This window comes from Cervus canadensis, chromosome 10 (assembly GCF_019320065.1).
Source record: "Cervus canadensis isolate Bull #8, Minnesota chromosome 10, ASM1932006v1, whole genome shotgun sequence".
Taxonomy (NCBI): Eukaryota; Metazoa; Chordata; class Mammalia; order Artiodactyla; family Cervidae; genus Cervus; species Cervus canadensis.
The window spans coordinates 75,708,355-75,850,500 of NC_057395.1; the positions used below are offsets into that span (position 1 = coordinate 75,708,355).

Sequence of the window (142,146 nt, forward strand, 5' to 3'; positions counted from 1 at the left end):
TTGGAAACTCTCTGCTTTGAATTGGACAGCAAACACTTGGTTCTTCTAAATGCACCTAAAGATCTGGGACTGATGCTAGACCCCCAGGGAGAAAAATAAGAAATCAATTTTTTCCTTTTTCCAGTCTGCTCTTCTTAGACTTTGGTTTAGAAAGCAGGTAAGAAATTAAGTCTGGATGGTGACGAGGAGAGTTGGAAGTGAGAGTCAAGATGGATTTTACAGGTAAGTACAGCAAACCGCCAATCTTTGACTTCCAAGGATTTCAGGGGACTTGCTCATTCTTGGGCAAGGTTATTAAGATTTCCATATCTACTCAGATCTTATCCAAGGCAAATCATTTCAGGGAATTAAGATGTGAAGGTAGCCTGGGTTGGGTTAATACACATCTAGGGAGGCCTAAGCCCCTGGGGGCACCATGCGTGGTGCAGGGAGACACAGCGCTCCCAGAACACAGTCCTTCGGCACCAGGACTGAGGCAAGCAGACACACGTCAATGCAGATAGTATCTGTAGATGCAGAGAACCAAACAGGGTTGCTAAAGGAAGCTGCATTTCCTGGGAAGTTTTACTGCCTTGGGATCACTGCACAAGACCTTCTGAAAGCAGATATGTTTCTTTAAGGATCGCCTCAGCTCTTGGTATCATTTATTTATTTGGCTGTGCTGGGTCTTAGTTGCAGCATACAGGATCTAGCTCCCTGACCAGGGATGGAACCCAGGGCCCCATGTACTGGGAGCACGGAGTCTTAGCCACTGGACTACTAGGTAAGCCCCCTCCTGGTATCATTTTACCATTTCTTTTTTTTTTTTTTAATTAATTTATTTTTTCAGTGGGTTTTGTCATACATTGACATGAATCAGCAATAGATTTACACGTATTCCCCATCCCGACCCCCCTCCCACCTCCCTCTCCACCCGATTCCTCTGGGTCTTCCCAGTGCACCAGGCCGGAGCACTTGTCTCATGCATCCCACCTGGGCTGGTGATCTGTTTCACCATAGATAATAATGCTGTTCTTTCGCAACATCCCACCCTCACCTTCCCACAGAGTTCAAAAGTCTGTTCTGTACTTCTGTGTCTCTTTTTCTGTTTTGCATATAGGTTATCATTACCATCTTTCTAAATTCCATATATATGTGTTAGTATGCTGTAATGTTCTTTATCTTTCTGGCTTACTTCACTCTGTATAATGGGCTCCAGTTTCATCCATCTCATTAGAACTGGTTCAAATGAATTCTTTTTAATGGCTGAGTAATATTCCATGGTGTATATGTACCACAGCTTCTTTAACCATTCATCTGCTGATGGGCATCTAGGTTGCTTCCATGTCCTGGCTATTATAAACAGTGCTGTGATGAACATTGGGGTGCACGTGTCTCTTTCAGATCTGGTTTCCTCAGTGTGTATGCCCAGGAGTGGTATTGCTGGGTCATATGGCAGTTCTATTTCCAGTTTTTTAAGAAATCTCCACACTGTTCTCCATAGCGGCTGTACTAGTTTGCATTCCCACCAACAGTGTAAGAGGGTTCCCTTTTCTCCACACCCTCTCCAGCATTTATTGCTTGTAGACTTTTGGATAGCAGCCATCCTGACTGGCGTGTAATGGTCATTTTACCATTTCTTTTATTCAAACTGTATTTCCTTCTCAAACTGAAAAGAGTGACAATGCTTCCCCCTCTCCTCTAATTATAAATATATGTTCAGTTTTTTAAAAATCAAGTATCACAAAAAACTGTAAGGAACTAAAACTCACCTGTAATTTTACCCCCCTGGGGTGTATGTACCTCTTGACTGTGACAGATTTCCTGTTGTCCCCAATAGCTCTTGTCCACTTTTTCCACAGAATTTTAATTGGGCATATGGTTGCTCAGGATAAAATCTGTATTTCCCAGCCTCTTTGCAGGTAGGTATGCCCGCAGACTGAACTTTGGCCAATGGGATGGAAGCAGCATTCCAGAAGTGTGATGAAGGGTTAGGATATTTTCCTTTCCTTCCTTCCTATACATCTATCCATCCATCTATCTAGAGATATTTTATAGAGATATAGATAGAGAGGCAGAGGAAGAATGGGAGAAGGAGAGATAGAGATTATCAGAAATTGGTTCATGTAATCATGTGTGGTAAATCCAAAATCTGTACAGCCAATGTCCTAGTTTGAGTCTGAAGGCTGGAAGTTGTTTTGGAATCAGAAGGATTCCAGTTCCAGTTCAACAAATGCCCCGAGGCAGGAAGAATTCTCTCTTACACTAAGATGTGGTATGGTGCTGAGTCATGTTTTTGCAGCCTCATGGACTGTAGCCCTCCTCTGTTCGTGGAATTTTCCAGGTAAGGATTCTGGAGTGGGGTTGCCATTTCCTACTCCAGAGGACCTTCCCAACCCAGGGATGGAACCCTCATCTCCACATCTCAGGTTCTTACCACTAACTAGCTCCACCTTAAACTGGGAAGGTCAGTCTTTTGTTTTATTCAGGCCTTCAACTGACTGGATTAGGTTCCTTATGGAGGATAATCTGCTTTACTCAATCAAGTGATTTAAGTGTTAATCTCACCCCAAAACACTCTCACAGAAATACCTAGAATGTTTGATCAAATATCTGGACATTTTGTGGCCCACTCAAGTTGACACATACATTTAATCATTTCACTGACCAATAAAGAACTTTCTGGGATTGGATTAGTTGTCCATTTTCAACTCAAAGCAGGAGCTTCCACCTCTTACTAGTTTTAGAAAACCTACAACCCAGCATAAACATTAGACAACACTCTTCTCACAAGCTTGAAGCCACACACCTCTGCTGTCTTCTCCTCTGGTTCTCTCAATTTAACCCCCCTTGATGGGCCTAACATCTCACTGACTGCTTCTGGTGAATCCACAGCAGCAAAAAGCGCAAAACACAAACTGTTTAATGATGGACTCTTACTACACATGTTGTTTTATAATCTCCTTTCTTATGGTATCTTAGATATTATCCTATGTTAGCATAAATGGAGTTACATATTTTTAATGGCTACAGTTTTCCCTTGCAAGAATGTACCACAATTGAGTGAACTATTTTGTCACTGTTACACAGTAGGATCATGTACAAGTTTTTACCTTTATAAATAGCACTCTGATGTACACGATTGTGTACACTTGTCTGTATATATATATATATAGACTTATGTATCAAAGTTCAGTTACAAGACAGAAACTATACTAATTATTTTAACACAGAAAATTTAACATAAAGAATTGTTTAAGACCCCCAAATAGCCAAAGCAATCTTGAGAAAGAAGAAGAAAGTTGGAGGCATCATGCTTCCTGGTTTTAAAATTATATTACAAAGGCATGGTAACCAAACCAGTATGGTATTGATATAAAAAAGACAAGCAGATCAATGGAACTGAATAGAAAGCCCAGAAATAAAGCCACAAATATATATGGTTAATTGATTTATGACAATGGAGCCAAGAATATATGATGGGGAAGGGACAATCTCTTCAATAAATAGTACTGAGAAAACTGAACAACATGCCAAAGAATGAAACTGGACTACTGTCTCATACCACAAATATTAACTCAAAATGGATTAAAGGCTAGAATCTAAGACCTGAAACCATAAAACCTCTAGAAAAAAACATAGGCTGTAAGCTCCCTGACATCAGTCTTGGTGATGATTTTTTATTTTTTTTCACGTCAGACGGGTAATGTGCCAGTGTCATAACAATGTTTGGAGGGAGGCACATGTCACGCACCAGCGTGAGCACCCAATCATCATGCTCATGAACTACAAAAGGATCTGGTGATGATTTTTTAGATTTGACAGTAAAAGCAAAAACAGACATGTGGGACTATATCAAACTTAAAAAGCATTTGCACAGGGCTTCCCTGGTGGGTCAGTGGTAAATAATCTGCCTGCCAATTCATGAGAAGTGGGTTCAATCCCTGGTCCAGGAAGATCCCACATGCCAGGAAGCAGCTAAGCCCCTGTGCCACAACTACTGACCCTGCGCTCTAGACTGTGGGAGTCGAGGGCTGCAGCTACTGAAGGCCGCAGGCCTAGAGGCTATGCTCCACAATAAGAGAGATCACCGAAGGTGAGAAGTCCATGTACCACCACAAAGAGAAGCCCCTACTCTCTGAAACTAGAGAAAAGCTGTTGCAGCAATGAAGACCCAGTATAGCTAAAAGTAAATAGTATTTTTTTTTAAGTTTTTGCACAGCCAAGAAAACCATCAACAAAATGAAAAAGCAACATACCAAATGGGAGAAAATATTTGCAAATCATATATCCGCTAAGAGTCAAATTAATGTCCAAAATATATAGAGAACTCACACAACTCAATAGCAAGCCCGCCAGAAAATCTGATTAAAAAAATGGTTAGAGGATCCGAATAGACATTTTTTCCATTGAAGACATACAGATGGCCAGTGGTTACATACTTGAAAAGGAGTTTGACATCATTAATCATCAGGGAAATGTAAATCAAAACCAAAAGGTGGTATCACCTCACACCTGTTAGAATAGCTATCATCAAAAACGCAAGAAATAACAACCGTTGGTGAAGTTGTGGAGAAAATAAGGAATCCTTGTGCACTGTTGGTGGTAATGTAATTAGTACAACTGCTATAGAAAACAGTATGAAGATATTAAAAACAGAACTACTGTATGATCCAGCAATTCCATTTATAGTTATTTACCCAAAAGAAATGAAAACACTAAATCAAAACCATATCTGCACTTCCATATTCATAGCAACATTATTAACAAAAGCCAAGACATGAAAGCAGCCTAAGTGTCCATCAGTGGATGAATGAAGAAAGAAAACATGATATATACACATCATGAAATATTATTCAGCCATTAAAAAGAAGGAACTCTTAGGACTTAGGACTTCTCTGGTGTCCAGTGGGTTGAGACTCATGCTCTCACCGTGGAAAGCCTGGGGTTCAATCCTGAGTTGGGGAACTAAAATCTGACAAGCTATAAGGTGTGGCCAAAAAACAAACAAACAAAAGTTAAAAAAAAGACAACTGAACCTACTTCTACGCCATAGCTACTACTCTGCTGCAAGTAGAAAGTGTTAATATGGAAGCAGCAAACAGCTATGAAGGAAGATGGGTAGTTCAAAAAGACTTCATGCAGGAGGTGTGTTTAAGTAAAGTTAAGATTCAGCAAGATATCCACAAGCAGAAGACATGAAAACTTTTTTGTAAATTGTGAGATCTTCTTTCCTAAGTACCCTCGACCCACTGCCTCGATTATAATCCTGGCTCTAATTAACTGGCTCTGTGACCTTGAAAACCTTTCTGAGCCTCAGTTTCTTCATGTGTAAGTAATGATACCTTCTGCGAGGATTGCGGTGAGGATTAGTTTATACCTGTAAAAGTGCTTAGATCAGTACTTGGTACAGAGTAAATGTTATAGATGTTATCTATTCTAATTTTTATTTTTTTCTTTTTTATGAAAATAAAAAGACATGAGTTTGAGTAAGCTCCGGGAGTTGGTGAGGGACAGGGAGGACTGGCGTGCTGCAGTCCATGGGGTCGCAAAGAGTCGGACACGACTGAGCGACCGAAGTGATGAAAATAAATGTTTATTGTGGGGGAAAAAAAAAATCTAAGACGAAAACAAAAATCACCTATGAATTCTACCACCCAGAGACAGTCACTAGTAACTGTTTTACTGTATTTTTCTTTCTCAATTCCTTGTACAGAAGTATATGGGGCTTATCCACGCATCTCTGTAGACCTTCTCCTCGCACACACCTCCAACCACCCCACCGTTTTCCAAGCACCAAGACAGAATTTGTTTAACATACATGCCGATCCTTCGTTTCCTCACGCAAAGCACGCATGCGCGCTCCCAGAGTTTGGGCGGGCGCCGGCGGAGGAGGGCGCCGAGGGGAAGTGACGCCAGCGCGTGCTCAGTGACGACGCGTGGGGAGCGGAAGTGTGCGAGCTGGCCGGCGCGCCGCGCTGCTTTCCGGAAGTGGCTGTGGAGGCACCATGCTCTCTGAGCTGGGCTTCATCGGGACCATAGGCGAAGATGAGGACGTGCCGGTGGAGCCGGAGACGGACTCTGAGGACGAGGAGGAGGAGGTACGGGCCGATTGGGGTGGCAGCGCGGCGGCAGGCAGTCGCTGTCCTTGACTGCTTCCCTTCTCCGCCGTGCCTCAGGTCCCTGCCCCCAGGTCCTCGGCATCCTCTGCCCAGCTGCCAAGTGTCCCTGGGCCTCACCTGGACCCCCGGTGGTTGCCACTAGCCTTTCCTCACCTGTGCCCGTGCCATTCCGCGTCGCCTTGGTGAGCTCCGTACCCATTCACTGAAGTTCAATCCAGACCTGTGTCATAGAGATCCAGAGACGGAGTCCGTTCTGGTTCTTATTCAAGGAGCCGTGTTATCCATACATTCATTAAGTCAGTACTGACTGAACTGATTTACGTGTGCTACACCTAGTGTTGGGAATCCAGGGCGTAGCGGTGAACAGGGTAGACAAGGAAACCGCTCTCCTGAAGCTTATGTTGGATGGGGAGTTAAGAGACTTAAGCAGGATGGAGATAAAAAAGGCATAGGTGTCCTGGAAAGGTGCTCACCCTTTAAAGATCCAGCTCAAGTATTTCCCCTCTGCGGCCTCATCTGCCTACTGACACCTCCGCTTGGGGGTCCCTTGGCCTCTTATGGGTTCAGTTTTTTCAAAGCTGAGCTCTTGGGTCTCCCTCACCCTGCCAACCTGCTCCATCTCACGCCAGAAACGCTGCAGTCATGCAGCTTCTTTCTCCTCTCTCCCTTTCCAATGCTCTGTAGGCTACCTTGGAAATCTCTTTTTAGAGTCTTCCCTGCTCAGTCCACACTGCTTCCACTCTAGTCCAGCCCACTACCATCTTATACCTAGTTACCTACAATCTTAACATACCTGGTCTCTAACTGTTTCTCTTGCCTCCCTCTTCCCCCACAGTGTATTTGCCACTTAGCAGCCAGAATGATCTTTTCACTTCTCGAATGGAAAGCTGTCATAGAAAAGTTATCACTTAGATGTGGAATCTAAAATATGACACAAATATAGAGAGCAGACTTGTGGCAGGGGAGGGAAGGATTAGGAATGTGGAATTAGCAGATGCAAACTATTACATATATAAGATGGAGAAGCAACAAGGTCTTTCTGTATAGCACAGGGATCTTTAGTTGCAGATGCAACTATTATATATATAAGATGGAGAAGCAACAAGGTCTTTCTGTATAGCACAGGGATCTTTAGTTGCAGCATCTGGGATCTAGTTCCCTGACCAGGGATTGAACCCAGGTCCCCTGCATGGGGAGGGTGAAGTCTTAGCCACTGGACCACCAAGGAAGTCCCTCATTTCTTCTCTCTCTCGTGTTCTTTTATCTTAGTCCCATAGTCATCCTCCTTCTCCCTCTTCCCAGGGGCCCATTGTGCTGGGCAGAAAGCAGAAAGCCTTACAAAAGAACCGCAGTGCTGATTTCAACCCTGACTTTGTTTTCACTGAGAAGGAGGGAATGTACGATGGCAACTGGGCCATGGCTGATGTCTTGAGCCAGCTCAAGAAGAAGGTGAGATTGACAGTGATAGGCAGTTCCACGCCGAGAATCGGACACAGTTAAGGTTGGACACTGGATTTCAGGGTCCAGTGTTGTAGGATACCAAATGTCACATATAAATTGCTTGACTTAAAAAATGGACATAGCTGTGTCAGTTTATTACAAAGAATAATCCAGCAGATTTCCTTGGTAGTCGGGTTTTTGAAAGCTTGACTCAGTCCCACAGAGACTGTTACTCTCTGGCACTTGTCAGGTGATCTCAGGTGACCTTAGTGTTTAGGATTCCTGGTTCCCACACATCACAGGCAAAACCACCACAAATGTTGTCATCTGCTTGTTTGCCCAAATCTTGTGCTTTCCTTTGAATGTTGTTATTAACAAGCTCGAAGATGCTTGAAAGTTATTTTCCATTTCATGTGCTTCAGAGACAATTATTGCCTGCTCAGAGCAGTTTAATCCAGACTGCTGATCTGCCAGGAGAAATATCAATAACCTCAGATATGCAGATGACACCACCCTTATGGCAGAAGAAGAACTAAAGAGTCTCTTGATGAAAGTGAAAGAGGAGAGTGAAAAAATTGGTTTAAAACTCAACATTCAGAAAACTAAGATCGTGGCATCCAGTCCCATCACTTCATGGCAAATAGATGGGGAAACAATGACAGACTTTATTTTGGGGGGCTCCAAAATCACCGCAGATGGTGACTGCAGCTATGACATTAAAAGACGCTTGCTCCTTGGAAGAAAAGTTAATGACCCACCTAGATAGCATGTTAAAAGCAGAGACATTACTTTGCCAACAAAGATCGGTCTAGTCAAAGCTATGGTTTTTCCAGTAGTCATGTATGGATGTGAGAGTTGGACTATAAAGAAAGCTGAGCGCCAAGGAATTGATGCTTTTGAACTGTGGTGTTGGAGAAGACTCTTGAGATCCACTTCATGGAGATCCAACTAGTCCATCCTAAAGGAAATCAGTCCTGAATATTCATTGGAAGGGCTGATGTTAAAGCTGAAACTCCAATACTTTGGCCACCTGATGCGAAGAACTGACTCATTTGAAAAGACCCTGATGCTGGAAAAGATTGAAGGCTGGAGAAGGGGATGGCAGAGGATGAGATGGTTGGATGGCATCACTGACTCGATAGACATGAGTCTGAGCAAGCTCCGGAAGTTGCTGGTGGACAGGGAGGCCTGGTGTGCTGCAGTCCATGGGGTTGCAAAGAGTCGTACATGACTGAGCAACTGAACTGAACTGCTGGTCCTTGTTCTGACTGAAATGAAACAGCATGGCCTTTTCAAAGTCATCTTGAAAGGATTTTTTTTTTTCTTTTCATATGAAATTCATGTAATTAAAGACTTGGTCTTATAAAGCTTACATCCTAGCAGGATAGAAAATAACTAGACAAATAATTAAACAGTTAATTGTGGTTGTGGTAAGTGCCATAGCAGTTTAAGGTGCTTTGAGCATGCAAAAGGGGGACCTGCCATTACTTACTCTTTCTAGAGTTTTAGCAGTATCCAGCATTCCCTCAATTTGCTCAGATTTCAACATTTTATTTGATAGGCTAAATTATGTTCAGTTGGCAAGGGGGAAAATTTTTTCCAAGTAGCATTCATTCAGATATGATTTGACGTCTCTTGGTAATCGTATAATTCTGAATAGTCAACACTTTCTAGAATGTGGATGTCCTTATTGGTTCCAGGTAATTTAAAGATTTTTTTTTTTAACAGACCATTTATTTAATGGTTTTTTGTTTGCTTGTTTGTCTTATTGTGAATAATCTAGACTGATCAATCTGTCCAAGGACAGACGAGCTTTTTCTATACTGAACATCTCAGAATCAACTCTCAGAAGATGCTTGCTTTGTCTCTTTCCCATATGTATGTTTCTTTTTCATTTCTTCATTTTTACTTGTAGAGGGCTGCCACAACATTAGATGAGAAGATTGAGAAAGTTCGAAAGAAAAGGAAAACAGAGGTGAGTAAGCCAAGCACCGCTTCTCTTTGTTGGTCAGCCCTGAGTTACTCTCAGAGCAACCCCCCTGTTTCTCATTGAGCCTAGGTCGCAGTGCAGCTGGTCCAGGCGGGCTTTCTCTGTGTGTCTGTGGTTAATACTCACTCAGAATCCAAATAGCGTTCTCCCAGGGTGGCCAGTATAACATTGTTCTTCACAGGTTCTCGATTTCCTAAAGTGTGTAGTCTTCTTGCTTTATTACAGTTTCTTTTTCTAGGATAAAGAAGCCAAGTCTGGGAAGTCAGAGAAGGAGAAAGAAGCAAAGGAGGGCTCTGAACCAGAGGAGGAGGAAGACCTTGAAGGAAAAGATGAAGAAGCCTCAGAAGATGAAGAATCAGAGACTGACTACTCATCAGCTGATGAGAACATCCTCACCAAGGCAGGTAGGTGATGCTGTCAGAAGCAGGGACAGGAAACTGGAGTGTTCGCCTTGACTTCTGTAGATTATTCTGTGCCCTTCTGCACAGTTAAATTTAAGATCTCCATGTTGAACTCCTTTCTTTTAGCTTCTCTTTTTCTTTTTTTTTTTTTTAGCTTCTCTTTTTCCTTGGGATTTTATTAGGGCTGTGTACTTCACAGAATGAGTTCACTCTTTGTCTTTTTTTTTGCCTCTTGGCTCATGCCATGTGGTATGTGGGATCTTTCCTGACCAGAGATTGAACCTGTGCCCCCTGGATTGCAAGTGCGATCTTTTTTTTTTTTTTTTTAAATTAATTTTTTTTGGTGGGGTGGAGCTCAGAGTCCTAATCCCTGGAGGACCAGAGAAATCTTTTTTTCTTTTTTTTTTTTGGCCATGCTACATGGCTGGCAGGATCTTAGTTCTCTGACCAGAGATCAAATGTGGGCCCCAGTGAGAGCCATGAACTCTAATGACTGGGAGTCCGTCCAGGTAATGCACTCAGGACAGTGTCTAGCTGGCTGAGTGCTCGGGAGCTGTGAGCCCTGATATTTGCTCTCTTTTTCTCCATAGATACACTCAAAGTAAAGGAGCGGAAGAAGAAGAAGAAGAAAGGACAGGTGCGCATGGGCTTGGACAACCGCATAGAGCTTGTTTTACAACCTGAAAGGATTTTCAGGTCATTTAGTTTTCTTAGGCCCCTTTTGCTGAATTCTCTTTGTCTTTTGCTTTTCTGGTGTAGGAAGCAGGAGGATTTTTTGAAGATGCATCTCAGTACGATGAAAACCTCTCGTTCCAGGACATGAACCTTTCCCGCCCTCTTCTGAAGGTAGTGGCTACTTTTGTCAACCATGGGATTCTCGCAGGCACCCGGTAACTGGGCTCTCTGCCCTAAACTGGGTCGGTGGCCTCCGGAGCTGTGTTGTCCACACAGCTGCCGGAGAGCCCGCTTACACAAAGATTCCCCTGCTGGCCTGTACGTACAGCCCTGCCCCTTCTGGTCCCCTCTGAGATGCTTCCTGGCAGCCGTCCTGCTCTGGCCACGCTGGCCTCCTCACTGACCCTCACACAGGTCAGGCGTCTTCTTCCTCAAGGCCTTTGCACTTGCTGTTCCCACTGACTGGAAGTTGGTTCCGAAAACCTGGTTGGGGCGCTCTTTGCTTCTCTCAGGGTTCTCCTCAGTATACCCTGCTCAGTGAGACTGTCCGTCCCTGGCCGCCTTACTGGAAATCGCTCTCGCCCCCTCCCCACCGCCCTCCCTAGCCCGCTCGACCGCTGTGGTTTTCCGCGCAGCATTTCTCTTCGTATCACAGCTGTTTGGTTTTGGCCTGTTTTTTCCTCACAGATTCTAAGATTCCTAAGGGCAGGGTTCTTTCTTTTGTTGCCTGCTCTGTCCTCAGTGCCTGGAATATCATCACACACACACACCCACACTCCCCAGACGCATGCACGCACACCCGCCCCCAGACGCATGCACGCACGCACGCACGCACACACCCCCCGGATGGACTGAATGCCCGGAAGGGACTGAAACCCGATGGAAACCTGCCTTGTTGGCTTGACACTGAGACTGCCCCGCTCTGTCCGGCCCCACCTTCTCTCTTCAGGCCATCACAGCCATGGGCTTCAAGCAGCCCACCCCCATCCAGAAGGCGTGCATACCCGTGGGGCTGCTGGGGAAGGACATCTGTGCCTGCGCAGCCACGGGGACAGGTACTGAGGACAGGGACTTGGGGGTGGGGGTGGGGGGGGATGGCAGGAGGAGGACGCGTGACGGAGAAGAGGCTCTGGGCTGGCTGCCGAAAGGCCGCTTTGCTAAATATGCAGACACAAATTTTAATGCAACAACACTATATATTCTGTATAATAACTTCCCTTGTAAATAATGCTTATATATATTTTCTCTTTCTTTAAATATTCTACTTTTTTCAGATAGGGCAGTCACAGGTCACAGGTTTTAGGGGGTCTGGTGAAGGTCATCTTTGTTTAATCCTCTCAGGGTGTCTCTGTGAAGATGACCTCCTGGCACTCCCGTGATAGGCCCCTGTCGTCAGAGTAAAGATTTTATAAAAGGGATGTTTATCACAACATCGTGGACTAGTGCAGTTAATTTGTCATGTCATAGAGTGGAAATAATCATGTAATAGAATATGATGTAATCATTTAAAAAAAGTAGGGTATGTAAAGAAATGGGAAAATATATATTTTAAAAGGAAGTTACTAAACAATATATAGTATTATTGCATTAAAGTGAATATTTTTATATATTTCTGTCCATTAATAATAAAGATTGGTAATACAGATACTGTATTGTTAATCTTACCTGTGGTTGGCTGAACTGTGGAAGATTTAAAAAAAGAAATTTTTTTTTTGTATTTCCCAGATTTTTCACATTGACCATGTGATTTTAAAGCCAGAAAGAAAGTTTTATGAAAACTGAGTTCCTTCACTTCCCCCTGAGCAGATGGGTAGGCTTTCTGCACGCAGGTGGGCCCCCGGGCCTGTGAGGGATGGAGGCTGTGCTCATGTGTGGCTGCTGCCCTTCCCTCCAGGTAAAACGGCAGCGTTTGCCCTGCCGGTCTTGGAGCGTCTGATCTACAAACCCCGCCAGGCTCCGGTGACCCGCGTGCTGGTGCTGGTTCCCACCCGAGAACTGGGCATCCAGGTGCACTCCGTCACCAGGCAGCTGGCCCAGTTCTGCAGCATCACCACCTGCCTGGCTGTGGGTGAGTGTCTGGCTGAGGGCCGTTTGCCCCTGGGAGACGGGCCTGGGAAGAAGGGATGTGTGCCACCGTCTGAGGGTGACGGATGCAGGAAAACCTTCATGGGGCTGAATCCTCTTAAAACCAGATGGCGTTTCCACAGTAGACAGGGAGGGGGACGGGGAGGGGGGAACCTTGCAAAATGGAACCTCAGAATACTGAAAATACTTTTTTTCTTGGTACTTAACAAATTTAGGATATAATTTTTGTCTTGCACAAATAATGAATCAAATATTAACTGGAGCAGGGTTTTTCTGGTGATGTTATATGATAGTCACTCAGCCTTCAGTTTACCCTCCTTATGCAGTAGGAAGTTATTGGTGATTTAGAAAGATTGGTTTCATCTGCTGCATCTCTCAGTCCTTGGATGGTTGACTCGTTCTGTTCTGTGGTTCCTTTTATTCCGAAGTCCTTTGTGTCATCCTCTTTTTTGATTTTTGCATTTAGTACAGTTGGAGTTAAATAACCCATCTCTCCCAGTGTACTGTAAAATCCATGCAGATGGGGCCTCCATGGGCCTTGTTCTCTGCCTTTTGCTCTGCACCTGCCGTGGGACCTGGCGGGTGGCAGGGCTCAGGCCTTCCGGGTAGCGAGTCCTCACGGTAACGACTCGGCTGCCCACCTGGTGGGCTCTGCTCTTTGCAGGTGGCCTGGACGTGAAGTCTCAGGAAGCAGCGCTTCGGGCAGCGCCTGACATCCTCATCGCCACACCGGGCCGGCTCATCGATCACCTCCACAACTGCCCTTCCTTCCACCTGAGCAGCATCGAGGTGCTCATCTTGGATGAGGCCGACAGGTGCGCCTGAAGTGCCGGGGTCCCCAGGGCCCAGCCCTGGATGGGAACCTGCACTCCACATGGTCCCATGTGGCTCTCAGCAGTTCAGCTGTTCACGTTTGCGCCTTTGTCCATCTTCGCCCAGATTATCCGGCTCTCTTTCTCTCTCCGTAATGGGATGGTTAAGAGAGAAGGCAGGTCAGATTTTGGCTCTGTCACTTCCTGAGATTGGGAAGCAGTTATTTAGATTCTCAAAGCAAATCCTTTTTGTTTATAAGTGAGGGTTAAGTACCCAACCTCATGGTGTTAAGGATTCAAGGAGTAACTCCGGTAAAGTGCCTGTGTGCCTGGTGAGGATTCAGCCAGCAGCCTCGATTACCTGAATTTCTCAACTGTGATAATGACATTGTGTCTATGTAGGAGAGAATCCTTGTTCTTAGGGAAAGTATGCTGAAGTATTTAGGGGTCAGGTGTTGTGATACCTGCAACTTAAAAGCAATTCCACAAAAGAAAAAAGAAAGATGAAGCAAATGTGGCCAGGTGGTAATTCTTGATGAATCCAGGTAAAAGGGTAAAGTAACACTCATAAAATAAGGAAATACATGAGCTTGAAACATAACTGGTGATGATATGCAAACATCATCTGTCTGATGTTTCCTGTGCTTCGTTGATACAGACGCAAGCCCAGCCCAATTTTGTTGACCTTTCCTCTCCCCTGTTGGCCAGGATGCTGGACGAGTACTTTGAGGAGCAGATGAAGGAGATCATCCGAATGTGCTCCCACCACCGTCAGACCATGCTGTTCTCAGCCACAATGACAGACGAGGTGGGCCGCGGGGAATGGAGAGACAGCACTGGGGCTCCTGGGCTGGGCTGGGGCAGCGTCTCCCTCCTTCTCTCCTGCCCCCTGGCAGGCCAGTCAGCTTCCCTGTCTTTGTGGCTGGCAGGTGAAAGATCTGGCATCTGTCTCCTTGAAGAATCCCGTCCGGATATTTGTGAACAGCAACACGGATGTGGCCCCCTTCCTGCGGCAGGAGTTCATCCGGATCCGGCCAAACCGGGAAGGGGACCGGGAAGCCATTGTGGCAGGTGCGAGCTCGGGGAGGGCAGGGTGCTCAGCGCCCCTGAGCGTCACACCGAAGGGCTGGTTTCTCCCCCGGCACCAGCTCCTCCATCCCGTCTCCCCCAGTCCCGTGCCTAACCAGGAGTGCTTCCCCTCTCTCTTTCATCCCCTCACCTCCCTTCGGCCATCCAGCCTTCCTTATGTCCTGCTGAACCCCTGGACACCTCCCCCGGTGGTCCCTCTGGCTCTTCGCCCAGGCCACTACAGCATCTCCTGGCTTGTTGCAGCAGCCTCTTACCTGGCCGTCCGCTTCCACCCTGTCTCTTCTCCACACTGCAGATCATTAAAGAGGATCGTTTACAAACAAGCATTCACCCCTGTTTCTTTGTTATTGAACCTCTCTGCCATCTCCCATCGCTCTTAGACTGAAATCCATGCTCCCTAGCGAGTCCTGTAAGATCTTCTGGACCTGCCCCTGCTTGCCTGGAGCCCCTGGCCTTGGAGCCTTAGCTCACGGTTTTCCAGTCATACTCGATTGCTTTCACTTTCACAAACCCAGTGAGCTTTTATGTTTGACTGAATCTTTACATTTGATCCTCTGCCTGAAATCCTCCCCCAGATCTTCTTGGAGATGAGCCTGTCTTGTCCTTCAGCCTAACGTCACCTCCTCAGAGAGGCCGGCCCTGAAGCGGCCCTGGCTTCCCTGCTTCTGTCCGGCAGTTGAAGCTCCACACAGTGGGGCCCAGGCACAGCAGCCACGCCGCGGGCGAGGAGCAGGATGTGCGTGGAGGTGGCTGCTGGCTCACTCTTGTCTCCCTGGCAGCTCTGTTGATGAGAACCTTCACCGACCATGTGATGCTGTTCACCCAGACCAAGAAGCAGGCCCACCGCATGCACATCCTTCTGGGGCTGATGGGGCTGCAGGTGGGCGAACTCCACGGCAACCTGTCTCAGACGCAGCGGCTGGAGGCCCTCCGGTAAAGTCTCGGGGGCTGAGGCTCCCACCCGTCCTTCAGAGAGGGCTGTCTTCATCCCAGAGAGGGGAGGACACCCAGAGGTCGTGGTACAGTAACGGCAGGGCACACAGCAGGTTCCCCTCTCAGACATTCTAGCCTAACCATTGTAGGGTCATGTCTCAGATAGGTTCAGAACTTTGACTTTGTAGAAAGTGATACCCTTGCCCCAGGACTTAGAGCCTGGGGTCTGCTGATGGCGTCAGAGAAAGAAATTCCGACTTGGGAAGAAGCAGTTTCTGATCTCTGCAGCCGTTCCAGAGTGGTGGACGTCCCCAGGTCTGCCAGAGCAAGATCCTGAATTGAATCCAGTAGCTATTTCTTGAGCTTTACTTTGCCAGACCCTGTGCTTTCCCATGTGATTTCTTACTTAATTCCCACAGAATGGGATCAACTTGGTAGGCAAGGAGGTACTCTTTAGAAGACCCCACCTGTCCCTATTCATCATCACAGGCAGTTGAGAGTTGTTTTTCTTTTTTTTTAAATTAATTTACTTATTTGGCTGTACTGGGTCTTAGTTATGTTTAATTGCAGCATGTGGGATCTAGTTCCCTGACCAGGGATTGAACCTGGGCCCCCTGCACTGGGAGCTCAGAGTCTTAGCCACTGGACCACAAGGGAATCCCCAGAGTTGTTTCTTAAAGGCTGCCTTGAATGCTGAGGTATTTGCATATGCTGCTTCTTATAGTCTAGCTCTGTGGTTACCGAGCTTCCATGTTCATAGGAATTTCTGCTTAAAGTGGTATACACAAAACTATGTTTGTTGTGTGTTGTGGGATGTTTGGGGGGCATATAAGTGTTGTTAGGCTGACATGTAGGACCTGTCCCCACCGTGATGGTCTGTACTCCGCTGCTTGACTCCAGAAGGGTTTGTGTGCTCGTTGTGGGTTCAGACCCCTGCAGAGCGTTGGGGTCAGGTGTTCAGAGGAACATGTTTGTGGCTGTTTCCAGGCGCTTTAAAGATGAACAGATTGACATCCTCGTGGCCACCGATGTAGCAGCTCGTGGACTGGACATCGAGGGGGTCAAAACGGTGAGCAGGCTTCTCTTTCCTTGAGCTTCTGGTGGACTCCTCTTGCCTCCTTGTGCCCTCCTCTCCCTGCCGGCTCCCAGACCTGACTGATGCTCAACTTTGGCCTTCCAGGTAATCAACTTCACCATGCCCAACACCATTAAGCATTACGTCCACCGGGTGGGGCGCACAGCTCGTGCCGGCCGGGCCGGGCGCTCGGTCTCTCTGGTCGGGGAGGAGGAGCGGAAGATGCTGAAGGAAATTGTCAAGGCCGCCAAGGCCCCTGTGAAGGCCCGCATTCTGCCCCAGGGTGAGCAAGCACTGGTGCAGCAACCCAGGATGGCTTGGGGGGGCGTGGGGCGGGCAGGGTCCTCGATCAGACCCAGGAGGGAGGGGCAGGGGACAGAAGGTGATGGGTAAGAGCAGGTGCTTTGCTGTTAGGAGCCAGATCAGAATCCCAGCTCCGCCACTTGGTTGTTGAGGAGTCCTGGGCAGGTCTCCCCTCGCCTCTGTGTGAAAGGGAATGAGGGAAGGCTTGTGCCCCAAGTGCTTATTCACAGCATTTGCCAGCCTTTGGGCAGAGAAGCTGCCTTTTTAAGGTGCCACCCCAGTTAACCCTTCCCTTCTTCCAGAGAGTGAGGAGGAAGTCAGTGCTCATTCTTTTTGGATGGCTTTCATTCTTTTTGTTGTTCTCATCCAAAAGGGTCATATAAAGCGCATCCTTACAAATTTTTTTTTTTTAAGTTAGAAAAATAATATGTATTCAGTGTTGGAAAAAAATAAATAAGAGTGAAAATGTGATTGTAGGAACTTCCCCAGCAGTCCAGGCTTCCCGGGTGGCTCAGTGGTAAAGAATCTGTCTGCAAATAAGGAGATGCAGGTTCCATCCTTGTGTCGGGAAGATTCCCCTGGAGGAAGGCATGGCTACCAACTCCAGTATTCTTGCCTGGAGAATTCCACGGACGGGGAGCCTGGCGGGCTACAGTCCATGGGATCACAAAGAGTCAGATACGCCTGAAGTGACTGAACACACACACCCTAGGGGGGTTCAGTTCTTAGGACTTTGCCTTCCAGTGGAGGGGGTGTGAGTTTGATTCCTCGTCAGAGAGCTAACATCTCACATGCATTGCAGCCAAAAGCCAAAATGTAAAACAGAAGCAATATTGTAACAGATTCAATAGACCTTAAAAATAGTCCACATCAAGAAAAAACATCTTAAAAAAAGTAATTGCATATGAAAGAGCTCACCGCTTGTAGCATTTGATGTACATCTTTTCAAACCTTTTTTCCCATTCATGGGTCTTTTTTTTTCCCTTTCATTTAAAAGTTTTTCATTTGATTCATTCAGTCTATTGCTCTTTATTGTATTCTAGGTATTGGGGATACAACAGGAAACAAAGCAGCTGCCTTTGATGAGAAAAAGGCACAATAAACAAGCTAATAGTAGATGTGATTGAGAACGACAGGAGAAGTGACTATTCTTGAAAAGCTGTTGGGAAAGGACTCTGAACAGATGGCATTTGAGCTGAGTCCTAGATGATCAGAATGAGGTGGGGGTGGTCTGGGGACAGAGTGTGCCAAGCAGAGAAAACCAGGGCAAAGATTCAGAGACAGGAACACACCTGGTGTGTGGGCAGAAGAGGAGGGCCAGAGGCCCAGGGCCTGTGAGCACGCAGCAGACGGGTCAGAGAGGCCGGAAGGGCCGTGCCGAGGGGCTCAGGTTTTATTCCAGGAGCATCAGAAAGCCTTCGGGGAGGTGTTAGGCAGAGAAGCCACACATTTAAAAAAAACACTTTGTCACTAAATACCCCCCTGCATTATTTTCATCAGTTACACCATATTCATCTTTATTTTAAAATCTTTTTTGTTCTTTTCCCTTGAGACGTCATCCTCAAATTCCGGGACAAGATTGAGAAAATGGAGAAAGACGTGTATGCAGTTCTGCAGTTAGAGGCGGAGGAGAAAGAGATGCAGAAGTCGGAAGCCCAGGTGAGTCGCTCAGTGAGCAGACCACGCAGACCCCTGCTGGTCTGCCGTCTGCTGGGCTGTGTCTGCCAAACGTACCATCAGAGCCCCAGGCGTTTGCAGGCCGTGGCTTCCTGCAGTCGCCGTGTTCTGTGTTACCAGATGTGGGTTTCATCCTTCTGCTGTCCCCACAGATCAACACAGCACAGCGGCTCCTGGAGAAAGGGAAGGAGGCATCAAACCCTGAACCCGAGAGGAGCTGGTTCCAGACCAAGGAAGAGAGGAAGAAGGAAAAAAGTATGTCGGGGAGGTTCCTCCAAAAGCTAAACGTGGAATTACCATCGGGCCCAGCAGTTCCACTCCTAGGTCTCTGCCCTAAATAACTGAAAACAGGGACTCAAACAGATGCTTGTATGCCAGTGTTCATTGAAGCATTATTCACAATGGCCAACGGGTGGAAACAACCATGTCCATCAGCAGATGTGTGGATACACGAAATGTGGTATGTGCGTATAGTGGGGTATTACTCAGCCATAATGAAGTTCTGGTACATGCTGCAAGGAGGATCCTCGAAAACATGCTAACTGAAATGGTCCAGACACGAAGGGACCAATCTTTAAGATGCCATTTATATGAGGTACCTAGAGACAAATCCATAGACACAGAACTTACTAGAGGTTGTGGGCAAGGAGTTGCTCCTTAATGCTCCATTTGGGATGATGAAAGTTTTAGAAACAGATGATGGCAATGGTTGTACAATATTGCGCCATTAATGCTACTGAATTGTACATTAAAGAATGGTAAAATGGCAAATTTTATATATATTTTGCTCTAATTAAAAAAAAATAAGTTGGATATATATATATATTTCCTTTCTTTCTCCCTTTTAGAAACAAACATGAATTCATGTTCTACACCTTGCTTTTTTCCATTTATTTTGTAGTTTGGAGATCATTTTATATAGGCACATACATAGCTGCCTTTTCTTTTTTTTAATGATTGTGGTCTTCTCCATCATATGGGCGGATTATAATTTATTACTTTTCCACTGAGGGACACTGAGATTGTTTCCTATCTTTTGCTATTATAAACAAGTGAATAGCTATATAGATGTCCTTTCACGATTAAGCAAGCATATTTGATTTGCAAGGTAAGTTCCAGAAAGTGAAATTATATATCAGAGGATATGTGTATTTATTATGTTGTAAGGGGTTGCACAGTTACCTTCCAAAGAGGTTGTACCAGGAATTTAAGAAACACTGCCTTTATGTTATGGGACCAAACATTAAGGTATCTGTATGTATGTTAAGTCTCTGTTATAAGGAGGGTTAAAACTGTATTGTGGGAAGGTATGGGGAGTATGTCTTTCATAACAAGAGGCAGATAATGAATGTCTCAAGTGGATTAATTAAGAAATAGTGGAATAAACATGTTATTTAGTGAGATGGAGGTAACCACCAGAAGAGGAAGTGGTTGCTTCTTTTCATTTTAAGACCTTAAATGTATCACTTTAAAATATGTGCAGTTACTGTGAGTTTAAAAGAAAAAAACATTTTATAAAACGGTACCTGAAATTTCATGCTCTCTTCTCATCCTAGTTGCCAAGGCTCTGCAGGAGTTTGACTTAGCCTTAAGAGGAAAGAAGAAAAGGAAGAAGTTTATGAAGGAAGCCAAGAAAAAGGGGGAGATGACAGTGAGTGGCCTCCCCTTTGGAGCTGGATCCCTGCCTAGGGACCTGGTCAGGGCTGCCTCGTCCGTTCCATACATACACGTCATCCTTCTCCCCAGGCGGAGGAGAGATCCCAGTTCGAAATCCTCAAGGCACAGATGTTTGCTGAGCGGCTGGCCAAGAGGAACCGCAGAGCCAAGCGGGCCCGAGCAATGCCTGAGGAGGAGCCAGTGAGGGCGCCTGGTACGTAGATGGGGAGCCTGAAGGAGCTGGTAGGAAGGACCTGCCTGAAGCCTGTGCTTGTGGTCAGGGAGGAAACAGGAGGGAAGATGATGCCAAGGGCCCACATCTTTTGAGTAATGAGCATGTGCCTGCATGTACAGTGTCCTTCATTGGCTCCAAGTGGTGCAGTGGTTGGTGGGTACAACTAGGATTTGAACCCCAGTCTTTCTCATTCTTGGGCTTCCCTAGTGGCTCAAATGGGAAAGAATCCACCTGCAATGCAGGTGACCCAGTTTGATCCCTGGGTCGGGAAGATTCCCTGAAGAAGGGAATGGCAGCCCACTCTAGCATTCTTGCCTGGAGAATCCCATGGGTGGAGGAGCCTGGCGGGCTACAGTCCTTGCGGCCTCAGTCGGACGCTACTGACCAACTAACACTTGCTGTTTCTGGAGCCTAGATGTCTACCAGCTGCTACTGGAGGAGTGGGTCAGGGTAGAATGATGTGAAGACACTTTTGGCCCATTTTATGTTTAGGTGGTCCATTCCACCTTTGGGGTCCTTAAGCATCCTCCCCTCCCACCCCAACCTGGTACTTTTGATTCCTTATCCCTTCTTTGCTGGGATCTGCTGTGTCACTTCCATGTCATTCAAACATCAAGCCGGAGCATCCACTAAAGTTGGAACCTTGAGCATAAGGGGATTTAAGAGCTTGGGACAAAGAAACCTTATCTAACCCATTCTTTCTATGTGCAGCAAAGAAGCAAAAGCAGGTGAAGAAATCAGTATTTGATGAAGAACTCACCAACACGAGCAAGAAGGCCCTGAAACAGTATCGAGCTGGGTAGGGTTTTAAGTCATCATGGAGCTCTTGGTTTTCTGATGAAAGCTGTGAATTTTCTCCCTTGTTCCCCACTCTTAATTCTCGTATACCTACAGATTAATAATACAGGCATACCTCATTTTATTGTACTTAGTGCAGCAACCCTGCGTCATCAGATGATGGCTAGCTTTTTTAAAAAATTTTTTAGCAATAGAGTTTTCTTATTTTTATTTAGTTTTTATTTTTTGGCCGCACTGCATGGCTTGCAGGATCTTAGATCCCTGACTAGGAAACGAAGCTGGGTCCCAGCAGTGAAAGCAATATGTCCTAATTACTGGACCACCAGGGTATTCCCAGTAATAGAGTATTTTTTAAATTAAGATATGAGCATTGTTTTTTAGACATAATGTTATTGCACAGTTTAAATAGATTCTAGTGTAGTATAAACATAACCGTTACATGCAGTGGGAAACCAAAAAAAAAAAAACAAAAATCCAAACTCACAGTACCTTTGAGGTCTGCCTGTATATAATTTCAAGGGCTCCCATCTACCGCCTACCTGAGCCCATCTGTGGGTCCCAGGGTGAGAGTGAGGGAAGTGTGAAGCCCCTTCTGCCTTGGAGGTAAAATAGCACATTATGGTTTGGAAGTATAGCTTCCCTCAGGGGAGGAATAGAACACAGAGGGCTGTGGTGTGCTCTGGAGTGTGTTCCTCCCCACATCCTCTGGGCTGGGGTTGGCGGCTGGGTAGACTAAGTTATGCAAGTAGTTTTTTAATATACACAGGAAGGAAGGGCCTCTTCCAGTCTTGCTTTAGAGCTGGGTCCTGACTTTGATAAACCCGCATCATCAGGTGGAAAAGCACAGACTTAGAACCTTGGGCCCTAAAGATGACGCATCTGTGGGTGTGGGAGCTGGTGGTGGGGGTGGCGAGACACTGCCGCTTGTCCACCATCCTGCCGTCTTCTCGTTCACAGCCCCTCCTTTGAAGAAAGGAAGAAATTGGGGTTGCCCCACCAGAGACGAGGAGGAAACTTTAAATCTAAATCCAGGTAATGTTTACAGTTTTGGAGGGCTGGAGGCTACGAGTGGGGTTAGAGAAGAAAGCTTTTCTGGGAAAGGAGCTTCTCCTTCCTGTCTGGGCTTGTGGGTTGGTCTTTGTTTACCCTGCTCATTTTCTTCATAGGTACAAGAGGAGGAAGTAGCCGTGGTGAGCTGAGGAAGTTGATTGGGCAGCTCTTAGATCTCTTCCTTGTGGGAAGTCATCCTGGCTTGGTCTGTCTCCTCTCTGTAAAAAACATTCTTTAAAACTTTAGTAAGTCTTTACTTTAGTTAGTATGTCATTTGTACATTAAAGAAAGGGAGAAACTGGAGGTCGTGGACATTTATGTATGTTTTCTGAGCATCCTTGTCAGCCAATTTTCCTTTTTTTTTTTTTAAGGCTTTCTTGATTCGCTTTCACATAAAGAAAATACCAAATGGAGGAAGTGTTTTGGGGAGCGTCGAGACCACTGTAGTTGTACATCTGTCTCTTCCCTCAGTGTCACCTACTAGCTTGGCACTGCTATATATACTCGGAACGTATCTCTGTGCTTGGAGAGGAGCTGGATGTGGAGTAGAGAAGCTCTTACTAGAAGTTCTCTTTCAATGTCCTAGAATGAAAATCTGTTATTTATTGAGCCCCAGCTGAGCACCAGATAATTGTGCACCGAGCACTGTCTCATCCAACTCACTACACTCCTATGAGGCAGGTACTGTAATCCCCATTTTACAGATAAAGAAATGGAGGGTTAGAAAGATGGGAGTATCTTCCAAAAATTATCCAGCTGGGAATTCAGGTTTTCGAAATCAGGGTGTACCTGGACCTATAAAGAGTACCCGACTCTTTACAATGATGTGGAAAATGGTACTGGAGAGATGGACGCTCAAAGGGAACAGAAAGAATACTAGATAAATTAACTCTTTGTTGTAAAAAACAGCCTGTACCCTGTAGAATGATGGTTCTTTTCCTTTTCTGAATCACAGTTCCCTTTGACAATTAGATGAAGCCAGGGGAAAATTGTGATTGTCGTTTGTCATATATAATTTCAAGTTATAATTAGTTATCCAGTGGCACACACCCTTACCTGACTTACCGGCCAGAAACAGCAACAACAAAAAACACAAAACCCCTCCCTTCTGCAGAAGATGAAGGGCCTCCTTGTAGGCAGTGCACCCATCCCCATCCTCACCGTCTCACGTTGCCTGAGCTGCTTTTAACAGTTACGGAGGACAAACACAGACCACTGATTTTCTCATTGTTTTTATTAATTGGCTTTATAGGCTAAAGTGCATAGTAAAGACAAAAAAGGAAACGTATACATAGCAAAGGGATGTTTTCTCGCAAACATTAGAAAGACCTGAGATGCCTAAGTGTCAGTTCTAGGGAACACTGGACTGAGGGTGTATGTACGCAGGCCACAGACTTGGGGGCTGGCTTCTGGTGTGGACCTGGGACCTGCAGAAGCTGCTGGCACGCTAACCCTGCCCAGGTAGAAGCTGCAACAGAGGGTGTTGGGACAAAGGGTCACACTTTGGACAGGTGCTTCTGCTACCAAATGAGTCCAGTTCCACTCAAGGCCCTGGGGAACCAGCACAGCTACTGAACCTCCCCTACTAAAGGGAAAGTAACCTCCACCATCCCAAAGTGCAAGTCACAGGAAGGGTACGGGGGTCACTCAGCCTAGGCCTGCTGCACAAGCCCCCAGCCGTGGGGTCACACCTTCCCCCACCATCAGTGAATATGTAACTGGGTCATGATTGGTCCGTGAAGTCTCTGTCTCATCACATGCCTCCCTCTCCTGGAACGAAGGTGCCCAAGAAGAGGAGGGGTTCTTGTGCTCCTTGAAATGATAAGCAATTCACAAACAACAACTCTGGGCCTCTGTTTATTAGAGCAGAAGTCAGCCTGCAAGTTAGGGCCTGCCAATTTAGAATGAGTCTGCTTCACTGAGCTCACATCTGCCTCTGGAGCACTGCAGAGAAAGAACATCTGATTGAGTCAGGACCCAGAGACACTACAGGCGGCCCTGGGTGGAAGCCCAAACATGCTCCAGGCAGTCTGTCCACTAACTTGTAGGAGAGAAAAAGAAGAGAAATCTGTTAACTTTGCTCTCGGTTCTGGAGGTAAAGTGCTTACTCTAGCGCAGGGGTAAATCTAGAAACAAGTGTGGGCAAGCCCTAAAAGTGGATCCTTAAATAGGTGCTAAGACTAAAGACAATAATAAAAAACAAACCAGTTCCTTCGAGAAGGAGCTGGCCCCAGCCCTGTGGTGGCCAGGGCAGAAGGCAGTGGGCTGCCACCTTCCTACATCATCCTCCGGATCTCCTCATAGTTCATCAGGTTGTTGGCCGTGTCCGACCAGGCAGGGTGCTGGGCTCCATCCATCTCAGAAGCAAGCCGATTGCTCCTTTCCAGCGTGTGGTTCTGCCCCCCGATCACCTCCCGACACTCGGGGCACGTGGCCCTCTGCATGGCCCCCCCACAGTCGCCAATCGCGTAGATGTGGCCATTGGGGCACTTGAACCAGTGGCCACGAGGGTAGCCCATGGCTGTGACGATCTGCACGCGCTCTTCCTCTGAGATGCCCAGGCCAGAGCAGGGAAGAGTGGCTTTCAGAGCTTCCATCTTTCTCTGCACGAGCTGTGCATCCTGCTGGGTGAACTTACATGTTCTCTCCAGGATGTTCCGGACAGTGCTCACCTCTTCAGCGACGCTGCCTCTCACCTTCCCCTCGGCCATCTTGCAGCGGGTCAGGAGGGTCACCAGGTATCTGAGCCTCTGGATTTCACTTTGGAGGTCATCCAACTCCTGGCTGCTGAAGCTCAAACGCTTCTTGGCGAGCCATTCGTGAACCTGGTCTAATCGAGTCCTCACTTTGTTTTGCTCTGAGACATCCACTTTTTTCAGGGAATCATACAGGCCAGCCAGGTGGTCATAGAAGTTGATATAATTCTCAACAAGGCCCAGGTCCTTCACTGATAGATTTTTCTGGGCCAGCTTCTCTTTCAACTTCAGGAAATCTTCAGGGAGCAGCTGGCAGAGCAGGTTCTTCCCCTCCAGTACATCTGTAAGTCGCTTCTGGTTGACTGCTATCTCCCCTGCTGAGCCCAAGATCTTTTCCTTAACGACTTCAATCTCTTCCAGGCACTGTTTGAGGCTGGTTCCATATCTCAGATTTTTGCGGATGGGCACCTGGCAGATAGGGCAGACCTTCAACTTGATGGCAACTTCATCACCCTGCTCGTTCATGTAGCGGTCTAGGGCTTGCACTTCAAAGATGTGGCTGCAGTCTTCCAGCTGTACAAAGCGAGCATCTGGCTCATCCTCAGAGCCAAAGAAGATCTGGGTGACTTCTTCCTGGTGGCAGACACGGCACTTCTTGGGGCATGGTTCCCCACACAAACCAATGCAGGGGTGGCCACAAGCCAGCAGCTTGGTACAAGGCACATAGCAGGGTGGGCGGTTACAGGGCTCACAGCAGAGCCTGGTGCACTGGTAGTGCCGGCAGCGCCACGTGCAGGGCTCCACGCAGGGCGTGCACAGCTCCCCACACTTCTTCTTGCACTCGCTGTGGACGCAGCGGTTCTGACAGGTCCGCTGGCAGGGTGGGCACTCGCCAGTGCAGGGCTCCTGGCACTTGTGTGAACAGATGAGCAGGCGCTTGCAGGGCTGCTGACAGCGCTCGTGGAAGCGCCCTTCAAAGCAGCTGTGGCAGGAGCCGGGACACGGATGCCCGCAGTCCAGGATGCTGCCACACTTGGTGGTGCACTTCACTGGCAGGCCGTACTTGAGGTCTTCCACACTGCCACACTTCACCTGCTGTCTGTGCCCACACTTGAGCTTCACGGTGACCATTTCTGAACACAGCCGCACACAGTCTTCACCACACGTGTGGCTGCACCTGTGCCCACATTTTAGGACCTTGGGGCAAGGCTCCTGGCAGCAGAAATCTGACTCAGGCACAGAACACGGGACCATCTGTTTATGGCCGCACCGGAGGATGGTTTTGGGCATCTTCACCTGACAAGGCTGACACTCCTGGGAGCAGACAAGAGGGCACCGATGGCCATCCTGGCAGATCACCTTCTGGCAGGGCTTCATGCACTGGAACTCCTTGTGTGAGGAGTCATAGGGGTGGCAGGCTCGCGTGCAGACGTGCCCGCAGCCCAGCCGGAACTCACAGGGCAGGCTGCAGCCTCCTTCGGGCACTTTTTGGAAGTCAGAAGCTTTGGAAACTAAAGTGTGAGTATCGGGGTGGTTCTGGCAGCAGAGCCGGAGGGCAGAGCCGATTTGATTGTTCTCTCGAAGGGTGTGGATGATCTTGCTCCACAGGGGCACCTTGGCCAGCATCTGCATGTTCCCAATGCAGTACATGCCCTTCTTGGCGCGGGACAGGGCCACGCAGATGCGGTTGGATATCTGGAGAAAACCCACCTTGCCTTCCGGGTTGCTGCGCACGAGCGAGAGGAGGATGATGTCATTCTCCTCCCCCTGGTACTTGTCCACCACGTGGACCCTGACGCCGGCGAAGGTCTTGGCAGGCATGAGTTTGCGCAGGCAGAAGAGCTGCCCGGTGTAGGTGGTGAGGATGGTGATCTGGGAGGGCAGGTACTCCTGGCACAGGAAGTACTTGCAGAGCTCCACCACAAAGCGCGCCTCGTGCTGGTTCTGGTGGCTTTTGCCTTCTTGGATTTCCTGTTCAGGAAAGGTGTGCTCTACAAAGAAAAGGTTGGAAGAGACCCCCTGGAAAGACAAAGAAGACACATGTTAGGTTTACTCACGGCAGCTTTTTCAAGCTTCATGTGTGCTGGCCACTGGCCCTGTTCCAGGGAGGAACCTTAGAAGGCTTCTGTATACTCCGTACCACAATCTTTAATTTATGAGCATCTGCTGTGCTGACTGCTTTATATACATTAGCTCCTGCAATACGGTAATGTGATCAGGCAGCAACCATTATTCTCACCGTACAGAAGACCCTGACCCTTAGAACATATAGTTTGGTAAAGGCGACACAGCTACTAAATGGCAGAGCTGGGATTCAAAAACCCAGGTCTGTGTTCTCAACCTCTGTACCACTCCTCTTCTTAATAACTAGCTTCTTACTGTTTGGGGTTTTTGGCTTGTTTGTTTTGCTTTGTTTTGCCGCTGCTCGGCTTGTGGGATCTTGGTACCCTGATCAGGGGGAGAATCTGGGCCCTGGCAGTGAAAGCACCAAGTCCTAACCACTGGACTGCCAGGGAATTCCCAACAGCTAGCTTTGTAGAAAGCTGGCTGTATACCCTTCTGAAAGCCCCTCTTCATCCTGAGGAAAAGATAACCTCCTAGGTTGCTGACAGCATCAGAGAAAGATCAGGTAAAGCAGATTCACCTTAATCTTCTCATATTTGAGAACAGAAGGATGGTTTTCCAGATCCTGGTAAATGTGAGGAGTCAAAAGTCGGGCAATTTCAGGACGCATGCGGTGCTGAAACAAGACATGTATATCATTAAACACATTGGCAGAGAATAAATGGACGGTTTTCTAGAGACTAAGCTGCTAGTGGAAAATCTGGGGAGATGACATTTGAAAAGAACAGGGAGAAAACAGCAGAAGAGAAACAGCTCCTTCATCTGACACAAACTCACCCCAGGCTGGTCTCGTGTTATTTTCAAACAGAAAAGATAATCAGACAGAGTCATTTCATTACTAAACTAGCTTTATTTTATGAAGGCAGTTGGCAGGCTGCCAGGAGCCTTCACCTGGACATTTGGTAATAATGAAGATCTAGCTTCTCACCTGGTAATTCAGACGGACAAAAGGAATGTTTACTTTCACCAGCCGTTCAAAGAGGGACACCTCCAAGTTGAAATTCTTGGCCAGGTCATACACATTGGCGCTGGGGCGCAGCTGAAAAGAGAAACATGGCTGAGGATTGTCCACTGAAAATGCATGTTAACCATCCACCCATCCACCCACCTATCAAATGTTTTTCAAGTGACCTCTGGGTTCCAGGCTCGGCTTCAGATGATAACAGGCTCAGGGAAAAGAGTGACAAAGACCGTGAAGCCAAGAAGTAAGGGTGATGTGACGGAACGTCTGGGCGTGGAGTTTCTTTACATAGGTCTCCCTAAGAGTGACATCTGAGTTGACACCCGCATGCAGGAAGCTGGTAGTCATTCAAAAAGGAAGCCGTAAGAGGAAACAGAAAGGACAGGAGTTGGAACACAGCAAATGAGATAGATGGTGGTGTGAGGTGAGGTCAGAGAAACAGGCAGTACTCTGAGAATGCAGGTCTTTGTAGGCCACTTTAAGATGCTTGATTTTTACATTAAGTTCAATGGGTAACCACTGAAGGGTTTTAAGCTGGGGAGTAACATGACCTCATTTGAGTTTTTTTTTTTTAATTCACTTTGGTTCCTTTATGAGGAATTGATTACAGCATGGCAAAAAACAGAAGCAGTGGGATGGGGAGCATGCTGTTTTACCAGTCCACTTAAAATGCCAAGGTAAATTAAAAACAGCAAAGAGGCCAATTGGAATCAATGACGCTATCTCTAAAATACGCCCCAAATCTAAGACCTGCTCTTACACTGGACATGGGAGGTGAGGAAAAGAGGAATCACAGAAAGCCACCAACAAGCCTGAAGATGGAGGAAGGAATCAGAGGCCAGGGTCTTCCTGTCTGATTCCACCCCTGCAGAGTCAGCTCACCTTCCAGAGGGCCCAGGCCTACCTGCTGGTGGTCCCCAATCAGAATGAGGTGCTGGCAAGCTTTGCTCAGTGTGGCAATGGTATGGGCCTCAAGGACCTCTGCAGCCTCTTCCACGATGACGATCCGGGGCTCCACCTTCTGCAGGATCTGGCGGTATTTGGCAGCACCTTGAGCCAAGAGAAGAAAGAGACCCCTCTGAGTGGACATACTGGACCCCCTGTGTCACTGGGCTTTTGGACTGGTGCACCCCGAGCCTGGCTCTATTCCAACTGAGTCCTCCCATCCACCCAGGGCTCTGAGGACCACGGGACGAAAAAGAGTGCTGCTGGACAGTCTCCAGAGAAGCAACATCCCCATGCCATCACTACTGAGCACTTGCTTTCATTGCGTTTGGAACCTCGGCAATGGGATCATCAGCTGCTGAAGTTCCAAACGCAATGGAAGCAAGAGAGTGAATTTCACCAAGAGAATCCAAAACAGAGCTTGCTCTCAAGAGCTCTTCCTGGTATTTTCCTCTAACCTACTAAAGAAGTTTCTCTTTACCTGTCCCAGATAACCTGATAGGCATCTGGCACCAGCAGTAAACTCCATGCTTTCTTACCTGTGGTTGTCATTCCTACAACCTGGGCATCTTTCAGGATGTGCAGGTCTTCCTGGAGTCTCAGCTCAGCCATTCTCTCTGCTGACGTGCGGTACTGGCGTTCATAGTTGAGGATCTTTCGGCGGGTGTCAGCCTGGTACATCTGCAGCCACAGCCTGAAGAATGAGGGAGAGGAAGCCATGTGCTCTTTGAGATGTGGTGGAACCCCCTTCAGTGTGCCCTGTGCATAAGTGGAACCTACACCCTAGAGGAGGTTGCAGGCCACAGAGAAAGAAGACAAGACCCAGATGTGCAGGGACCGGAGAGTCCTGCACAACAAAAAGTGCCCAACAAAACATATGTGCAGAGGATGTATGTAAGTGGTCAGGAACCAAGGAAGGAGGGGGATAAAGAACAGATGCTAATTACTGGACAAGAGTAAAGAACTTTAAAAGCTTCAAGAAGAATTTCTCACAAATTGTCCCTACTCCATTCCTGGTAAGCCCTCTCCCCCCTTCCCCACCCTCCCCCAATTCTCCGTAAGTAAAACAGATGATGTCAGCACTCTTGCTCTAAAACCTTCCAACAGTCCTCTTCAGCCCTAAGAGGCCCTGCACAACCTGGCCCCTGCCTCCCTCTCTGACCTCACTCTCCATTTGTCTGAGCCATAGCCATGATGGTTGCCTTCTTTCAGTTTCTCAAACAAACATGCTCCCTCCCATCTCGAGGCCTTTATGCATATGGTCCTCACAAACTCATCTGCTCCCCTTCCCAAGTGGCCCTAAAAGGCCTACTATCTTTCAGACCTTGCCTCCAGTGTCACTTTCCTGGATAGCTCAGACCAGCTCAGCTCCCATGTTAATATTCTTAGCTCCTTGGTTCTTTCTTTCTTAGTGGTGATGCCTACTTGTAACTTTTTATTTGTGGGACAAACTAATTTGTCTCCCTAGTTAGACTCTAAATCCCATAGGGTAGAGTCAAGCATGTCTATTCTATCCCATGGCTGCATCTAGCACTCAGCTCAGTGGGAGTGCTTGATCAATCATCAGTTAGCACTAATGTTGAGGATTTGAAGGGCTTATATTCTAGAAACAGAAAAAGGACACCCTGGGGAAATTACATGGGCTGGCTGGGGGTGGGGGTGGGGGTGAGGATGGGGACAGGCACCATACCTATAAAGCTGCCAGCGAGAATTCAGGTCCAGTTGCCAAACATCCTGGATTTCATTGGCCTCGGCCTCAGTCATGGTGTTCAGCTTGCGAAGCTCAACCTTCACTTTCTTCTTCATTCTCTTTTTCTGGCTGCGCTGGGTCTGCAGATATCAATACCAGTTAGAGTCACAGAGCAGAGATGGGCCGGGTTCTAAGCCCAAGATGGGGGCCAGAGCATACTGAAAAATGGAACTGTCATCTCTGATGAACATCTCTTAAATGTCCCACACTCTCTCCACAGGTATTTCATTGCTAAATGAGTGCTCTGTAGCCAGTCTGTCTGGGTTCTAAGTCCCATCTACTGCTTATTAGTTGTGGGACCTACAGTCACTTACTGAACCTCTATGTGCCTCAGCCTTCCCGTCTGTAAAGTGGGAATAATAACAGCACCTCCTCACAGAGTGGCTGGACTGACTGAAGCAGTGAGACACATGGAAAGCACTTTAGAAGAGTGCTTGTACACCAGTTATTACTGAGGGTCTTTTGACCACAGTCTGCTTCTTATGCCTAAAACATACGTCACGACAATGGTGGAGATACGTCTCCCTCATTAAATGCTATACAAATCCTGCTAAGATGGTCTTAATGCCATTGTATCAAGATAGTATCTTAAACATGTGGGTGAAAAGCACCATTTAGGAGAAAGTACTCTTCCCTGGCTCTGTTAGAATCTGAGGCCATGAGCCTTTAGAAGGACTAGCATGCCAGATGGATGTCAAAATACTATGGACTCCTGTCTGCTTCAAAACCAAACAATTCAACTCCTCCTAAGGCCACACAGCAGAGAGATGCCCAATCCATGCTTCTATGTATTGTGATCGTGATTCTGTGCCTCACATATAGAGACGTTGAACTGAACTAGAAGATCAGGCTCAAAGCCAGAAGACTGGAGAAAGCTGCATTCAGTAAAAACCTGCCCTCAAAGTCCCTTAAGTCGTCAGTAGGGTTCAGCGCTCTTTTGTCATAGTAACACACGGTAAATTCTGAGCACCCCAGCGTTCTATCAAAGGAAGGAGCAGACAGAAAGTCTGGGCATTTATACTATTCTGGCTCTAAGAGAAATAACAAATTTCAAAATGAATGAAGGACAAACATTACATTCAGCCTACACAGCTTACTTCATTCTGTTTCACTTGAACCCTCTAAAATCCTAATGCCTGGGCTGGTTTGCTGTTGAGAATATCTTAAAAGCACCAAGCACCAAGGCCATCAGTGTCTGACCTGACTCAAATGTGCTACGCTTCTCTAAAAGTTCAAGAGAAGTCCTTGGCTACCTGCTTCCTGTTTTTCTAAGTTAGCATTTATTGGGAGGGCCCCTCTAAAAGGCCATAATTTCTATACCCTTGAAAACTGGACCTATCTTATACAAGGATTAGGTTATAAAAGGGGGAAATGAAAGTGAAAGTCACTCAATTGTATCTGACTCTTTGTGACCCACTGGACTATACAGTCCCTGGAATTCTCCAGGCCAGAATACTAGAGTGGGTAACCTTTCCCTTCTCCAGGGGATCTTCCCAACCCAAGGATCAAACCCAGGTCTCCCGCATTGCAGGCGGATTCTTTATCAGCTGAGTTATAAGGGAAGCCCTGTAAAAGGGTAAATTAAGCTAATAATGAGGATGAAGTGAATATAGTGCAACAGAAGGAGGTGAAAATCAGGTCAGGACAGAATGCTCTCAGGTCTCTCTTGGGAGAGTTTAACCCACAACCCCCTGGCGATAATAACTGAACTCCCCTTTCACACTCTGTTAGGGCTTTCGGGGACTGTGAGGAAGTGAGTTACCTCCCACTCTCCCGCAGCTTGCTCCTGTCTGGCTGCCGTCCTGGGGCCATAGTTGTCTAGCCTCATGGCCAGAAGCACTTTCGCCAACTCCTGGACCGCCCCATTCTCTTCCTTCTTCCGCCGCCGGGGCCGCACCACCTCTTCCTCCTCAATCATCCGGTCTGCCTGGATCAGGTCGGCCTCCTCTGCGATCTCGATCAGTGAGCCCTCTTCTTCCCCTTCCTCCTCCTCCTCCTCCTCCCTTTCTGCTTGGGCTAAGAGAGGAAAGCAGGCAGGACATGGATGGAGAGTCTTAACGTCAGAGGGTAAACAAGGGTACCTATGAGAGCTTAGATGCATGGAGACATTCTCCAGCTTAAAATGGTCAGCTCCGCTTAGAGAAACACAGGAGGAATGAAGGGGAGAAAGACACGTTTCCTTACCCACGTTTTTGTTACATTTAGAAAATCACATGAATGCATGCCTTTTTAAGGGAGATTTTACTTATGTAAATACATATACAAAGGAAAGTATACAACATAAATGTGCAATTTAAATAATAAAAATATATAAAATGAACATCCAGGTATCTTCCACCCAACCTAAGAAGCAGAAAGTTACCAATTTCTTTGAAGACATTTGTGGGCTGTACTAACTTGAATTTTTTATTACTTATTCCTCCCTTTTAACTTTACCATATATGTGTTGTTGTTAAGTCACTCAAATGTGTCCAACTCTCTGTGACCCCATGGACTGCCGCACACCAGGCACCCCCCAGTCCTTCACTATGTCCCAGAGTTTTCTCAAACTCATGTCCACTGAGTTGATGATACCACATATATAACGTATGTGTGTTAGTTGCTCAGTTGTGTCCGACTCTTTTCAACTCCATGGACTGTAGCCCACTAGGTTCTTCTGTCCATGGAATTCTCCAGGCAAGAATACTGGAGTGGATTGCTATCCCTTCTCTAGGATATAATGTATATATATCTCCAAATAATGCATTATCTAGCTTTGACTTTTCTGAGCTTTAAGTAAATGAAATCACATTGAATATATTTTCCTGTAACTTGCTTTTTTCATTCAGCATGTTTCTGAGAGTCATATTATATTGCTATATATGCTGTAATTCATTCCTTTTCACAGCTGTATCCATTATCTGAATAGATGGGTACAAATGTGGGTGGACATTTGAGTTCCTTATGTGGTTCTGCCAATCAATATCTCCACTAGTATCATATCAGAGTTCCCACTGCTCACATTCTTATGAATGTGACCCTTTATCAGTGTGGGATTATATCAAACATTTTAATTTTTGCCAGTCTAGTAGGTGTGTAATAGTATATTATTGTAGTTTTAATTCCTCTTGTTTCTAATGAGCACTCTTCATGTTTATTGGCCATGAAGATTTTGTGATGTGCTTCTTTAAGTCTTTAATTTGTTTTCCTATTAAGCTTTTATTGGTCTTTTTTGATTGATTATAGCTCTTTATAAATTCTGGGCATTACTTTAAAGTCTTGCTCTTCTAGTCTTTACCACATTCCACCATAAGATGTCATTCTAGGCAGACATGGACTTCTTACCTGTATTTTCAGGTACTGCTGAAGCAACACTTTGGGTGAAAGAACCAACACCCAGACCGAGAAACTCCAACATCATGGAATGTTTCCGGCCCTGGAAGTAAACCCATTCACTATCCTGAGGAAAGAAGAATTATTAGTCATGAGACTTCTATGACAACTCAGAATGAAGGAAAGGTCTTCTCAAGGAATCAAAAGGTAATTCCCCTAGAACTCTCTTAAAATGCAATGTTTGGGCCACTGGGTCTTTTAATAGGACTTGTATAGAATTTTAAAAACAAAATTTTCCTGCTTCTTTTGACAAAAGCAGGAGCTACGGGAGCAATGAGCCTGTATTCCTGACCGGCAACAAACGGCTGAAGAGGGCCGCTGCCACGCCTGCTCCCGTTTGTCTCAGACCTCACTACTTAACAAGGCAGTTAACTCGCCTGCTTCAGTCATTCATACGCTGACTGACCCTTTTTAAGTTTTTGGGTTTGAGCTACTATTTCACTGAATTCCTAGCCAACCACTTCACAGAGACTGTGTCATGGGCTTCCCTGGTGATCCGGTGGTTAATACTCCACGCTTCAACTTTAGGAGGGACGAGAGAAATCCCTGGTTGGGGAACTAAGATCCCTACAAGCTGCATGGCACAGCCAAAAGAGAAAAAAAAAATCCAGAGTATATCGGATACTTCTTATAAGATCCTTTGAATGCATTATTATTCTTCTTGTTGACTGCTGAGGGACCTGAAGATCACACTGGCTCAAGTCACACAGTCAGTCTGTGTGACAGGTCGGTCAAGTCCCAGGTCCTCTATATGTGCTAGGTTGCCTTGCTATGATTTGGTTTCATTTAACAAATACTTTGAGCACACTCATTAAGTTAACAGGTTTACAGATATTAACTTGCTTATCCAATAACAATCCTATAAGAATTAAGTTGATCTGTAAAAGACTGCCTTTTTGCAAGTTAAACTTACAAATACTGGCAATTTCATATAGTTCAACTAAATGTTATGATCCCCATGTGTGTGGTTTTTTTTTTTGCTGCACCTCATGGCATGTGGGATCTTAGTTCCCTGACCAGGGATCAAACCCATGCCCCCTAAAGTGGAAGCTCAAGAGTCTGAACCACTGGACCACCAGGGAAGTTCCTATCCCCCTTTATAAAAGAGGTAACAGGAACCAAAAACTTAAGTAACTCGCTTAGAGCAAAATCAGGATTCATATCCAGCAGACTGGCTCTAGAGTCTTATTTTTGACTAGTATATTCAGGTGACTTTCCTCCTGAGAAGGAATTTTTCATATCACAGCAGCATCATAGCAGATTGTAGCTAATACTTCAACTGCTACTTCTGCTGGAGGCTCCCTCCCAATACTGGACGAGAGATGCTTGAACCCCACAGGATGATTCCTCTACCTGGTTTGGTCCATTCATTAGGCTTTTCCAGTGCTGGGGGGAGATAAACTTCTCCAGATGCTGTTCCTGTAGCACCCCACGCATGGTACACTCCAGAGTCTGGGCCCCTTCATGCAGTTCTTGCTCTGACTCCTTCATTTGTGTCATGATCTACCAAGAGCAGAGGGAAATAAGTGGATGAAGAAGTATGTCATCATGCCCAGAACTCAGTCTCTGCCTTGAGGGAAAACAAAGGGAACACAGGAACAGCTAGTCTTAAAACCAGAGGATTAGTATCTAAAATGTCTAAAAGCTTCCTACCACTGGTAAGAAAAGGAAACAAATAATACAACAGGAAAACATACCAAGTATACTATGGTGGAGACTTCTCTTTCCCTTAGTAGTAAGAATTCAGAGTTATGGTTGGGCACAACACTGCCCAGCTAGAAGATGATATTTACCTGGCCAACAGGCTAGAAGAAGTGTTATGGGTGGTTTGGGGGAAGTAACTTTATGGTCCTGGCAGGGGCTGGGAGGCATGGTGTGCCCTTTTCTGTCCTTTCTCCATCTTGGACTACGAGGGCAAAGATCCCACCATAGGATTAGCAGAATGGAATGCTGGAAGGAACCTGGGTCCTTCCCAGGTTTGTGGAGCTTCCCTATCTCCCCTGGACTGCCCACCCACAAAGCCACCGCTGTCTTGGTTGGTTCTCCCTTGAGCAACCTCAGATCTCCGAAGCTGGGACTTACACTCATGTAGGCCCTTCGGAGGTGCATAGGGAGGTTGCGGCGGAATTCCCGCTTGTTCCGCAGCTCCCTCAGGGTGAACTGCTTCAGGATTTCACTGTTGCTCCTTCCACCTACCCGCACAATGCTGGGCTTTTGACACTTGTAGATGCCTAAGGAGCAAAGTGGAGCACGGGCAGAGTTAAGAGGAGCTATGCTGGATTCTCCTGGGTAAGAGCTGCATGTGTCTGGGGTGTTGGTGCAGCTGGTCCCTTAGGGTACAAACTGGTACTTTCAGGAAATCTACCCTACCAGTGAACAAGAAGGCCCCATAGATGACGTGACCTGCAGAGCAGTAAAGTGTGATGCTTCAGTGCAAAGGCTGTAGAATCACCTGGGGACCCAAGTCTTATCTTTACCACTTACTGCTATGTAACCTGGGGCAGGTCACTTAACTTGAGCCTCAGTTTCTTTGTCTGTGACTTGAAGACAGTAATATTTTCCCTATAGGGCTATAGTCTGGATAAACGAGAGAGTATCCTTCTAGCTTCTGGGGGGTGGGGGGGCTGGCCCAAAGAAAGCATTAGTAAATGCTCTCTATTACTCACTCTGTAGATATTCACTGATTGCTTATTCTGTGCTAGGCATGTGCTAGGCTCTGAAGCTAAAGTAGCCACAATGCAGGCTCAGTTCCTCATTTGTTCTCATGACTCACGGTCTATCAGAGAAGACACATAAACATTTTAACTTAATAAGATTTAATACTATAAATACATGCTGAAAGTGTGTTAACAGGGGACCTTAACTAGTTGGGTTGGGTAGGGATCTAATCTTTGAGGATCTAATTTAAATTGAGACTCCAGGAATACTAAAGATTTAATGTAGATGAAAGAAGGATATAAAAGAGTGGAAAATAATAGTCTAAGCATTATTTTCCAAAGAAAAAATAAATACATATTCATTCATTAATGCCATTAATATTTTTTGAATGTCTAGTATGTGTCAGGATCTGTGAATATAGAAAGAAACAGGACCAAAGCTCTTAGCGTTTATAGTCCAGGGTAGAGACACATACAAATAAATGGTTACATATGTGCCAATTAAGTCTTAGAAGAAAAGCAGGACCTGGGGCAAGAAGGAAAGTCCATATGAAGTGAGACCTGAGGAATGAGCTGGAACCATCTGGGCTGGATGCATCAAGACTGAGAGAGAGAAGAAAAGAAAAAGTACATGCTAGGCAGAGGGGACAGCATGGGCCAAGAAGAAGCTGGAGGAAGACAAGAAATTGTAGACAATCAGTGTGGCTGGAATTAGAACAAGGGAAGAGGTAGGACAAGAGCATAAGAATTAGGCTGGAGCAGCAACACACAGAGGAGGGCAAGGCTGCCCACTCCAGGATTCCTGCCTGAAGAATCCCATGGACAGAGGAGCCTGGTGGGCTACAGTCCATGGGGCCGCACAGTCAGACACAACCGAGCGACTAAGCACAGCACACAGACAACACACAGCCTTTCCTGTCATGCTAAGTATGGACTGTGGACTTTATTCAAAGTGCAACAGACAGCAACTGAAGTTGCTCATGGTTCAACTATATATGTCTTAATAGAGAAGTTTATTTTTTCAGCTGTGCTGCGTGGTTTGTGGAATTTCAGTTCCCTGACCAGGGAATGAACCTGCGCCGCGGTAGTGAAGCCCATAATCCTAACCACAGACCACTAGAGAACTCTCAACAGAGAACAATTTTGCCTACAGACATTACCTTCCAGAAACTGGTCCAAAGCATGATTAGTGTAACACACAACCAAGATGGGGAACTTCTGAACGCTAATTTGCCAAACAGGCTCGTTGGTTAGAAGGGCCTGAACAATTTTTAGACCCACATAGGTTTTGCCTAAAAAACAAGGAAAAAGGAGAGTTAAAAAACTTAGAGACTTTCTAAAAGGAGTAATTAATTACTTATAGCAAATTATTATTATTTAAAATTTTAAGGCAATACATTGAGATGGTTTAAAATCCTAGAACACAAATGGTTTTGTATCATGTTCTCCTCATTCTTATGTCTCCAGCTACCTAGTTCCTCTCTTGGAAACAACCAACATTACTAGTTTATTGCATAACTTTTCAGAGACAGTCATTCTATGCATACACAAACAAAGATGAATATACAGCCTTTTTCTAGCTTCCCCCTTCCTTTCTAAAATACAAATAGTAGCAGACTATTTTCACTGTTCTATATCTTGTTTTTTTCACTTACTAAAATTGGAGGTAGTTCTCTTTCAGCACAGAAAAAGAATCCTTTATTTTTCATAGTTGGAAGGAATTGTTTTTAGCTAGTTTTCTACTGACAGACATATATTAATACATTGCTTCCAATCTCACATGGTAAATTATTTAGAAATGCTTTTAATATACCATAGTAGACTTGCCTCTGTGATAGGAGGGAAAAAGTCACAGAAATCAACATTGGAGTTAAAGTTATGGGCTCATTAGTAAATGCTAAATTCTTACATGGTGTCAGGCTGAGAAGGTAGCCACTGTCCTCAAAAATACTCAATACTGAGTAATACAAGAAAATAAAAAATCTCAGTATAGCTGAATACTTTTCAGTATAGATAAATAAATGACAATTTCTTGCTTCCTTTTTTCCTTCAAATAGTATGTACCGGGTGCCACGTAGGCGTTAGACATGGGGTTAAGCACAAGAAACACAATGAGCACAACAGCCGCGGTTCTTACCTTCCTGGACTTACAGACTTGCAGAAGAGAGAAATAATCACACAAACAAATGTAAAAATCATACATGTGGGGAATGAGAACCACAAGGTACCAAGAAAACAACTGGGATTCTGGTCTACTCAATGAGACTAGAACAGGCTTCTAATCTGTCACTTCTGGGAAAGTGGCAACTGAGGAAGGCTGGGCAAGAGGGAAGAGGAATGGACGGGCTGGGAGGCTCCTGCCTCCTCCAGGGAGTGACGGAGGACAAGGCCTGGCTCCAGCAGCTGAGCTGAGGGGGCAGACTGGGGAGAAGTTTCAGAGGTAAACTTGATTGCAACAGGATAATGGTCGGGCTGGGGTGGGGAGTAGAAAAGAGTAATTCCTATGTGTTTAATTTGGAGTCTTGGATGGATAAGGAGACCTCCAGAGGAAAGAAAATCATAATTCAGTATTTACCCCATTCTCTCCCACTGCTTTCTTCTCCTTAGAATGGATACTTTTTGGGATTTCTACCTCCAAGATAACCCCTCTGTCACTTCCCCTCAAATTCACAGGTAGGCTCTTTTTTAGCAGCTGCATGTGTGTGTGTGTATGTGTGTAAAGCTAGTGTGAAATTACCAAATTATTACTATACTTGGAGCTAAGGAGTACCAATTCAAATGATAATATTAGGGGAAGTTATTTGGAACACACATATTCTGAATATACTAACAGCTCCTACAAATCAGTAAGAAAGGGAAACCATCCAATAGAAATGTCAAATACAAAAAAGCAATCCACAGAAGCAGTGATATAAGTAGCTAATAAAGATGAGAGGATATTGAATCTCACTCTTGATTAAAGAAATACAGATTAACCACTGTGATATACATTTCTAGAGGGCAATTTGGCACTACCTTAAAATTACAAATTCACATATTGTTTGACCCAGTTAGGGACTTCTCCCCTGGATATACTCTGCTTCTTTGTGAAATGACTTACAAACAAGGTTATTCACTGACATTGTTTTAGTAAATCTTTCCATAGGGAACTGGTTAAAGAGATTATAAACTAATTATAATGGAATATTATATAGTCATAAACAGGATACCACTTGTGCACCAATATGAAAGGATCACCAAGATATTTTATAAGTTAGCAAAGCAACATGCAAACTGTTTTCTAGCATACTGAATTAAAAAAAAAAGTGGGGGGAAATGGATATAAGTATGCATTTGCTTGAATATTCATAGAATATCTCAGGAAGGATAAATAGGAAGACAATAACATCGTTTGCTTTAGATAAAGGAACCTAGTGGGATGGTGAGCAGAGAAAGACATGGATTCAAAAAAAAAATTTTTGAACCAATTAAAACATAAAACTAAAATTAAAATGAGCCAAAAATTATAATCTCATAGATCAGCAAAAACTGCTGATGAGAAAAGAAGATTGATAACATACAACAAGGGAACAATGCTGGAAAGTACATAAGGAAATAGGAACACTAATTCATTCTTGGTGGCAGTACAAACTGGTACATCCTTTTCTTCTTCTAAAGCCCTGAAAGCACCACTTTACTTATGCATATTTTCCCAACATACGGGGGTCTCATCAGAAAGAACTTTCCATTTTGTTACATTAATTTCTTATCATGAGTTGCCATTATTTTATTAGTTATTTTTTAAGGACCTCTTCCCATTGTTTTTTTAATATTCTTTTGAAGGGTAATATAGCAGTACCTACTCTATTTATGTGAATTCCCACTTTAGGAAAAACACTACAGAAGTAATAAGCAGAGTACTCAAAGATAAACACACATAGAAATAGATATATGAATACTTAATAAGCACTGTCTGTGAAACTAAAAAACAAAACACAAAAAACACAACATGGTACATTCATGCCATGAATACAGGCATGTTGTAAAAAGCATGATGTACATTTCTAAATGTGACTGTAGGGTAAGGAATGTAAAAATATCCCTAACATGTAGTTATATACATACATATATAAATTGCAGACCCGTATATAATATATAAATGTAGCTTAATCTTATTTTTGTTATTTAAACAATAGGAAAAGTATGCATGTATGTATGTAAACATATAAATACACTCAAGAGACACAAAGATATATCAGTTTTAACTTTGGAAAACATCTGGAATGATGTACATCAAACTGCTAATAGCAGCTATCATTCCAGAGAAGGATTAGAGTGGCACGCAGGGCCGGGGAGAAGGCAGGGAGGTGTGTTTCCAAGAGAAACAAGTACAATGAGGTAGATGACAGAGCCAGGAGCCAGCTTCTAAACTGCCTGAGTTCTAGTCTCAGGTCTGTCAACTGCCATCTGGGTGAGCATCAACATACCATTCAATTCCTTTGTGCCTTAGTTTTTTCATCTATTAACATGGACTGGCTTCAACCTCACAGCCTAGCAATGAGTTAACATACGCAAAAAATACACTGTAGTATTTGGCACACAGGGTATTTATAGTTGATACTATTTAAATTTATATAAAATCAAGCAAATCAATACAGCCTTTGATGAAGCAGACAGAAGTCAGGCATCTCCCTAAGTCTGACCCCTTAGCAGTCTTCTCTAATCTTGTGATTTTGAACTATTACCAAGAGTCTGTATACCAAGAGTCCTCACTGAAAAATCACTATGAGCAGTTGCTTTTTTTTCAATTTTAAAAAATTTTTACCTATTTATTTTTTGAGCAGCTACTTTTTAAACAAGTTTGATGCCCATTTCAGGGGTATGTCTTAAATTGAGACATTCTAGAAACCTAGAGTCAAGCCACCCTTGCCTATCTTATAGGGCAGATGTGGTGTGCTGTGAAAAATTTTCTCTTACCTGTTCCAGGAGGTCCTTGAATAATAGCCAGTTCTCTTGTGAGAGCAAACTGCAAGGCTTCCATCTGGGAGTCATCCAGCCTCAGGGCTTCTTTTGAGGGCCACTGGCAGGGGTCTAAGACATTAACTCTGGTATATCTCAAGCCCTCAGCATTCCTCAGAGGTTCCCCAGTGGCTGAGGGATTCTTTATTAAGGGAGTGAAATCATATCTGCCTCCCATGAGCAAGTACCTTGGCTCCCTCACATCAGAGTCACACTCCACAATGTTCCTCTGGAAAGGGACATCTTCCTCTTGGACTTCCTGGAGTCCTTCCAGGACATGCCTATAGGCCTCAAAGTATGCGGTTGTCTCCACCATGAGGAAAGAGTCAGAGGGCTGGACGTCTGTGAGCAGCTGTTGGCTCTGCTCATTGAAAGAGAGCTGGACAATTCCTCGGCAGAGGTCTTCCTGCTCCCGGTTAGACACAGTAGCAAAAAGAAACGTCTCAAAGTTGTCCTTGGACATGCACACTAAGGACCCATAGAGCAATCGCTTAGAGTTCTGCCAGCGGACAAACTTCAGTGGTTTTGTGTCAAATTGCACCTTGTAGACAATACCTGTTGATGAACACACGGGGGTGATAATCCTGGTATCAAAGTAGATTCGGATGTCATCAAACTTTCTCTTCCTCAGGCCTTGGTCCTCAAAGCTTTGGAGAAGTTCCAAAATGCCCTCTCGTAGGGGTCTGACAAAATCCTCTCGTAGGAGTCTGAAGTGGGTATCCAGATAGACAGCAGTGCTGTCATATTTTCCAGAAATAATGTTGGGGCGAAGGAACGGCCTCTCATCCAAGTGCACTTCGTTGTAAGTGGGGTAAATGGGCATGGTCCGGTAGCTCTCAACATGGTCCTCCGCCCTGGGCTGCACAAGAGTGTAGGTGTCCACTCTTAAAGTGCCCTCGCGCCTCCTTTCCTGCAGATGTTCAATGATGGTCTGGACCTTCTCCAGGTTCTTCTCTGTCTCTTCTTCTATGTCAACACCAGAGGCCCGCAAAGCATTAACAGAAGCTGGCAAGAGAGAAATGAGCATGGAAGTTTCCTGTACAGAGCTGGCAGGGAAGACACTTACAAGGTCCTGGAGGAGGGAGATGATGTTGCTAATGTGTTCTGGATACTGGTTTCGAACTTCAGGGAGGGGTTCAGTGATCATCCTTACCACATAAGTTGGCAAGCAGACTTTGAGGAATTTGGAATTCTTCAATATGCCCAGGACATGGAGAACACTATGGCGGTCCATTTTGGAACTGCAAGCCTTCCGAAGAACCTGGCAGATGAGCTCAAGGAAGTCGGACTTCATAAAAGAATGAGACAAGAGTTCCTTCAGTCCTGAACATGTGGCAAGTGTAATGACCACCTCAGAGGGGTCTTTCTGCAGAAGACTTTCCAGGAACTTGTAGCCCAGTTTCTTCACCTGCTGTGGCTGTTCCGCAGGCTTTTGGTGGGGGGTCCGCCACTGCTGGAAGTCTTCATCAGGTCGTGGGGGGGGTCTGCGGTTCCTTCCCTCCTGGTTGCCATTTCTCCTCCTGGTGTCATTTTCCTGACCATGTCTTTGGCCTCTAGGCTCATCATTGGTATGCCCCTCCTGGTTCCTCCTTCCCTGATGTGGGTTCCTGCCCATGGCCCCAAACCTCTCTTCTCTTTGCCGATGAGGAAAAGGATGGTTGTTGGCCCTGGGATGCCTTCCGGGCTGGTTGGCTCCTCCTCTGAGAGCATTAGCTGGTGGGTTATTGGCCTGATTTCTAGCTCTTGGTTGTAATTCTCCATTCATAGGTCCTAAACATAGTGGAAATTTGGGGCAAACAAAAAAATCAAGATGCAAGAAAATCCAATAGTACAACAATATGAACATACTCTTATTATCCAAAACAACTAAGGAGCTTAGATTTTATTTGGAGAGAAAAAAGGTTTCCTACCAAGTCATGTAATAAATATAAAATAAATTACTATGGTTGCTGTATATATTATGAAAATATTGTTTTTTCAGGGTACAAAAAGAAAAAAGAGAATAAACATTTGATGAGTGCCTCATACATGACAGAAAATAATTACTCATTTAATCTTCGTAAGCTGGGATTATATCAGGGGCTCAAAAAGATCATCTCATTTTCTCAGTCTCTTGCCAATACCAAACAAGAGTGAAAGCATGAGTTTCATAGCCAAACAGACCTGATTCAAATCTTGGTCTAAGGACTTCCCTACTGTACAACCTTGGCTAAGTTGTATAATTTCTCTAAGCCTCACTATCTGGGTTGCTGTAAAGATTAAATGTTTATAAGATGCTTAGTATACTATCTGACATATAAAAAACTCTCATTAAATGTTAGTTATTACTAGCAGAAATACTAATCATTTTTTATTGGGAATACTCTCTTGATTTCTAGGGCCATAGTTTCTGTCTCTAAACAATTAGGTCACAGGCACCAGAGGCATCAAGTGGGGTAAAAGTATACAGGGAAATATATATTTGAACTTTGCTCAGCATCAGATGGCAAAGGGGAAGGTAGGGCTTCCTTTACCAAGATGTTTTTGAAGCCAAATAATAGATAATAAAGGAAACCAAAAAATAAAACTCAAAAGTTCTGTTTCACGTCTGAAAAATGAAACTCAAACTTTGATTCAGGAAACTGAAAAGTGAAACTCAAACTGTGACTCAGAAACCTGAAAAATGAAACTTAAGTCTTCTCCTTTCTGCAGCACGAGCTCATCCACATAGTACTTCTCTCTTACCAACCCTCAGACGAGGAGACTGCAGAAGAGCAGATGTACCCAGCAAACACATCCTGCGGATGAAGCTGAACATGTCTTTCTTGATCTGCCACACATTTCATAATGACCTTGGCCAACTTACCCAAACCCATTTTCTTTCACTTTCCTTTCCTCTAAAACTGAGTATGGAGCTGACCTAACTTAGCAGAACGACTTGGAGATTTTAAAAACAAATAAACAAAATAAGACTGTATGCAATGATTTGATGATAACAAATGTTATGAAAGTTTCAAATGAATATCATATTCAAGATGACTGTACCATTTCATGCCATTAGATCCAGAAAAATCTACCAATGTACATATTTCCTTATAACTTGTTGCTTTTACATTTACTTTTCAAACTCCCAAGATATCATTAAAAAGTCCTACTTTTAATGCTGGTCTGATTAGAAGACAATGTTTTGGAAGAATGGAAAATTGTATTATTTCTCAACCTTTCAACATTCACATAGCTCATAAAATAATATTCTATAGTTCTTCCTCATCTGTTCCACAACTGAAATTCAGAGGATATGTTGCAAACTTAGGAAAAGGCAAGACTCCATTCAGTTTTGTTTTAGACAATTCTGAGCAAACAGAATAATCACTGCAGTAGAGTGATGCTTTTGGAACTAACTTTGCTTTGGTGACTAGGACTCTAGACACATACCATCGAATACATAGCTACTAGCTATGTGTAGCTATTAAGCATTTTAAATGTGACTAGTCTGAATTAGTATGTGTAAAATGACACATGGAATTTTGAAGCCTTAGCAGAAAAAAAGTTAAACACCTCATTAAAATTTTTTATATTGGTAACATCCGAAAATGATAATATTGAACACTTCGGGGGAATAAACACAAAACTGAAATTGCTGAAGTACTATGAACACTAATTAGAAAAGGCAGGTGCACTCTTATGTTCATCACAGCATTATTTACAATAGCCAAGATATGGAAGCAGCCTAAGTGAATGAATAAAGATGTGGGGTGTATACACACACACACACACACACACACACACTGGACTATATCTCAGCTATAAAAAGAATGAAATATTACCATTTTTAACAACATGGAAGGACCTAGAGGGTATTATGGTAAATGAAATGAGGCAGAGAAAGACAAATACTCTATGACTTTATTTATAAGTGGAACTTAAAAAAAACAAAAGAAATGAACAAACACAAAAAACAGAAACAGATTTATAGATACAGAGAATAAACAGGTGATTACCAACACGGAGGGAAGTAGGGGGAGAAGAGAAATAGATGAGGCAGATTAAGAGGTACAAACTCCCAGTTATAAGATTAATAAATAGTAGAGAAATAACGTACAACACGATAAATGTAGTTAACACTGCTATATACTGTACATTAAAGTTTTTAAGAGAGTAAATCCTAAGATTTACCCTAAAAATCCTAATTTTTTCCTTCATCACAAGGAAAAAACTTTTTTTCTGTTTCTTTAGTTTTGTTTCCATATGAGATGATGGATGTTCACTAAACTTATTCTGATAATCATTTCATGATATATATATATAAGTCAAATCATTATGCTATATACCTTAAACTTACACAGTGCTCTATGTCAATCATATTTCAAAAAAACTAAAAGGAAAAAACTCCAAGAAAAGAAATATAATAATAAAATATATTCAATTATAATAAAATGATATGATTTGGATACACTGGCTTAAATAAGACAAATACCAAATTCTATTAAATTATTATTTAGTATTAAGTTTTTAAATTTCATGTCACCTGTTTCTTTTTTGTTTTTAATGATGCTACTAGAACATCAAAAATTATGTTTTTCGCTTGCATTATGTTTCTACTGGATAATGCTGCTCTAAACCAGTTATTGCCATTTCTGATACCTCATCTCTACTGTTGCTAAAGTGAATTGTACCAATTTAGAAGCTCTCTTAAGGAAAGGGGAGGGCTGTCTAGTCTCAAAGTCACTCATGCTATAGCTAAGGAATAAATCATTCTTGGTTTTTTTGACTTTGCTACTCTGCTTGCAGGATCTTAGTTCCCCAACCAGGGACTGAACCCAGGCCACTGCAGCAAAGTACTGAGTCCTAACCACTGGACCTGCAGGGAATTCTCAAGAATAAACCATTCTTTACTTGAGAGATGCAGTCAATTTTGGTGGGCCTGCTCATCCATAAGGAACTTGATTTCCTTCCCATTACAGATTTTCTTCGACTTATGTTAGGTTATTTTCTGATAAGCCCACTATAAGTTCAAAACATTAAGTTAAAAAGGCACTAAATACACCTAATCTATCAAACATCATAGCTTAGCCAAGCCTACCTTTAATGTGCTCCGAACATTAACAATAGCCTACAGTTGGGCAAACTCATCTAACACAATGCCTATTTTATAACAAAGTGTTGAATATTTCATGTAATTTACTGAATAATGTACTGAAAGAATAAGATGGTTGTCTGGATACAAGTGGTTTTAAGTGTATTAATTGCTTGCTCTTGGGACTGCAAGGCTGACCGGGAGCTAAAGCTCACTGCCATTGCCCAGCATCACAAGAGAGCATCTTAGCACACACATATCACTAGCCCAGGAAAAGTTCAAAATTCAAACCTGAAGCACAGCTTCTACTGAATGCATATTGCTTTTGGACCATCTTGTAAAGTCAAAAATCATAAGTGGAACCAACATCAATCTGGGATCGTCTAAGGGTAGAAAATCTTGCTCACCTCTGTGGTTGATATGAGGATTCCTGGGCCCCACCTCTGGACAAGGTCTTCGGTCCTCCATGTCTGAGTCACCTGATCTCCTCCACGGTCACGTTATTTCAGTTGTCTGGAAGTCCGCACGGTTTGACAGTTTTCAGCGCCTTTGAAACACAGCATCTAGCAGAAAAAGAAAAACAAACACCCAAATAGTATCAAGCTAATCCTTCTGCCTCTGTATCTTAACGCTTTGTTAACTAAGAATCAAACACAGACTTTAATCATGTGCACAAGTGTCCAACTCTGTGAATGACCAATTATGATACAAAACACGAAATTCACAATTTAGGATTAAATTCCAAAGGATCAAATTCCCCCTTCCCTGCATCCTCGTATTTTCTTGGGGTTAAGCGAGTGTCATCATTTCCCATTCAAAACTCCTGTTTGGTTTATACCTTTAGCCAAGTTACTTAATCAGTTGCTAGGTTTCATTTTCTTCTCCTATAAAGCAAACAAATATTGTTGCCAGGACAGAAAAAAGTACATTTTTGTTAACCCCAAAATCATGTACTCACCACTCCACCCAACATTTCTATTATATAATACTCTATAGCTTGCAGTACTCTATAGTTTGTAAATAATTAGTGAGCAGATATCCCTACACTACTCTTTCCAACAGAGCCAAACTGATTAAGCGCCCCCCCCACCCCCCAGAAAGAAATAACATGTTTCAAAAACCAGGAGGCTTAACATCTACTGGATACTGTTTTCTCAGGACCAACTATAAATAGAAATCTGCAGTTCCTTCCTTCTTTCTTCTACCTTGATGATTTGCAAAGATAGTCCTATAGGAGGAAGAGGAAGCCCCTTTTAAGGAAACTTCTCCATCCTACTCATACACATCATTTGGGTTGGGGCTGGGGAAAGAGTGGGTAATTGAGAGTTCACAGCAAAGGGACCTTTTCCAACTGCCCCTCTCATTGAGTTTGAACACATTCATACTTGGAAACTGTGAACATATCTGGCATTATATGAGGAGTAGTTTTTATCCTCATGAGAAAAAGGAGTCCCCTTCCTTCCTGCTGGGAATATTTTTTGAATCTCATTTTTCATTTTATCAAACCCAGTTCTCAAGGCACAAGCTCAATATTTAGAGTTTTTCTGTTTAATCATAAAAACTTTTCAGGGAACAATTCCTTCTCTTGTTGAAAAAAAAAAATACTAAAACTGAAACTCACAAATTTCTGGGATAAAAGAAACAGAAGAAGGCAAGGAAAGGGAGAAGCAGGGAAGAACAGGAAATGCTACCAAAAAAGCAAACTAGAGTGGGTTTCTTTGGGAATCAAAGCCTCAAAGGACAGGAAGAAGAAAATCAGTGATTTCAAGCCAATGGAGGAGTTAAATCAGAGAAGAATGTAATTTACCAGGGTGGGATGAAAGATGTTAGAGGAAGTCTCCAGGCTCCTGAGAGAGTAGAAGGATGGAGAAGTCCGACACCCAGGGCCTCAGCAGGTCCTGATGGAGCTATTATAGGGTCAAGGGACAGCCGGGGCTGGGTGGAGCCACGAAGAAGGTGCCCGGGCAAGGCTGAAGCCTGGAGCGGCTGGGGAGGTTGGGGAGACTGGAAGAGGTTTGGGGTTCTCAAGAAGAGGGCGGAACTGAGCTCAGCTGGGGGCTGCCTGCTGAAGCGGGGTGGGGGGGGGCGCCTGGAAGTAGGGACGGGGAGTCTAGGTGCGGAGGGTGCTTCTAGAAGAAGGGGGATGAGTGAGGTGATGGAAGGTGAGGATGAAGGAGGGGCTGTGGCAGAAAGTGAGGACGGAGATGTGGGGGATAGAGGAGAACTAGATGATGAGGATGTAGGCGGAGGTGGTGATGGAGACGCTGGGAGAGTAAGAGGGGCGCTGGGAAGAGGGGACAGGGACTCAGGTGAATGATGGGGGCGCTGAGGGGGTGACGAGTGCGGAGATGGGTGATGGAGGTGCTGAGAGAGTGATGGGGGCGCTGAGGCGGGTGATGGGGACGCGGGGGCTGAGGGGGTGGGGGGGCAGCGGGAGAGACAGGGGAAGGGTGGTCCGGGCGCCTGGAGTGGCAGCGAGCGGGACCAAGTGTGGGACAGGGGCGCGGGGCAGGGGTCGCTCACCGGGTTCCGGCGCGTCCTCTCTCAGCCGCCGCAGCCGCCGACTGGCGCTTAGACTCGGGCCCAGGCAGGTCCGCGGCCCCGCCCGGAGCCGCGCACTTTCGGTTTCCCGGCCCCTCAGACACGGGGCGGGGCAAGGGGCCGGCCGGCAGGAAGACGGAGGGAGGAGGAGGAGGTGGCCCGGGGCGCTGAGCAAGGGGGCCAGGCCCTAGCACAGCCGGCACCCCCCGCCCTGCGGCCCGTCAGGGGCGGGCGGATGCGCGGGCGTCGCCTCAGCTACCCCAGGCGGCTGGGCAGGAGGGCTCGGGCGGGCGCCGCTGAAGGGAGGGGACTGCGGGGGGCGGGTTAACAGCACCCAAGGCCGTTGTAGGCCTCAGCGGTCCCCAAAGTAGCGGGGACCCAGCGGAAGGCTCGGTGCCTGTGAAGCGCGACATGGCGGCTAGGCCGACGGGATCCGGAGGCCTAGTAGGTACAGAGCAGGGGCGGGGCTAAAGCTGCCTGGACGACCATTAGACCTCTTCCGTCTGGGCGGCGCGGAGACTACATTTCCCAGAAGGCCTCGCGCGGCGCGGGTTGGGCGGGGGCGGGGAAAAGGAAGCGCCTCGGAGCCAGTGCGCAGGCGTGAGAGTCCCCGCTGGCTACTTAAGGGAGGCTCGCGGGCTGGTCTTCCTTTCGCGTCTGCGGCGCTCTCTGTTCTTCGTTGTCTGCTCTCTGCTCCTCATCCGATGTCGTCTCAACCCTGGAATCAGAATTTACTACTGTATGTGGTGAGTAGAAAGCTCGCTGCTACATCTCTGCGCCTCCTTTTCCCTTTTTGTGCAGTCGCCTCTCCTAGTGGTCCCCTCTCCTCTGACCGAATAGGTCTAAGCGTCGTTGGGGAGATGAATGAGAGCTGAAAAAACCCAGGATTCCTCGGCCGGTGTAAATGATGAGCTCACTTTTTTCCCCATCAGATCGACCGTGTTGATGTCTTTGAATACTTGCCAGTTAATTCTGACAACACCTGCCTCAAAAAGCGCTGCCCTGTTATTCTCTGACTGTGGAAAGATGGCGACTGACGACCTTTCTTTGTTGGTTCGCAGATTTGCGTGATCAGACGCTACAGAATGAATCTTGGTGGAGGGGTCCCTGCTGGGGCTCCAAGAGAACCACGTGTCGACAGGCAAAACCTTCAGCTTCATGACCTCTGGAGTAAGCACATTTTTCTTTTTTTTTTGGCCTATTGCAGGAAATGTGTGCTCTGAGGAACCTCTTGGTTTGCTAGGCCGCCTTGCAGGGGAACAAAGGAGAGTAAGGGTAATAAGCATATTTTAGTTACTCGATTTTCTTGAGGTATTCTGGATACTTCATTTTATTATAATTCACAAAAAACATAGGTATTAGACATATTTCAAACCAGGATAAGTGAATCGGTGTTTTTTAAATTGTTTTTTAAATTTAAACATTTTTAAAATGCTCCTTACGGCACATATTCAGATGGCCATTCCTTCCCTTTTTAAATCATAAACAGCTTTTTTGTACTTAAATTTCCAAGTGGATGCGTACTGTGATGACATTGCTTTTTTAAGGAAGGCCAAATGTTTCTTTTGACCTGTTACTCTAATTCCCAACGGTTTAACTTTTAAAACAGTCCAAAAATGCCACGCTAATGCTGGAATCTTTGGGACCAAGTTTTCCTTAGACTTTGATGTGTTAGAAGTGATGACACGTTACCTTCAAGTGTGATGATATCCTGACAGTCAAAACCCTGCAGTCAATTAAGTAAAAGCCAACCATTTTCCCACAGCTCTTGCCAGCCATGCTGGTTTCTATCAAATGTTAAGCGCAGAAAGCTGGGGTGTTTGCCTTGTAGAGTCCAAGAACTTCCTGCTGGCATTAATGATGACTGAACTTTTTTCCCCGACAGATCGACCATGTTGATCTAACTTCTCTAAGCCAGTTTCTGTCTGATATGCCAGCTTGAGCAGCTCTTTTGTCCCCCTAACTGCTTTTGCATCTAGCTGATTTAGAGGTCATGTTTCAATGTTTTCATCTCAGGCTCACTGTTGGCAGCAAACAGGCATTGAATGGGCCATGATGGATCCAGGATTGGGAGAGAATTTGTAAGTCATATCTATAATTGCTTTTCTTTTGAAGGGGTTATCCCCCTACATTCTACTTTTTTGTGACTCAAGTATGGCCATTGCAGCTGATGACTTAACTTTTTTCCCCATCAGATCGACCCTGTTGATCCAACTGAATTATTAGCCAGTTTTGTCTGATGCGTTGGCCTCAAAGATAACTTCTATTTGTTTTCTGCTTACCATTTTCTGTGTGGGGTGTGTTTTTTTTTTTAAGTGGGAATTGGGCTTGCCCTATGATTTCCTCCCCGGCATCATTCAAGTCATTTATCTTTGCTTCCTCTTACTTTCCTACAGGGCCAGAGCCCTGTGTACATCAGGGCCCTACGTAGGTTGATGGCGGCCTGATTTCAGTTTGTTTCAGTTTTGTAACAGGTAAGATTTCTATAAATTTTTGTCCCCTTAGGTGTTAACCCCTTGGTAAAATGATGACTGAATGTGTTGTGGGTAGAGAAGTGTTGGGCTTGCCCACTTGGGAGTGACTTGGGGACCAGTTGCAATTTGGGTTCCAGGTTACCTTTTGAGTTGAGTTCCAAAAGGGTTGTAATTCATTATGAAAGATTGAATTCTTAACAACCTCAATACATTACTCCATGGGCCTCTTTAACATGGCGGACAGACTTCCCTGTTTGTCCAATGGCAAGGAGTCTGGGTTTGATCCCTGGTCAGGGAACTAGATCCTATGTGCATCAACTAAGGCCTGGTACAGCCAAATCAATAGAAAATATTTTAAAACTACTGCCTTGCCTTATCACAGTGAGCAGATCAGGGAGACAGTTTATACTTTCTGCCTCCTTTCTTAAACATAACACTTTGTATGCCTGCTTATCTACTTTATATTCAGATCCCTCCATTTGTCCCTAAAGTATCTTTTTGCATTTATTTCATGCAGAATGTTGAATAGAATCAACATTTGGCATATTAGGAACAATACAGGCTTGGATGGGCAGACCCCAGGTTGGAAGTCTCCCTCCTTGGTCTGGTGCTTCACTTTACATCTTCCTACTTCCCGAAGTCTAGATACTCCGACATCCCAAACAAGTAGCCGTTTGCATCCTAATGAAGTACTGATCATGATGTATCTTTCTTTTTAAGGAATTTCAGCTGTGGAGTCATGCAAGGCCTCTTGAGAAAGATGTACGTTTACTTCTGAGAGCATAAAGGTTTGGGTTGTTGTGTAACCTGAGTGTCCAGAGGTGAAAAGCTTGTGGCTCTTTTGAAGAATGAAGTATTATATTAAATTTTGGTTATTAAGTTTTTAACTGTAGCCTGCCTGTCTGGAGAAATAAAGTAAAATCCTTTAAATGAAAAGGCTGTTTTCTTGTCATTAGAAAGACCTTGAACCAAATGATACTGAGTTAAAAGGTGGATCCCACACTCTACATTTCTACAGGCATTTCTGAACAGGTTGTGTACATTGAATCATGGGTTCTGTGCTTTGAAAGCTGATGAAGAAAAGTGTGGTTGGAGCTATACCTGCTAGCTTGTTTTCATTTTACTAATTTTTTTTTATATTTAAGATTTCATGGTTTAACCATGGAAAGTTCCAAACAGACTATTGATGCAAGACTAATCTGGTTTTAATTCCCCTGCTTTGTCCCCACTGTACTTTTTACTCTTGTATATTCTGACCTGGCTCTTGATACAGTCTTGATTCCCTCAGGTCCCTTGAGTCTGGGGACCTAGTGCTTCCAGTGAGCAGAAAACTGACGAGGGATGGTCTGATGTTGTAAAAACACTTAATGACTTGTTGACTTCCACTGATAGTTTTCCTTCCTATCTTAACCTCCTAACTTTGAAACAAGCTAGCAAAAATTAAGATTGACTTCCAGCCAATAAGGGCTTCCCTGGGGGCTCAGGCAGTAAAGAATAAAAGAATATGCAGTGCAGGAGACCTGATTCCCAGGTTGGGAAGCTCCCCTGGAGAAGGATGGCAACCTACTCTAGTATTTTTGCCTGGAGAATTGCCATGGACAGCAACCTGGTGTGTTGCTGAACAAGAAAGATTTTAGTCTTGGTTTTTTTTAAAGCTGTAGTGCACTGCGTGTGGGATCTTAGTTCCCCCTTAGAATGTGTACACCTGCAGTAGAAACAGGTTTTATTTTTTTGAAAGCACAGAATCTTAGTCAGGACCACCAGGGGAAAGAGAAAAGTGTTAGTCACTCAGTGGCGCCTGTGAAATTCTTCAGACAGAAATACTCAGTTCAGTCGGTGGTGACCCCCCTGGACTGCAGCAACCCAGGCTTCCCTGTCCACCAACTCCCGGAGCTTGCTCAAACTCTTGTCCATCGAGGCAGTGGTGCCATCCTATCCTATGCGGTCCCCTTCTGCCTTCGATCTTTCCCAGCATCAGGGTCTTTTCCAATGAGTCAGTTCTTTGCATCAGGTGGCCAAAGTCTTGGAGTTTCAACTTCCAGCACCAGTTCTTCCAATGAATATTCAGGGTTGATTTCCTTTAGGGTTGACTGGTTTGATCTTGCAATCCAAGGGACTCTGAGTCTTCTCCAACACCACATTTCAAAAGCATCAATTCTTAGGTGCTTAGCTTTCTTTATAGTCCAACTCTCCCATCCATACATGACTACTGAAAAAACCGTACCTTTGACTAGAGGGATACTGTAATGGGTAGACGGATACTGTAATGGGTAGTCATTCCCTCCTGGGTGACTTCCTGCCCCAGGGATAATCGAGGTCTCCCACATTGCAGGCGGTTTCTTTACTGTTGGAGCCATCACCTATTCTCTATGCTGTGAGTACTCTTCCCACCTGTCCTTTCCCCACCTTACATGGTAACAGGTGGAGTCAATGGCCTGGACCATCTTCCTCACTGTAACCTAAGACCTCATCTCTTCTCTTTCAGCCACATAGAACTGTCCTTCACGTTCACTCCAATGTGGAATGACCAGCCCTAGCCCCTGAATGGTTCCCTCTACTTACTCAAACACTACCTTCTATGGGGACCCATAGTAAACAATCATCCGCACCACTTTCTATTCCCTTATGTTTTATTTTTCACTGTGCCAATGCATATACAGTATACATACATTATATGTTTATGTAGTACACATATCACCTGTCTCCTGCGTTAGACCATGACCACGGAGGAAGCTTTCACTCCTTTGTGGCCCCTCCATGGCATGTGGCAGTGCCTGGCCCATGGTAGTTCACTGTCAATGTTAAACGAGTGCGTTGTGGGACTGCTCAGGCACTTGACCTGCAGCTTGTTACTCATTACAACAGCCTTCTGAGGACAGAACTACCATGATCCTCAGTCTAATTGCATAGAGGAGGAAACAGGCTCAGAGAGCTCTCCAAGTCTGTATGAGACAGAATCAGGTCACACACCCTGACTTAACATTTGACTCCTTTTCCGTCTACAACTTACTGCCTTTTACCATAACAAATATTTTCTGTTCTTGGCATCCACTTCAGTTTCTAAAGCTGTTCCTTGCACATAGTAGGTGCTTAGTGAAGCAAAACTGATTAAATGATTTCTTGAACCATCACTCAACCTGGAAGGCATATTGAGTGCACAGAATATTTCTTAAAAGAAAAGACACTCACATGATCCATTCCATAACTATCAGCTATCTATCACGTGTCAGGCTCTGTTCTAGGTGCTACGGATACAGTAGTGAAAAAAAAAAAAACCAAAACCCTTGCCTGCATGGGACATGACATTGCTAGTAGAGGGAGAAACAGTAAAAAATGATGCAGTGTTATGATATTTAATAAGTGCAATGGAGAAAACTAAAGCGAGGAAAAGGAATAGAAACATTAAGTTGCACATCTGAGTACAGAGCTGAACAAGATCAGGGAGTGAATGGTTTATCAGTGGGATAGAACAGGCCAGTGCAAAGGCTTTGAGGTGAAAACCTGCTTGCCTGCTTGTTAGAAAGGAGGCCAGTGTGGCTTCTCGTGGAAAATTGGGAAGATCTGGTCCGAGGGGGCCCCTTTTCTTACCTGATAATTGGCTGTGGCTGAGTAACACGTGTGTATGTATGTTTTTATTTTAGCTCATTTATTTATTTTTGGTTGCACTGAGTGTTCATTGCTGCAAGTGGGCTTTCTCTAGTTGAGGCGAGCAGGGGCTGCTCTCTAGTTGTGGTGCACAGGATTCTCATTGCAGTGATTTCTTTTGTCGGGGAGCACGGGCTCCAGGAACAAGGTGGTTGTGGTGCCTGGGCTTAGTTGTCCCACGGCACGTGGGCATGTGGGATCTCGCAGAGCAGGGACTGAACCTGTGCCCCCTGCATTGGAAGTGTGGAGTCGTAGCAAGTGGACCACTAGGGAAGTCCCTGTATGTATGTTTTTAGGCAGGTCATGTGCTTTCCATTTCCCCACATTGGTGTATTTCCCTCTTTAATGTACCCGCCCTTGTAGTAAAAGGGGATGTGGGGATCCCATAGACTGAGGAGCAAGGCAGGCTACAGTCCTTGGGGTTGAAAAGAGTTGGATACCATTTAGCAACTAAACAGCAAATGGCTAACATTTATTGAGCCCTTACTGTGTGTTAATTACAGCTCTTCACACATAATAAAACATTATTCTTCCAACAACTGTATGAGACAATTGTATTATTGAATATGCCAGTTGAAGGATCAGTCTCAGAGAGGTAAAACTTGCTGTCTAAATTTACACAGCCTGTAAGTAATAGAGCCAGGATTCAAATCCAGTCAGTCTTGAGTCTATAACCCTTGACTTAATGGCAACCTCTTACTGAAATGCAGTCTTATAGGAAGGAGCCAATTTCCAGTTCTTACAAGTTCAAATTCTTTTGACTTCCTTTGTGAAATACCTCTGAGGTCAGAAGTGGCTCTGGAGAGATAAAACATCTTGTCTAAAGTTACAGAGCCTGTTAATAATAGAGCCAGGATTCAAAGCCATTCAGTCTGGCTCTTGAGTCTATAACCCTTGACTTAATGGCAGCCTCTTACTGAAATGCAGTCTTATAGGAAGGAGTCAATTTCTGGTTCTTACAAGTTCGAATTCTTCTGACTTCCTTGGTGAAATACCTCTGAGGTCAGAAGTGGCCCCAGATGCCTACTGACATTCACTAGAGAGCTCCCACACAGCTTGAATCTCTCACCTTTGCTATTACTGCTTCTCTGAACTCTGCAGGCAATGTTAGGCCTTAGCTGCTCAAACTTTTTGCATCTTGTCTCCCCAGCTTCAGTCTCACTAAACATTTGATGCTTCAGACTCATCCTACTTCTTTGTCCTCTTAGCTGAGGGACCTTGGGCACATTCTTTACTTCTATAAGCCTCAGTTTCCTCATCTGTGAAATGGGATTCATAACAATACCTGCCTCAGAGAGTTGTAAGTGTCAATAAGATTGGGTCTGTAAAGCATTTAGCCCAGGCCTGGCACATAATAGAGACACAATTCTTCTCCTTTTTTTTTTTTTTTAATGCTGTTGCCCACTTCACCTCTGTTTTTTGTTTTTTTAATGTGAACCACTTTAAAAATCTTTATTGAATTTGTTACCATACTGTTTCTGTTTTATGTTTTGGTTTTTTGGCTGGGAAACATCTGGGATCCTAGTTCTCTGACCAGGGATCAAACCCATACCCTCTTCAGGGAAAGGCAAAGCCTTAACCACTGAACTGTCAGGAAAGTTCCAAAACATAATTCATATCTAGCAAATAAAATCTTCCTGCCACATTGAGATGGAAGAAGATCTATATTGGAGACATGTAAGAAGTGAGCTCATTGAGTGCTTACCATGGGTGATATTGTGTTAATTATTTTCTCATTAATCCATACCCCACCCTTGTTTACTACCATCCTGTTTTATCCCTAAAACATCTACAAGATGGTGGAGTAGAAGGATGTGCGGTCATCTTCTCTTGCAAGAGCTCCAAAATTACAACTCACTGCTGAACAACCATCCACAGGAGAATGTTGGATCCCACCAAAAAAAGATACCCCACGTCCAAGGACAAAGGAGAAGCCCCAGCATGATGGTAGGGGGACAAAATCGCATTTAGAATCAAACCCCATACCTGCCAGAGACGCTCAGAGGGCTCAAACGAAACCTTGTGCACACCAGGAGACCCCACAGAGACTGAGCCAGACCTGCCATTGAGTGTTGAGTGTCTCCTGAGGAGGTGTGGGCTAGCAGTGGCCTGCCGCAGGGTCAGGAGCTCTGGGTGCAGCAGACCTGGGTGTGGCATAAGCCCTCTTGGAGGAGGTCACCATTAACCCACCACTGAGCTGCCAGAACTTACACAGGACTGGGGAAACAGACTCTTGGCAGGCACAAACAAAACCTTGTGTGCACCAGGACCCTGGAGAAAGGGGCAGTGACCCCACAAGAGACTGACCCAGACTTGCCCGTGAGTGTCCAGGAGTCTCTGGTGGAAGTGAGGGGTGGCGGTGGCCTGCTGCAGGGTCAGGGGCTCTGAGTGCGGCAGTACATGCATGGGACCTTTTGAAGGAGGTCGCCATTGTCTTCACTACCTCCACCATGGTTTGGCCTCAGGTCTAACAACAGGGAGGGAACATAGTCCTGCCCATCAACAAAAAATTAAAAATAAACTGAGCATGGCTCCACCAATCAGAACAAGACCCAGTTTTCCCCACAGTCAGTCTCTTCCATCAGGAAGCTTCCATCAGCCTCTTCTCCTTACCCTTCAGAGGGCAGACAGAAGGAAAATCACAATCACAGAAAACTAATCAAACTCATCACATGGACCACAGCATGTCTAACAAAGAAATCATGAGCCATGCCATGTAGGGCCACCCAGGACGGACAGGTCATGGTGGAGAGTTCTGGCAAAACGTGGTCCACTGGAGAAGGGAATGGCAAACCATTTCAGTATTCTTGCCTTGAGAACCTCACGAACAGTATGAAAAGGCAAAAAGATAGGACACTGAAAGATGAACTCCCCAGGTCAGTAGGTGTCCAATATGCTACTGGAGATCAGTGGAGAAATAACTCCAGAAAGAATGAAGAGGTGGAACCAAAGCAAAAACAATGCCCAGTTGTGGATATGACTGGTGATGGAAGTAAACTCAGATGCTGTAAAGAACAATATTGCATAGAAACCTGGGAAATTAGGTCCATGAATCAAGGCAAATTAGAAGCGGTCAAACAGGAGATGGCAAGAGTGAACGTCTATATTTTAGGAATCAGTGAACTAAAATGGACTGGAATGGGTGAATTTAACTCAGATGACCATTATATCTACTACTGTGGGCAGGAATCCCTTAGAAGAAATGGAGTAGCCCTCCTAGTCAACAAAAGAGTCCGAAATGCAGTACTTGGGTGCAATCTCAAAAATGACAGAATGATCTCTGTTCATTTCCAAGGCAAACCACTCAATATCACAGTAATCCAAGTCTATGCCCCGACCAGTAATGCTGAAGAAGTTGAAGTTGAACGGTTCTATGAAGACCTACAAGACCTTCTAGGACTAACACCCAAAAAGGATGTCCTTTTCATTATAGGGGACTGGACTGTAAAAGTAGGAAGTCAAGAAACACCTGGAGTAACAGGCAAATTTGGCCTTGGAGTACAGAATGAAGCAGGGCAAAGGCTAATAGAGTTTTGCCAAGAGAATGCACCGGTCATAGCAAACACCCTCTTCCAAAAACACAAGAGAAGACTCTACACATGGATATCACTGGATGGTCAATACTGAAATCAGATTGATTATATTCTTTGCAGCCAAAGATGGAGAAGCTCTATACAGTCAGCAAAACAAGACTGGGAGCTGACTGTAGCTCAGATCATGAACTCCTTATTGCCAAATTCAGACTTAAATTGAAGAAAGTAGGGAAAACCACTAGGCCATCCAGGTATGACCTAAATCAAATCCCTTATGATTATACAGGGGAAGTGACAAATAGATTCAAGGGATTAGATCTGATAGAGTGCCTGAAGAACTGTGGATGGAGGTTCGTAACATTGTACAGGAGACAGGCATCAAGACCATCCCCAAGAAAAGTAAATGCAAAAAGGCAAAATGGTTGCCTGAGGAGGCCTTACAAATAGCTGAGACAAAAAAAGCTAAAGGCAAAGGAGAAAAGGAGAGATATATCTGTTTGAATGCAGAGTTCCAAAGAATAGCAAGGAGAGATAAGAAAGCCTTCCTCAGTGATCAATGCAAATAGAGGAAAACAATAGAATGGGAAAGACTAGAGATCTCTTCAAGAAAATCAGAGATATCAAGGGAACATTTCATGCAAACATGGGTACAATAAAGGACAGAAACGGTATGGCCCTAACAGAAGCAGAAGATATTAAGAAGAGGTGGCAAGAATACACAGAACTGTACCGAAAATATCTTCATGACCCAGATAACCATAATGGTGTGATCACACACTTAGAGTCAGACGTCCTGGAATGTGAAGTCAAGTGGGTCTTAGGAAGCATCACTACGAACAAAGCTAGTGGAGGTGATGGAATTCCAGTTGAGCTATTTCAAATCCTAAAAGATGATGCTGTGAAAGTGTTGCACTCAATATGCCAGCAAATTTGGAAAACTCAGCAGTGGCCACAGGACTGGAAAAGGTCAGTTTTCATTCGAATCCGAAAGAAAGGCAATGCCAAAGAATGTCCAAACTACTGCACAATTGCACTCATCTCACACACTAGCAAAGTAATGCTCAAAATTCTTCAAGCTGGGCTTCAATAGTACATGAACTGTGAGCTTCCAGATGTTCAAGCTGGATTTAGAAAAGACAGAGGGACCAGAGATCAAATTGCCAACATCTGTTGGATCATCGAAAAAGCAAGAGAGTTCCAGAAAAACATTTACGTCTGCTTTATTGACTATGCCAAAGTCTTTGACTGTGTGGATCACAACAAACTATGGAAAATTCTTTAAGAGATGGGAATACCAGACCACCTTACCTGCCTCCTGAGAAATCTGTATGCAGGTCAAGAAGCAACAGTTAGAACATAACATGGCACAACAGACTGGTTCCATATCAGTAAAGGAGTCCACCAAGGCTGTATATTGCCAACCCTGCTTGTTTAACTTACATGCAGAGTACCAGGCTGGATGAAACACAAGCTGGAATCAAGACTGCCAGGAGAAAGATCAGTAACCTCAGATACACAGATGACACCACCCTGATGGCATAAAGAAAGAAGAACTAAAGAACCTCTTAATGAAAGTGAAAGAGGAGAGGGGAAAAGTTGGCTTAAAACTCAACATTCAGAAAATTAAGATCATGGCATCTGGTCCCATCACTTCATGGCAAATAGATGGTGAAACAATGGAAACAGTGACAGACTTTATTTTGGGGGGCTCCAAAATCATTGCAGATAGTAACTGCAGTCATGCAATTAAGAGATGCTTGCTCCTTGGAAGAAAAGCTATGACCAACTAAACAGCATATTAAAAAAAGCAGAGACATCACTTTGCCAACAAAGGTCCATCTAGTCCGAAAGCTATGGTTTCTCCAGCAGTCATGTATGGATGTGACAGTTGGACTATAAAGAAAGCTGAGCGCCAAAGAAATGATACTTTTGAACTGTGGTGTTGGAGAAGACTCTTGAGAGTCCCTGGGACAGCAAGGAGATCCAACCAGTCCATCCTAAAGGAAATCAGTCCTGAATATTCATTGGAAGGACTGATGCCGAAGCTGAAACTCCAACGCTTTGGCCACCTGATGCGAGTCTTTTCCGACTCCCTGGAAAAGAATCCGATGCTGGGAACGATTGAAGGCAGGAGGAGAAGGGGATGACAGAGGATGAGATGGCTGGATGGCATCATCGACTCGATGGACATGAGTTTAAGCAAGCTCCGGGAGCTGGTGATGGACAGGGAGGCCTGGTGTCCTGCAGTCTATGGGGTCACAAAGAGTCGGACACGACTGCGTGACTGACCTGAACTGAATTGATTTTATCCCTTTCAGAACTTGCAGCTCCAGCCTGTGTCTGCAGGGGGCGCTGTGCGCACACATTTCTCCACCATGAGCGTGAAGCCTCGGTTAGGAGGGAAGATGGTTCACAGGAGCCTGGCGATTGGGCCAGCTTTTCGGATTCTGCAGTCAGCACTGTGGGGAACCTGAGAAAGATCGAGCTCCCCAGGTCTGAGGCTCGGGCTACTGATCTTGCGACCACCACTCATTGTGTAACAAACCAACCAAGACCAAATTTGCCCATGATCTTTTCGATCTAACATATCGGTAATTAATTTTCACTCTTCCACATTCCCTTCTGTTCTCTTTATGTTACTATAGTGGGGCAGCTGCTACAAGCATGGCTGGAGCTTCCAGTTTTTAAAGAAAGCCAGAAATCCTTAAAATGTTGGCTACTGATTCTAATTTTATCAACGGTCAAGACAGAACAAGCACATGCGTGAGCCTCATTGAGCCTGGAGGCCACCAGTGTGAGACCTCTGGAATTTGAGCTGTGACCCTTTCAGCACCACCCCTGTCATTCCTGGGCCAGAAAAACACACAATGCCAGGGTACATTTGAATTTCAGGTAACAAATAATTTTAACTGTGTCCCAAATATTGCCTGGGACATACACTAAAAAATTGTTACTTATCTGAAATTCCAGTGTACCTGGGTGTTCTGTATTTTTATTTGCTAAATCTGGCAACCTCGTTGTAGAGAGCATCTGGCCTGGGATGATGCATCTGTTCTGTAAGGAACCCTCGATGGACTTTGTACCTTCTGAGTAACTTTTGTATCTCTGCCGACTTGAACTTTCCTTCTGGATTATTTGCAGGGAAATGGTGGCTTATGGAACTTCCCAATAGTTTACAATTTACCTTCAAGGCCTGGATGGGTGGGCAGGTCCTACAGTCCTCTGAGCTGATTCGCTGATCCTTTTCTCCTAAGGTCCCAATGTTGATTACTTGCAGGTCTGTTTAGAAGGCAACTGTCTTTTCTTTTATCTGTAAGTCATGGCAGAAACAGGCCATCTTGGGCAGATTTTTATCTGTGGCTTTTTTAAAAAGAGAGAAAAGGAGACATCTGGATCCTCTCACTTGGCAGGCTCATTTAAACAAATGGTCCTTCTGCTAAAACAGACTGGCACCATGGAGCCAGTTTGCAGGTGGGAGGATTTGGGATGGGGGTGGTCCTGGTGGGTAAGAGCGTTTTTCTCTCTCTCCAGTGTTAAAATGGTGGCATGTGCAGCCTGGGATTTCGTCATCAATTTGGTCGCTGCCCGTTTTTACAGCTAGAGGAGCTACCTACTGAGTGTGGTGGTATTTATCATCATACAAGCTAGGCTGCCTCAAATATTTCACTGCCCCACTGTTTGGTCAAATCCAAACCTTCCTCTCTAAACTCCATTTCTCTCTGCATAGCGGGTGGATCCTTTACTGTCTGAGCCACCAGGGAAGTCCCCCATGTTTCCCTACTTGAATCATAATAGTAATAGCGCAATAACTGCAATGCCATTTGTTGAAATTTCTTACCAGCTTCCTTGCTAAGTCCTTTACTGTTTTAAATAATTTATTCCTTAAGAAAAGCAATACTTTATTCATCATGTCAACTCTACGAGGGCAATAATATTACTATCCTGACTTTACAGGTGAGGAAACCGAGGTTCAGAGAGGGCAAGTGGCCTCCCTAAGTCACGCAGTTAGTAAATGGTTCTGCCAGCGCCTTTCCTTTTGCTCATCCAGGGCCGTCCTCACCCTAGTCTACTTTCCTCAGTGTTCCTGGAGCAGGGACTCACCAGCATCGGCTCTGAGCCCTGTGGTCCTCCGCAGGAGACGGGATGGGGCTGAGGAGTGAACCTGAGTTGTGCGTTCCCCTGGCTCCCCGCTGTCGGGGCACCTCTCCAGATGTTCTACCCGACTCTCCCTCTGGGCTCTGATGCACCTTCCCTGGCCCTCTCAGATGTAGCGGGACCCCCTCCATTCCAGCCCCAGGGTTTTGCACTAGCTTCTGTGGTTGCCTTATATCCTATGAACATCATTGTGTTCTTGAATTACATTCTGCTGAGAGTTATTCTCTTTCTAGAGGGCCAGAACCAGTAGAACAGCAGAGCTGGAATCCGAACCCAAGGACTCCAAAATAACCTCTTTGTTCATGGCCTCCTAGAACTGCTTGCTCCTTGCTCCTACCAGGCACAGGGTTTTCATTCAGGCTTGGATCACAACCTAGTCTCATTCCTATTCCTTTTCTCCAACAATTAGAGGAGATGTTGTAAAGTGCATTTTCTGTGCCTACTACTGTATGCATGCGTGCTTGTTTGCATCCAACTCTTTGCAACGCTATGGACTGTAGCCCACCAGGCTCCTCAGTCCTTGGGATTTTCCAGGCAAGAGTACTAGAGTGGGTTTCCATTTCCTACTCCAAGGGACCTTCCTGATCCAGGGATCATTGCTGCGTCTCCTTCATGGGCAGGTGGATTCTTTACCACTGAGCTGCCTGGGAAGCCTGCTAGTGTATGTGTGTGCGTGCTAAGTCACTTCAGTTGTGTGTGACTCTTTGTGACCCTATGGACTGTAGCCCACGAGGCTCCTCTGTCCATGGGATTCTCCAGGCAAAAGTACTGCAGAGGGTTGCCATGCCCTCCTCCAGGGGATCTTCCCAACCCAGGGATAAAACCCACGTCTCTTATGTCTTCTGTATTGGCAGGCAGGTTCTTTACCACTAGCACCAACTGGAAAGCCACATGCTAGTGTATGGACCCTATTAAAAACAAATCAAAAACAACGCTGGCTTGACATGACTTGTTCTTAGTGAAGACTTGCACCTTCATCCTCAGCCTACCCCCAAGCGCTTAATGAGAATCATTTTAAGAAGTGCTTCCTGAACATTCCCTAAGTGGAAAAACATTAAGTGGAGCTAAAGGAGTGGCAAGATGGAAAACTGTCCCTCAGTCTCTGCCCTAAAACAATTCACAGCCATTTCACCAACTGCCTGATTAATTTTTCAGGCTAGAATTTTATGGGGATTGAGAACAAGCTCCTCTATCTGTGGTTTCCAGACTCTAGCCTCACATTTAGAAACAGGGACACACAGAGGTTTTTTAAATTTAAATTTTAAATTCAGGTGGAATATACACTCAAATATATTCTGGTTAAAAAATAAAACTTTTACTATGCAGAATGAACTACTGATAACATACAACAACCTAGATTCATCTTAAGGGTGTTATATTTACTGACAAAAGTAAATTTCAAAAGGTTACACATGTACAATCATGGATATGATATTCTTGAAATGACCAAATTATAGAAAAGGAGAACAGATTAGTGGTTGCCTATGTATAGGGACTGGGGGGAAGCGTGCAAACATAAATGGATAGTGTTAGGTAATTCCTTTGTGTTTTCTCTCTCTCTTTTTGATTTAGCCATGTGGCATGTGGGATCCTGGTTCCCAACTGGAGAGTGAACCCGCAGCCCCTGCATTGTAAGAAGGAGTCTTAACCACTGGACAGCCAGAAGAATCTCTGTGTTCTGTATCTTAATTATGATGGTGTTTACACAAATATATGAATGTATACATGGGATAAGATTACATAGAATTATATGTACCTGTGTGTTCAGACACAAATAAATGTGTAAAAAAATGGTGACAACAGAAAGAGTCCTGGAGTCTAGCTAATTGTTGTTTAGTCTCTAAGTTGTGTCCAACTCTTTTCGACCCTGTGGAGTGTAGCCTGTCAGGCTCCTCTGACCATGGGATTTCCCAGGCAAGAATACTGGAGTGGGTTGCCATTTCCTTCTCCAGGGGATCTTCCTGACCCAGGGATCAAACTGGCATCTTCTGAACTGGCAGGTGGATTCTTTACCACTGAGCCACCTGGGAAACCCCAGTCTAGTTAATATTATTGCATTAAAGTCAACTCCCTGGATTTTATGTTGCATTACATTATATAGGATGTCACTCTTGAGGGAAGCTGGGTGAAGGATACATGATAGTCTATGCATTATGTTTCTGCTTCTTTCAGTTCAGTTCAGTTCAGTTGCTCAGTTGTGTCCAACTCTTTGCAACCCCATGGACTGCAGCACGCCAGGCCTCCTTGTCCATCACCAACTCCTAGAGTTTACTCAAACTCATGTCCATTGCATCGGTGATGCCATCCAACCATCTTATCCTATGTCTTCCCCTTCTTCTCCTGCCCTCAATCTTTCCCAGCATCAGGGTCTTTTCCAGTGAATCAGTTCTTTGCATCAGGTAGCCAAAGTACTGGAGTTTCAGCTTGAGCATCAGTCCTTCCAATGAATATTCAGGACTGATTTCCTTTAGGATGGACTGGTTGGATCTCCTCGCTGTCCGAGAGACCCTCAAGAGTCTTCTCCAACATCTCAGTTCAAAAGCATCAATTCCTTGGTGATCAGCTTTCTTTGTAGTCCAACTCTCACATCCATACATGACTACTGGAAAAACCATAGCTTTGACTAGACAGACCTTTGTTGGCAAAGTGATGTCTCTGCTTTTTAATATGCTTCTAGGTAGGTCATAACTTTTCTTCCAAGGAACAAGCGTCTTTTAATTGCATGGCTGCAATCACCATCTGCAGTGATTTTGGAGCCCCAAATAATAAAGTCTGACACTGTTTCCACTGTTTCCCTATCTATTTACCATGAAGTGATGGGACAAGATGCCATGATCTTAGTTTTCTGAGTGTTGAGCTTTAAGCCAACTTTTTCACTCTCCTCTTTCACTTTCATCAAGAGGCTCTTTAGTTCTTTGCTTTCTGCCATAAGGGTGATGTCATCTGCATGTCTGAGGTTATTGATATTTCTCCCAGCAATCTTGATTCCAGCTTGTGCTTCATCCAGCCCAGCATTTCTCATGATGTACTCTGCATGTAAGTTAAATAAGCAAGGTCTGCTTCCTATGAACCTATATTTCAACATAAAAAATTAAAATATTTCATTGTTACCAGAACAGAATAAGCACATTGTAGAAAGTCAAATATAGAACAAAAATAAACAGTATATTCACATAAATCAGACTATACTGTTAAGCCTTATTGCATATCTTTCTAGACCTTTTTCTATGTGTTTATATATAGTATATATATTTTGGAGGAATCTTTTTTTTTTTTAAATGCAAGTATTTAGGAGTAGTTTTAGCTTTACAACAAAACTGAAAGCAAAGCACAGAGATTTTCCCACCCACCACCTTGCCCTCATTGTCAACATGCATCCTTGCTCAGTTGCTCAGTCCTGTCCAACTCTTTTCGACTCCATAGGCTGTAGCCTGCCAGGCTGCTCTGTTTGTGGGATTCTCCAGGCGAGATGGTGGAGTGGGTTGCCTTTCCCTTCTCCAGGGCGTCTTCCTGATCCAGGGATCTAACCCGCATCTCCTGCGTTGGCAGGCGGATTCTTTACCACTGGGCCACCTGGGAAGTCCCCACTGTCAGTATCACTCACCAAATAGTACATTTTTTTCTTTCTTTTTCTCCTTTTTTTTTTTTTTCTTGGCTGCACAGAGTAGCTTGCAGGATCTTAGTTTCCCAACCAGTAATTGAATCCGTGCCCCCTGCAGTGGAAGTGGGAAGAGTCTTAACCACTGCACTGCCAGGGAAGTTCTTTTTCTTTCTTTTTTAAACCAAGGGTGAGCCTACACTGACATACCATAATCATCCAAAGTCTATAACTCACCTCCAGTTCACCCTTGGGATCGCACACTCTATGAGTTTAGATAAAAGTACGATTAATGACATATATGTGTGCTATGCTTTGTCACTCAGTCGTGTCCGACTCTCCGTGACCCCAGGGACTGCAACCCACCAGGCTCCCCTGTCCATGGAATTCTTCAGGCAATAATACTGGAGTGGGGTTGCCGTGCCCTCCTCCACAGGATCTTCCCAGCCCAGGGATTGAACCCAGGTCTCCTGCATTGCAGGCAGATTCTTTACCATCTGAGCCCAAGAATACTGGAGTGGGTAGCCTATCCCTTCTCCTATTCCCAACCCAGGAATCGACCCGGGGTCTCCTGGATTGCAGGCAGATTCTTTACTAACTGAGCTACCAGGAAAGCCCCTAATGACATATATTAATCATCATATATAACATAATAAAGATTATTTTCACTAAAATCTTCTATGCTTTGCCTATTTTATCTCTCCTTCCTCCCTATCCCTGGCAACCACTGATCTTTTTATTACCTATATGTTTTTACCTTTTCCAGAATATAGCCAGAATCACACTGTATGTTGTGTACATACAGTTAGTATCATACAGTAGCTTTTTCTAGTAGTAGAAGATTGGTTTCTTTCACTACTTGGTAATAGTAAAGTGAAAGTGAAGTCACTCAGTCATGTCCAGGGAAGCCCTGGTATTCCCCGGTGGCTCAGAGGTTAAAGTGTCTCCCTGCAATTCAACATTTAAAGTTCTTCCATGTCTTTTCATGATCCTGGTAGCTCATTTCTTTATAGCACAGTATAATATTCCCTTGTTTGAATGTACCATGTTTTATTCATCTGTTTTTCTAATGAAGGACATCTTGGTTGCTTTCAAGTTTTGGCAATTATGAATGAAGCTTCTATTGCTATCTTTGTGCAGTTTTTTGTGTGAACATAAGCTTTCAACTCTTTTGGAGCATAATCATATGGTAAGAGTATGTTTAGTTTTGTAAGAAACTTGCAAAGTGCCTTACCATTTCGCACTCCCACCAACAATGTACGACAGTACCTTTCTGGAATTTGGTGTTGTCAGTATTTCAGATTTTGACCATTCTGATAGGTGTGTAGTGGTATCTCGTTGTTATTTTAATTTTCATATCCTGATGACCTATAATGTAGAAGATCTCTTAATAAACTTTTTAGTCAACTGTATGTCTCTGTATTTTCTTTCTTCAGTGTTGTGTTACATAATTTAAAAAATGGCATAAAAGATGATTCTTAGGCAACAGAAGCAAAAATAGATAAATTGGACTACATCAAGATTTAAAACCCTGTTCAAAGGACACAATCTACAGAGAGGAAAGGTAAACTATAGAATAGGAGAAAATATTTGCAAATCGTATATCTTATAAGAGGTTAACAGCCAGAATATATAAAGAACTCCTACAATTCAACAACAACAAAATAATCTGATTAAAAATGGGTAAAGGGCTTGAATAGACATTTCTTCAAAGAAAATATACGAGTGACCAAAAGTACACAAAGAGATACTGAGCACTGCTAATCATTAGGAAAAGAACAGTGAGGTACCACCTCACACCAGTCAGAATGGCCATCGTTAAAAAGTTTACTCTCTGGAGAGAGTGTGAAGAAAAGAGAACCCTCCCTTACTGTTGGTGGGAATGTAAGTTGATGCAGCCACTATGGGAAACAGTATGAAGGGTCCTCAAAAAACTAAAAATAGAGCTGCCATATGTTCCAGCACTCCCACTCTTGGGCATATATCTGGACAAAACTATGATACAAAAAGATACGTGCACAACTATGTTCATAGCAGCATACACACGATAGCCAAGACATGGACACCACCGAAACGTGACTGCAGCCACGAAATTAAAAGACGCTTACTCCTTGGAAGGAAAGCTATGACCAACCTAGATAGCATATTAAAAAGCAGAGACGTTACTTTGCCGACAAAGGTCCGTCTGGTCAAGGCTATGGTTTTTCCAGTGGTCATGTATGGATGTGAGAGTTGGACTGTGAAGAAAGCTGAGCACCGAAAAATTGATGCTTTTGAACTGTGGTGTTGGAGAAGACTCTTGAGAGTCCCTTGGACTGCAAGGAGATCCAACCAGTCCATCCTAAAGGAGATCAGTCCTGGGTGTTCATTGGAAGTATAGCACAGGGAACTACATTCAATATTCTATGGTAAACCATGATAGAAAAGAATATTAAAAATGTATGCATGTGTATGTTTGAGTCACTTTGCCTTGCAGCAAAAACTAACCCAATGTTGTAAATCAACTATACTTCAATAAAAATTGCATAAAAATATAAAAATAAAAGAGCACTGTGAATTTAAAAAAAAAACAAAGGAAGCTTCTATTTTAAGATAAAATGACTTTTAAGAAAAATTTGAGAGATAAATAAAAATTTCTGTATTATCTTAAAAAATAAAGAAAGATGCTTTTGCAGCCAGTCTGGAAGACCATAAAACTATTAAATGTTTCTGAATATAAAAATGTATGGCTCTTATGAAAAATATTAAAAATTTAGAAAAGAAAACAATATTAAAATACAAAGCACATCTCTATTCACATTTTCCAGCTAGAAAAAGTCGCAGGATATGCCATGGCTCCCATGGGAGACAGACTCTTGTTATGAAGAGAAAGTATGTTTTGTGTGTTTGAATCCTTGCCTCTCCTACTCCCACTCTCTATGCAAAGCCCACAGAGATTGGCGTCCTGGGATACATCATCTCCCAGCTGTGAGACTTTAGAAAATCAAGTACTCTTTCCTTGCCTCAGTTTTCTTACCTGTAAAATGGGCCTCATAATGGTGCCTCACTGGTTAGGGCAATAATGAAGTATGGAAAATGTCTGGTGTGGAATCAGTGAAGGAGCTCAGTAAAGATCTGTGAAATGGACAGACTCTTTTTAAAAAACTAATTAATTGAATTTGTGCTGGGTCTTTGTTGCTGTGCGGGCTGTCTCCAGTTGCGGTGAGCACGGGCTGCTCTCTGTTGCTGAGCTCGGACTTCCCCTTGCGGTGGCTTCTCTCGCTGAGAGCCCAGGCTCTAGGGCAGGAGGGCTTCAGTAGCTGCAGCATGTGGGCTCCGTCGTTATGTCTCTGGGGCTCTGTTGCTTTAGGAAATGTGAAATCTTCTTGGACTAGGGATCCAACATGTGTTCTCCGCATTGGCAGGCGGATTCTTATCCACTGCGCCACCAGGGAAGTCCTGGAAAAACTCTTAATGCCCACTGCAAAGATATTAGCAAGATAGGAGAGTGAATGGCACAGGCAACTTAATAGCGTGCTGTTGAATTTAACCTTGGGGTGTTGCCCTTGAGGCCATTATTCTGGAAAAAGTAAAAAAAATTGAGTTCTCTCCCTTTCTCTCTTTTTTAGATCCACTTAAAACAATCATGGGTTTCTTTTCCTTTCTCCCTTTCCCCCTTTCTAATTGTCTCTTTCAATATGCTGACTCCCTAAATAACCAAATACAGTCCTAGGTTGATGTGTTCCTTCTAGTGAAAACCCTGCTAAATTGCTGATGATCACTGCAGAAGCTGGTCAGTTGGTGGTTAGAGAAAAGTGCTCAGCTTGAGATTATTTTTCCAAGCAATAAATTTTACCTGATGTCAAGTCCTGCATGATGCTAAGCTCTTAAAAGTGCTCTTGAGGCAGAACAATCAGATTCTGGGCGAGATGCACTTACCCCAAATAAGATGCTCATGATATCCATCCCTGGGGCTTCCCTGGTGGTACAGCAGATAAGAATCCGCCTGTAGGAGACGAGGGTTCAATCCCTGGTCTGGGAGTGTTCCACATGCTGTGGAGCAACTAAGCTTGCGCACCACAACTGCTGAGGCTGCGTGTTGCAGCTACTGAAGTTGGTGTGCCTAGAGCCTGTGCTCCGCCACGAGAGAAGCTGCCGTGATAAGAATTCCTCACACCATGAGAAAGAGTAGCCCCCGATCAACACAACTAGAAAAAGCCCGGGTGCAGCAACAAAGACCCAGAGCAACCAAAAATAAATAAATAAATAGAAAAATAAATACTAAAAAAGAAGGAAAAGAAAAGAAAACCATCCCTACAGGGGCACTGGGTTATTTAAATGATTTTTCATCCTGAATCTCTACGTAGCAGTGCCTGATGATCTAGACAGACCAGAGTTACTGTGAGTGTAAAGTCAGCTGATGGATGTGAATCACTAAAAAGGTGGTTAGCACATAGCAAGTGATCACAAAATAATCCATCATTTTTATTTCTAAGCTTTTTCTACATAATTAAAAAGATTTACTCAAAGGTTGAGATGTAATGAAATCAGTAATTTTTACTGCCTTGTTAATGGATATTCCAGAGAAGGCAATGGCACCCCACTCCAGTACTCTTGCCTGGAGAATCCCATGGATGGAGGAGCCTGGTGGGCTGCAGTCCATGGGGTCGCAAAGAGTCGGACACGACTGAACGGCTTCACTTTCACTTTTCACTTTCATGCATTGGAGACGGAAATGGCAACCACTCCAGTGTTCTTGCCTGGAGAATCCCAGGGACGGGGGAGCCTGGTGGGCTGCCGTCTATGGGGTCACACAGAGTCGGACGCGACTGAAGCGACTTAGCAGCAGCAGCAGCAGTAACGGATATTCCTAGGTGAAATTGGCTTTCTCTTTTTTCTTCTTTTTTAAACTGTGAGTGTGTAGGAGTGAAGAGCACAATGATATCCAGCAGAGTTTGGTGCCACTGTATTGATTCATGCTGAGGAGACTGCAGTTTTCCCCATCACTGCGTTCATAGTATTAGTGTGACCGTCAACACTCTGAAAAAGGTAAGTAACATTTTGCAGTTATTAGCAGAATAGTTTTGACCTTGCAGACCCTCTGAAAGTGTCCTAAGCAGCAACACTTTAAGAGCTACCAGTCTATTCTGGTTATTATTCAAATTATTCTAGTTTCCCTCCTAATATATTTTTTTTCTGGTCCAAGGTTCAATCTAGGATCCCATGGTGCCTTTAGTTGTCCTGTCTCCTTAGACTCTTTTTCTTCTTCTTCTTAGACTCTTTTTCATCTGGAACAATTCCTCACTCTGTCTTTCCTGACCCTGACACTTGTAAAGAGTACTGACCAGTTATTTTGTAAAATGTTCTTCCACGTAGTTTGTCTGGTATTTCCTTATGAAACAATTCAAGTTCTACACCTTTGAGCAAGAATACACAGAAATATTATTGTGCCTTCTCCATATAGAATATCAGGAAGCACATGATGTCAGTTTGTCCTGTAAGTGTTGATGCTAACTAGGTAATTTGCATGCTCCTTATTCTGGCTCTTGTTTTTGTGTGGTCATGTCTGACTCTTTGTGACCCCACTGACTGTAGACTGCCAGGTTCCTCTTTCCATGGGACTTTTCAGACAAGAAAACTGGAGTGGGTTGCCATTTTCCTCCTCCAGGGGATCTTCTCGACCCAGGGATCAAACCCGTGTCTCCTGTGTCTCCTGCGTTGCAGGCAGATTCTTTACCTGCTGAGCTCTGGAAACAGTCATTTATCCAAGGAACTCTGATTTAGGCACCAGGTATGCTCCTTGCTGCCAGGCCCCTTAGCAGGTGGAGTTAGGAAAGATGTGTGTGTGTGTATGTTTTAAGGTATTTATTTATTTGTCTTGCTTTTTTGGCCTCACAGTGCAATATGTATGATCTTAGTTCCCTGACCAGGGATTGAACCCGAGCCCCCTGCAGTGGAAGTGTGGAGACTTAACCACTATACTGCCAAGCAAGTCAGAAAGATGTGGTTTCTGATCCCGTAAAGTTTTCACTCTAGTTAGGGACACAGTCAATAATCAGGTAAACAAACACAGAGAGAAGATAGTGTTGGACAGTGGGAAATGCGGTGAGGGAAATAAAATAGGGGGATAGGAGAGAAAATGAATGGAGGGTTGCTTTGGTTACAATATTCAGGGAGGGTCTCTCTGAGGAGGTGACAGACCCAAAGGGTGAACAGGAGCTGGGCAGGAGAAAATCTGAAAGAGAAAGCATCCTGGGAAAAGGAATAGGAAGTGCAAACTCTGTCCAGCGGGAATGAGCAGAATTGTGCTGAGCATTCTGCTTCAGCTTCTGAACAACCTGTCCGCAGATGGAACTTGGGTCTTGGACACACAGAACTAACACCAGTTAAACACTTATCAGACCTGGACTCATGTGAACGTGGGGTAAAAATGGAAAACCCCAGGTGTTCCTCTTATGTGTTCATTATTTATCTCTGGCTACACTGGGTCTTCATTGCTGCGTGCGGGCTTTCCCTAGTCACAGTGAGCGGGGGCTACTCTAGTTGTAGTGGGTGGGCTTCTCATTGCGTTGGTTTTTTTTGTTGCGGCCCATGGACTTAGTTGCTCTGCAGCATGTGGTATCTTCCCGGACCAGGGATTGAACCTGTGTCCCCTGCCTTGAAAGGCAGATTCTTAACCACTGGGCCACCAGGGAAGTCACCAGACATTTCTTTAAAAACACTTGACGTGTTTCATTAGCTTTGGAGAAACTCTCCTCACCTCTAACTCACGGGCCTCCAGTTTCCCAGACTCTCTCTGTCTGGGAAATTGAGTCAGAAAGTTATCCATCCAGAGAGGGTCACGCACCTGGCTACACCCTGAACCTCATCATTTACCAGTGGAGCCAGCTAGGCATTTGGCAGGAAATAGTGAAGATAATGCTTTCCTGGTGTCTGAGGGTGCCATATGCATTTTGACTTGGGTGGTATCCAAAATCAGCTGGGGAAATTCCAGTTTTATCAGGTATCCATCTTTTCTCTCTGGGTGTGACTGGCCATACAGGAAGTCACATAGTTACACATTGTCTACTGAGTTAGCTCTATCCTCAAAAAAACATGTTATCTAAGATACAAACACACACAGAGGGCAAGAGGAAGGCCACGTGAGGAAGTGGCTAGATCACCATATCGGACATCAGAGCATCAGGGTTCAAGAGTTCGCATGCCACAGCTAAACATCTCACTTGGGCTAAGTCACTTCAGTCGTGTCCAACTCTTTGAGACCCCATGGACTGTAGCACACCAGGCCCCTCTGTCCATGGGATTCTCCAGGCAAGAATACTGGAGTGGGTTGCCATTTCTTTCTCCAGGGGATCTTCCCGACCCAGGGATTGAACCCGGTTCTCTTCTGTGTCCTGAACTGGCAGGTGGGTTCTTTACCACCAGCGCCCCCTGGGAAGCCCAAAGATCCTCCAGGCTGCAGCTGAAAAGAAACCTCGTGCTGCAATTAAGGCCTAGCACAGCCAAAGGAGTAAATATTTTAAAAACGAAGATTCTAGGTCAGTAGGTCTGGGGTGGAGACTGAGATTCTGCATTTCCAACAAGCTCTCAGGTGATTCCGGATGCTGGACCCAGTTCTGAATAGTGACGGCCAAGCCACATCAAGATGACCTTCTGGGTCTGAGGGCAGGGGGAGGCGGTCTTCCTTTGAAACGTCTTGATGCTGTGATTGAGGAAGGGAGAAAGTCGGGGGAGAGGTGGACTAGCCCACTCCTGGGCCCCTCCACGGAAGCAGTGTGAGGTTAGAAGAATGGACGTACACACATGGGCAACCTCACAAAAGCAGAAGCTCGGACCGCTGTTCCCAACCCCCTGCCATGCCAAGAAGTCCATGTTTGCCTGAGTCTTGGGTTTAGCCGAGTCATGACCATGGACCCCAGCCTGGGTTCAGCTTGCTTGTCTTAAAGTCACCCAGGAACCGGCCACTCTGGAGAAGCCAAGTGTGGCATCCAGAGAGGCCTGGTACCTCTGCCCCACAGACCCCATGGAGATGGACACCAGGCTGCCAGGCGGTTTAATTTCCCCAGTGGGAAGTTGGCTGGGGGAGTCAGTCTGGGGCAGAGATTAATGATTCCATTATCTTCCTGGGCAATCATCCCACATGGGCCTCCATCCAGAATGTAGATATAAGGTGTAAATAAAGTCCCTGTTCTGAGGGAGCACATTTTTCATTGTCTCTACATGGGAATTTGGCCCAGAAACCCTCGGCTCAACTCCAGGAGGTGTCTTTGTTTAGTGGAACAAGCTGGTCCACTGGGGGCATGTGACACAGGCCTCCTGAGCGCTGGGCTGAGGCTTGGGATGAAAAAAAATGTATTGCTCTTTTTCTTAAACGCATGTCATATGCGCTTGTCATAGGAAATTTAACCTAGGAAGCTGCGTGCATGTAAGGTAACAAGTGATAGCTCTTGCCCCACACCCTTCTGCAAGGTAACGATGATTAATTTTTGGTGTGTATTTATCCAAACACAGGCTTCTCAAGCAGTGCTAGTGGTAAAGAGCACTCCTGCCAATGCAAGAGACATAAGAGACACAGGTTTGATCCTTCAGTCAGGAAGATCCCCTGTAGGATGGACGGCATGGCAACCCACTCCAGTATTCTTGCCTGGAGAATCCCATGGACAGAGGAGCCTGGCAGGGTGCGGTCCGTAGGGTTGCAAAGATTCAGACACGGCTGAAGCAACTTAGCACGCACGCTCATCCAAACACACGTCTTTCTTTTTGGTCCTATGTTCTTTGATTCGACTTTATTGAGGTATAATTGAAATACACTAGATGGCACATATTTAAAGTGTATACTTTGATTGGTGTTGCTATAGGTCAAATCCACAAAAACTTCACCACAGTTAAGATAATTAACATATCCATTGCCTCCCAAATCTGACATCCATTCTTGTGCCCTCTTGCAACCTTCCTCCCTTCCTCCCCCCACCACCGCTTACCGACTTCTGTCACTGTAAATTAGTTTGCATTTTCCAGAATTTATGTAAGTGAAATAATAAAGTATGTACTCATTGTTACATGATGGAGGCTGGCTTCTTTTATCCAGTATGATGATTTTGAGACGTCATAGGTACCAATAATTCATTCCTTTTTTTTTTTTAACTGTTGAGAAGGGTCCCATTGTTTGGGTGTTCCATGATTTGTTTATTCATTCATCTGTTAACAAACTTCTTCAATTGTTTCCAGCTTTTGGTGATTACAAAAGAAGTTGCTCTGAACATTAAAGCAGAAGTCTTCATGGAGATGAATGTTTTCGTTTCTCTTGGAGAAACGCCTAGGAGTGGAATGGCTGGATGGGATCTTATGGTGGGGACATGTTTAACTTTTCAAGAAACTATCCAACTGTTTTCTAAAATGGTTTAGCACATTTTTCATTCCCCCAGCAGCGTATGAGAGCTCCATATGCTTCCCATCCTCACCAACACTTCTTATGATCAGTCTTGGTAATTTTCAACATTCTAATGGATGTATAGTGGTGTCTCATTGTGATTTTAATTTTCATTTCCTTAGTGACTAATGGCATTGAACACCTTATTATGTGTGACTACTGGCTATTCACATACACTCTTTTATGAAGTGTCTGGGAGCAGGGGGTGGCAGGTGTTTTTAGAGGGGCTAGCATTGAGGCCCCCGTGTGATACCCGCGTGCAGATGTCAAGTGGGCAGTTGGAGACTAGAGGCTAGACTTCAGATGAACGGTCCAGGCTGGCAATGTAAATTCAGGAGTTGTCAGCTTAACAGTGTTTAGAGTCACGAGCCTGGATGAGATCACTAAGGCAGAGCAGGTAGAGGAGAGGTCAGGTCTGGGTCTGGGGGCACTCGGGCAATTTGAAGCCAGAAGATGAGGAAAAACCACTCAAGACTCTAAGAAGGAGTGCTGGTGAGCTTAGAGGCGGAGGAAGAGAAGAGAGTGCTTACTGGCAGCAACACCACAGTGGCTGGACTCCAAAGATGGCCCGTCTAGAAGCACACTCTGCTCGGCACACACTCGTCTCCCACCTTCATTCTGGGCTGACCCTGCAAGAGAAACAGAATGCAGCTTCTGAGGCCACGCTGTCAGGAGCTGTAAGAAGCCCTGTATGTGGCTTCCACCTTTGGTTCTGGGACATTGTGTGCGTGTGTGCTCAGTCGTGTCTGACTCTTTGTGACCCCATGGATTGTAGCCCGCCAGGCTCCTCTGTCCATTGCGGTTTTCCAGGCAAGAATACTGGAGTGGGTTGCCATCTGCTCCTCCAGGGGACATTCCTGACCTAGGGATTGAACCTGCATCTTTTGCATCTCCTGCACCGGCAGGCAGATTCCTTATCATTGCACCACTTGGGAAGTCTCCTTGGGACAATGCTCTGGGATAAATTAGTTGCCATCCAAGAAATCTGACTCTGAGACTGCCACGATGGGGGGAAGCCCAACCTAGCCACATGGCAAGACAATATGAAGAGGTAACAATGGTCAGCTAGCCCTGATTCTCCTGGTCATCTCAATTGAGGCGGCGGACAGGTGAGTGGAGAAGCTGTTTTGGATGTCTGTCCCCACCAAGGCTTGACATAACTTCAGCAGCAGCTGTGTGCCCCCCACCCCCTCCCAGCTTGCAGGATCTTAGTTCCCTGAGCAGGGACTGAACCTGGGCCCTCGGCAATAGAAGCAGAGTCCTAACCACTGGTCCACCAGGGAAGTTCCAGGGGTAGCTGCTTTCTGACTGCAACTGCATGAGAGATCCTAAGCAAACCACCCAACCCAGCCACAGGACTCGGAGGGATAATAATAAATGTTGCTTTAAGCCTCTAAGTTCTGGGGTGGTTGTGATGCAGCAGCAGGTAACTGAGATGGACGTGAGCAGTGAAGGGAGACGGATCAGCATCCCTCCCCCAGCCAAAGCCCAGTACCCTGCAGCCCAGAACCATGGAGAGAGGGGTGCTCCACCTCAGCTGGAAGGCTCTCCGGCATTCTGATGGGCCCCTCCCTGCGAAGAGGAGAATAAGCTTCTCTCTGGAGGCTGGAAGCTGCAGGAAGCTGCTGGTTCTTGCGTTGGGGACAAGGCAGGGCCAGCAGTGGTTGCCTGCTCCCACCTGACCTTTACATCAAAAGGGACCACTTCTCTCCGTTTCTGTCTCTCTTTCTCGTTGTTTCCTTTCTTCTTTCTTTCTTCTAGCAGTTAAAACATTTGTAAGTCAATATTGTATATATATATGTAACCTCGTGGTTCAGCAGTAAAGAATCTGCCTGCCGATGCAGGAGATGTGGGTTTGATCCCTGGGTTGGAAAGATTCCCTGGAGAAGGAAGTGGCAACCCACTCCAGTATCCTTGCCTGAAAAATCCCATGGACAGAGGAGCCTCACAGGCTACAGTCCATGGGGTCACAAAGAGTCAGACATGACTGAAGGACTAAACAACAATTTTACATGTATATAATATTGTTACATATATATGAAACTGAAAAGTATTAGTCTCTCAGTTATGTCCGACTTTTGGTGACCCCATGGTCTGTCCATGGGATTATCCAGGCAGGAATACTGGAGTGGGTTGCCATTTCCTCCTCCAGGGGATCTTCCCGACCCAGGGATCGAACTTGCATCTCCTGAGGTGCCTGCATTGCAGGCAGATTTTTTTTTTTTTTTGCCGCTGAGCCACTGGGGAAACCCTGCCTTTCTCCATACCCTTCTCAACTCCATCCAAATAAAAATCAACCTTTCTGATTTTCACTAATTGGTAAGAAATGGTATCTTTGTACTTCTTACATTTGAACTGTCTTATTAGGAGGTTTGACTATCCTCACTTTGCATGGCAACTATGTCTAGCCTTTGTAGCTATTTCTTCTAATTGTTATTGCCATAGAGTTAAATCATGTATTCATGTGGACATTTGTTGACTTATCAGCTTTAGACATCATCTACTGAGTTTTGCTCCAATACATGAGGATTTAACTCACTTACAGTATCCTCTGTCTTATATGTCTTCTCTCTTTCCAACCTTCCTTCCTTCTTGTTTCATTTATGAAAAGAATATTCCTGGCTTTCCACTTATGGAAGTGATATGTTCTCTTTTAAAATAGACGTTGTTTTTTAGAGCAGTTTTAAACTCACAGTAAAATTCAGCAGAAAGTACAGAGTTCTCATAAACTCCCTGACCTCTACCCCTACTCAGCCCCTCCCCCGGCAACATCCCCCACCATAGTGGTCCATTTGTTACAGTGATGGAACCTACATCAACACACTGTTATCACCCAAAGTCCATGGTTTACATTACTGTTCACTCTTGGTGTTTAAGTTCTATGGGTTTGGACAAATGTATAATGACACATCAGTTCAGTTCAGTCGCTCAGTCGTGTCTGACTCTTTGCGACCCCATGGACTGCAGCATACCAGGCTTCCCTGTCCATCACCAACTCCTGGAGCTTGCTCAAACTCATGTCCATTGAGTCAGTGATGCCATCTAACCTCTGTCGTCCCCTTCTCCTGCCTGGGCTTCCCCCATGGCTCAGAGGTAGAGAATCCACCTGCAATGCAGCAGGTGTGGTTCCATCCCTGGGTCCTGAAGATCGCCCGGAGGAGGAAATACAACCCACTCCAGTATTCTTGGGCTTCCCTGGTGGCTCAGCTGGTAAAGAATCCGCCTGCAATGTGGGAGATCTGGGTTCAATCCCCGGGTTGGGATGATCCCCTGGAGTAGGGAATGTCTACCCACTCCAGTATTCTGGCCTGGAGAATCCCATGGACTGTATAGTCCATGAGGTCACAAAGAGTCGGACATGACTGAGCGACTTTCCCTTTCACCAGTATTCTTGCCTGAAATCAGTATGGTATCATATGGGCTTCTCTGGTGGCTCAGTGATAAAGAATCTGCCTGCCAATGCAGGAGATGAGGGTTCTATCCCTGAGACAGGAAGATCCCCTGGAGAAGGAAACCGCAACCCACTCCAGTATTCTTGCCTAGGTGGTCCCATGGACAGAGGAGCCTGGCAGGTCACAGTCTTGTTGTTCTGTTGCTCAGTTGTATCTGACTGTTTGTGACCCCATGGACTGCAGCACGCCAGGCTTCCCTGTTCTTCACTTAACGTCCTGGAGTTTGCTCAAACTTAACGTCCATTGAGTCAGTGATGCCATCCAAGCATTTCATTCTCTGTCACCCCCTTCTCCTTCTGCCCTCAGTCTTTCTCAGCATCAGGGTCTTTTCCAATGAGTCAGTTCTTCGCATCAGGTGGCCAAAGTATTGGCACTTCACCTTCAGTATCAGTCCTTCCGATGAATATTCAGAGGTGTAGTGGTAGCTCATTGTTTTCATTTGCATTTCCTTAATGACACGATGTGGAGTATCTCTTCATACGCTATTTGCCATCCGTAGTTCTTTGGTGCGGGGTCTGTTGAGGCCTTTGGCTCATTTTAAAATCCAATTGTTTGTTTTCAAGTTGAGTTTTAAGAGTTCTTTGTATGTTTTGGATAATAGTCCATTATCAGATGTGTTTTTTGCAAATATTTTCTTCCAGTCTGTGGCTTTTCTTCTCATCTTCTTGAGTGATACAGCTTTGTAACAAAGAAATCAAGGAACATTTTTAAAAATGAGTCAATTTAAAGAGAAGTGTTCAGGAAATGATAGTCAAAATGGTAGGAATATTGCAAAAAAAATGAAGCTGTATTCAGGGGACTCAGATTTGGGCATTACTGTTGGTACACAAAGAGCCTGGTACACAGTCTGGCTCCAAAGCTCCTTTACCTGGCAAGTATGCCTATTATTTAAACAATACGGGCAGCTATTTTCACTCTTCTTGCTACTATTCTTGTGGCATAGTGGCTATTACTGCTGTAACAATACACTACTGTTATTTATTACAATGCATCGTTTTGATGAACCTCAGAATAACGCATACCTCCCTGGAACCTGGAGGCAATGGGAACCCTGCAAAGTTGGTACTATTTGAACAACCTTGTTGAAATAGTTGTTACTTTGCTGTTATTAGTTGAACCCTGTGGTTGTTGCTACTATTATCTTAATATTTCACTGCCATAAGCTGTGCAAAGTTCGGATAGAATGTTGTTGTTTAATCGCTAAGTCCTTTCCAACTCGTTAGGACCTCAAGGACTGTAGACCGCCAGGCTCCTCTGCCCATGAGAATTCCCAGGCTTGAATACTGGAGTGGGTAGCCATTTCCTTCTCCAGGGGATTTTTCTGATCCAGGGATGGACCCCGCGTTTCCTGTATTGCAGGAGGATTCTTTACCACTGAGCCACCAGGGAAGCCCGGATAGGATGAATAGGGGTAAATAATAAAAATAGCTCCGTGACAGTTAGGGGAGGCGTCGGGCCAGGGGCCTCCGCCGCTGCCGCCGAACGAGGAGGGCTGCGTAGGGTCGGTGCCCGCCGGCCTCCGGTTCCCAGCGGCACCCGGGCTCCGGCCCCACGTGGCGGGGCGCCGATCCTGCCCCTGGCGCTCGCTCTGACCGCAGTAGCCGCGGTGCCCTGGGCACAGGGCAGGTCGAGCGCGCTCCGGGCCGGCAGGGCTGCGCCGTGCTGGGCGGCTGCTGCTCCGGCCGTGACCCGCCCCGCGCCGCCCGCGGGCCCCCGCGCTGCCTCTGCGATGCGGAGTGCCGTAAGGTGGGAGACTGCCGCCCGACTACACGCGAGTCCGCAGAGGTGCGCCCCCTGGGGCGCGGGGCGAGGGCGGAGCTCTCAGGGCCTAGGGAAGCCGGGTACCAGCGAGCCATCGCAAGGAAGAAAGACTGCCAGCCTGGGCGGGGGGTGGGGGGCGGTTCTGGACTCGGAGGGGCGCACGCGCAAGGGGGACGGGGACGCGCGGGACGCCAGGGCAAGAGTGGGGCTGCTGAGGGGCGCGCGGAGAAAGAGGCGCGCGGGCCCCCGACCCCGCTGCGCGAATCAGTGGGCTGGGGAGCCGAATGGACACGGACGCGAGGAGAGTCGATGAGCGTTTGGGAGAAGGCGCGAGAGTCCTCACCTTGAGCGGGGCCTGGGAGGGCGGTGCGAGGGTGGAGAGCTCGGGAAGAGGCGAGCGAACCAGGCGCTCGGGGGCGAGACGCAGGGCACCCAGCAGAAACAGTGGAGAGAGGAGGGGCGCACGAGCTAAGGGGGGCGCACGGGGCGACACCCGGTAAGGGCGGAGGGGGCAGGCCTTCGGCGGGGCTCTCGCAGTGTGGAGGGGTGCGAGGGAGGCGCGAGCGGTTAGGGGTAGGGCGCCAGAGTTAGCGGGTAAAAACACAAGATGCCCAGTTAAGCTTACATTTCAGGTAAATAACCCCTACTTATTGAGTATACTTGTGTCCTGAATATTGCACGGGCCATACTCGCAAGGAGTTGGACACGACTGAGCGACTGAACTGGAACTGGAACACTTACATTAAAAATTATTGATTATTCGTCCGAAATGAAAAACTGGGCTAAAAACAGATTCTTCTTCTGAAATTAAAATCTAACTGGGCATCCTGTAATTTCATCTGGCAGCTCTAGCTGGGGGAAGGGCGTGGGATCTGGAGGGGTGCGAGGTGGGAGCGGGAGGGCGCGCGGCCGTCGCTGGCAGGGGGATTCACAAGGCAGATGGAGGCGGTGTTGAGAAGCAGCAGGAAGGGCTGAAGCCTGGGGACGGCTTGGAGAGGAGCAGAGAGGGAACCGGCAGGGTGGTCCCGGAGGGGCGGGGGAGCGGGGTGCGCGGGGTGGGGGTAGGGGGAGGGGCTAAAACTTGGGCGAAGCGGGGGGCTGCGAGGGTGGGAGCTCCTGACGGTAGGCAGGTAGTGCCTTACTGTGGGCTCGGTGGGAGGTGTGGCCATGGGTAGCGGGGTCTAGGGCATACCTTATAGCGAGACACCTACCCCCCCACCCCACCCTCACGCCCCCTCCCCCGCCAGCGTGGTATCAAGAACCCGCCTGCCAGAGCAGCAGACATCAGAGAAGCAGGCTTGACAGGAGGGGCGGGAAGAACCCCTGGAGAAGGGAATGGCAACCCACTCCAGTATTCTTGGTTAGAGAATTCCATGGACAGAGGAGCCTAGCGACAGTCCATGGGGTCGCAAAGAGTCGGACACAACGGAAGCAACTTAGCTTAGTGGGGAGGACTCCATTTTTATTTTAAAAAGATTTACTTGTTTATTTTTGGCTTCGCTGGGTCTTCATTGCTGCCAGCAGGCTTTCTCTGATTGCGGCCAGCAGGCGTCTCACTGCCGTGGCTTCCCTTGCTGCGAACAAGCTCCAGGGCGCATGGTCTTCAGCCGTTGCAGCCCATTCAGGAGCTCCAGACTGGAGGCTCAGGGGCGGCGGGGCAAGGGCTTAGTTGCCCTGAGCAGGGATGGAACCCATGTCCCCTGCCTTGGCAGGTGGATTCTTAACCACTGGACCACCAGGGAACACTCCCCCTCCCCATCCTTTTTAAATTCCAGGAATAACCTTTTCACACCCACCGCAGTTGCCATTGTTGTTCAGTCCCTCAGTTGTGTCTATTTTCTACCTTATGGACTGTAACCTGCCAGGTTTCACTGTCCTTCACTATCTCCCGGAGTTCGCTCAGATTCATGTCCATTGAGTCAATGATGCCATCCAACCATCTCATCCTCTGCCGTCCACTTCTCCTCCTGCCCTCAGTCTTTCCCAGCATCAGGGTCTTTTCCAAGGAGTCGGCTCTTCGCATCAGGTGGCCAAAGTATTGGAATTTCAGCTTCAGCATCAGTCTTTCCAATGAATATTCAAGGTTGATTATTAATATTCAGGGTTGTCTCCCACTGGAGACAAAAAAAATCTAAATTTTGTCACCTTGTTGAGTGGATATGACCTAAATCTCCCTTGTCAGGGATAAGAGTGATTTTAAAAAAAATTTATTTGGCTGCTACAGGGCTCAGGTGGCACAGTGGTAAAGAATCTGCCAGCCAGTGCAAAGGACGTGGGTTCAACCCCTGGGTTGGGAAGATCCCCTGGTGAAGGCAATGGCAACCCCACTCCAGTACTCTTGCCTGGGAAATCCATGGACAGAGGAGCCTGGTGGGCTACAGTCCATGGGGTCCCAAAGAGTCGGACACGACTGAGACACATTCAGGTCTCAGTTGCTGGAGGTGGAGTCTTCTTTGTCTCTTGCCGGGTATTTCCGTGCGGGCAGATCCTTGGGGGGTAGAGCCAGGCTCTCCAGCTGTGGTGTGGGGCTTAGTTGTTGCAGGAGATATGGGATCGTTAGTTCCCCAACCAGGGATTGAACCCACATTTCCTGCATTGTAAGGCAGATTCTTTACCTCTGGACCAGCTGGGAGGTCCTGAGAAGGGTGATTGATTGGACCCCCTCTACCTGGAGACCTCAGGGGAGCTTCCTTCAGAAACTTTCAAAGAGAGCAGCTTTAAAAAATTCAAAGTGGAAGGGACCTAACATTACTGGGACCTAACATTCTTGGCTTGGTAGTCAAGAATCCGCCTGCAGGGCAGGAGACAAGAGTTTAATCCCCTCCAGGGTCAGGAAGATTTCCTGGATATGGAAATGGCAACCCACTCCAGTATTCTTGCCTGGAGAATTCCATGGACAGAGGAGCCTTGGGGGCTACAGTCCATGGGGTCACCAAGAGTCGGACAGGACTGAGTGATCAAACAACAACATTTACTGACCACCAGCGTACTCTGTAAGCTGGGTGTCTCATCCAACCTGGTTTCTGTCTCATGGCATTCTGGGGCTCTGGCCTATAATAAGGTTCCTGCTCAGCCTCTGTGAAGAGCGTGGCTCAGAGAGGCGTGGGCTTTGACCAGCCAAGGCGACCCAGCAGGATTTGGAGCTGGGTGATCTGCTTGCTTCTAGCTCCTTGCTGCTCCCCACAACTTGCAGTGGTGAATGGTGTATATTCAGGTAGCAGAGAAGAGAAAGTATTTTTGGATGTGGTGTCTTCCCAAATCATAGCAAATGCGTAGTTGTTGTTCAGTCGCCCAGTCATGTCCGAACCTTTGAGACCCCAAGACTGCAGCACGCCAGTCTGCAGAGGAGAAAGGCCTCCCTTTCTCTCAGCATCTCCCAAAGTTTGCCCAAGATCACGTCCATTGCATCGGTGATGCCATCCAGCCATCTCATTCTCTGAAACCCACTTCTCCTCCGGCCCTCAGCCTTTGCCAGCGTCACGGACTTTTCCAATGAGGCAGCTGTTCTCATCAGATGACCAAAATACTGGAGTTTCAGCTTCAGTATCAGTCCTTCCAAGGAGTATTCAGGGTTGATTTCCCTTCAGGTTGACTGGTTTGATCTCCTTGCTGTCCAAGGGACCCTCAGAAGTCTTCTCCAAAACCACAGTTCAAAGGCATCAGTTCTTCCGTGCAATGAGACTTCAGAGCAAATGAGACTCCCCCAGATTAAACTTGCAGAAGGACTGTGTTAGGAATGCTTTTGTATTCACCTGGTTTCGGTGCAGAGGGCGCTGGCGGCCGTAGGGTCATTCAGAGTGTGGGGCTGAGGTTCTTGGCGTAGCTGCACCCACAGGGTCCCGGTCACAGTGCGGGAGTCGGGGCCCAGGACAGGGACCAGGCGGAGCGATCTGTGACGCTTTCCCACAGTCTGGCCCGAGCTCACAGAATCACACCGTGTTATCAGCTCCCCAGCAGCTGCTGTTGTATAAACAGTCAGGCTGGGGGACCCAGCAGCCTCAAAGCTTTGCACGCTTCTTTGTTTTGCTCCTTTGGGAAGGCATTCAAAAGGCAGTAGGTCTAGGATCTGCCCCTTTGTCTAGGTTGGGTGGAGCTGAGGTCTCTTGAATAGATGCAGGAAAAAGTCAGTTTTCCATCTCCGGGTGGAGGGAGGGGAGAAGGGCAGAAAGGAGATGTGGGGACTGGTTAGGAGGTAAGATATGTATTTTTCATGAGTGATTTAGGCGGTAGAGTTGACTGACTTCAAGAATTGTTTGTGGTAAAGAGAGGTGTTGAGGATGGCTTTAAAAAAAAAAACCCACTAACATTTACTGAGTGCTTATCACGTGTCAGAAGATACTGTTTTAGGTACTTAAAAAATAATTTAAAAAAAATTTTTAATGCTTTAAATAAATTATCTCCTTTAAGCCTCATAACAGCCCGATGGAATAGATAGTGTTACCATGCCCATTTTATAGATAAGGCACAAAGGCATGAAGAGGTGGTGACCTACTTCCGACGTGCTCAGCTATCAAGTAATAGATCCAGGATTTGATTCCCAGCAGTCTTTGGTGGCTCAGACGATAAAGAATCTGCCTGTAATGCAGGAGACCCAGGTTTGATCCTTGGGTCAGAAAGATTCCCGGGAGAAGGGAAGGGCTACCCACTCCAGTATTCTTGCCTGGAGCCATGGGCAGAGGAGCCTGGCGGGCCACAGTTCATGGGGTTGCAAAGAGTCGGACACGACTGAGTAGCTAACACTTTGCTTTTCACCTTGTCAGTCTGACTCCAGATCACGATACCATATGGTAGCTTGAGGATGGGAGGGACTTCAGCCTGCTGCACGAGGGAAATTGAGGCCGCAGGTGGAACAGGAACCCTTGACGTTGCCCACCTTCAGTTCAGTTACGTTGCTGGCACCTGCTGTGTGCCCAGCTCATTGGGGAGCAGCCGGGGTCGGAGAGATGGGACTCTGGTCCCCCTCAAGCTTATAGTCTGTTTTGGGGGAGACAGGTGGCTGTGGAAGAAATAAACAATTTCAGTCAGAGCAAAATGAGGCTTGGAAATGATTGGTGAGAATGGGGTGGAAGCGGGGAGAGGGTGGGGCTGGAGTGGCTAATAAAGCCTTAAAGGATAGACCATGACCTCACGGTTTTCAAGTTCCCTACTGAATATTTCACTTATTTTGTGCTCCTTAATTCTCATTTCAATCCTGGAAGGCCCAAATTCCCCATTTATACACTTACGTTTTCATTGTACTAGTCTGAGGAGTCTGAGGGTTGTGACACCACTCATATTACTCCGGCTAAGAAGGGAAAGCATTGGTGCAGGCCACTGAAAACCGATCCCTGGGTTCTGGCTTCAGGCAAGGCTGGACCCAGGGACTCCAAGGTGACTCCAAGGTCAGCAGGGCCCTCCGCCTTTTAGCTCTGCTGTGTTAGCTTGAATCTTAGGCATGCTGTCCCCAAGTGTTGACAAAGAGAGTCCTCAGTAACTCCAAACTGGTGTCCCTAGTGGAATGGGAGGTCCCTTTCCTAGTTATTCCAGCCAGACCCCCAGGGATGGTTCTCATAGGCCCAGTCTGGGTTGCATGCTGATTCATGATCCAATAAATCACAGCCTGGGGTGAAGGAAGATGTCAATCAGTCATGTCTGGGTCACATACTGAGTCCCAGCGATGGGAACGTGAGGTCAGCCTCATCCAAAGTATGTGGACTGAGTGTGCAGAGGGTGGTTCTTCAAAAGGAAGCCAAGATGGTGTTAAAAGAAGACGGGGGTGGGGAGGCTGGGAGGGCAATGCCAGCTCTGCACATCTGAGGGGTGGGGGGCTCTGCATTCCAGGGAAAGTGAAAGTGAAAGTGTTAGGCACTCACACTTGTCCTACTGTTTGCGACCCCATGGACTGTAGCCCACCAGGCTCCTCTGTCCTTAGGATTTTCCAGGCAAGAATACTCGAGTGGGTTGCCATTCCCTTCTCCAGGGGATCTTCCCAACCCAGCACTGGAACCTGGGTCTCCTGCATTGCAGGTAGATTCTTTACCATCTGAGCCACCAGGGAAGCCCCAAAGTAAAGTGTGCTGAGACATCAGACAGAAAGAGGAAGCAGGGGGTTGACTGTAGATGTAGTGTAAGAACACTTAGATTTTCAACCACTAGTCTTGGGGGTCTCTGTGATTCACTATCACAAAGACCTTATGTGAAACCTATTGAGGTAGTAGGAGATGAGAACCACTAAAGGATTTCAGGTGGCAGGCCAGAACTGCATTCCAGAAAAAGCTTTTTGGTAGACAGTGGGGAGGATGGATGGCCAGAGGGCTGGGCAGTGAGGTTCAGAGAAGAAGCTGGGGTTTGAATTGTCCAGAAAAGGATTTGCTGATGAGCCTGGGTCTGTTGGAGATGGGGCAGAGGGATCCAAGGGACTGCGGGAAATTCAGTCTGGCTCCCGCAGGCTCGGCTGACATAATGTTATCTGGGTGTCCAGGGCTGGAAGAGCAACCTTAAAACCTCCTTTTTCAGCTGTGCTAATAAGCTAGAATTTCTCCTTTACGCAGAACACGGGGTGGCCTTTGTTTTGAGAAACACCGCCATCTGGCGGCACCTTTTGCAACACCAACTTGTGGTCATATTTCCTTTGTTGTCGCTATAGCTCCACCTCGTTCAGAATTGAGTGACTCGTCACTTACTGGGTCCCTGTTTGTCAGGCACTGGGCTTGGTTCTGGAATTCAGTAGGGGAATTCCTGCCTCCATGGAGCTGACGTTCTAGTTAAGGAGGCTGGCAAGGTATGAAAAGTCACAGGACGGTACTGAGGTTGTGACCCTAGGTCTAGACCAGGCGTGGTGACAGTTCTCTGGGGGTATCAGCTGCTTGATAACATCACAGATGTCAGCTACGTGGAAAGAACATGCCTAGAGTGGCGTCTGCCTAACTTGCTGCAAAATCTCTCACTCGCCTGCCAGGGGATCCCTGTGGACGGCTGGGGCTTCCCCTTGGTCCAGCCACCCGGCCAGTGACTGAATCTGGTCTGCAGTCTCCCTGCAAGGTCGTCCAGCCACTCTTGGAACACTTCCAGTGACATGAAACTCATTTTTTTTTTCTAGTAGGTTTTTCTACTGTAGATCATACTCTCTCGCCTGGACGACTGCAGTAGCCTGACCCCCACCCAGCAGCTAGAGACCGCCCGTTAAAACCTCAAATGTGATCATGTCACTCCTCTGCTCCGAACCTGGCAATGGCTTTTCTTTTTTTTTTTTAATAATTAAAATTTTTTTATTTTTGGTTGCACTGGTCTTTGTTGCTGTGGGTGGGCTTTCTCTAGTCGCGAGCAGGGACTTCTCATTGCCGTGGCTTCTCCCGTTGCAGAGCACAGGCTCTCGGGAGCTTGGGCTTCAGTAGTTGCGGCTCTCAGGCCTTAGAAGGTGGGCTCAGCAGTTGAGGTGCTCAGGCTTAGCTGTTCCGAGGCATATGGAATCTTCCCAGACCAGGGCTCGAACCCATGTCCCCTGCATTGGCAGGCAGATTCTTTCTTATCCACTGGACCATGCGCGAAGTCTAGCAATGGCTTTTCTTCACGCTTAGAATAAAATCCAAATTCCTTACAAGAGCCATCAAGTCTCTGTAGCTATCATGCCTACCTCTCTCTCTTACATTATTTTCTGCCATTTTCCTTCCTGATTTTTATGCTCTAGCCACGCTGGGCTCCTCACTGTCCCTCCAGCATCCAACCTGGACCCTGCCTCAGGGCCTTTGCACTGCCTGCTCTCTCTGGAACCTGTCCCCTCGGATATCTACACAGCTTCCTCCCTCACCTCCTCAGATGCCCTTTGTCACGGAGGCCCTCTCTGAATTGACCCCTCTATCTGAAATAGGTTCTCATCACCCTATACCCCCACCACTCTTATTCTGCTTCGGATTTTCTCAGAGCATGGATCGCTAGTTGAAATTACATCATATATTGTATTGTTTCTTTCCTTTTTTGGCCGTACTGTGTGGTTTGCAGACTCTTAGCTCCCCGACCAGGGATCAACCTGTGCCCCCTGCAGTGGAAGCTCGGAGTCCTAACCACTGGACCTCTGGGGAAGTCTCTGTATTGTTTCTCGTCTGTTTCCCCCACTGAATGTCAGCTCCTCCAGGGCAGGAGCCTTTTCTGCTTTGCTCTCTGTGTTCCCAGCACCTGAGTCAGTGCTTGGCACTTAGGAGGGCCTTAATAGTTGTTGAATAAATGCAGAGAGTCCCCTGTCATACTGAGCATTTGCTGTCTTCCTGGAGCTTCACATCCGTTGTCGCAGGAATCCTGGGAGACTGCGGTTGGGATCCAAGCTTGAGAGACTCCAGTGTCTTAGCTCAGCTCAGATATTCAGTCTCCTTCAGCCCCACTTGCCCGTTCTGAGAGATGGATTTGACAATAGTGCAAATACGTACACATACGTAGGAGTTAGGGTTCTGGCGAGCGACAGATGGTGTGCCCAGAAGAGCTGAATGGAACCGAATTTGACAAGGGCTCTGTTCGTGATGGTGGGGGCAGGGGAGCAGGAGGAGAGAGAGATACAGGAGCCCAGCGAGGGCGGGGCCCACGGCTGTGGGTCCCCCCAACAGGAGTGAGGATGAGGCAGGTGTCGGGGTGATAAACACCGGGGTGGCTCGGTCCTCCTTGCAGGCGCCCCTCATTGATGAAACTCAATCAGCAGCCAGGGGGCCCAGGAGCCTCTGGGATGCACGGTCTCCTGGGGGGCAGAGGGCCCAGAGAAGGGTCCTAAGGCTGCTGTGACGATTACACGAAGCCTGGGCTGTGACTTGCCTGGTCCAGCAGCGGTGACGTAATTGATGCCGTTATTAGATGGATGTTGGAAGCAATAGATGAGTGTTAGGCTTCAACACATGATTTCCTCCCTGCCCCCCACCCTCGCCCCTTGCTTTGAACATTTCAGCTCTGCTAAGCACTGAGATCCATGCAAGGAGTATGCAACTTCCTGAGGTGCCAGAAGCAATACTGTTTTTATAACACAGTCACCTCCGTCCCTCAGTTCAAGGAAGCACACTTTTGTTTTTTCTTCACATTTTCAAGCCGCTGAAATAGGCCATGTGTCCCCGCTGCTGAGCGTTGTTCATGAGGACAGACCTGGTCTTTCTTGTTCCCTGTGGTGTCTCCAGCACCTAGGACAGTGCCTGACTCACGGGAGATGCTGGGGAAATATTTAGGGGGTGAGGGATCTAATTCTGACATTTGCAGTGCCCTGTGTGAGCACGTGTGTGCGTGTGCATGAGTGTGCATGTGTGTGTGTGCATGAGTGTGCAATGTGTGTGTGTGTGAGTGACTGTCGAGGCGTCTCAAGAAAGGCTTGACAATTTCTTGTCAAAAAGTTTTCTCCCTGAGGAATGTCTGGGAAATCTTGTGTTTTGGCCAAACAGCCTTCCCCGTCGGGCTTGGTCCAGTCCCGCCCTGGGGCTGTGAACTTGAATGAAGAAGCTGAAGGTCTCAAAGGCCAAATCATCAGATGTGAGGGGTTCTGCTTGGGGGAAAAGGGAGCAAGACCTGGGCACTGCCCAAATGCCCCAGGAGTTGTCCTTGGAGATGCCGCCTTGTCTTCCAGCAGACCCGTGCGTCGTGGCAGAGCGGGGCAGCTGGAGTCGCTGTGTCAAGCCCTGCCAGGTCTGTTAACGGCGTCCGCAAGAGGCAGGTCCCACCGCAGCCAAGGAATGGCGTGTTCCCTGCCCCCGCTTGGAGGAGCGGGCTGGCTGCGTGGGTACGGGAGCACCAGAGAGTGGAGTGCCGCCTGTCCTTGAGTGAGTGGGGACGGCCCCTGGGGCAGCTGTGGGAGGGAACAGCCTGGTTGAACTGCAGGGCCCTCCAGAAGTTCCCACATGGGGGCTGAGTTTAGGGTGGGACTTTGTCTTTCGTTACTCTGATCCCCCTCCTCACCCTGTGATTGAAGTAAGAAGTTCTGACTTTCTCTAAGCATCTCGATGACTTCTTCCTACACATCTCTCCGTGTGAATCAGTTATGGCTTTATTTAAATGAAGATGATAGGAAACCCACCTTAAACTGACCTGAGCAAAAAAAATGGGTGACTCAGGTCTGCATTCAGGCATGGCTGGGTCCAGGAGCTCAAACAATGTTGCCGGGACCCACTCTCCATCTCTCAGTTCTGTTTTCCTCTGAGTTGACCTCATTTTCAGACAAGCATTCCCCCTGTAATAGTCTTTGATAGCTCCAGACTTCCCTGCAACCACTCTAGCAGATGGAAGGGAAAGCCTCTTTCTCCTTAGTTTCAGCAAACATCCTAGGATGAATTCTCATTGGCTTGACCTGGGTCCTGTGTCCACTGCCGAACCAATCAGTAGGACCAGAGTGATGGAATAGTCTGACTGGCCACGCTGGGGACACGTGTTTCCTTTGATGCTAGAGGGGTGGGTCAGCCCCATCTGAACAAGAGTAGGGGAGGGGTGTTCTCCAAAGGAAAATGGGGGAATGGACGCAGGGGAGACGAAGCAACAGATGTTGGCCATATTGCACGTACTGATAAAATGCTTTTATCTCACTACCAAAAAATAGGTGATGCTCATTTCACAACTGAAGAGGCTGATGGAGAGAGTGAAGCCTTCAGGGGTTTTCCCGAAGGGGTAGAAGTGCAGGCTAAACTGTCCCCTCCCAATATCTTCCCATGCCACAGCCTGGCAGGGAGCGCTGCACACATCTTACCCTGGTGTCTGCCTCCTGCTTGAAATTCCCCAGGAGGCACTCGGTGCCCTCAGGGTGAAGCCCAAACTCCTCTGTGGCTACAAGCTCAAGTGCCTTGGCTCTTACCTCTTGTGACCTCATCCCCTTCCTCCTTCTGTCTGTGTTTTGAAAGGATGATTCTGACCCCTGTGGGGGACAGCAGATGGAAAGGGGTCAGAGGGCAGCGGGGAGGCCCACCGCAGTGATGCGGGCAGGAGAGGATGCTGTCTGGACCAGGGTGGTGGCAACGGGGTGAGGAACGAGGGAGCCTGAGATCATTTCCTCTGCCTGCCATCCTCCTGCCTCTCCTTTGCCACCCGTGTCTAACTGGCCTGGTTCTTCCTTTCCTGCACAGATGTCAGATTTCTCCAGGAAGATTTCCTGATTGCCCCTACTGTCTGCCACGTACTTTGCCCCATTTCTTGACTCTGTGAGGCCAGTGTTACTCTGCATTTTTCAGAAGGGGATACCAAGGCTCAGGCCGGCACAAAACTTGCCTGAGATACATGGTTCATCGTGTATCATTTTATTCAACTCTGACAATCAGTGTATGGTATAGGTTCTAGCGTTATACCCATTTTGCTGATGAGGAGACTGAGTCTCAGAGAGGACCAAGATCACTCAGCTATAAGAGGGAGAGCTGGAACCAGAATCCAGGCTTCTCTGGGACTCTCCTTAATGCTCTAGGCTACACGAAAAGCAGCATTAGAAGAGAAGATAAGTTGTGTATTAAGTGTATCACCTTCTCTAGATGACAAGCATTAATTAGTTCTTTAAGAACTAATATCTTTGATTCAGTTCCATTACTCAGGGACTGGGGAGGGGTAGGAACTTCCCTTGGCTTCTTTTTCCGTAAAGAATCAACATCCTCTCCTGGACTGACTCAATTCTTCTCTGTGCTCTCGGAAGGAAGGTATTTGGAAGCTGGCTCAACAATTAGTTACTTTTATTAATTTATTCGTCCACCCATACCTCTGTGCCCCTTTCTCCCATCCTTCCATCATCCCACCCATTCATTCCTCTGTCATCTGGCTCTTTCACCCCTTCATCTATTCATCCCCCTATCACCATCTATCCACCCCCCATCACCTCTCATCCATCCTTCTTCCCACTCACCGTCTCTGTCTACCTCCTTTTCCCCATCCTCCCACCTTCCCATGTACTCATCACCCAACCATTCTTCCTCTTCTGTGTCGTTTCAGTCACCCATCCATCCATTCAGTTGTCAGCTCACCTATTTTTTCACTCAATCACTTGTTTATCCATCAAGATCATTCACTTGAAGAACTTCTTGTTGAGACCCACTGTTCCACCCATTGTGCTAGGCTGTGAGTCTCAGAGATAAATGTAGTTTTGCCTCCATCGTTGCATAAGGGGTCCTTGTGGGGACCATCTACCCAGTTACACGACTCCGCAGGCTCCTTAGGGCTGCCATAGACATGACTCAGGCACTAGAACTACCTAATTCTTCCTGGGGTGTCACAGCCTTGGGGGGGCAGTGCTGGAAAAGCTGGGCTACTTAACTCTGTTTCCTCCTTGGCCCACAGTCCCTGCTCTGATGACCACAGGCAGCTGTGGGAAAGAGCGAGAAAGCTGAAATGTCACCAAGAACCAGGAATTAATAGAGTAAGTGGAAGCAACCGAACCTCAAGTCAACTTCAAAATTGTGACCATTTTCCCTTTCATCCTGTCTCTGTCTTACTTTGGGAGCTTTAACATCTCCCCATTTTGTGTCCTGTCACATTTGTAAACTCATGAGCAGGAACTCTGCAGTCCCTAATGACTGGTCTCTATTCAACTTCATTCATTCACTGATTCACTCAATGTTTATTATTTGCATGACAGGTACTGGGTTTAGGCCTTGGCTTACAACAAGGAACAAAAAAGGACAGAAATACTTATTTTCATGGAGTTGGCCCCAGAGGAGGCAGACAAGGAAAAAATAGATAGCCTGTCAAATGGTGCTAAGTGCCATGGAGAAAAATAAAACAGGAAGAGGGTTGTGTGCTAGAGACATCTTTACTGGGAAGGTGATATCTGAACTAAGCTATCGGAGAGGTTACCTGGGGGAAGAGTGTGGTTGGATGAAGGACCAGCAAGTGCGAAGTCCTGAGGCAGGGCACGCCTGGTGTGTTCAAGGCTGGATTCAGGGAGAGTGAGAGAGAGGAAATATGACATATTGGTGGGTGGTCAGATCATACAGGGGCTATAGGCTGTGGCAGGAACTTTCTCTGCATGAGATGGGAGTCGTGGGAGGGTTTGGGGCTGAGGAATGACAGACTCTGACTTAGGCTTTCGCAGGATCCCTTTGGCTGCTATTTGGAGAGCTGATCTCAGAGAGGCAAGGTGGGAATTATGGAGACCAGTGCAGAGGCTACTGCAATATATTGTCCACACGAGAAATGAAGGTGGTTTAGGCCAGGATGGAAGCCCTACACCTTTGAAGGGTGGATTTCAGGGATGGAGTCAGGCGGTCTGTCGCTGATGGTGGTGAAGAGGCCAGGCTTCTAGGACAGTGCCTCATACACGTAACTGTTCAACAAGTATCAGTTGAAAGAGTAAGGTCTGAACGAAGGCAGTGCTAAGGGTGATGGCAAGGGCAGTCCTGTTAGTTAGGTTCCTTTCATTTCAAAGGACAGAAACTCAGCTCAAACTGGCTCAAGGGAAAAGGAGAATTATTTATATAACTGAGAGGGAAGTTTTGAAATAATATCATTTCAAGCCTGACTGGAGCCAAGAGGTCAAATATTATTGAGACTCCGTCTCCCCACTTTCCCCGCGTCTTATATTGGCTTCATTCTCAAGCAGCCCCTGGAGCCACCAAGCTGCCCCCACCAACATCCCCATATCCTCCCAGCTTAGTGATCCCAGCTGGAGGAGTCCTCTTTCCCAATCTCAGCATCATTTCTGGAGGAGCGTGCTGGGTCCTGCTTGGATCCCAGACCCATCCGTGAATCAATCAATCACCATGATCCAGGGGACAGGAACCTCTGATTAGTCAGCTTCAATCATATGTCCATGCTAGGGGAGGTGTAGGGAGCCAGGACAAGGATTGCCCCTCCAAGACCACATAAGGTGAGGACAAGGGTTCCCCCAAATGAAACACCAAAAGGTGAGAGAAAGCATGTTGGGGAGGTGAAAGTTGCAATTATCACAGGCTCCTGGTACGAGACGGGGCTTCCCTGGTAGCTCAGCTGGTAAAGAATCGCCTTCATTGCAGGAGATCCTGGTTTGATTTCTGGGTCAGGAAGATCCCCTGGAGAAAGGATAGGCTACCCATGCCGGTATTCTTGGCCTTCCCTGGTGGCCCAGACAGTAAAGAATCCGGCTGCAATGTGGGAGACCTGGGTTTGATCTTTGGGTTGGGGAGATCCACTGGAGAAGGGAAAGGCTGCCGACTCCAGAATTCTTGCCTGGAGAATTCCATGGACAGAAGAGCCTGGTGTGCAGCGGTCCATGGGGTTGCAAAGAGCCAGACGTGACTGAGCAACTTTCACTTCACTGGTAAGAGACAGATTTCTAAGGAGTTCTGGAGGGAAGCTGAGAGGAAAGTGCTCTGGGCTGTTCCCAGAAGAAAACTGTCGGATCCTTGATCCTTCCTGAGGCTGCAGCAGGGGGCACCTCGTGCCAGCAGGGGGCAGCAGGCCCACACAGTCACCCCTGGGTTCTTGACAAGTTGCATCTCCTCCAGCAGGGGGCGCCATTTACTGCTGCTTAGAGAAAAAGTTGGGTCTAAGTAAAATTTTGGCAAATTGAATCTTAGACCCTCTCCCCTTGTGGCTCAGCTGGTACAGAATCCACCTGCAATGCAGGAGACCTGGATTCCATCCCTGGGTTGGGAAGATCCCCTGGAGAAGGCAAAGGCTACCCACTCTAGTATTCTGACCCGGAGAATTCCATGGACTGTATGTACGGTCCTTGGGGTCTCAAAGAGTCGGACACAATTGAAGGACTTTTTTTTTTCCCCCAGACACTCCAGAATGGGAGAATTATTTAAGTAATTCTCATGGTGAGTCTTTTCTATAAAGTGATATATTTTGCAAAGCACTTTGGAGTGCTCATTGAGGCTTTTGGGATGAGGTAGTTCCATTTTAGTTCCTACCATTTATTATCTGTCTGACTCTGGGCAAGTTATTTTGTTGGTCCTCAGTTGCCTATTCTGTAAACTGGGGCCAACATCTACCTGGCACAATTTCCCTCTTCCATGGGACCAAATGATTCATTTCTCAACTTTTTATCGAGCCAGATCCTGGTCTAGGACTTGGATGCAACAGTGAACGGAACAAATCAAACTTCCTGCCTTTGTGGAGCTGCCATTCCCATGGGGGAGACAGATGAGAAATAAATGATATGGTCTTTTGGATGCGCTGTTTGAAGAAGTGGCTCCTGGAAGCCCTCCCTTGTATGTTACCTGTTGATGCAGGTTGAGTGGCCCCAGAGGCCTCTGTAGCAGGGAGAAATTGTCCCAGTCCGAGCCTACAGAGGGCGAGGTACACAGTAGGCGCTCCAGAAATGCTCCCAGGTGTTTGAGGCGGTGTCTTCCCGCGTGTCTGCAGGGCCTGTGTCCGGCTCCAGCTGGGACCTGTTCCGGAGAGCGGCCAGCAGGTGAAGGAGCCCCACGCCCAGTGGTTGAGGTCTCTGACCCAGGGCCACATAATCTGTGTGACGTGTGAGTGGCCTGCCCAGGACGCCAGGAGCAGGCATGGCTATAGGGTTGGCGCTGAGCCTGGAGGGTAAGCAGGGGGACTTGGGCCTGGGCAAGTGTGACTCTAGAGCCTGGGCCCTCTCTGCTGCCTGAGAGGTGAAGGTGGGAGGGGGTGGGATCCTGTTTTCTGGCCAGGGCAGGAGGGCCCAGGAGGGTCCTGATCCCAGTGTCCGAGGAGAAGCAGCTCCTGCCATTCCCAGCTGTGTGACCTTGGGCAATTGTAAGACCTCTCTGAACTTCAATTTCCTTGTCTGAAAGTACAGATAATCAGAGGACCTCCCCATGGGGCAATGATGAAAGTGAAATGAGATTGTGCAAGTTGAAGATTTGGCAGAGCTCTTGACATCTAGAAAAGGGAGCTGGTTTGATGGTTGACTCTGCAGAATTCCCTTAAATGCTATGTTTGTTTCCCCTCATGTTATAGGTGGGGAAACTGAGGCTCAAAGAGGCATTGTGACTTAGTCAAGGTCACATAGGATTTGGCTGTTATTATCTCCCAAGCTCCCACAAGGGCAGATGTTTTGGAAAGTACTTAGTATTACAATAGTAGCTAATATTTACTGAGTGCTTATATGTGCCAAGCATTATTCTGTATGCAGCCATTCATTCATTCAACAAGTATTTGTTGAGCACTTACTATTAAGCATGTGTCAGGCAATGTTTCAGGCACAGGGGAAATTCAGTGAGCAAAACAGCTGTGGTCCCTTCCCTCATGGAGACACATTCTGCTGTGAGGAGGCGGACAGGAGGCAAGTAGGTCTGTGATTTGTCAGATGGGAGATAAGTGTCAGGGAAAGAAAGCACGATTGGGGAAGTCCTGGGGATATTTATTATTTTTTTTTTTTAAAGGAGGGTGACTCTAAGGAGGTGGCATTTGAACAGAGGCCTGAAGGCAGTGAGGGAGGGAGCCGTGGGGATGTTTGGGGGCAGGGTATTCTAGGCTGAAGGAACAGCAGGTGCAAAGGCCCTGAGGTGGGAGCATGCTGCCATTGAGGCTGGTGTGGAATGAGCAAGGGGGAATGGGGAGAGCCCAGAGTGAATACTTTCAGGATCCTCTTTCTCTAGAAGAGGAGACTGATTCACAGACAGGCGCCCAAGATCACATACCTGGCAAAAGGCAGAATCAGGCTTTGAACCTAAATTCCCACTAATGTGCTTTTCCAGTGCAGGGATTATTATCCTGTAGGAATGAGTCCCCTCTGGGGTCTGTCCAGGGAGTTCTGTTTCTAAGGGTGTTAGTTTCCTGCCTTTTGAAACTGAGCAACCCTGCTCGTTATAAATCTAGAGCAGGGGAGGCTGATGCCAGATGGGGTGTTAGGGACATTTGTATCTGAACAAGAGGCATTGGGACTGCACAGGTCCAGGTGCAAACCCCACTTCTGGTCCTGACAGTCCCCATCACTTTGTACTGCAGGAAAGATCCTGAGACCTTTTCACAGCACCTGGCTCCTCATAGATGCTTCCTAGTGGAAGCTGCTGTTGTCATGTTTAACCTATAAAATGCGTATAATAATGTGTACTTTGTGAAAATGAAATATAATAAATGTGACAAACCTGGCACATAGTAGGTGTCAAATAAATAAATGGCAGACAATAGGGAGGTCCTCTCAACCAACCTTACTCCAATCTCTACCCACCACCACTTACTCGTCCTAGACCTGATATTCTACCATTAGAGATTCATTCTTTGGGCTAGATGCTTACTTATTAGAGCCTCAATTTACCTATCCATCTTTGAATAAGCATTGCTAGCCCTAAAACTCTGATTAATCCCAAACCTCTCTTTTTGGAAGCACATACTCCAGGAACATGGCACTTTGGTGAGGCTGAGATGAGGTTCTAGGAACCCCTGCCTCCACCAGGCATCACGGGCTGGGATGGAGATCAGAGCCAGGGCTGTGGCAGACATGGGCACCTCTGCCTGTCCCCGCTCCAGCCAGGCCAGGCCAGGCCCACAGAGCAGGTGACAGAAGGTCTGACTGGGGCATGAGCTCACCACGCAGGACTGGGCAGAGGAGGAGGATCAAAGGGAGGGTGGAGATGAGCTGCCAGCCAGATTCTTTCCACGGGCAGCTGGCGAGGGTGGGACCTGGGGAGGGTTAGCCTGCTGGGTGGGGAGTTTAGGAAGGCTTATTTAGCAGGAGAAATGTTTCTGAGTTTGGGACAAGCGGAAGGACACCCACCATACTCAAGTACCCACTGCGTGCTGGGTACCAATGGGGTGCTTTGTCTGTGAGCTCTTATTTAAGCCTCACAAGAGCTTTGGAGACAAGGGACATTAGTTCTAGTTTATATTCTGAGCATAGCAATAATAATGGTAACTTTAAAATGGTATCCTTTGTGAAGTGTCTATGAAGTGCCAGGTACTGTGATTAGAAGCTTAGAACAGTGCCTGGCATATAACACAATCTCACTATGTTATTACTCTTATTTTTTTGCATTTTTAAAGATGTGAATTATACCTACAGTGACTTCCCTGGTGGCCCAGACAGTGAAGAATCTGCCTGCAATGCAGAAGACCCAGGTTTGATCCCTGGGTCGGGAGATCCCCTGGAGAAGAAAATGGCAACCCACTCCAGTGTTCTTACCTAGAGAATCCCATGGACAGAGGAACCTGGCGGGCTACAGTCCGTGAAGTCACAAAGAGTCGGATATGACTGAATGACTAACACTTTCGCTTTTCATACCTACAGAGAACTGGCTAAAACATATGAACCAGGTTCATAAATGTTTGCAAAGAGGACACATCTGGGTCGTTAGGACCCAGGCAAGGGATAGAATCTGGTTAGCTCCCCAGTCTCCCCAGAATCCTCCCCCCGAACCACAGTCCCTCCCTCCCTATAGAGAAGACCACCATCCTGACTTCATGGAAATCCACTGTACAGTTTTCTTTATAGCTTTACTCAACCCAGTACAGATCTCTAAGCATTAGAGTTTAATTCCACCCCCCCAACCAAAATTCACATAAATGAAATGATACAAGAAGTACCTTTAGAATTCAGTTTCTTTTGCTCAGCGTGCGGTTTGCAAGCTCTGAGTGACTGCCTCGTGGCCTTGGATTGTTCATTCTTGTGGCTGAAATGGTCAGCTATTATTGTCATGATCGCTGTTTCACTTTGCACACCGCATCTCATCATACCCTCCCAACACTTCAGAGGGGCAGAGATTATGGTTGTGTGTGTGTTAGTTGCTCAGTCATGTCTGACTCTCTGCGACCCCATGGACTGTAGCCTGCTTGGCTCCTCTGTCTATGGAATTCTCCAGTATCCACTAAGAATACTGAAGTGGGGTACCATCCCCTCCTCCAGGGGCTCTTCCTGACCCAGGGATCAAACCCAGGTCCTCTGCATTGCAGGCAGTCTCTTCACCATCTGAGCCACCAGCGAAGCCCTACGGTTATGTCTGCTACTCACCAAAGAGCCAGAAGCTCCTAGCAGCTGGGTCACGAACTCCCCCCGCCCGCATGCCAGAGCCTGTGTTCTTAATCCCTCCACACTGCTGCCTCCCAACAGGAGGGAAAGGGGGCGCAGGGAGGCTAAGGATATGAGGGGGTCACCTCGTCAGACTCTAAGAGTTCAGTCTGGATTGCCCAGGGTGGCCTCTAGGATCAGCGGTTCTTCACCCAGTCTGGGGCCCAACTTCTCCATCAGGCAAAGAATACAAACAGGGCCCAGTGCCCATATACTTTTAGGCACCACAAAAATGCTTTAATTTTAACCTGCTAAAGTCAGAAGAAATAAGAGGTAATAAGAATGAAGATCTGATACGGAATCCGGCCTGGATTCTATTTATCATTATACAATGCAGTTGTAGACTTTGATTTGAAATATTTTTGCACGGAGGCGGGGTCCCTGAAAGCCAATACCCCCGGCGCCCAGGAGAGTCGTGTTGCCACTGAAACAGCCCCGTGTCTTGCAGGCACCAGCTGTTGCCGTGGCAAGCGGCCGGCAACTCCAGCTGCCAAGAGACCTGGGAGAGACGCGGGCAGTTCCAAGACTGTTCCTGCCCCGCGGTTCACGGCTTTGTCTTCCTCTAGCAGCCGTGACCCCCATCTGTCCAGAGCCCCTCTTTCCAAAGCCTCCTTGGGTGGCAGGGAAACCCTCAGGGCTTGGGAAGCCACAGGACGAAGGATGGGGAGAAATCAGCAAGTCTGAGGCTGGAGGAACAAGCCTAGTCCTTAAGCTGACACTGAAAATAGCTTTGCGTTTCCATTGGGTGCCAGCTGAGTCACAGCCTCACCGCCATCTCCCTCTGGTTTGGGGCTTCCCAAATTTCTTCTCCTAAATTTGCTCTTCTCAAGGTTGCCCTATTTTCCTAACCCTTTTTTTGACCCTCCACTTCATCCCTTTCTTTACTTAAATAAATTTGTTTAAAAAGGAAGCTTATACTTACATGTGTGTGTTAGTTACTCAGTCATGTCTGACTCTTTGACTCCATGGACTGTAGCCCGCTGGGCTCCTCTGTCCATAGAACTCTCCAGGCAAGAATACTGGAGTGGGTTGCCATTGCCTTCTCCAGGGGATCTTCCCGACTCAGGGAACGAACCCGGGTCTCCTGCATTGCAGGCAGGCTCTTTACTCTGAGCCACCATGGAGGCCCCATACTTATATACTGTGTATAAAGAGATTTTTTTTTAAATTGCAACTGGAAATGAAAATAGATAATAGTTGCAAACATTTATTAAGTACCTACAGTGTCCCACACACTGTCCCAGGCTTCTACACATACTGACTCATTGTATCCTGAGTTAGATACAGTTATTACCCCCATTTTGCATGTGGGGGAACTGAGGCACAGAGAGGTTAAGTTACTTGCCCTAGGACACACAGCCAGTGAGTGGCAGAGTGGGGATTTGAAACCCATGAGCTACACCTACTGCTCAGGTTTTCTGCCCTAGCAGTACCTCAGCTCCACGAGGGCAAGGGTTTTGGTCCTCTTCCCCGCTGTGTCCCCTCTGGCTAGAATAGCGTCTGTCACACCATAACACTTAGTACATATTTACTGAATAAATGAAACGAACAGGTGAACAATCAGTTGCCGTAATTAGAAGGCAATCAGAAAAACAAACACAACGGAAAGCAAACAAGTCTGGTGAGATACTGTTCTTCAAGGAGCCGAACGTGAAGCCTGCTGTCTCCTTGTTCAAACAAGACACTGGCGTGTGTGTGAGAGGAAGTGAGGGGGCCACGTGTTCTAATGGAGACTAGGTCCCTGCCAAGCTAGAGGAATCACAAGGGACTTGAAAGGGAGCAGTTTTTCTCCCCTTGGGAGTCAATTGTTATTAATATGTCTTTTAACACCTTTGCTGAGCTAGAATTCACAACATGATACCATTCACTCAAAGTGTATAATTCAGTCTTTTGTTGTATATTCAGATAATCATCTAACTTGATCTCATTGTAGAACCCTTTTCATCCCCACAGAAGTCTCATACCCATCAGCAGTTACCCTCCATTCATCAGACCCTCCAGCCCTAAGCAACCACGGATCTACTTTCTATTTCCATGGATTTGCCTGTTCTGGACATTTCGTATAAATGGAATCATACAAATGGTCTTTCGTGGCCGGCTGCTTTCACGTAGCATAATGTTTTCAAAGTTCGTCCATCTTCTAGTCAGTTACTTCCTGCCCTGTCCGGGGTTTGTGTAAAACCATCTCATTGACGAGTCCCTCACTGCAGGTGAATTAAGAACTGTGAGTGAGTCCGGGCCTATCCCACTCCTCTAGCGAGGGTGCTGGCTCGGTTCTCCCAGCCTCTGGACCCAGGAGCTCCGAGGATGGAGTTGGGGGAGGGGTGTATCTTTGACTGCCCTTGGGTCTGGGCAGGGACTGGCCCACATGTTCCTGCTATTCAACCCTCTTTCCTAAATCAGGACTCTGGGCACTCCTGGGAGTCACTGTCGGCCCCCACCGTCTCTGCGAGTGTCAGTGAGTCACTGGGCAAGCATTTCAGCAGCACCTGTGTGTGTCCGTCTGGGGTGAGGAGCTGGGGTGATGGAGGGGAAAGAGATGCTGACCGGTCAGGCAGTTCACACTGAGGTCAGGTTCCCTAGAAGCAGGCTTTCTCTGCCTCTGCCCCTGTGCTTGCTTTGGCCACAGGAGGTCGTTTTATGTGGAAATTATCTTTTGTGTGTTTGTTGTTGTTCAGCCGCTCATTCGTGTCCAACTGTTTGCGACCCCATGGACTGCAGCACACCAGGCTTCCCTGTCCTTCGCCATCTCCCAGAGCTTGCTCAAACTCATGTCCATCGAGTCGGTGGTGCCATCCAGCCATCTCATCCTGTCATCCCTTTCTCCTCCTGCCTTCAGTCTTTCCCAGCATCAGGGTCTTTTCCAGTGAGTTGTCTCTTCGCATCAGGTGATCAAAGTATTGGAGCTTCAGCTTCAGCATCAGTCCTTCTAATGAATATTCAGGACTGATATCCTTTAGGATGGACTGGTTGGATCTCCTTGCAGTCCAAGGGACTCTCAAGAGTCTTCTCCAGCACCACAGTTCAAAAGCATCAATTCTTCGGCACTCAGCTTTCTTTATAGTCCAACTCTCACATCCATACCTGACCACTGGAAAAACCATAGCTTTGACTAGATGGACCTTTGTTGGTAAAGTGATGTCTCTGCTTTTTAATACGCTGTCTAGGTTTGTCATAGCGTTTCTTCCACGGAGCGTCTTTTAATTTCATGGCTGCAGTGTTTAGCTGTTGTCTTCCCAAGCAGACTCAGTGTCTGAGATGCCTGGGCTCTGTAGTATAAACGTTTTGGAGTCCCTCATAGTTACTGTTGAAAAACCAACCCTTAAGTAGTGATGCCTCTTTTAACTTTCTGGGATTCTGGGAGGTGGATGATCTTTCTCCCATTTACAGAAGGGGAAACTGAGGCTCAGGAAAGTCAGGTGACCTGTATGAGGCCTCATTGTTAGGAAAAGTTGGAGCTGGAATTTCAACTGGATGCCAAAGCCTGCGCTCTTGACTGAACAGGAAGTTAGAGGCTGTGGCGGGGAGCACCGGGGGATGGGTACTGTGAAAGGGGGCGCTTCCCTTGGGTACAGCTTCTGGAGTGCGTGCCCATGTCACCGAACGAGCTTCGTTTTGCCCAACATACAGCAGGCCATGATGCTGGGACATCTAAGCATGCACGAAGCGTGAAGACGAGACCAATCTCAGATCTGCCTCCCGAAAGGCTGGGAGCTTGGGAGTATTGATGGGATAACGAATAAAATGGGAGGGGGGTCTGAGCGTGGGGAGTGTGGGGAAGGGTGACTGGAAAAAGGTGCCATCATCGTTCTGTGCGGGTGCAGCCTAGCTCCGGGCCTCTGTGTGTTAAAAGATGAAGGCGCTTAGCACCATCTGAGGGTGCAGTTTTTGACCCTCTAGCATCAAAAGGTCACTCACACATGGCCAGTTGGAGGGTTGGTGGTCTCATCTTGTCCCGTCTTAACAGGCTCAGCTAGAACTAGACACAGCTGACTCTAGGTTCCTGGAAAACAACAGGGTCTGACTTCTTATGTCTTAGGCTACCTGCTGCTTGCTGCTGCTGCTGCTGCTAAGTCGATTCAGTCGTGTCTGACTCGTGCGACCCCATAGATGGCAGCCCACCAGGCTCCCCCGTCCCTGGGATTCTCCAGGCAAGAACACTGGAGCGGGTTGCCATTTCCTTCTCCAATGCATGAAAGTGAAAAATGAAAGTGAAGTCGCTCAGTCGTGTCCGACTCTTAGCGACCCCATGGACTGCAGTCCACCAGGCTCCTCCGTCCATGGGATTCTCCAGGCAAGAGTACTGGAGCGGGTTGCACTTGCTGCTTGGAGTGCATGCAAAGCCTTGATCAGTGAAGGCAGGTGAAATGGATTTGACCCATTATCCCCAGCTTCAGCAGGAGTTTGTACGGAGTCAGGGATTCTGCCAGAGGAGGGGGAAGTATCTCCACCCAACCAATACCAAAAAAATTAAAAATAAAAGGACTTCCCTTGTGGTCCAGTGGTTAAGACTCTGGGCTTCCAGTGCAGGGGGCATGGGTTTGATTCCTGGTTGGGGAACTAAGATCCCACATGCCGTGTGACTATGTCGATAAAAGAAAAAAAGCTTAAAAAATCAGAAATGCTTTGGAGATGAAGGTGGGGAGCATGCAGTGTGATGTTCCTGGAGACTTGCCCCACACCTAAGCGCTTCAAGTCAAGGCCCTTTGTGTGTGTTTGTGGCGGGTGGGGGGGTGGGTTGGTGAGTGACAGAACTCAGTCAGCTTTGGCAAAAATGAAAATTTATCGACACATGTAATTAAAGTTTTCAGGATAGATCTCCCTTCAGGTGTGGCTAGATCCAGGTTGGAGCTGTCTTATCGCCACCCTTTGGCCCTCCTCTCCTCTGTTCGGCTCTTTCCTTAGGCAGGCATGTTGTGATGCAGGCGTCCAGCATCTCTGGATTTTCTTCCTCCCAGTTTAGTATTGCCGAGTGGAAGAGAACTTCTCATTTCCAATAGCTAAACTCCTGGGGTCACTGCTTATTCACCTGGCTCGTCTTACATGCCCATCTCTGAACTGGTGGGGCAGTGGGCTCTGATTGGCTGGGACTGGCCAATTGGTGCATCCTAGGGCTAGAGAAGGATCAATCCTAATTGAACCACATGGACCAAGGGGAAAAAAGATAGTTCCCCTAGGAAAACTCAGGATGCTGTTATAAGAAGCAGCAGGAAGGGGACTGGACAGGTCCAAGACAACAGACTTCTTCCTCACGGGAGCTGGAAGATACCATCCAGCTATCTGGCTTCGCTGCCAACTAGCTAAGTAAACTTGAGGTGACGTGTCCCACCCCCGCCCTCCCCCTCTTTTTAAAAAAAATATGTTTTGGCTGCGTGGCATGTGGGATCTTAGTTCCCTGACCAAGGATCGAACCCATGCCCCCTGCAGGGGAAGCTCAGAATCTTAACCACTGGACCACCAGGGAAGTCCCCGCTCCCCCTTTCCAAGTCCCAGTTTGCCCATCTTTTACAGTGATGATCTCCTCAAACTCATCCAGCTCTGAACTTCTGACCAAAAGATTTCATTTAGCCAGAAGCCCAGCATCCTAGCTTGACAGATCCAAGCTGCGGCTTAGGAATGCTTGGCCTTCGCACACCCTGAGGTTGAACTTGGAACCGGACATCCAGCCTCCTGTTCCTGCTCATGCCGGCAGGGTACAGCCTGTGTTAGTGGGAGGAGGTTTCTTTGTACATCCCCAGCGTTCTCCTTCTATAATTGGCTCCAAATGAAATGATCTCATCCCTGAATACTGAGGAAGATGGGTGGGGGTGGGGGTGGGGAAAAAAGCTCCCTGGCAGCATCTGACACTGTTTGTGACTCAATCGTTTCCCAGAGAGATAGAGACAGCCCGCTCTCTTGAAGACGACATAAAAGTTTGGGGAAAAAAAAAACAACAGTCTTGGTAATAGATGGAGGAAGGCTCCAGCTTTCTGGGCTTTGCGAGACCGAGGTAGTTCTTCATTCTGTCCAAACCTTGTATCTTCTGACTGTGGCTCACAAGTCAACATGACCACTTGTCGCATCTACGCTTGGCCTGAGAGGAGGTGAGCATGGCCACGCGGTCAAGCCAGTTGTCCTGTGTCGATTCTTGATGGAGTTTCGTGACTGGCTGCAGCTCATTTAAATGCCCATACATTAATTGTGAAAGATGAGCTCCTGATCAACTTTTAAAAAGCTTGTCATAGCACCATCTGTTTGGCGTTTGTCACTATTGCATTACATAAGAGGAAAGACATTTTTAAAGAATGCGGCTGCATTTAGTAATTGGATCGCCGGAGAGGAGCCAAGCTGGGGCGGATGGCACCGTGATCTGGGGTGCGACGGCCTCCCCAAATTCCAGGCGGTCTTGGCAGAGACCTGAGTGCAGCCCCGCTTGGGAGACAGGCCCTCGGAGCCTTCTTTTCCTCTGGTCTCTCTCTTACTTCTCCTCCCCCCATCTTTGTTCTTCCTCACCCCTGCCAGTCTGATCAATTCTGCCAAGTATTAATGGTAACCAAAATATCTCACCTCCCTAAGCTCCAGTTTCCTCATCTGAAAGCGAGAATAGCTGCTGTGAGGTTTAGATGCATTGATACACACAGTGCCTGGCACATGGTGAGATCCTGTGAGGTGTTACCTGGGGCTGCGTCTGATACCCTGGGGGCTTCTTTGGTGGCTCAGTGGTAAAGAATCTGCCTGCAATGCAGGAGATGCAGGAGACGCAGGTTCATTCCCTGGGTCAGGAAGATCCCCTGGAGGAGAGCATGGCAACCCTCTCCAGTATTTTTGCCTGGAGAATCCCGTGGACAGAGGAGCCTGGTGGGCTACAGTCCATGGGGTCGCAAAGAGTGAGACACGACTGAAGTGACTGAGCGTACACACACACACTGATACATTGAGGGACCAGATGCATGTCCGTTTTCCTTCATTTCCCTCCGACTTCCTTTTTTTAAAAAAATAATTCAATTATTTGCGTTTGGCTTCACTGGGTCTTCGTTGCTGCGCGTGCTTTCTCTAGTTACAGTGGGCTGGGTCTACTCTTTGTTGTGGTGTTCAGGCTTCTTGGTGACACCCCACTCCAGTACTCTTGCCTAGAAAATCCCATGGACGGAGGAACCTGGTAGGCTACAGTCCATGCGGTCGGGAAGAGTCAGACACGACTGAGCGATTTCACTTTCTTTCCGGCTTCTCACTGCAGCGGCTTCTCTTGGGAGCGCGGGTTCTAGGGTACTTGGGCTTCCGTAGCTGCAGCACAGTGGCCCCGAAATTGCAGCTCCGGGGCTCCTGGAGCACAGACTCAGCAGTTGTGGCACATGGCCTGAGTTGCTCCGTGGGTGGCAGGTGGGACTTTCCTGGATCAGGGATCGAACCTGTGTCTCCTGCATTGGCAGGCAGATTCTTTACCCCAGAGCCACCAGGGAAGCCCTTCCTCCGCCTTCCATTTGGTTCAGCAACTATTTAGGAAGTGCCTACCTGAGAGGCCGGGCTGGCTTCACAGACACGCAACTTGGGTGATTGTTTAGAGGCCCGTGCTCCGGAGGGAGGCCCCCCAGTGGATGATGGCTCTGCCCTTGCTGTTTTTTCTGAATCATTTCTGAACAAGAGACGCTGCACTGTGACTTTGCACTGGTCCCTGCTGGTCCCACCTGGATGTCTAAACAACACGTTTTATTGGACTGCTTGATATTGAAAAGAAAGAACTCGGTCCGCATTTTAAAATTTGGAGAGCTCACATAAAAACGTACTGCATTTTGGAAAATTGGAAAATCTTGCCACAGAGAGTCGATATGCCCACGTGCCTCCAAAGATGGGCTGGTCGTGGGCGGCGGTGCCCTCTGCAAAGGTCACGGGCTTCAGTTCACCAATGTCCACACCTCTTTTGGAGGCTTTGAACTGAGTCCCTTTGTTCATTTACAGAGCATCTGGGATGATGGTTGGGGCCATGGGCTTTGCAGCCAAGTATGTTTTCAGTTTTGCCAGTCAACAGCCGTTGACCTTGGGCAAGCAGCTCTTTGCTTTAGCTTTCCATCTGTAAAATGGAGATAATGAGAACAATAAATTCTCCCTTAGGGATGTGAAGCATGGACTGATTAACACATGGAAAGCATCTAGAACATGTTGTATTAGTATCGCTGCTCTTTTACCTGCTGCAGAGGCTCAGACTCCGAGTCTGAGGGGTGCCCCCCAGGAGCTGGAAGCTGGACCCCCAGAAGCTGGCTATGATGTCACTTTCCTCCTGCCAGCGTGAGCAGCCTTGTCAAGGTTCACTTTCTCTGTGCCTTCAGAGTCGGAGTTTGTACCTGAACACTGCCCTCTGAAAGTTATAAGCATCATTTTGAGGGAAGGGCCTTCTGTTCCTTAAATAGACCAGTTCGTCTCTGGCTCAGGGCCTTTGGACATGCTGCAGTTTCTTTCTGGAATACTCTTGCTCTATATATTTGTATGGCTATCTGCTTATTCTGGTTTAGCTCAAGTGAGGGAGCCGTTCCTTGACCACCCTAAGTAGTGTCTGCCCTGATCCCTCCACTCATTTGCATTCATTTACATTATCTCCCTCCCAGAAATTGTTTGCTGTCTGTCTCCCAGAAGACCTGGTCTGTCTTAGTCGTTGCCGTATCCCCAGCACCTGGACCATTGCCTGGCACATGGCAGGAGCTCAGTAATAGTTTGTGGAATGAATGAACCACTGAGCTCATTAACTCTTCGTGCTAAGAGTTAACACATAAGCCTGTAAAACCACCTGTATGGCAGGGACAGGAGGAGAGGCAATAGCTCAAGGTCACACAGCCAAGGAAGGGGTCACATAGCAGGAAGGAGACCAGGTGCCCCCAGGTGGGAACAGGAGAGACAAGGGGTGCTTTGGGCCCACCCAGCTACCCAGAAGGGGTCAACTATGGAGCAAGGCCGGGGAACAGCCTCGAAGCGTGTTAAGAGTGAGCCAGCTTGGCAGCCGGGAGGCGGGACTGCTGATAAGAGCAGGAGACCATTGCCATGACAACTGGACAGCCTACAGCTCCCCGCAGCAGCAGCAACGTGGCCAGGGATGCAGATTTGCATTTGGCTGGGATGCAATGAGGGCAGTGAGGGTGGGACTGGCAGAGGGGTGGGGACTCCAGACACCCAGTATGAGGGAAGGAGGTTTCTTTTCTGAGAGGTGCCTAAAAACGGAAAGGACCTGGTGACACTATGTAAGATTGTGTGTGTGTGTATGAGTGTGTGTGTGTGTGTGTGTGACTGTGTGTGTGAGTGTGAGTGTGTGTATGAGTGTGTGTGAGTGTGTGAGTGTGTGTGTGAGAGAGTGTGAGTGTGTGTGTGACTGTGTGTGTGAGTGTGTGTTTGTATGAGTGTGAGTGCGTGTGTGAGTGTGTGTGTGTGTGAGTGTGTGTGTGAGAGAGTGTGTGTGTATGAGTGTGTGTGTGAGTGTGTGTGAGTGTGTGTGTGTGAGAGTGTGAGTGTGTGTGACTGTGTGTGACTGTGTGTGTATGTGAGTGTGTGTGTGAGAGTGTGAGTGTGTGTGTGAGTGTGTGTGTGTGTGTGTGAGTGTGTGTGACTGTGTGTGTGAGTGTGTGTGTGACTGTGTGTGTGTGAGTGTGAGTGTGTGTGAGTGTGTGTGTGTGTGTGTGTGTGTGTGTGTGTAGGAGTGTGGACTGCGTGGAGCCAGGATGCTGGGTTTGAATCTCAGCTTTCCCACTTCCGCACATCTTGTCCAAGTGATTTAACCTCTCAGTGCCTTGATTCCCTCCAAGGTAAACTGGGATTAGACAGTGGTACCTTAGGCATGGGTCCCAACCTTTTTGGCACTAGGGACCAGTTTCATGGAGGACAGTTTTTCCATGGACAGGGATCAGGGAGGGGGATGGTTTCGGGATGATTCAAGTATTTTACATTTATTGAGCTCTTAATTTCTATTATTATTACATCAGCTCCACCTCAGATCATCAGGCATTAGATCCTGGACACTGGGAACCCCAGCCTTACAGGGCTGCTATGATGATTAAAGGAGATAACACTGTCACATCACTCAGCATGTATCTTACATTGCTACTAAGTTCTAGAACTCAACTGTCATCTGACTTTTGGTTGCCTTTCTGCTGAGGTAGTGGGAAATTTGGTCTCAGTCATCCTCAGGGGTCCCCACTTTCTTGGCTTTTTTCTTTCATTTAACAAATATTTATTGAGCGCCTACTCTGTGTTAGGCAATGCTCTAAAGGTGGGAAACAGCAGTGAACCAAGCAGACAAAAACCCTTGCCTTTGTAGAGCTGATATTTTAGTGTGAAAGTATTAGTTAGCTGAGTCGAGTTCAACTCTTTGCGACTCCATGGACGGAGTCGCACCAGGCTCCTCTGTCCATGGAATTCTCCAGGCAAGAATACTGGGGTGGGTAGCCATTCCCCTCTCCAGGGGATCTTCTCAACCCAGGGATCAAAACTAGGTCTCCTGCACTGCAGGTAGATTCTTTGCTGTCTGAGCCACAAGGGAAGTCCCGACATTTTAGCAGGGTAGACATTCAGTAGGATAAAAAGGAAAATACATTATGTAAGTGTGTGCTCAGTTGATAAGTTGTGTCTGATGCTCTGTGATCCCTGGGACTGTAGCCCGCCAGGTTCTTCTCTCCATGGGGATTTCCGGGCAAGAATATTGGAGTGGGTTGCCATTTCTTCCTCCAGGGCATCTTCCTGACCCAGGGGTTGAACCTACATCTCCTGCATTGGCAGGCAGATTCTGTACCACTGAGGCACCTGGCGAGCCACGTGTATGTCAGATGGTCTTAAGGAGAAAAGTAAAGCACGTTTGGAGGGGATCTGGACTGTGGGTGAGGGCTTGCAATTTTAGACAATGGCAGGTTGTGGAGGTGTTAGAGCCCTCCGGACAAAGTAACCTTCGAGGATGTAGGAGGCAAGAGAGGGTTATATGGCAAGAACATCCCAGGCAGAGCAAAGAGCAAGTGCAAAAGCCCGGGGGCGAGAAAGTCAGCACGCATGAAACCATATCGTGCTGTTCCACTGTGTGGCCTGTGTGCACGTATGGTGTTACCAGGCACCATTTAGTTCTAGATGGGTGGTGGTGAGTCTTCACACGGATGGAGATGTGCGTGCATGTTTGTTCACACGCAGGACTGCTGTGTTCAGCCAGAGGCACTGTTCCTGCACAGTGGGGGGAGGCCATCTACGCAGATTACGATGGCATGGGCCCTGGCCCTGTGCAGATTTTATGCGGAAATACATAAAGACATGTCTGTGAAAGTGGTTCATATGTGCATGTGTCTGGATATTTGCACAGAAGTGATATGTAAATGTGTACATATGGATATGTCTATTTAAAATGTTAATATTTTGAATATCATGGATTTTTGTACTATTGATTTTTTAAAATATTATTTTTTATTTTTCAGTGTCCCTGAAATACATTTTTTTTTTCTAATTACATTTTTCTAAATACAATTTTAAAAGATTTTTTTTTTTTTTGGATGTGGACCATTTTTTAAGTCTTTATTGAATTTGTTACAATATTGTTTCTGCTTTATGTTCTGCCTTCTTGTTCATGAGGCGTGTGGAATCTTAGCTCCCCAACCAGGGGGCAAACCCCCACCCCCTGCACTGGAAGGTGAAGCCCTCACCATTGGACCACCGGGGAAGTCCCTGTCCGCTTACATTTTACGCCACAGCAAGTGCCTCATTCTCTTTACCTGAGTCCTGGTCCTGTTCTGTCTGCAGGATGTAAAATGAATGTGGGGGAGGCCTGGCTGAGGCGAGGGAAGCCTTTTCTTCCAGTGGCTTTCAGCATCTGTGCTTGTCAGCGCATGACCAGAATCTAAACTCAATCTGAGCACCTCTTGTTTCTCTAAGACAAGATTTATTGAGTGCCGATATGCGCCAAGGAGTCACATACATTATTTCATTTCATCCTCACAACCATCCTCTGGGGTGGATATTGTTTCGTTCAATTGCACATGTATTTATTTATGGCCTACTGTGTGCCAGGATCACCATCTGGTATTCCTGCTGGCCCAGCATACATTCTCTATTTTTCTGGTAACAGCACCCCAGGTTTTTGGGAGGAGGCTAGCCTCTCCCCCTCAGAGTCCAAATGGCTCAGCCCTGGTTTTCTGCACCCCTGCCCATAGCTCCAGGAGTGGGTGGCCTGGGTGGCCCAATCAGCATTGTCCATCTCTCTGGCCATAAAGATTGGTGATGGGATGATCACATGACCCAAGTTGGTCCAATCAGAGTGAATACTAGGACTTTTGTGGCACTGTTTGAAAAAAACTCTCTTTCAACCAAGATTTCCAGCTGTAAGAAATCTGATGTAATCCTGGAGCTCCTGGGGAGGGTCCACTACATGGAGAAAAAGAAAAAAACTGAGCCCTTGGCATCTTTAGAGCCCCTGGATCCAACTGTACCTGAAGCTATTGCCCAAAGACTTTCCATTTCTAAGAGTTTACCATCGGTTTTTAAAATCAGTTTGAGAAGGCATCTGAAATCCTGTGTTGCCGTCTTTATACATTATCTTCTTTAATTCGGGGATGAACTCAATGGAGAAGGGGCAAAGATTATAAAGTAACTGAGCCTCCGGGAAGTAAGCAGCTTGTTCAAGGTCATAGAGCAGGTCAGTAGTTGAAGCTTGGATTCGAACCCAAATCTGTCTGTCTCTTAGCCTTCATTCCATTCCACATCGTCTGAGCTCTGGACTAGAGGTTCTGTGGAGATGATAGACAAAAGACCCAAGTCTCATTTTGGCCACTGTCTTGCTATGTGTCCTTGATCAGGTCACAACCAGAGCCTCAGTTTTCCCATCTGTAAAACGGGGAACATAGTAGTGCCTATACCATCTCTTTGCCATGAAGATTGAACGAAATAACCCATGTAAGTTAAGCACTTAGAACAGGGCTGGGCAGGTGAACAGGAGCAGTGAACACGAGCTATTATTATCATGGCTGTTTTTTGGAGCAAAGGAAGGGGGTCTGGGGGCTTCATCTTTGCCTGTAGCCAGCGTGCTCCCTGCCTCCCTGCTGGTCACAGGTTCCCAGGAGACCTAGGGTGGCATCTTCATCCATCTCCTGCCAGATCTGACTCACTTACCCAGGAAGCAAGCACTTTAAAGAGCCGCTTCCCCAGTTTCTCTTTTAATTTTCATTACGTAAACTTCGCATTTCCTGGAATAGAGATCTTGAACGGCTGGGCTCATTTGGAAATCAAAGTCAGCAAAGACCTCATTTATATTAATGGGGATGCTAGTCTGACTTGCAGGGAGGCTGAGACAAGGATGGATGGTAGTAACTCCGGCTGAGCTGCTCCAGGCTGAGCTCTCGGACGCTGCCTTGGAGGAGCAGATTCTTCTAGGTTCATCCGGGACTGTCTTCATTATGTGAGAGGCTCCTGGATATAAGTGCCCCCGGTGGCTCAGACGGTGAAAAGTCTGCCTGCAATGCACGAGACCCAAGTTCGATCCCTAGGTCAGGAAGAACCCCTGGAGAAGGAAATGGCAACGCACTCCAGTATTCTTGCCTGGAAATCCCATGGACAGAGGAGCCTGGTGGTCTCTAGTCCGTGGGGTCACAAGAGTCAGAGACAGCTTAGCGACTAAACCACCACCACCGCCTAGATGCCAGGACTGTGTTGGTCCCTGCCTTAAATGCCCCCACGGCTGTCTCTTGCTCTCAGAGTGACCCTGCTTAACAAGGTGCTGTGTGATGGAGCCCTGCTGGCCTCTCACCTCCTTCTCCTTACTCATCCCGCTCCAGCCAAGCTGGTCTCCTGAGAGTGCTCCCACCTCCGCGCCTCTGCACTTGCTGTGTCTTCTGCCTGAAAAGCTCTCCTACTAGCTCCCCTGGTAGCCAACTCCTTCTATCAGTGAGGTCTTGTCTCACAATCACCACCCCTGGGTGGTCTTCCCTGACTGTCCAGTCACCCTAGATCAACTCCTGCTTCATTTTCTCCATCAGTTCAGTTCAGTTCAGTTGCTCAGTCGTGTCCGACTCTTTGCGACTCCATGAACCACAGCACGCCAGGCCTCCCTGTCCATCATCAACTCCCGGAGTCCACCCAAACCCATGTCTGTTATGTTGGTGATGCCATCCAACCAAGTCATCCTCTGTCGTTGCCTTCCCTCCTGCCCTCAATCTTTCCCAGCGTCAGGGTCTTTTCACATGAGTCGGCTCGCCACATCAGGTGGCCAAAGTATTGGAGTTTCAGCTTCAGCATCAGTCCTTTCAATGAACACCCAGGACTGATCTCCTTTAGGATGGACTGGTTGGATCTCCTTGCAGTCCAAGGGACTCTCAAGAGTCTTCTTCAACACCACAGTTCAAAAGCATCAATTCTTCGGTGCTCAGCTTTCTTTATAGTCCAACTCTCACATCCATACATGACCACTGGAAAAACCACAGCCTTGACTGGATGGACCATTGTTGGCAAAGTAATGCACTGAGCAATAAATAGTTTGTATCTTATTTACTAATTTGCCTATTTATTTATTGGCTGTCCCCTCTTTGAGAATATAAACCCCATGAGAACACAGACCACATCTATGTCGTTTGCCTTTGTTTCCCTAGGACTTGACACAGAGAAGGGGCTCAATAAATATTTATGGAATGAATACCTGGATTCATTTAGCAAACTTCTTTTGAGTGCCTTCCCTGTGCCAAACTCTGTGCTGGTGCTTGGAACAGAGAGAAGACAAGATCTTTGCCTGCATGGGGTTTGCAGTCTGGTGCAGAGAGGGATGAGCCACAGTAACTAACATTTATTGATTGTGACAAGCACTTTACAAGAGACAACACGCTTGATCCTCATCACTGCCCTGGAAACTAGCTGCTGCTAGTACCCGTTCATAAAGCGCAGAGAAGAAAAATAACTTGTCCGAGAGGAGCTAGGATTTGAACCCAGGCTCCCTGGCTTTCACATTTGCTGGGTTAATGAGCTCAGTGAAGTCAGAGGAAGTTAGAGCCTGGTGCCATAAACGTTGTGGTGGGGCGGGCTTGGGAGGCTGCAGGAGCAGAAAAAAATATCCGATCCTGCCTTTGATGGGAGATGGAATCAGCAAAGCCTTCTGGGAGACGCGGGGCCTTCAGTTCAGTTCAGTTCAGTCGCTCAGTCGTGTCCGACTCTTTGCGACCCCATGAACCACAGCACACCAGGCCTCCCTGTCCATCACCGACTCCTGGAGTTTACTCAAACTCATGTCCATCGAGTCAGTGATGCCATCCAGCCATCTCATCCTCTGTCGTCCCCTTCTCCTCCTGCCCCCAAACTTTCCCAGCGTCAGGGTCTTTTCACATGAGTCAACTGTTCGCATGAGGTGGCCAGAGTATTAGAGTTTCAGCTTCAACATCAGTCCTTCCAATGAACAGCCAGGACTGATCTCCTTTAGGATGGACTGGTTGGATCTCCTTGCAGGCCAAGGGACTCTCAAGAGTCTTCTCCAACACCACACTTCAAAAGCATCAATTCTTCTGTGCTCAGCTTTCTTTATAGTCCAGTTCTCACATCCATACATGACCAATGGAAAAACCATAGCCTTGACTAGACGGACCTTTGTTGACAAAGTAATGTCTCTGCGTTTTAATATGCTCTCTAGGTTGGTCATAACTTTCCTTCCAAAGAGTAAGCGTCTTTTAATTTCATGGCTGCAATCACCATCAGTGGTGCCTTAGCTGTGTCTAGAATTTCTTTCTTTTTAACTTTATAGCTTAAGAAGTTTTCATATCTCTACACTGCCCACAGTTAAAATTTTAAGTAATGCATATTATTCTTGTGAGAGGCAGGGCTGCTCATCGTTGTTGTTGAGCTGAATTGGGCAGGTGTGTGCTTGCAGTTTAGATGCTCTCCCTCATGTCACAAGGACCGACTCCCTGAACTTAGCTGAGGGATGAAGGACTTAAGAGTTCAGGATCCAGACCTGGGTTCAAATCTCAACTCCTCCCCTTGGCTCCAAGGGCTCTCCCTGCATGAGGCAAGTGGGCATCTCCAAACTCACCAAGGCAGGTAGATCATCAATAGCTAGGAGGGCCTGACCCACCCCTTCCCCTTCCATGTCTCAACGCCAGGTGAGACCCAGGCTCCTCAGCTTCAGGAGGGACTGAGGCCGGAGAAATGGGGAGTTGCTGTTTACCGGGAACAGAGTTGCGGTTCTGCAAGATGAAAACATACTGGAGACGGGTGGTGGTGATGGCTGTACAACCATATGAATGTTCTTGACATCACTGAGAACGTATACTTCAAAATGGCTCCAGTTTGTAAAGTTTATGTCACATGTGTTTTTTTCACAATTAAAAAAAAAGTTAGAGCAAAAAGAAATTCCAGCTTCCGCCTTTCTCTTGGATCCCTCACTCTGGGAGAAGCCCTCAGCCATATTGTGAGGATACGGAAAACACCTCAGGCGAGATTCGTGTGGTGAAGGACAGAGGCCTCTTGCCAACAGCCCCAACACCAGCTCGTCAGGCGCCCGCGGGAGCCATCTTGGAAGCGGGTCCTCCGGCCGAGCCAGGCTTTCCGGGAACCACGGCCCTGGCCAACGTCTTGACCGCAGCCTCATCAGAGTGTCTGCCCTGGAGCCACACAGCTAAGCAGTCCCCAGATCCCCTGAGCCACAGAAATTGTGAGATAATATGTGTTTACTGTTGTTCTAAGCGGCTAAGTGTTGGGGTAATTTGTTATATAGCAGTTGGTAACTAACCCAGTTCCTCATTTGTAAAATGAGGGTGATGATCGTTTCACGGAATTGTTGTTGATTATAATTTTATAATGCTCATGATGATAATTTCATAGGTTGATTTTCATAGAGTCGTTGCTAAGAATTAATTAGCAAATAAATGCATGTGAAGTGCTCAGAACCTTGCCTGGCATACAGTAAATGCTCAATAAATCTTAACTAGCAGGATTTTATGCTCTCGGTGATTTCTGGCATTGTGAGGAGCTCAGCCTGAACAATAGATCTCCACTAAGGAACAGATATAGGCCCCAGGCTACAGGACAAATCACACGGATGGTAACAGAGAGAGCTGGCCATTATTGAGTACTTATGCATGCCAAGCCTACGGCTAAGCATTAAACATCTTTTTGTTAAAGCTTTCCAGTAGTCTTTTAAAGTAAACATTGCTACTTTCCCATTTTATAGACTGAAAAAACAAGGATCCACAGAGGGAAAATGACTTGCCATGCACTGGTTACACAGCAAAGCAATAGTGTAGGCAGAATTTGAACTCAGATGCTTCTGACCCCAGCGTTTCTCTTCTGAACCACTAGATTGAGCTGCAGCTTTAAATCCCCCCTCCTCCCACCTCCACCCTGACAAAGCCCATCTTTCCCCTTTAGCTATTTCCTGTTTATTAGCAGAGGGTTAATTGCCAGCACATCTGACAAGCGAATAATTTGTTTCCTCAGCTCCCATCTGCTGAGGGTCAAACCCCCTTCCCTTTTGGGAAACCAGAGTTGATTCCCTTAGAAGTTTTGTTTTTCTGATTCCAATATCCTCTCCCAGGCTCCCACCTTTTTTAAGAAAAATTATTGACTGCTCCAGGTCTTAGTTGTGGCATGTGGGAGCTAGTTTCCTGTCCAGGGATTGAACCCAGGCCGCCTGCACTGGGAGCACGGAATCTTAGCCACTGGACCACCAGGGAGGTCCCCAGACGTTCACCTTTGCTATCGAGGTTGGGCAATAAGAGCACACACACGTTCAGAAAAAAGCACCGAAGTCTCTGCCCGGCCTCAGCTCCCCATAGCGTCTCATCAGAGGCTGTTTAATTGGCCCCAAACCTTTGGAGCCGGGCACTTCCAGACACGCTGCCAGCTGGCTCTTCACAAACAGCCTGCCTCATATTTGCCTAATATGTGCATGTGGCCATCAGGAGGGGCCTGTCCCCAGGCGGGCGATGAGCTCAGGACATGGGCATCGGCACACCTGCTCCTCTCCCCGAGGACGGGGGAGACAGCTGTGTAGCCGCTGACAGCAGGATGTTTTCTGAGCCCGGGTCTTGTGTGTGTACTTGTGTGTAGGCAGAAGGGCAGCCGAGGACCAAACCAGGGCCAGTGGGGGCCTGGAGGGAGGGACAAGGAAGTCTGCACCTGCAATGGGGCCGCGGCCGTGCTGGGTCTGCCCTCCCTCGAGCCGTTGCTTCTCAGATATTTCTGGCCGTTAATTAATTTCATTTTTGGCTGTGCTGGGTCTTTGTTGCTGTGTGTGGCCTTTCTCTAGTCGTGGTGAGAGCGGCTATTCTCCAGTTGCAGTGCTCAGGCTTCTCTTTGCAGTGGCTTCTCTTGTTTTGGAGCACGGGATCTAGGGCAGGCAGGCTCAGTAGTTGCTGCACTTGCCCTTCGGTGCCCCACGGCACATGGGATCTTTCTGGACTAGGGATTGAACCCATGTCCCCTGCATTGCAAGGCAGATTCTTTTTTTTTTTTTTTTTGCAAGGCAGATTCTTAACCACTGCACCACCAGGGAAACGCAAGAAGTATTTTCGCATCGTTAACTGTGACACACACACACCCTGCCCCCCCCCATCACCACCACCAACACACACAAGTGAAATGAACATTTCGTGACTCTGAACTCATTTGATTGTGAGCATGCTGATCTATTATATTCTGTTCTAATCTGGTCTGGTCTATATCATGATTTCATCAAAAAAGTGCTAGTTGTGACCCATGAAACAGATTTCAAAGGCCCCTTAATGCAGGCATTTGTAACCTGGGTCCATGAACTTAAATGGGACAATACTCGATAGTTTTATTTTCACTGACCTCTAGCTGAAATGTGGCACTTCCTTCAGTTATAGAGACAAAAAATCTTAGTAATGTAAGCAGTAATTGTGACATTGTCACTAACAAACACTCTATGATTTTGCATCTCCATTCTCTGTTGCAGATGCCTTGAAGCAGCCCAGAAATGCTTTGTTTCTGCTAGTCGCTCAACTGTGTCTGACTCTTTGTGACCCCACGGACGGTAGCCCTCCAGGCTCCTCTGTCCATGGAATTCTCCAGGCAAGAACATTGGAGTGGGTGGGTTGCCATTCCTGTCTCCATTAGATCTTTCCGACTGAGGGGATTGAACCCTGGACTCCTGCATTATAGACAGATTCTTTACCATCTGAGGCACCAAGGAAGTCCAAGAAATGCTTTACTCCCTTGAAATTATGGTAGTTACTAGACCTGATCTCAGGTGGCCTCGGCCTGGAATGGCTTGGAGCGGGGCTTGGGTTCCCAGCCAGAGACTGAGGCTGGGTCATGGCAGAGAGAGCTGCAGATCCTAGCCACTAGACCATGTATCCTCGGCTTTGCAGAAAAGAACTTCCACAAAGACAGAAAGTGGTGAAGCAAGTATTTATCAGGAGGAAAAGATACAGTATGTGTGGATAGACACATGGGCAGACTCAGAAGGAGGGTCCCTCATGGTAGTTTGAATTACTTACACGGGGCATTTCTTTTGGGCTTCCTTTGGCCAATCATTTTGATTTGCCTGGTTCGCAGTGCACATTTGGTATATCTCGGGGTCCTCCCATGTGTGTGCATGCACCTCTTAGCCAAGATGGGTTTTACTGAAAAGGCATATGGGTAGAACATCCCTTGGCATCACTCTCCCTCTGACCTCCCAGCAGCCTTTCTGCGCATGTGTGATCAGGGAGGTCTCCTGACTTGGAGAATGAGAAATATGTGGTCAGAGCCGTGCCCAGCCACCTTCCTTGATTGTCCTGCTAGTCTCGTCTTGGAGTTTCAGTCCACAGGGAGTGAGTCTCCAATTGCTTCACCCTGGGGGAGTGGGGGCGTCATCTACCTCCTGCCTCAGATCCACTGCTAGGTCTTGTTATTTAATTTGCTAAGAAGCCCACGTATTACTGTATCATGTATTTTTAAATATTTTGATAATTCCATGTCAACAGATTTCATTTGTAAACCTATGTATTTTATTTTATGCACTTAAAATTACTATCTGAGGAGGGGTCTGTGGGCTTCACTGGACTGCCTGGGGGTCCACAAAAAGGTTAAGAATCCTGGCACCAGTGGGGCCCAGCTCCCAGTTTATGAAACAAACACTGCCCCAGCACGCTCCAAGAGAGCAGAGCCCCGCAGTCTCTGTAATGTGCCCCCAGAGCCAACACTGAAGTCATATTACTGGCCAGTGTCTGCAGAGCACTTTAGCGGGTGCCTGCCTTTATACTAGGTGCTATATGTGAATTATTTATTTTAATCTTTATACCAACCTTGAGAGGTGGGTTCTAGTTTTTTTTCCGCCCTGTGTCTCTGTCTCTTTCCCCAACTTCATTTTTCTTCTTAGCTTCAGATGTGTCATGTATTTAAACTCCATTGATTGGCAGCCTTCCCCTCTAGAATGTGCATCTCTTTAAGGTAGGAATTTTCTTTGCTCAAGGCTGAATCCCCCAAGGGCAGGGATGGGACCAAGATGAGGTGAGTGAGGCACTCATTTCTTAAGAGATTTAAGGGTGTGCCCCAAACTTGGCAATCAAAGTAAAGCATATTAAAAAATTAATGCAAAAAAGCTACGATGAACAAAATATCAACATTTCAGATAACGACAGAATCCAGCTCTGCACTGGTACAATTCTGCCTTCGTCACCTCGTCCTATTGTTGGCCCTGAGGGATTTAATATATAACTGTTGCTTAAGGAAATGAGCCTTATTCTGCAGGTGGAAACTCTGAGACACAGCAGCTAGAGACCCCCCCGATGCCATATAACCACCAATTGGAGGAGTCAGGATTTTGAACCAGGGCAGTCTAGCTGCAGCCTGCCATGCTGCAGTTCATGGGGTCACAAAGAGTCGGGCACAGCTGAGTGACTGAACTGAGTATGGCTCCAGACCAGACCTCTCAAACATTGCACTGTTCTGTCTACTAAATTATTATGCTCGACCCTTTGACCAGGTAATTGTGGTACTGGAGAAGACTCTTGAGAGTCCCTTGGACTGCAAGGAGATCAAACCAGTCAGTCCCAAAGGAAATTAACTCTGAATATTCATTGGAAGGACTGATGCTGAAGCTGAAGCTCCAATACTTTGGGCACCTGATACAAAGAGCTGACTCATTGTAAAAGACCTTGATGCTGGAAAAGATTGAGGGTAGGAGGAGAAGGGAGCAACAGAGGATGAGAGTTGGATGGCATCACCAACTCAATGGATATGAATTTGAGCAAATTCCAGGAGGTAGTGAAGGACATGGAAGCCTAGTGTGCTGTAGTTCATGGGGTTGCAAAGAGTCAGACACGACATAGCGGCTCATAAAGGGGCTTCCCAGGTGGCGCTAGTGGTAAAATGAAAAATCCGCTTACCAGTGCAGGAGACTTCAGAGATGCAGGTGAGATCCCTAGGTCGCAAAGATCGCCTGGAGGAGGAAATGGCAACAAGCTCCAGTATTCTTGACTGGGGAATCCCATGGACAGAGGAGCCTAGCAGGCTATATAGTTCATAGGGTTACAAAGTGTCAGACATGACTGAAGTGACCTAGCATGCACACAACCTAGTAAAATTGGACAGACCTGAGTTAAAATCTTGGCTGTGCCTATTCTTAGCTAGACGACCTTGGACTGCCCTTTGCTTCAGCCTCCTTGGCTGCAAAATGCAGATAATAATGATGTTTTCCTAGTAGTGTTTCATGAGGATTGGGGGACAGGGCACATGGAAAGGGTTCAGCAAAGCACCTGGGACGGAGGAGATCTTGGGTCACAGCACGTTTCTTGCAGGCACCCATGATCTATATGTGTGTGTGAGTGGTTTCTTCCAGGCCCCCGTGACCTTTTCCAGTCCTGTGGCCACGGCTGAGTTTTCCAAATTTGCTGACATATCGTGTGCAGCACTTGAACAGCATCATCTTTTAGGATTTTAAATAGCTCAACTGGAATTCGGCCACCACCACTTGCTTTGTTCTGAGTAATGCTTCCTAAGGCCCACTTGACTTCACACTCGAGGATGTCCTGCTCTAGGTAAGTGACCGCACCGTTGTGGACACTGGGGCCATTAAGCCCTTTTTTGTGTACTTTTTCTGTGTATTCTTGCCACCTCTTCTTAGTCTCCTCTGCTTCTGTTAGGTCTTACCGTTTTTGTCCTTTATTGTGCCCATCCTTTGTACTTTTCTTTTATATAGATCTTATACATATCTGTTGGATTTATACCTGTTTCAGTTTTTTGGTTGACACTGTAAATGGTATTGTGTTTTTTAAATTTCAGATTCTACTTGTTTATTGCTGGTTTGTAGGAAAGCGGTTGACTTTTGCATATTGAGCTTGTATTCTCTGACTTTGTTACAGTCATTTGTTAGTTCAGGAATTTTTTTTGTCAGTTCTTTTGGATTTTCTACTTAGATAATCATGTCATCTGTGAACAAAAGCAGTTTTATGTCTTCCTTCCCAACATGTACACCTTTTAGTTATTTATTCAAGTCTTATCTCTATTTTTCCCCCCTTAGCCTAGCTGAAGGTTTGTCAGTTTTATCTTTTAAAAAAAATAGTTCTTGATTTTTATGTTGCTCTTCTGGTCTTGATTTTGTTTACTTCTTTTCTGATCTTCTTCATTTTCTTCCTTTTGCTGACGTTGGGCTTACTTTGGTCTTCTTGTTTCTGGTTTCTTGAGGTGTAAAGTTAGGTTGTTTTTTTAAGACTTTTTTTTTTTTTTTTGCTGGTGTACAGGTTTATAGCTATAAACTTCCCTCTTAGAACTGTTTTTGCTGCATTCCGTAAGTTATGGAATACTGCGTTTCCATTACTGCTTCTTTCAAGATACTCTTTGATTTCCCCTTTGACTCAATGGTTGTTCAGGAATGTATTGTTTCATTTTCACACAGACATTTTCCATTTTTCTTGTTATTGATTTCTAGTTTCATAGCATTGTGTTCAGAAAAGATATTTGCTAAGGTAGAAATTTTCTTATATTTGTTAAAACTTGTTTTGTTGAAACAGATCACCAGCCCAGGTTGGAAGCATGAGACAAGTGCTTGGGGCTGGTGCACTGGGAAGACCCAGAGGGATCGGGTGGAGAGGGAGGTGGGAGGGGGGGATCGGGATGGGGAATACATGTAAATCCATGGCTGATTCATGTCAGTGTATGGCAAAAACCACTACATTACTGTAAAGTAATTAACCTCCAACTAATAAAAATAAATGGGACAAAAAAACAAAACTTGTTTTGTGACCTAATATAATCTATCTTTGGAGGAGGAAAAGGCAGCCCACTCCATTATTCTTGCCTGGAAAATTCCACAGACAAAGGAGCATGGCGGGTTATAGTCCATGGGGTTGCAAAGGGTCGGGTAAGACTGAATAACTGAGCACGCACCCATGATCTATCCTGGACATTGTTCCTCGTGAATTTGGGGTTTTTTGGGTGGAATGTTCTATATATGTCTGTTAGGGCCATTTGGTGTAAAGTATAGTTCAAGTCTAGTGTTTCTGCATTGATTTTCTGTCTGGGTGATCTATCCATAGTTGAAAGTGGTACTTTAATCCACTCAAATACCTACTTAAATTTCCTACTGTGATTGTATTGCTCTCTATTTCTCCCTTCAGATATGTTGGTATTTATTTAATACATTTAGGTGCTCTTATATTAGGTGCCTATATATTTATTTGCAATTGTCATATCTTCTTGATGAACTGACCCTTTTATCATTATATGAAGTCTCTGTAGCTTACAGTTTTTGTCTTAAAGTCTAATCTGTCTTTTATAAGTAGTTATTTTTGCCCTCTTTTGGTTTCCATTTGCATGGGGTATCTTTCCCATCCTTTTTTTTTTATCATCCTTTCTTTTTTTATATTTTATTTTTATTTATTTGTGTATTTGGCCGCACTGGGTCTTAGTTGTGGTATGTGGAATCTTTTTTTTTCTTTTAAGTTGCAGCGTATGAGATCTTTTACTTCCAGCATGTGAACTCTTAGTTTCGGCATGTGGGATCTAGTTCCCTGATCAGGGATTGAACCCGGGCCCCCTGCATTGAGAGCACAGACTCTTAGGCACTGGAGAATCTCATGGACAGAGGAGCCCAGCAGGCCACAGTCCTTAAGGTGTACTATACACATGTGTGCTTGTGTGTGCTAAGTCGTGTCCGACTCTGCCACCTTATGGACTGCAGCCTGCTGGGCTCCTCTGTCCATGAGATTCTCCAGGGAAGAGTACTGGAGTGGGTTGTCATGCCCTTCTCCAGGAGATCTTCCCAACTCAGGGATCAAATCTGCCTCTCTTACTTCTCCTGCATTGTTATATGTGTATGTTGCTGCTGCTGCTAAGTCACTTCAGTCGTGTCTGACCCTGTGTGACCCCATAGACGGCAGCCCACCAGGCTCCCCCGTCCCTGGGATTCTCCAGGCAAGAACACTGGACTGGTTGCCATTTCCTTCTCCAATGCATGAAAGTGAAAAGTGAAAGTGAAGTTGCTCAGTCGTGCCCGACTCTTGGGGACCTCATGGACTGCAGCCTACCAGGCTCCTCTGTCCATGGGATTTTCCAGGCAAGAGTACTGGAGTGGGGTGCCATTGCCTTCTCCATATATACATATATGAGCATACTAATGGAATACATTATTGCTGTTGTTCAGCCACTCAGTTATGTCTGACTCTTTGTGACCCCGTGGACTGCAGCATGCCAGGCTTCCTTGCCCTTTACTATCTCCCAGAGTTTGCTCAAACTCAAGTCCATTGAGTCAGTGATGCCATCCAACCATCTTGTCCTCTGTTGTCCCCTTCTCCTCCTGCCCTCAATCTTTCCCAGCATCAGTGTCTTTTTTCAATGAGTTGGCTTTCGCATCAGGCGGCCAAAGTATTGGAGCTTCAGCTTCAGCATCAGCCCTTCCAGTGGACAGTCAAGGTTGATTTCCTTTAGGATGGACTGGTTTGCTCTCCTTGCAGTCTGAGGGACTCTCAAGAGTCTTCTCCAACACCACAGTTCAAAAGCATCAATTCTTTGCCACTCAGTCTTTTTTATTGTCCAGTTCTTACATCTGTACGTGACTACCGGAAAAAACACACCTTTGACTATACAGACCTCTGTCGACAAAGTTATGCCTCTACTTTTTAATACTCTGTCTAGCTTTGTTATAGCTTTTCTTCCAAGGAGCAAGCATCTTTTAATTTCATGGCTGCAGTCACCATCTGCAGTGATTTTGGAGCCCAAGAAAATTAAGTCTGTCACTGTTTTCATTGTTTCCGCATCTATTTGCCAGGAAGTGATTGGGCCAGATAACATGATCATAGTTTTTTGAATGTTGCGTTTTAAGCCAGCTTTTTCACTCTCCTCTTTCACTTTCATCAGGAGGCCCTTTAATTCCATTTTGCTTTCTGCTCTTAGGGCAGTGTCATCTGTGTATCTGAGGTTGTTGATATTTCTCTCAGTGATCTTGATTCCAGCTTGTACTTTATCCAGCCTGGCATTTTGCGTGATGTACTCTGCATAGAAGTTAAATAAGCAGGGTGACATCATACAGCCTTGATGTACTCCTTTCCCAATTTGGAACCAGTCCATTGTTCCATGTCCATTTCTAACTGTTGCTTCTTGACCTGTTTCGCAGGAGGCAGATAAGGTGGTCTGGTACTCCCACGCTTTAAGAATTTTCCAGTTTGTTGTGATCCACACAGTCAAAGGTTTCAGCATAGTCAGTGAAGCAGAAGTAGAATTTTTTTCTGAAATTCTCTACCTTTTTCTATGATCCAACAGATGTTGGCAATTTGATCTTTGGTTCTTCTGCCTTTTCTGAATCCAGCTTGTACATCTGAAAGTTCTTGGTTCACATACTATTGAAGCCTAGCTTGAAGGATTTTGAGCATTACCTTACTAGCATATGAAATTAGTGCAGTTGTGTGGTAGTTTGAACATTCTTTGGCACTGCCCTTCTTTGGAATTGAAATGAAAACTGACCTTTTCCAGTCCTGTGGCCCCTGCTGAGTTTTCCAAATTTGCTGGCATATCAGGGGAAGCGCTTTAACAGCATCATCTTTTAGGATTTGAAATAGCTCAGCTGGAATTCCATCACCTCCATTAGCTTTGTTTGTAGTGATGCTTCCTAGGCCCATTTGACTTTGCACTCTGGCTCTAGGTGAATGATCACATCATTGTGGTTACCTGGATCATTAAGATCTTTTTTTGTTTAGTTCTGTGTATTCTTGCCATCTCTTCTTCTTCTTTTTTTTTCTTTTAAATTAATTTCTTAATTTTAATGGAGGCTAATTACTTTACAGTATTGTGGTGGTTTTTGCCGTACGTCGACATGAATCAGCCGCAGGTGCACATGTGTCCCCCCATCCTGAGCCCCCCTCCCCATCCCTCTGGGTCACCTCTTTTTAATATCTTTTGCTTCTGTTAGGTCCATACCATTTCTGTCTCTAGTGTGCCCATCTTTGTTATTTATTATATCAATTAATAATAATAAGTTGTTATTATTTTCTGTTATATGCAGAGTACATCATGCGAAATGCCAGGCTGGGTGAAGTGCAAGCTGGAATCAACATTGCCAGGAGAAATATCAATAACCTCAGATACGCAGATGACACCACCCTTATGGCAGAGAGTGAAAAGAGAGTGAAAGATGGTGACTGCAGCCATGAAATTAAAAGACACTTGCTCCTTGGAAGGAAAGCTATGACCAAGCTAGACATTATATTAAAAAACAGAGACATTACTTTGCCAACAAAGGTCCGTCTAGTCATAGCTATGGTTTTTCTAGTAGTCACGTATGGATGTGAGAGCTGGACTATAAAGAAAGCTGAGCTCCAAGGAATTGATGCTTTTGAACTGTGGTGTTGGAGAAGACTCTTGAGAGTCCCTTGGACTGCAAGGAGACCCAACCAGTCCATCCTAAAGGAGATCAGTCCTGGGTGTTCATTGGAAGCACTGATGCTGAAGCTGAAGCTCCAATACTTTGGCCACTTGATGGGAAGAACTGACTCATTTGAAAAGACCCTGATGCTGGGAAAGATTGAAGGCAGGAGGCGAAGGGGATGACGGAGGATGAGATGGTTGGATGGCATCACCGACTCAATGGATGTCAGTTTGAGCAAGCTCCGGGAGTTGGTGATGGACAAAGAAGCCTGGCTTGCTGCAGTCCGTGGAGTCGCAAAGAGTTGGACACAGTAAACTGACTGACGGAACTGAACTGAACTGATAATAAGAAAATTAAAGTTTTATTTTGTCTTTGTTTATTACATCTTTGATGATTGTTCTTTATGTAAACAGATATCTTTCTTTTTGGGGGCACCCTGGGGCTTGTGGGACCTCAGTTTCCCCAATGGAAACAGGTATCTTTCTTTTTTTTTTTTTTTTTGTCTACCCTGAGTTTTTCAGGATCTCAGTTCCCCCACCAGGGATTGAATCTGAACCATGGCAGTGAAAGCTGAAATCTTAACCACTTGGCCACCAGGGAACTCCCACATCGTTATGAAGTTCTGAGTTTCTGACTTCTATCATTTTCCATCTCTCTAACTTTTAGAAAACATTTCATGCAAGGCAGGGCTACAGGCAACAAATTCCTTCAGTTTTTGTTTGTCTGAGAAAAAAATCACAATTTCTCCCCTTCTGAAGAATAATTTTGCATGGTCCAGAATCCTAGGCTGGTAGTGTTTGCTTTTTTCAATACTTTAAACATTGCATTCCATTCTCTTCTTACTGGTCAGATATAATTCTTCTCTTTGTTCCTCCAGAGATGAGGCGATTTTTTCCTTAGGCTTCTTTCAGGATTTTTTTTTTTTTTTTTTGCATTTTGCTAAGTTCAGTTTAACAGGCATTCTGAAGCAGAAAAGGGGTGAAGGAATACATGGAATTTAAGGAATTTCAGTCTTGGAATGGGGGGGTAGTGGTGCCCGTTCCTCCAGCTGGGTTCAGAAGTTTTCCTGTTAATGACCATGGGGAGTAAAATGTCCCCAATGCACCTGGGGTACGGTGGAGGCTTGGGGCATTTGGGTTCATCAGGATAATAAGCAGAGCCTAATGCCACGCCCAGCCTTTTGCATCTAAACCAACATCACCCTGGCAGGCACAGGTGAGATCTGAGACCTGAGAAGAGGGCTCGCTCAAGGTCCCGTGGGAGGTGAGCCTCACCCTGCTGCGCCTCCTCTCAGCTGCACAAAATCAGCTCCCTTGGCCGGGGTTGAGATGCCCCAGGGCAGGGAAGCTCCTACCGCAGGCACTTCCTGCTGAATATAGAGCCTGGCAGGGGTTCAGCCTCTTCAGGATTTACTCCCTATCATGGACACCTGTGCTCATCTGCACCCACCACAGCCTAGGACATCCTTCTGAGGGTCCAGAGGTGAGAGGCCCGGTGCAAGGAGTGAACCATGGCAATCCCGCCCCTTCTGCAGTGAGAGAGCCGCCGCTAGATGTCCTGCCTGGGTGTGTTGCAGGAAGGGGGACCCCTTCCAAGGGCCCGAAACTGGGCTCTTGTCTAACACTCAGAAATGAATTGTCAGAGGAGACACGTGCTGACAAAGCAAGAGATTTTACTGGGAAAGGGCACCCGGGTGGAGAGCAGTAGGTAAGGGAACCCGGGAGACCTGCTCTGCCGCGTGGCTCGCAGTCTTGGGTTTTATGGTGATGGGATTAGTTTCCGGGTGGTCTTTGGCCAATCCTTCTAATTCAGAGTGTTTCCTGGTGGCGCACGCATCGCTCAGCCAAGATGGATGCTAGCGAGAGGGATTCTGGGAAGTGGACCGACATGCGGTGTCTCCTCTCGACCTTTCCCTAACTCTTCCGGCTGGTGGTGGTGGCTTATTAGTTCCCTATTCCTTATCAGGATCTCCTGCCATAAAACAACTCATGCGAATGGTTACTATGGTGCCTGGCCAGGGTGGGCGGTTTCAATCAGTGTGCTTCCCCTAACAGGTGTAGGTTTTTGTTTGTTTGCATTTATCCCACTTTGTGTTTGCTGAGCTTCCTGGAACTGTGGTTTGGTGTCTGACACTAATTTTGCAGAAATTTTCAATCAATGTTTTTTTTCTAATATGTCTTTTGTCCCTTTCTCTATTTCTTCTCTTTCTGCTGCTCCCATTACTCGCATGTCAAACCTTTTGTAGCCACCCTACCATCCTTGAATTTTGTTGTTCCTTGTCCTGTCCAACTCTGTCACCCCATGGACTGCAGCATGCCAGACTTCCCTTTCCCTTCACTATCTCCCGGAGTTTGCTCAAACTCAAGTCCATTGAGTTGGTCCTTGTATATTCTCTTCTTCTTTTCAGTCATTGTTCTCTTTACTTTTCTGCTTTTGAGTTTCCTCTCTGCTGGAGGGAAGGAATTTACATTCGACTGGAGCGAGTAAACAATAAAATAAACAAATAAAATATAGTATGTCAGAAGATGGTAATCAACTATGGAGAATAATAAAGCAGAGAAGGGGATGGACGGGGAGATGTGTGCTTGTGAGGGAGGTGGTGTGGGGTATTGCTGCTATAAATAGGAAGTGAGCCACATGACTTGCCTGGAGAAGATGTTCCTGGTGGGGGAGGGGGGCGGGGAGCCAGAGCAAAGGCCCTAGGGTGGAAGTGAGCTTGACGTCTTGGAAAGTTGGCTGGCGCCTAATGTCTGTGAGGGGGTGGTGAAGGAGGTAGAAATAAGATAGGAGATCAGAGGGTGGAAGGATCTGGGAGGGGGGCTAGAAAGGAGCTGCATCACTAGGTGAGCCTGTGGTGGGCATGTCTGAGGAACAGCAAGGAGACCAGTGACGATGGAGCAGGACGCCATCAGGGGAGAGAGACAGAGACGAAATCAGAGCGGCAGGCAGGGGCCGGGGGATGTGTGGCCTTGTAGTCTATGCCAAGGACTTTGGATTCTATGCAAAACGTGATGGGGAGCCTTTGGAAAGTTTTGACAGCGAAGTGATGTGATCGAACTGACAGTTTGACAGGATCCCTCTGGCCACTGTGTTGAGAAGAGCCTGAAAGGGACCAAGGGCAGAAGCAGGGAGCCTGATCTGGAGGTGGCTGCAATCGTTAGGCCGCAGACACTGATGAGGTGGCCCGGAGCTATAGCAGCGGAGGGGTGAGAAGTGCAGACTCCTGATCTATTTTGAAGGCAGCGCCCACAGGAACCGCTCCGCTGACAGGCCGTTCATTTCAGCACTGTTTGTTACAGCAAAAGTTTGGAAGCAAACTCAATGCTCAGCTCTGGGAGACTAACAATTACTGTGCACAATAGAAGAGGACACAGGCTTGCGAAAGAATGAGGACGCCCTTTGTGTCCTCATACAGGGTGATTTTCAAGATACTTTAAATGAAAAAAGCAAAGTGCAAATGTTACTATTTGTGGGGGGTAAAACAAAACAACGCACACACACATGCACACACACACACACTTGTACGTGTGTGTTTGCCAAGAATGTTGGTGGAAAGGTACACAAGGACCAAGTAGCCGTAAGTGCCTCTGGGGACAGGGGGTCTAGAGGTGTGAGGGAAATTTCACTTTTCACCGTAGCTTTCGGACTTTGAACTTGGTACCTCCCCCAGGGGTGCTCAACTGAAGAGATTTTTTCCCTCAGGAGACATCTGGCCGTGTCTAGAGACACTGGCTGTCACAGCTGAGGAGAGGGTGTCCTCGGAACCTACTGGGTGGAGGCCAGGGATGCTGCTAAATATCCCACGGTGTGCGGGGCAGCCCCCACCTCAAAGAAGGATCCAGTTCCGGATGTCAACAGTGCCGAGGCTGGGAAACCCTGACCCATGGAAGAAACAAACATTCTTTTTTTAAGGACAGTCTTTTATTCTGAGATTATATTTTTGGAGGGGATATGAAATCTTTCGTGTCACTAAGAAATAGTGATAGTACATGGTCGTTACTTTTCAACATCTTTACTTGACAAAATAAAGTGCTGGCAAGGCTTATGTACATCCCCAAACTGAACAGGCAATTCTATTGGCCTATGAAATTCTAAAGTTGGAAACTACTCTTTCCAGTAAGTGAAATTTAGTGGCTTTAAAATATGTCCACAAATTCTCTGATACATCTTTATTTATGAGGTGCAATTCCTCTTTTATTCTTTTGCAATTCCTCTTGAGTATGATGGAGACGGAAATGGCAACCCACTCCAGTATTCTTGCCTGGAGGATCCCAGGGATGGAGGAGCCTGGTGGGCTGCCGTCTATGGGGTCTCACAGAGTCGGACACGACTGAAGAGACTTAGCAGCAGCAGCAGCTTGAGTATGAACTAATGAATAGACCTCGGTAGAAGTGACGCTGTCTGATTTCTGTGACTAGGTCACAAAAGGCACTGTACTTCCTCCTTGCTTTTTCTTGGATCACTCATTCTGGGGAAAGCCAGCTGTCCGTACTGTCAGAACATTCAAGAAGTCCTGTGGAGCGGTCCACGTGGTGAGGAAATGAGACCTCCCCCCAACAGCCAGCAGGGACCCCAGGCCTCCTGAACTATGTCGGAGTCAGATCTTCCAGCCTCAGTCAAGCCTTCAGATGACTGCAGCTGATGTCTTGTTTGAACTTCATGATATATACCGCCCCCGCCCCAGCCAGAACTATCCAGCTAAAGACCCTCTTGAATTCCTAACCCACAAAAATGTTTGGGGTTGAGAATAATAAATGTCTGGGTGAGATAATAAATGTTTGGGTGAGATAATAAACATTAAAAGCTACTAAACTTGGGGGTAATTTGTTACACAGCAGTAGATAACTAATATAGAAATCATCAAGCCCTGTCAATCGAGGTGAAGATCACAGAAGGGCAATGTATAAGCAGGGGTGGCCTGCCCACACCTGTTTTCATTTGGCTACTACAGGATCAAAGGAAAAAAACAGAATTAGTTGTTAACACTAAAAAGGTAAGATATTTCCCATAAAAATAAAGATGCCTCACCTCTCTGAAAAAGTCTGAAGATCTGGCACTACTGGGCCTGCATCTCTATCTGGTGACAACCAGCTGCAGGTGAACAGAGTACACCCTTTTATTTATTTTTTAAAAATTACTTATTTATTTATTTTTGCTGCACTGCATAACATGTGGGATCTTAGTTTCCCTGACCAGGGATTGAACTCGCGTCCCATGCATTAGAAGCACAGAAAGTTTTAACCACCGAACCTCCAAGGAAGTCCCAAGTTCACCCTTTTAGACAGGAAATGTGATCTTAAGTTTGCCACACTCACCACCACTCCCTTATGTCTCTTACCTGGGTTGCTTTACTCATTTATGTTACCTGCTTGACTCCTATGGGCATTTGAGCTTGTAACTTGTACTAGGAGACACTTTTATGAGGTATCAAGATCAGGAATACTCAGGCATGGTGGACATGAGCGTCAAATGACCAGAACAGGAGTTCCGTGGACACAGCCCGGGTTGGGTTACCACCGCTTGCATCCTGGGATGACGAGTCAGCTAGACGCCCGTGCTGCTTCTCTTCTGGATGGACAGTGACAGTGAGCGCTGCTCCCCGAGGTCCCCAGGCTCTCCAGCTCAGCCTCCCTTACAGATCTTCACATCCTCACCTCCCTGCGCCCTCCAGAAAATAAACCACCAAGCCTGTTTTCTCCATACCTTTTTATTGAATTCTGCAGACTCATTAAGGGACCATTTGCTTAGAAATTCTTAAACATTTGGACATATTTTACAAGACAGGACAGCAGCTGGAGGTCACAATTTCATCTCATCACATGCATAAAAAGACACTGGGTTTTTGTTGTTTGTTTGGTTTCTCTGTGTGTGTGTGTGTGTGTGTGCGTGTGTGTGTGTGTGTGTGTGTGTGTGAGAGACACTTATTTTTCACCTTTACAGGAAGGACTAGAGACGGCAACTGACCAGAGATGAACAGAACCCATGAACGTGACTCCAAGAAAAGAGTGGCTAAGGACGTTGGTCGTTTATGGCTAATGTGATTGGCTTGGCCCCCGTAACGGGTGGGGCGATCAGAATGGCTTTGCTGGCAGAAAAGCCTAACCTCACCCCGCGGTTCCTGGGAGAGACAGAGGGTCATAGCTGGCGGGATCAGGGAGCATGCTACCATGGAGGGGCACTGGGCTCAGAAAAAAAAGGAGGACCCTTGGCTCTGAAAGCTGGAGGACAGGCTGGCCTTGCTTTCCAGCTCAACTGCCATGGCTCAGGGAATGCAGTCCAGTTTCCAGGTATCAGCTCCCACATTCCTGCCCCCAGCGAGTCCCAGCCCAGGGGAAACCGTGACCTCGGACCCTTGGCTTGGCCTATTGGAAAACCACCTCGTGGTATGGGCTAGGGTGAGCCAAAGCAGGGTATGAGGGTGAAAATGCAGGGTAGGAGCCGAAAAGAGACTGGGGCTGCCCCCATGGGGCCCCTGGGAGTGTAGCTCCGAGAAGACCCTCAGGGCAGAAAATGTGACCGTCATCTCAGGCCCCGGTTGAGTCAAAGAACAGATGGCAATGCTGGGGCTTACAGGCTTCAATGGTCGGGGGGGCCTCCCATTTCTCCCTCCTTCCCAGAATGAACTGCTCTCTCCACTCCCCCATTCACTCATCCATTCATTCACTCGGAAGTCAATCATTTTCACATTTACTCACTCACTCAAAAAAAAAAAAAAAAAACAAAACCAAAACCCACAGGTTGGGTGCCAAAGTCATATGTTGGGGGCTAACCCTGAGTTCCTTGATCTTGGGTTGAAGCCAGGACTGGCCTGGAGAGCAAAGCGGCCATACAGCCCGACCTCTGGTGGTCTTCCTCATCCCCACCCCCCAGGCACTCTGAGCTCAGATGTCAAGCTCTACGGAGAGAGACCCCCAAGGTCCTAGTGAAGACAAGGGGGCCTGAGCCACACTGAGAAGTCCAGATTCTGTGGGCATCTTTTCCCGTGCTTCTTTCCTTGTTTTCCAGGCCTGGATGAGCTTAGGGAGGCAGGAAGTGTGTGGCAATCCATGCAGGACTCCAGAGGGCATCCCAATGGGACAGAATTGGGAGTTTTCTTCATTTTCCAGAATGGTCACATCATAGCAGCCAGCCACTTGCGCTGTTTCTGCAGGACAGGGCCTCAAGGGGGATCGTGGAAACTGGGCTTTTGTTTAATTTTGGTTTGTGAGGAAGGCAGTTGCTCAGACTATCCAGCCAAACCTCTCGCCCTGCCTTATCCTGTGATGAAGCAATCTGGGACTTCCTGGATGTGGGGTCACCCTGAGGACAAAGTCCCTGCTCCTCCAGGCCCACCATCCACAATTAGGGGGAAATTTAAAACCTCTTTTGTCAAATGCTGTCCTTGGATGTGGGCGTTCCACCTGCAGGCCGCCGTAGCCGAAGCCTCGTTTTGTAGTAAAACTAGATTGCAGCTGTCTCTCCCTTTTGGCCCTTCTGGACTTCCTTCATTGGGTGGGGACTTTCAAGGGTCTGGAATGGGATTTCCTGTTTTATTTGTTGGAAAAAAATAAAAAAGCCCTTTGGGGATGATGCTGTTTGCCGCTGCCTGGCCAGTCGGTTCCTTAGGCAGCTGGCGAGTGGGTAAAAGATAACTGTGTCTCTTGTACGGAAAGCCTGAGGCCTACACAGGCGCAGGGTCTGGGCAGAAGCTGAAGCACCGTGAGCAGGCCAGCCAGAGAAGCGGGGGTTCGCTCCGTGGCTGGCCTGGGGGAGGGGAGCACGAGCCTCATCCCAACACAGCGTGGTCCCTGTCAGGGCACTGGGGACGCACAGGCGACCAGCGGCCTCACTACAATCACCCAAGACGGGGAGCAGAGACGATCGGGGTGTCCTGCTGCCACTTCCCTCCCTGATACCCCCTCAGAAAGCTCCACACTCTGGAGTCTGAGCGTCTGCTAACTGCGCCCTCTGCCTTTGCCCCTGTGGCTTAAGCCTGTGCTCAGATGTTCAGACCACACACACACACACACACACAGAGGCATACACTGGAAGGGGGTGGGGAGGGGGTGGTGGAGAGAGACTTTCCCCGGATATTCAGTCCAGTTGGTATGCAGTACTAGGCGCCCCCAGCAACATCTGTTTCATACATCCAGTAGCCTCTTTTTAAACACCCGTGGTGTCAGAGATCTCATGACCCGACATGGCATCAAGTTCCATGGGGAGGCAGCCCCGCCTAGTAGAAGGGCTTTCTTAATCCGAGCTGAAATTGACTGCCAGGTCCCTTTTGTACGGGAGAAACTTGCAGAGACTGGCAAGCAGCCATCCTGTGGTTAGGTGGTCCCTTCTTCAGGTCAACGGCCCCGCTCCATCCCATCTCCCTCCAGCCTTTAGATATTTTCAGGATCCCCTCAAGAAGGAACGGGGAGTTAAGAGTTAGCAGTGAAGATGAGGGGCTACTCGATGAACAGACTCCCTTCCACATCCATTTCTTCAAGCTGGCATTTGGGGGAGTTCAGGAGAAATTCCAGGTTCAGACAGTATCAGGGGCAGTGGATGGAAACCCCAGCGACACAGCGTTTTCCTAGATGAACCACCCACAGACACCCACAGGCAAGGATGTTTGCTTCTCTGACCATCAAGCCTAGCAAACTGCTGGGAGACGGTTTTGTTGCTGTTGTTCTTGTGCAAAAGTCTTTTTTTTTTTTTTTAAATCTTGTCTATTTTATTTGGCTTTGTTTCAAACCAGATTACTTGGAATTGGGGAGGTGTTTGAAAACTCTGATTAGAGTCTTAGCCCAGAATGTAGCTCAAATGGTAAAGACTCAGGGTTCAGTCCCTGGGTTGGGAAGACCCTCTGGAGGAGGGAATGGCGATCCACTCCAGTAAGCTTGCCTGGAGAATCTCATGGACAGAGAAGCCTGGCAGGCCACGGTTGCTCTGGGTTGCAAAGAGTTGGACACGTCTGAGCGACTAACATACACATCAGAATGATATGTTTGTTGTTCTGTTGGTTTCCCCTTGGGGTTGATGACTCAGTGGGCGATGGTTCACTGCCATCTGGGGGGTCCTGACTTGGCTCAGATCTCTGACCTGGGCAGAGGCCAGAGCCCTGCCCAGCAAGGCAGGTGGGATATGACAATCTACAGATGCCCGCTGGAGATGATCTGGGCTTTCTTCCTCTTCCTGCACAAACTGACGGATGGAGAATCGTCTTCTGGTGAACATGCTGCTTCACGAGATGTTGCCGGCCCACCCGAGTCCTGGAAACCACCTGGTGGAATGAATTATCTGTACAGTCCCGACACTCCCTGATAGGTGGAAGCTGGAAAAACACCACCATCCTTGCCACGAATCTCTGGTTCTGTGGAGCCAGGCAGCTGGAGAGGGACGGGGAGATGAGATGGCAGATTCTGGGGACAGTCCCTCCTCGGGATTTGGCTGCGAGCTTGTCTGGCCGAGGGCGGTGGTGAGGCTGTTGGACAGGGGTTGAAATGCAGAACTGATTAAAAGTGGATGAGATCTGAGGCCCAGGATTTTCTCTGGGTTTTGAGAACCTGGAAGTGCTGTGATCTTCAGATCTAATCGATGTCACAGGGCAGCAGGGTGCCGGATGTGGCGGGACAGGCCAGCCAGGAGGGGTTTCCGTGTCCTCTGAATCTCAGAAATGCCAGAGCGAGGTTTTCTTGCATGAGATTTTAGACTCCAAGATCTCTGGGAAGAAGAAAACTCAGTCCCTTTAGAACCCCAGAAGGGTGTGGGGGATGAGCTAAACCTGCCCACATCCCATCCCGATCTTGAGGGCCATCTGTAGCCCTGCTCTCCCTCGTCTCACTCTTGTATCTGTGCTCTGGATTCTTAAGAACAATAAACAAGAACAGACAGAATGGGGAAAGTAACAGGTCAACAGATTCTAGGCCTGGTGTCAGAAAATGCCTGCATGAGACAGTCAGAACCCCAAAGTCTTTCCCCACCTCCAGAAAATCAGAATAACAATGAAGAAGAAAAAAAACAGTCCAAGGAACAATGGGAAGAAATGAAAGAGACCAGAAGACATCAGCTGCGATAAAGACTAACAATAGAACTCCTAAGATGTTACTGCGTATTACAAAAGAAGAAAGTAGACTCAATGGCCCAATTATAAATTTGCTAAAAATACATATATATATCTTATATATATATTTTATTTGAACAGAAAAATAGACTACTCTGAGATGCGCGGACATCCTATGACGTAGTCACGCATCAGATATTTCTAGAGCCAGAAAAATGGTAACAGAAAACGCAGAGGTAACTCTTATTTCTGGATGTCGCCAGCGCTGGTTTGGGTCGCCCGGGGTTGAGTGAAAGCATTTGGATGCTGTCATATAAGCAATGGGAGGTGAGGAAATTTCAGCTCAGGGCTGGAGGTTCTCCACTGTCCTGCTGGGGGAGTCACGGGAGGACTCTTTCATCTCCTGCCAACTTCATGGCGGTAGAAAAAGTCCTTTCTCAAAGGATCATGTGCTAGAGGCTTTTTGCCTCCCTCTCAGAGGATTCAAAGTTACTTGACTGGAGGCTGAAGCTTGGGGTCATGTTACTTGAGACTAGTTAGTTGGCAGAGAAACGAGAAAAAGAGAGAGGGAGAGAGAGAGACCGGGCTTTAGTGACCCTTGTCTGGTAAATTTTAAATTCCCCCCCCTGCCCACGGACTACACACTCCAGCCAAGACTTGGAGCAAGACAGAAATATACAATAGTTACAAACACCAACAATACATTACAGTTTTACAGAAGAGAATACCGTTCTGTTTTTGTTTTTTGTTTTTCTCATTAGAAACGTGGATCTTATTAGGAGAGGGGGCAAGGATGAGGCTTGCTAAGACACGGCGGAGGAGAGGTTGGGTAATCAGTCTGAAAAAGTCTGTGTCACCAGCAATTCTCAGGGGCAAGCCAGGTGGGTTGAAAGGAAATGGCCTCCTCAGGATTTTGCTATTTCACCATCGTTATCTTCTTCCTTCTTGATCCCCGATGCTTTGAGAGAAAGGGGCTTCGTGGGAATGAATGTTCTTTCCTCTCTTTTCTTTCCCCATTAAGTGTGCTTAAGATAAAATTCCTAAAGAAGGCACTGAGAAATCTACTGCACGGAAGTCCTATTGTTTTTCTTTACCCCAAGATAAAAAGGTGAATAAACGGACTCCTCCAGAGCTTGCCCACCTCTCTCTGCTGGTCGTCGACGGTCCCCTGGGTGATCAGGGCGCACAGCTACCTGGTCCCTTGTTTTTGTTGTCCCTTGTAGCCTGTGTCTTGACACACACACTCAGTTGTGTCTGGACCTGGTCCCTAGCCCTTTTTGATAACGGTGGAAGTTTGGCGGGGTTCTTGATGAGTTTTATTGAATGTGCCAAAGGGACCAGGCATCCATCCACCTCCAGCCCCTAGATTCATTTCTTTGGGATGAAATAACATTTCTTGGTGTTTTTTTTTTCTCCCACTTTCATTGGTTCAGGAATGGGTGGGACCACCAGGTTAAAGCAGTATTTGCCTCCAAACCACTGCTTTTCTCTCCTCCATCAACACCAGTCTATCAAGGTTAGCTTCTCAGTGGAGACTCTTAGGTAGATTTCCCAGTGCACGTACATAGTACATGTACAAGTAGGGTGTACACATCTTAGAAAATCTGGGCATGTTTCTTTTTGGCAGGTGGGGGGCCTGGGAAAACTTACAATACTCTATTTTGAATCGGCACAGGGTAAAAACTGTATTCCTATGATAACATCCACAAGTAAAAGGAAAACCCAAAACAAAACGCAATACTTTCTAAGCATAGTATATGCTGAATTTCAGTTATTCTGTTTCTATAAGAACTCTATAGGACTCTGGCTATTAAGCCTGAACAGGTAGGTTCTTCATGATACTTCTGAATTCATCCTTCAAAAGTGACTCAATAAAATGCTACTTTAAGTTCAGACAAAATACACGGGGAAGGAAAGGGATAGGTCCTGCATGACCACGCAAGGCAGATAGGGCCTTTGGTTACAAGGAGAGTTGCACCAATTGGTTATTAGTTTAAAAAAAAAAAAAAAAAGAAAAAAAATCATTTCTAATCTGTACACTTCTTGACTGCTTCAACCAGCAAATGAAATGCCTCGATTTGAAGAAGGGGTGATAAGTTCCTTCTCACTATATATGGCTATATTTAAACATGTTCACTTTCCTGATATGTAAAATAGACTATATTATTATTATCATTGTTATTAATTTTTACAGATAGCATCAGCTCTAAAAATATCTGAATCGGAAATCACAACTATTTACTTTTATCAAAAAGCATTTGTTTGTTTTCCCTGAATTTTCACGTTTGTGCTGATGGCAGATGTGAATGGTGACGGAAACAAAGACACGAGAGATGGCCCTGGGAAGACTGCCTTGCAGCTGTCCCTCCACCGGCCCCCAGCTTGGACTGTGTGCTCAGCAAGGCACCTGGGGGGCCCTGCGCTTCCTGCTTCCGGTGAGCCACCAGCCCGGGAGTACCTCGTACTCCCTGCCCCTTAAATCCCTTAGGATTTGATGCAAGAGTGCTCTGGTACTTCCGGAGTCAAGACACTGTGTTAACGCAGCAAAAGACAGGACTGCGCCCTCTTGGAGGGATCTACAGTCCCTGGAGATGCTGAGAAGCAGTGCGGACCGGGTGCATATGCAGCAGAGGACACGACGTTTTCAAGGGCAGTGGAATGACCCCGTGTCATCATGCCTGTGACAGGTGGCCCAGTCTCATGCCGCTGTGCAGAGGGCAGGCAGAACGAATCTGCGATGCTTGTGTACTGACGGGTGGATTGTGCCATTGTACCAACAGGCAGACCAACAACAGATTCTATGAAGGACAGGCAAACCACGTTTTGTCCCATCAGGAAGACGAATGCCTGGCACTATATTGAGGATCGGCAGAGCTACGCTATTGTACTTGGGACGTCATCCATCAGCATTGTGTTAGGAGAACGACATCGCGCCACTGTCCTGAAGACAAGTAGATCAATAACGTGCCGTTTTCACTAACAGACGGGCCAGCAGCACGGCATCGTGCTAACCAGCGGCTCCACCCAGTGTTCCCGAACTGGGGAGTGGCCAGCACCACCATGCTGCTGAACTAAAATCAGGCAGGTCGACGCCAGGTCATCAAACTGAGACAGGAAGACCAACACCGAGAGAGGGCGAGCAGAACCGCTCACAATGCACACGGATACTTATTGCTTTTGTCTGTACTGGCTGCATTGATGGCTGCAGGCAGGAGAGCTGAGCTGGGAGTACAGACAGTGACACTGAGAACAGAGTACAACACCCAATGCCCAACCGTCTACATCATCCTTCTGAGATGTTCCTGCTTCCTGCACATGTGACTTAAGCACAGGCCCCCACGCAAGGGCCAAGTACCCTTCCTGATGCAAGAGGGTTAAGGGGAAGCTTCAGGGGGGCAGGGAAGGAGCCCACAGACTTTGACAGCGATACCAGCACAGTATCACCCACCGTGGCCAGACACAAGCCTGGAGCAAAAACGCAGCTGTAGTCCCAGCGAAGTGGCCCACGGGAAATCATGCTTGTTTTAAAGTGCGAGATGTTGACACTGTCCCTGGTAAAACCTATTTTTTTTTTTTTTTTTGAAAAACATAAAGTGCTTTTTATTTTAACTTTTTTCTGAAAACTTAAATACCACAGGAAACAAAAAAGAAATTCTATTATAATAAGTACTTTCCCTGCCTCAGCAGGAAGGATTCAAAAGTCTGAACTGGGCATTTCAATTGGGGACTTTTTTTTTTTTTTCCTTTCGTTTTTTTCAGGTTAAAAAAAAATCAGATTTTATTCTGTTCTTCGGTAACATACAGTCGCTTTGAATAAGCTATTCTTTTGCATATTTGACACTTGCATATCTTTTGAGTCTACGCTAGTGATGTACAGAAAGCGTTTTTCTTCTCCACCCTAAAGCAATGCTCAGAGTTCATACTGTTGCCTGGGCACCCGCCTTCTGAACCCTTTCCAGATTGCCAGGGGGCAATTAGAATTGAGTACAAGTGGTGCAACTCACCCTGATGATATCTCAAAATAAAATCTCAGGTACTATGGAATACTGAAGTCAATGAAGACATTTGAGGAAGGGTTTTGCGCTGGGATCCTGGCTTACGATGCAGCTTTCCCCAGGCCATGAGCATCCCCCGTAGCCTTCCAACAGTGGGGTCCATCCAGCAGGTGATGGACAGACGTTCCTAGAGGTGGCCAGGCAACACCCCAAACCAAAATCGTCAACCCACTCTTCGAACGCCGGCCACCTGTTCCAGCATCCTTCTTCAGCGGAAGCCAGGAGGGATGAAGATGCTGCCCTCCGAGGCTGTGGCGGACAGCCACGAGAGAAGAATGAGGAGTAGGTGGCCTCGGCGGTGTCTAGAACGTGGTAGTGGTGGCTGCGAGTTCTGTTCTTGTCATCTTCCAAAGAGGGCAGTAGAGTTGTTACAAGGAGGCGCCATACCCTACGGCTTGGCCCGCTTTGCTTCTGATGGACCCGGTAACGGCTCTCAAGGTTTTAAGGGAGCTTCCGCTGGAGTCTCTCTTCTTTCTGGGGGCTTTGCAGAGCCTTTCTGTTTCAGAGTTCATGCAGAAAACCTCCGCGGCAGGTAAGCTGAACAGCACCCCTCTTTGGACCCCGCCAGAAGTCTCTCCTCCGTGTGGGGGTGGTTCAGATGCTCTGATCCCGTGAGCTTCCATGGGCTCCGCCCCCCGGCAACACGCGGACGTCCGGGGAGATGTGGTTCTCAAGTTTGCACTTTTCTGGACCACTGGGAGCTTTTCCAGTCAATGCTTCTGTAGGGTAAATACAGTTCTGCCTTAAGAACTTAGGGGAGGTGGGTAAGGGGGAGCTCTCAAAGTGGTTCGTCTCTGACCTCGTCCCGACACTGAACTTGGGACTGGTGTTCCCGTGGAGGCTCTTGGGAGGGCTGGAGCCCACACTGTAGAGGACCTGCCCTTCGTCATCTGTGTCCGCGTCAATGTACTGGTGGATGCCAGCTTCGAAGTTGAACGCTATTGCTGTGTGTTTCTCGGGCGACCGGGGGGGTGTC

General features: G+C 46.6%; 3 protein-coding genes, 2 long non-coding RNA genes and 4 other non-coding genes across 10 annotated transcripts in view; 6 read left to right on the forward strand and 3 right to left on the reverse strand.

Annotated features, from left to right (window-relative positions):
• Positions 1-3,672: 3,672 nt before the first annotated feature.
• LOC122449081 lies at positions 3,673-3,777 on the reverse strand. The gene has a single exon (XR_006271894.1). It is a non-coding gene; the product is annotated as a small nucleolar RNA U13 (small nucleolar RNA).
• A 2,146-nt stretch (positions 3,778-5,923) lies between these two features.
• On the forward strand, positions 5,924-22,623 carry DDX27 (DEAD-box helicase 27). The gene is made up of 21 exons (XM_043478713.1): positions 5,924-6,080; positions 7,404-7,550; positions 9,457-9,516; positions 9,770-9,935; positions 10,523-10,569; positions 10,692-10,778; positions 11,557-11,662; positions 12,502-12,675; positions 13,357-13,507; positions 14,213-14,312; positions 14,434-14,575; positions 15,373-15,526; positions 16,514-16,595; positions 16,707-16,884; positions 18,457-18,563; positions 18,734-18,836; positions 20,138-20,232; positions 20,328-20,451; positions 21,184-21,271; positions 22,228-22,302; positions 22,437-22,623. The coding sequence occupies exons 1-21, from the start codon at positions 5,988-5,990 to the stop codon at positions 22,453-22,455; spliced, it is 2,298 nt and encodes a 765-aa protein (XP_043334648.1). The 5' UTR covers positions 5,924-5,987; the 3' UTR covers positions 22,456-22,623.
• A 913-nt stretch (positions 22,624-23,536) lies between these two features.
• Positions 23,537-49,902, reverse strand: ZNFX1 (zinc finger NFX1-type containing 1). The gene is made up of 14 exons (XM_043478712.1): positions 49,403-49,902; positions 47,287-47,442; positions 41,782-43,593; positions 37,986-38,117; positions 36,251-36,399; positions 35,522-35,671; positions 34,121-34,235; positions 32,559-32,812; positions 30,737-30,876; positions 29,586-29,740; positions 29,006-29,151; positions 28,069-28,179; positions 27,661-27,756; positions 23,537-27,035 (listed from the first exon to the last, which is right to left on the reverse strand). The coding sequence occupies exons 2-14, from the start codon at positions 47,345-47,347 to the stop codon at positions 24,597-24,599; spliced, it is 5,760 nt and encodes a 1,919-aa protein (XP_043334647.1). The 5' UTR covers positions 47,348-47,442; positions 49,403-49,902; the 3' UTR covers positions 23,537-24,596.
• LOC122447937 lies at positions 34,178-44,849 on the forward strand. 2 transcript variants are annotated; one of them, XR_006271459.1, is made up of 3 exons: positions 34,178-34,315; positions 34,428-34,503; positions 44,515-44,849. It is a non-coding gene; the product is annotated as an uncharacterized LOC122447937 (long non-coding RNA). The 2 variants fall into 2 exon arrangements; XR_006271460.1 differs by having other exon boundaries at positions 34,212-34,315; positions 34,425-34,503.
• Positions 49,903-49,910: 8 nt separating the features above from the next.
• LOC122447936 lies at positions 49,911-52,830 on the forward strand. The gene is made up of 5 exons (XR_006271458.1): positions 49,911-50,166; positions 50,482-50,590; positions 51,437-51,501; positions 51,817-51,894; positions 52,615-52,830. It is a non-coding gene; the product is annotated as an uncharacterized LOC122447936 (long non-coding RNA).
• LOC122449070 lies at positions 50,315-50,406 on the forward strand. The gene has a single exon (XR_006271885.1). It is a non-coding gene; the product is annotated as a small nucleolar SNORD12/SNORD106 (small nucleolar RNA).
• On the forward strand, positions 51,268-51,358 carry LOC122449068. The gene has a single exon (XR_006271883.1). It is a non-coding gene; the product is annotated as a small nucleolar SNORD12/SNORD106 (small nucleolar RNA).
• On the forward strand, positions 51,578-51,669 carry LOC122449069. The gene has a single exon (XR_006271884.1). It is a non-coding gene; the product is annotated as a small nucleolar SNORD12/SNORD106 (small nucleolar RNA).
• Positions 52,831-135,757: 82,927 nt separating the features above from the next.
• The window catches only part of KCNB1 (potassium voltage-gated channel subfamily B member 1), a 112,303-nt gene continuing 105,914 nt past the window's right edge, over positions 135,758-142,146 (reverse strand). The window contains exon 2 of the mRNA XM_043479754.1: positions 135,758-142,146. This exon is cut by the window's right edge and continues 1,628 nt beyond it. Within this exon, the coding sequence (XP_043335689.1) occupies positions 141,765-142,146 (382 nt within the window). The 3' untranslated portion in view covers positions 135,758-141,764.

Excerpts from the sequence above, each read along its gene's own strand:
- DDX27 (XM_043478713.1), top strand. The coding sequence starts at position 5,988 with ATGCTCTCTGAGCTGGGCTTCATCGGGACCATAGGCGAAGATGAGGAC. Across the intron at positions 9,517-9,769 it reads GAAAGAAAAGGAAAACAGAG|GATAAAGAAGCCAAGTCTGG; the intron begins GTGAGTAAGCCA and ends TTCTTTTTCTAG. Across the intron at positions 16,596-16,706 it reads ACATCGAGGGGGTCAAAACG|GTAATCAACTTCACCATGCC; the intron begins GTGAGCAGGCTT and ends TTGGCCTTCCAG.
- ZNFX1 (XM_043478712.1), bottom strand. The coding sequence starts at position 47,347 with ATGGAGGACCGAAGACCTTGTCCAGAGGTGGGGCCCAGGAATCCTCAT. Across the intron at positions 34,236-35,521 it reads TAATGAATGGACCAAACCAG|GATAGTGAATGGGTTTACTT; the intron begins GTAGAGGAATCA and ends TTCTTTCCTCAG. Across the intron at positions 32,813-34,120 it reads AGCAGTACCTGAAAATACAG|CCCAAGCAGAAAGGGAGGAG; the intron begins GTAAGAAGTCCA and ends TTCCTCTCTTAG.